Source organism: Cavia porcellus, unplaced genomic scaffold (genome assembly GCF_034190915.1).
Source record: "Cavia porcellus strain 051 isolate PalLab524CR breed Dunkin Hartley unplaced genomic scaffold, mCavPor4.1 scaffold_18, whole genome shotgun sequence".
Lineage (NCBI taxonomy): Eukaryota > Metazoa > Chordata > Mammalia > Rodentia > Caviidae > Cavia > Cavia porcellus.
Genome location: NW_026947501.1, coordinates 54,489,098 through 54,633,276, shown reverse-complemented (window position 1 = coordinate 54,633,276; position 144,179 = coordinate 54,489,098). Strand labels below are relative to the sequence as shown.

Sequence of the window (144,179 nt, the reverse complement as noted above, 5' to 3'; positions counted from 1 at the left end):
GCAAGCCCTTCAGCTCTGTGGGAAGAAGACACCGTCCAGCACGCACATGGAAATGTGCTGTCTGTGGCCACGGCACCCAGGTGGCCTGCACCCACAGGTGTCGCGTCTCAAGCAGAATCGCTCCTGTCCCTCCTCAGCAGACAGTGCCTGACTTTCACTTGCTGTTGTGTTTCTCTCCAAAATATCATCGCCCTTCTTTTATTTATTTTGTGCGAAATTTTGGTTGGCACAGTTTCAGACTTTAGAACGGAAAGATCATAGTCAGCCCTCAAGAACAGTTTTGAGGTTTTACCCAAATCAAATCAATATATGCTACAAAGCATAAAGACTACTCAGGCTTTGTATAAGAAAAGAAAAAGGAAAATTTAAGAATGTAACACTTTTTTTTAGTATCAGGAATGAACTCAGGACTTTGTACTTGCCAAGTAAGCACTGAACCACTGAGCTGTATTCCCCAGCCCCAAGAATTCAGTATCTCTCTCTCCCTCTCTCTCTCCCACTCTGGCTCTCTCTCTCTCTCTCTCTCTCTCTCTCTCTCTCTCTCTCTCAACTTTGCGCTTGTAGACGGGTACTTGTACCACTGAGCTGTAGCTCTGGCCCCAAATTCAACATACTTGAAAGATGTTTTCCAACCCCTCAGTGGGTGAAGACATTTACAAATTTTATTAAAGACCAGATTTCCTAAAAACAAACACCTCTAGTATATAAGCTTTCTCTCTTTCTGTCCATGCTGACAATGTTATGAGTAAATCACTCCCCCAAGAGTCCTGCTCAGGAAGTTTATTGTTTTCATTTATCTTTCTCCAGCCTCTACCAGCTGCCATCCATGGTGGTGGTGTGCATTGCTGGGGTCACCAGTTCCCCTCGCTGGGCTCTGTGGACTGGGCCCCAATAAATAAGCTCAGCTTCCAGTCACAGTGACACCACCTGGTTGTCTCTTCAAGGGATAAGGACCCAAACAAGGAAGTTCTGGGAGGCTCCCTGGCCCTGGCCTCCCTCCTCTGTGCATAGCAAAAGACAACACCCGGGGGACCCACCCCATCTCCCCGGCAAGGATTAATCAAAGCAATGACTGAGAAAGTCTTTGCCAAAGCCTCAAACACAATCTCAGCCCCAGGACCAAATGGTTTCAATTCCCTGCTGCCTCTCCTCCCTCCTGCCTTGGAGATAGCTTGGCAGCCTGAGTCCCAGCAGGTCCACAATCTCCAGTACTGGCCCTCCCACAGGCCAGCCTGCAAACCTGTTCTGTCTTCCTGAGAATAACCTTGCCATCAGTCTTACTTCTGTTCTGTGTCACCTTATTTGAAGGCTTCTTTTCTATGACCAACCACTGGGCAAAGACCTAAATGGTTTCTTCCCAGAGCGCCTCTACCCACCTCAGGTGCCAAGGGTCACTCTTTACTCCTGGGTGGATTAGTGCCAAAGATACCAGAGGCCAACTCCAAGCCTGGGCTGAGGGAGATTGGGGGCGCCCTCCCCCACACTCTGATAGTTCCACAGGAGCTTTTTCTGCACCATCTTCAGCTGTTAATAAAACCAGTTCCCTGTAACCCTTTCTTAGCTCTTTCTCTGATTCAGTTGCCTTGGACACAGCTGAGCTTCTACCCAGCTCCTACGTCCCTAGCTGAGACCTCCTTTCAACTTTGAAGCTTCAATTTTTTTTAAACTGGAAAATATGAGTCACAATGGCCCAGCTTCCCAGAAGGATGAAATGAGGTAGGATATGGAAAGTGTTAGGCACATAGTAAATGCTCAAGCAACAGTACCACTGGTGGTAGAGGAAGGAGCACCCATTTTTTGGACAGTGAGAGCTAGGGAAAAAGAAAAATGCCACCTGGATGAATGCAGTCATTTTACTGTGAGAACACCAACCAAAAGTTAGAAATGAGTTTTCCATGGGTTGGACCGGAGGTTGGAAGTGGTGACTCTCACATCCAGTGTTGTCTCTGGGGACCCAAGCTGCACCCCGCCTGCGGCTCAGCTCTACACCTAGCTGCCTCACATGTCCCAGGCCAACGGCTCAGAGGGAGCTTTCCCAGAAGAGGATGAAGTAGAAGACCTGGGCAGCTTGACATCTATTTTATATCCCAAGGTCCCATCTGTCACAAACACAAACTCAATCCCTAACGCTGAAATATGGGGAGATATTCTCAGACCTCATTCTTCCTAAGAAACCATCAGCATCGAGCCTGTGAGCCACTCAGTCCGGGGTGTGTCACTCACCACCCTTTCATCTCAGAACCCAAAGCTTAAGGAAGTGGCCTGTAAGACACCCTTGCTTTCCCTATAGTTGGCCAACTAGGGCTCTATCTAAGATCAAGCCACCATCATCCCCATCAGCTTTCGAACTACCTGGGTTTTCCATCGAGGCCTTCCTCTAAGACAATGTGCTCCAAGTGCTGGCCAAGATATCCATTCTTTTTGAGGGCCTGAGGAACAGTTTTGGCAACGTGCCTTCAGTGTGGTGATCATGGTGTCTGTACCTTCTCCAACAGCATCACCACCATCCTGGATTCTGCCATTTCTCCATCGCTGGCAGTGCCAGAGTCTTCATCAAGCCTCTACCAGACCTAACCATGGGCTTTCGACAAAGTCATCTTCAAAGGGGGTCCTGTCACTACCCTCCTCTTATGGAAAATGACACCGGGTTCTCTGAGGGGGCGGGAGCCAGGACTCTGAGATGTGCATAATAAAAATACTCACCCAGTTTCTGGCACAGAGTTCCAAACACCAAGAAACTTCCCAAGAGGCAGGGGTGCCTCTTGTTATTCACAAGGAGCCCCTTATATGACTCATATCTGGGTTTCCGCCAAGGTGATCCTTGGGCAGTTTCAAGACAGAGGCAAGGCCAAGCCAGAAATAGCAAGTGCACAATTAGAGCTGGGAGTGGGAGGCTGCCTCCAGACCTCCAGGAAGCAGAGGGTGCTAAGGAGTAAGTTTGCTGCCTTGGCCAGCGATTTCATGCAGCATGCTATGTGATGGAGCCTCAGACAAACCTGCAATGTGAGGCCTGCAGAGCTTCATAGCTGATGCTTACGCATCTAGGACCCACCGCCTCCATCAAAACTCAGAGGGGAACCCATGAGAATCCCCATTCGGCAGCGCCAGGATAATCGCTCCGTGAATGTTGATGGGTTACAGGACCCCGGGACTAGTACCCTCTGGCAGCTGGTTATGGATATGGGGAACGTGCTCTGCATTTAAAAGGGTGGTTCCCCCAGGATGACTCCATCCTGTGCTCGCTGATGCTACCCACACGTTTCTGATACAGTCGGCAGGCCCTTTAAATCAACTCTCCTGTCTTTCATTAAAGTAGAGGCCAATAATGGGGGATTTTATGTTCTTTCCACAAATCTGTTGGGAAAACACACAGTTTTATTTAAGACCATTTATTCCTTTTGAAACCCAGCATGTGATTCTCCATCTTGTTCTCCTAACTCGACACATAAAATTCCCCCTGTCCTTAATGTTCCCTCTACCTCCCGGACAAAAGTGAATCAAAGCCCCTGCCAACAATAATACTACATTGCACATTTACATTTCCAAATTACTTTCGCACACATTGTCCTGTTTCATTTTCCTTCCAGAGCACAGGTTTTTACCATCTTCCTTTTAAAATAAGAGAAACCTGAAGCCTCAAAAATAACTGCCAGCACGTAGGAAACATTCATTCGGCAGGATCTGAATCATTCCCGGGTGCTCTTTCAGTAGGGCCTTTTGACACCCCATGAGCCCGTTGCTATTAGGGAGCTGCTTTTCAGGTGAGGAAATGGGGCTCAAAGGAGCCACGGGGGCCACATAGTGAGTGAAGGGTGAGGTCAGGATCCACATCCCTGAGTATGCAAGGCTGCCTCCCAGCCCTGTGATGCCATCTGACAAATGAGAACAGTGAAGGCCTACTGCTTCTGAGGAGGAGGACATGAAACAGAGTGCGGAACTGCTAGTGCAGAGCCTGGCACATAGTAAATGCTCAATTAAACAGTACCCTTCAGGGTAGGGGGAGGATCATCCACTTTATGGACAGTGAAATGGGGAGGGAGGCATGCCATAACGCCCTCTGGTTGAATTCACTCAGTTTATGATGAGAACACCGAGGCCCAAGAACTGGAGATGAGTTTTCTGTGAGTACTCGGACGTGGAGAGACAGGGCTGGGGTTGAAGCAATGATTGCTTATGCACTGCCCATTGTGGTCCCCTGTTGGCAGGGCTGCTTCAGGCCTGTGGCTCTGCTCCTTGGCCAGCAGCCTTTGTGTCCAGAGCAGAGAGAGGGACTCAAAAGTTCCTTCTGCTTCCCTGCCTGTCTCCCTGTCCCTGGCTCTCTCGCTCCAAGGATCCCTCTTCCCAGACTCCTTCCCTGGCGTCCTCCACTTCCTAAAGCCCGGTCCATTCCAGTCTCTGACCTTGCATGCAAAGCCACACCTCTGCCATCTCTTGATCTGCTGTGCATGTTTGAGTTTTCATCGATGCACTGAAACTGGTCATTTCTAAACTAAAATGGGGGCCAGTGCCTCTGGTGCCGAGTTTGGCTGTCTCTGGGCACTGAAGTGCTAGCAGGTGCTCCTCAGACAGGGCACACAGGCGCAGGGTGGACTCTGCGTGTTGAAGACAAAAAGAGTGGGGCCACCTCCAGCTGCTTCCTGCAAGACGAGCCTCTGCCTGTCGGGAGGGAGCCTTCTTTGCCCCTGGCCCTCACGGTTTCTGTGGTATCCCTGGGCTCCACCTCCAGGGTGGTGGTCTCACCATCTAGGGTCTCCTCCAAGCTTTGCATCTTGTCCTGCTATCAAACACAAAGATGTCACAAATTGCCATCCATGAAGAACTGCGGGGAAACCAAAGCTGCTCCACTCCACAAAGCTGCTGGTCACTGCATCTCCTGATCTGTTGCGAACTTGACCTGCATTTATTCATTGAATCCTCACCCAAATGCTACAGTCGACGACATTATAATTCCCGCTTTGCCCCTGAGAGAGCCAAGTGGCAGGGTGCTCAGGTGGCTTCCCAAGGTTAGTCATTAGCACAACCAGACTTCAGCAGGGGCTCACTCTGCCTGCCTCCCCAGGCTGCTCTGCACCAGGACCCAGCTGTGTGGCCTCAGTCATTGCCCCTGCTCTGCCAGACCCGGGGGTCTCCTCGGTGAAATAAGGCACTCGAAGGAGGTGATCTCCAGTGCCCACCTTCATCCACTTCTGACAGGCAATCTGCAAAGCAGAAAAATAAAAGCAGAGGGCCACAGACTTGGATTTTGTCTGTAGATGTGCTTCATCTATACTCATGGCCGATGCATGTGAAGTCCGGATTTCACCGTAATTCAGACAGGGTGATTAAAGAAGGGATAAAAGAGGGAAAGACAACAGTATTTCTCCAGGACAGTAATTTCAAAGCCTTCTTTATTTCATTGTATATTTTGGCCCAAGAGCAGCATCTGCTGTTCACAATGGAGCCAGCTTGGAATCACAGATGCAAGCTGGCAGAGGGAATGTGAATGCCCACTGGGTCCACTCAGGTCAGCTGAGGCCTCAAACCACCAGTCTTGTTGCCCTTAGCTTCCCTTTCCCAGGCCCCTCCTGCCCCAGGCCCCTTCCTTCCCTCGTATCCCAGGCAGCCCATAGGTTCTGGGAGCCCCAGCAGGACTCAGCCCTGTCACCACTAGCACCTGGTTCTTTCTCCAAATTTAGATGCCTAAAGGATTCAAGAAGACACATATCCATGCCAGGAGGCCAGAGAAAAGCAAAGGATCTCCTGTGGCTTGCATTTCTCTCCAGCAGCACAGAGTCCCAGAGCAAACAGGCTAGAGTTAGAGCTCACAACCCTTTCATCTAGGATCAAGATAAATTGCGAATCTTCTTGGAATAGGGGGACCTGGGACAAAGCATCTTAGTGCCCTGCGGGCTAGCCAGTTCTGTCTTTGTGTTCCAGGAAGTAAGGATTCACAGCTCCAAGGATAAGGACACTTAGCTCTCCACCAATACTGCACATCAGTGGCATAAGCAAGAAATGACTGTATTGCGTGCTTGTGTATATTGGTGTGTGTGTTTGTGTGTATGCATGTGTGCATGCTGGGTGTGTGTGTGTGCGCACGCCCGCATGTGTGTGTGTGTCTGTGTGTGTGTGTGTGTGTGTGTGTGTGTGTGTGTGTGTGTGCTGGGAATCAAAGCCAGGACCTCAGGCATCTTAGCAAATGCTGTACCACTGAGCTGCACCCTCATCCCCAGCTCCCAACTCCTAAAGAGTATCAACAGATTTGGGTACAACATGGAAACAGGTGAGGACAGGGCCCTCTGTTATCTCACCTCTGCTGCTCTGGTATGCTGGTATCTTCACCTGTGACAATCATCAAATTATTTGTTGAAAGAGTCACTAGAAGAACTTTTATGATAGAATTCCTTTACACCTGACAAGAGCTGTGATCATCACTATTACCCCTGCCCAGAATCTCTCTGTTTCTATATTATTTTCGCAAATATGTGATCAAATATATGTATTCCTAGGAAACAAACAGCACATCTGGGAGAACGCTGTCTAAGGACACAGAACAAAGTCACTCCCACCGCTGTCTCCCTCTGCCCAAGTCTTCCTGGCCTTCCAAGCTCAGTCTCCACGCTGCACACCATAATGGTACTGCTTCAGCAAAGGCTAAGCAGCCAGCCGGCCTTGCTGGAACACAGCCACTGCTCTCCAGCCGGTGCGCCCAGTGGGACGTAATCCAGCTCCCTTTTTCCATCAACATCCTAGGGGTTGAGCTTGGGATCTCTCCCTAACAAACGACAGCCAAGCAGCACCTGGACTCGTGCCTCCTTTGAAACAAGATCTCCTACTTCGATTCCTCCAGACTGTATTTCTTTCCTGGTAGAAGCGAGAGTTCTAACTCACCAGAAGAATATGCTTTTCCTCTTGGAGCGTGATTTGCCTTGAGGGCTGGATTTTCCACTGTGCTTTTTAAGGGAGAATCTGCTCTGGCCAAATCCTCCTCTTTAAAAGCATTTGACCAAAATTGTGTCCCCGCAAGCCTGGCTCTTAAGAGAAGCAGGAAGAAAAGTAGATTCAGTGAAGGATCTGGAAAAGCTTGGTCAAGCCTGCCGCCAAGCCTGGAGGAGCAGGAACTAGGGGCTACAGGAACCCACACACCCCACTGCAGAAGTCTACATTTATCTGCTTCATTCCTTTATGTAAAGGTATAAGGGATGATAAAAAACTATAGTGTGTACTTAAAATTTTTCCTTGGGAATTATTACAATAAAAGATACATTGTCATTAATTTCCCTCAAATTTCCCTTGTTTTAAACATACTCATCTCATCATTCCTGCCACTTTCTCCTTCTGCTCCTGAAAGCCTAATAAATCCCTTGTGTAATAGACATACGTTTTATGTTGATTCTGCCTACCTGACGCAGGTGCACACAGGCTAATCACAGTATAATGATGACCCAAACATTGTGTACTAAACTGACACTGCCGACCAGATACCATGCTGGGAACCTTACATTTTTCAAAGGGATCTAATTTAAGATGAGTATCGTATGCTCTACAGAACAGCTCCTCTAACACGTTTTCACATCCTGAGAGGCAAACACCTACATTTTAGTACAGCTTGGTCCAAAGGCTAATGCCCAGAGTCCCGCTATTAAAAATTGTATCTGTTGATAATTTAAGTAAAGCTAGGACTTTTTAAAATTACTGTTTGATTTAGCTTTTTTATTTTAGTTGCATAAGAAAAATCACGGGCCTGGTGTGGAAACAGTGCTTCACATTTGGGGGTGAGTCTGAACTAATACAACGATCTATAAACCAAGCACTCTTCAAGCTACAGGTTCCCAGTCATGTGTACCATGGAACATGGGCTTATGTTTAGAAACTAGTCCAGCCTCTCTGGCTTTACTACCCTCCTCCCTTGGCAAGGCCTCCATTGCCCACCGCTTGGCACCTGATGACCAGCAAACTCCTCAGAGAAGCGTTGGAAGGTCTCAGCAGAACAGGGCATGGGGAGAAACCTAGCTGAAGGGAGGAGATGATGATGCTGGTGGTGAAGAAGGTGACCAGGTCCCCCTCTCCTCTCTGCCTTGTGGTCCTCAGGATGCCCATAAACAAGGAAGGGACCACCTGGACTGATGTATCTAATATTTATTGAGCCAGTGTCTTGTCCCAGGAACTGTTAGTTACTGTATAAATCCATTAATGAAATTGCCAAAATAATTGATGCCTTACAAAACACATGAAAACATTATTGCATCAAAAAGAAATGTGTCCAAAGTTAAGAGAATGGTAAGTTTAAAGGACGCTACAATCAAAAGCATAGGCTTACATCATCTTGTTACCTGGTACTGGGAATTGAACACAGGGGCCTTACACTGAGCTGCAGCCCCAGTCAAAAATTATATTTTTTCATTTTATTTTTATTTTGAGATGATATCTTTCTAAGCCACTAAATGGCCAAGTCTGAGGTCCAATGCAATCTCCTGAAATCTGCACAGTACCAGAGATTGAACTCATGACCTCAGGCTTGCCAGGAAGGTACTTAGGTCACTGAGCTAAATTCCCGGCCCCTGATATATGAAATATATATTATACTAGTACTGTACTGAGTTGAAAAACATCTCTCAAAAAATCCATGTCCATCACTATGAGTTTGAGGCCAGCCTGAGCTACAAAGTGAGTTCAAAGCCAGTATAAACTACATAGTAAAATTCTGTCTCAATAATATAAAAATAAAATAAGATGCATGTCCACCTGGAATCTTAGAGTGTGTCATTATTTGGCAATAGAGTCTTTATGGATATACTTAGTTAAGTGAGGCCACATTAGATTTGGGTGAATCTTAAAGCCAGTAGGAACAATTTTCCACACAAGAAATGGAGAGGAGATGGAAAAAGACACACAGATACCAAGAGAGTAAGAATATATAAAGGTAAAAACAGAGTTTGGACTCAAACCTAGGGGCAATGAAGTGGAACAGTCAAAAGCCACTCACTGGACTCCCTGAGTGGGAATAGTAGAAGTAACTAAGCAAATGAACAAGGTTATAGAAAAAGATCAAGTCAGAAATAATTTATCGGATAACTACAGAGACAGTCACCATAATGAAAGATCTGCTTACTGATTCTAGAAGAGATACAAAAAGAAAGATTAGAGAAGCTTAGGACAATACAGAGATCATGCATGTCAAACATAGGAAAAAAATAGAATCCATGAAACATTCAAACAGATATCCAGGAGGCTAAAAATTCCATTGAAAATGTGCACAACGGAAGGAGGCAATGTGAGAACAGAATCTCAGATATAAAAGACAAGAGTGTGGTTAGTGATCAGTAAAAGAAAGATTTCTCTAAAATAGCAAGGGAACATGAGAAATCAATCCAGAAGCTGCTAGCTGATGCAAAGAAGAATAACATAACCTTGCTCAGAGTCAATGAAAAAGCCCAAGATAGCACAAGTGACATAAAAAACCTGTTCACAGACGGCATCTCAGAAAACTTCCCTGGCGAGCAAAAACAAGTTGACATGCAGATAACTAAGACACATAGAACTCCAATTAGTCATGATTGAAAAGAAGGAAAAAGAAAAAAGAAAAGAAATTCCACTAAAAAAATCTCCACCAATAGTAAAGATTCCAGAAATTCAACACAAGAACAGACTATTAAAAGGTGTTAAAGAAGAAAAACCAAATTGCCTGTAAAGGAAGCCCATCAGAATCAAAGCAGATTTCTCAGCACAAACCCTCAAGGAGAGATTGATACATTTCAGAACCTAAAAGAAAATAATCTTCAACCCAGATTGATATATCCCACAAAGCTATCTTTTAAACTGATGGAAAGGACACCTGAGGAAGTTCATGAATACCAAATCAGCCAATGATAATCAGCCATGATATCCTGGATAATCAGCCATGAATACCAAATGCCAGAAAAAAGCAGGAGTAGCTATTCTAATTGCTGACAAAGCAGATTTCAAGCCTAGACTGATTAAGAGAGATAAAGTCAAGCTTACATCTTTGTAAGGGAACAATTCAAGAAAGAAGAGATAACAATCATAGTCATATATGCATCTAATACCAGTGCACCCATCTACATAAAACAAATACTTCTGGGCATGAAAAATTAGACGAGCAGTAATACATAATGTAACCTCAATAACCCACTGTCACAAGTAAACATATAACTGAATAAAAATCAAAAATGAAACATTAGAATTAAACCAAACTTTTGAACAAATGGACTTTGTGGATGTCTACAAAATGTTCCACCCCGCAACATCAGGATATACATTCTACTGAGCTGTACACAAGAGGTTCTCCAAAATAGACCACATACTACTCAAAGAGCATGCTTTAATAAATGCAAAGGAATTGAAATTATCCTGTGCATGTTATCAAACCATAACATAATGAAATTGGAACTCAGTGGCAAAAGAAACTATAAGAACTATAAGAAATGAAAATTAATTAATTAATTAATCTCCTGGACAGGTGAAATTAAAGAAGAAATTAGACAGTTTCTACAATTAAATGATAATTCCAAAACAACATAGCAGAACATATGGGACACAATGAAAACAGTCTTATAGAAGGAAAGTTTATAGTGGTAAGTATCCATATTAGGAAAACATTAGAGTGAACTCAAACAAACAATTTAATGTTGAACTTCAAGCTTCTAGAAAAAAAGAGCAAGTCAAGCCCAAAGCTTGTACAGTGAGGGAATTATAAAAATCAGAGTATAAATGCAATGGAGACTAAGAAGACAATACAAAGAATCAATGAATTGAAGAGTTGGTTCTCTGAAAGATTAAATAAAATTGACAAGCCCCTTGGTCATGCTTATCCAAAAAGGAGAGAAAAGACTCAAATCCATGTAACTAGGAAGGAAAGGGGTGAAATCACAACAGATTCCACAGAAATCCAGAAGATCATCTATACCTATTTTGAGAATCTTTATTCTAATAAGATGAAAAATGTAGAGGAAATGAACAGATTCCTAGATACGTATGAATCATTTCTAGTTACTCTTTGAATATCTAGACTATCTAAAGAACTTGAAAAATTAATCCCAATAAAATAAGAAACCTGATTTTAAAAATAGGCAAATGAACTGAATAAATACTTTTCAAAAGAAAATCTCAAATGGCCAAATACAAAAACAACGACTTTAGCTCTCGAGAAACTCAAACTAACACTACAATGAGTTCTATCTCACCCTGGTCAGAATACTTAGCATGAAGAATACAAAGAGAGATCAATGCTGGTGAGAATGTGGGGAGCTGGGGGGAGGAAACCTCCTAACGTTGTTGGTGGCCACACAAATGAGTACAACCACTCTGGAAATCAGTATGGAGCACCCTCAAAGGGCTGAGCATAGAAATGTCATTTGACCCAGCTATACCACTCCCGGGCACATTCCCAGCAGAATTAAGGACCTCATATTGCCATGACACATGTTTATAGCAGCACAATTCACAATGGCTATGTTGTGGAAACAGCCTAGGTGCCCACCTACAGATGACCGATGACCGGGTAAGGAAAATGTGGTATAGACATATAAAATTAATGAAATCAGCCATATGAAAAATGAAATGTCATTTGCAAGAAAATGGTTGGAACTAGACCATCATATTAAATTAAATTAGACTCAGAAAGTTAAACAGTGCATGTGTTCTCTTATATGAGAGACCTTTAAAAATACATAAATTAATAAATAAAGGATTAAATTAAGGAGGGAGGACAGGAAACCAGGTATCTAGAGACTGCATAACAGTAAGGGGTAGGAAAGGAAGTCAGAGAAAATGCAATTGAAATTGATTAAGATACCTGGGCATGGTGGCGCATGCCTGTAATCCCAACAACAGTCAGGAGGCTGAGGCAGGAGGATCATTGTGAGTTCAAGATCAGCCTGGGCTATAAAGTGAGCTCAAGGCCAGCCTGAACTGCATAGCGAGACTCTATCTTAAAAACACACACAAAAAAAGAAAGAAAGAAAGAAAAATTAAGATACGTTTAAGGTGTATGCCAACTTCCCAAAATAAACCCTATCATTGTGTGATACTAATTTGCACTAATTTACAAAATTAACAATAATAAATTATGTTGGGAGATTTGAAAATGACATTGAGCCTAGGGGATTTGTAAGGCCACCCATGGAAAGTCCCATCATTAGGCATCTTCCGGGGCATTAAAGGTCAATCTGCGGAGCACAGAGGAATGGGCTATTTTGTAAAATGCTACCCTCAGCATGTCTGGGTGATAAAACCAAATATTTCATATCCCATATCTCTTAGCCAAGCCAGTGATGTCTCCCTGAGAGCCCTGGGTAACATTTTAGAGGAAGGAGGATCAACATACTTCCTGTAACAGCACCCTGCCCGTCTCCAGGAGCCCAGCCCACTCCAGCTCCAACTCCCTGCGTGAGCATTAGTGGCTAAACAAATGTTTTCAAGCCATGCTTCTCCTACTGGAAAACAGACTTCGTACTTAAAACTACTGCTGTCTACTGGGCACAGCTACTTTAAGGAAAAAGTAGATTTCCCCTTAACACATGATCTTAAGCATTTTTCCTTTTATTTTTCTTATTATTTTTCTTGCAAGAAAAAGAGAATGATCAAATTTTACATTTAAAAAATAGAGCTTTACAATGAAAACACTATGTCTTTTAGATTTCAGGTCCTTGCTTTGTGATAATTCTGACCCTAAGGTTGATATAAAAGATGAATTCCCCCATCTGTTTGCACGATGCTGTGCTCCGCATGAGTTCCTGAGGTTGTAAAGTTCTCCTTTTGTGACTATTAACAAGAGATGGCTGCAGATCAAACTGTCACACATTTAATAGCTTTAAGCCACACCCCTGTGACATTAACAGTTCATTCGGCCAGAAGCTGGATCTGCCCGAGCTAGTCTCTGCTCAGATCTCACAAGACTGAAATTTAAAGTATAGATGGGCATGATTTCTTTCTAGAATCTCAAGGGGAGATTCTGCCAACCTCAGTCAGATTGTGGGATGAGTTAGAGGATTGAAGTCCTCGCAGACACTACAAGGTAATGTGGGTGGCCCACCCCGCCCTCCATACTGCCCGCTCCATCTTCCAGAACAACAGAAAAACCCTCCTCACATCGAGCCGCTCTCACACTTGGAGTAGGACACAACCTGATTAGGCCAGGGTCTCTCCAGCTGATGTCTTCCTGGAAGGCAATGTATTTGGAACCTCACTGATGCCAGCAGAATCCCTTCCCAGCAGCAATGAACTTCCTACTTGATTGCTCCCCAGGGAGGAAGTGTGTGCACTCTGGGGAGGGCGAGGACCCTGGGTGATTTCACGTTGCTTTCCAAGTTCATTGTCTTCTCTTTTCAAAAAGAGCAGGGAGAGGTCTTTCTAATGATTTCAACATGATAGAAAACAAGACTTATTCTGGAGCTGACAATCCATTCTATGGCCAAACTGGCAAAATTTCAGACACCAAATAGAATCCAGCCTTCTCTGAAACCTGTGTGTGCAGGGCCTGGTGTGAAGTCTCTTGCCCATTGTTATTGTCATGTGCGGCCACTGTGGTCAGCAAGTGGTGCTCCAGGGACAATTGGGAGCCTGCATAGATGGGCCTGCTGCTCACTGCTCTTAGAAGGAGCTCAGGGTCATCAAAACACTGGCTACTCAAATGGAGTCCTGAGCCAGCCCAAGAGCTTGGGAGAACCGCAGAACCCCAGGCCCCACCCCATACCTGCCGAACGAGCATCCACCTTCCCCGCAAATTCCGGATCATGCAAGTAAGCCTCAGGGTTGAGGAGGACAGGTGTAAAGTACATACCCAAAGATCAGAAGTAAATTGTCCTCTAGAAAATGTACTGAAGGCACAGTTAAGATGCGTCCCACCTCTTCTCACAGCTCCACCCTCGCCTCACCCAGGTCAAACCTTGACAATGTAGATCTACGCTACCCCTGGCATTATGGCCTGAATGTCTCCTTCCAAAATTCTGTGTAGGAACTTAACCACAGGGTGATGCTCCTGAGCCCGGAAGCCCTTGGTAGGCCATGAGGGCCCCACCCGCACATTTGGAATTAATCTTGTTATAAAACAGACTTCAAAGAACCACGCCTGCCACCCACACCTCTTCCATGTGGACACAGAGGCAGCATCGTCATGAGAAATAGGCTCACACCGAACACCGAACCTGCCAGTCCCCTGTAGTGGACTTTCCAGCCACCAGAAGAGTGAGAAGCAAAATATATTATTTGTAATTCCCCACTTATAATATTTTTGGTACAGTAGACCAACTGACTAAGATGTGTAGCCAAGCTACAGAATTCAAGCAGTGGTCCCTAAAATAATTCCCATTTCCTACTGGCCCCAAAGCTAGAGGGAACTGAGCTGATACAGGCCTCCTCTGACCCCAAAGATAAAGGGCAGCCTCCAGGCTCATCGGCAAATTACCTGGCCTGGAATCAGAGCCCAGTAAAGGACCAATAGACCAACATAAGACAGATTGTGGGGTCATCTGAGGTTTAACATTTACTGTGTATCTGGCACATCTGCCCCCAATTAACTGCAGAACCACCATGTGTGCAGAGAGCTGGCATTGTGGGAGGCAGCCTCTGTCCCTGAGCTCCAGTCCTCTCTTAATCATGACTTCACAGCTATCTGCATCTGGGACCACAAATCAGTTACTAGGAAGAGGACACCTGCACTCCAGAAACAGACATGGGTTTGAAGCCTGCTCTCCTGGCATGGTGCTTAATCTCTGACAGTATTTTCCTTGGACACCCATTTCTCCTGTGTTGCTTTCCCTGTCAGGTACTCTCCACTGTTGCCCAAGGCTGGGAAGGCTTTGATTTTCACCTACGTCCCCAATATCTGGTGTTCTCTGAGAGACCTCAACTGATAAAGGAATTCTCACCTTGGAGGCTCCCTGGCCTGCATCAGAGGAAAGAAAGCCCCAGAGGACCCTCACCCAGGAATGAAGTTAATCTTCAGCTCACAGCTCATTGGCCAGAACTGGTCACATGTCTCCCAAGCCCAAGAGGCAGGAAGTGGAGCCAACCCAGGGAGCACTCCCACAACCTTCCAGCCCACTTTGGAGATGACTGAAGAGGGGTGAGTTGTCTATGGGTCCTCTTTGACCTTCCCTGTTCTCAAAGTATTCCACAGGACAAGACATCAGTTGAGAAGCCTAGAGCCCCTTCTCCAGTGGTGAATTTCTTGACAGACACTGAGCTGCAGGAGGACTGTGTGGCCTCAGCTGTGTCAGCCCCACTCACCCCACTCACCAGTCCCAATGTCCCCCCAGCCACTTGGCAAGTCTCAGGTCTGTGTGCAGGAGAAGGCCTGGGGCTGGGTAAGGGGTTTTCCCTGGCCAGGGTGTCCCAGAATCTACAGGTTTGTCGACTGTCACTGCTACAGAATTTGAAGCCGGAGGGACTGGCAGAGCTTTTACTTTCCTCCGGGGCAGCTGTGAGCAAGTCACCCCACCCACCCAGCCAGTTTCTCCTGTGTACTGAGAGCCGCAGGAGCAGCCCTGTTACAAGGCTGAGGTAAGAGATAAAATCACTGAAGGATGAAAAGAGTCAGAAGACTAAGAGCTGCAGGCAAGGAGTGGGACCTTCACCCCCCAGACTACTCTCCTCACCTGGACACTCGCCATCACACGTCAGAGAGCCAACAGATTGGGACAGGGTCCAGACCTGGCTTCTTCCCCACACTCTCCCTCCCTGCCCTCGATCAGAAATGGAGTGAGCTTCCATCATGGCTGCCTGTGTCTGTGAAGCACCTTTTAGCTGCCTGACTGGGACTCTTTTCGATTTTTTTCACTATTTATTTTTTTTCCAGATCCATTTTATTTCAAAGATAAAAAGAAAAAAGAAGAAGAAAGAAAAACTACCACAAAATTTCAAAACACATCAATCAGGAGGCAACAGTGGTGCATATATTGCACACTATCATGGGACTCCTTTCATGATGGAACCGAGTTTGCAGGGTGAGTGCTGAGGACCACCTGGCTTTGCTTCATTCCCTTCTGGGGACACCAGTGACTGTAGTAACCTGGATATGCCAGCCTGGGTGGGAACGGGGTCCTCTGAGGCCGCCACACTCAGGTTGCACCTACAAATCCGAGTGCCTCAGAATCCTCAGAAAGGCCTAAGCTCTCCCTCATCCTGCAGCACAAACTACAACAACCCAGTGTGACAACCCAGGGTGGCCTCTTAGGCCAGCAGTGCCCAGAGAGTTTGTGTGGACACAGAGGGTGTCCCAACAGTGCTAAAGGCAGAGCCAGGCCTTTTTCCACATGATGAGTGGGGTAGCACGATCTAGGAAATCTTCACGGTGGGTCTGCACATGGCAGTCATGTGTCTGTATGTTCACCCCTGCATTTGTTTTTTCTTTTAATTTGATTTAAAGAAAGACTAAACAAAACAGAAAATAGGTAGAAATAATACATACATTCAGAGAAAAAAATAAACAGTAAGAAATCACTAGTTGATGTTTACATATTGTTATTTTACAAATGGTTGTTCAAGATATAAAAATGGAACATGTAAAGTGGGAATTCAAACAGTGAGAATGCAAACAGTTCTGTTCAACTGTCCAACAAAAATTTAGTAATATGGTTGTCAATCTATACACTTAAACATACATGCAGTTATCTATATCTTCATTTATGTTTAGATTAAACAAACTAAAGCAAGTTAAAATCACTCTGAACAAAGAATAATAGTATTGCTGGATTTCACATCCTGACACTCCATGATCAGCACTGGGAACTGTACTGTCTTTTTTTAAAAATTTAATTTAAAGAAAGACTAAACAAAACAGAAAATGGGTAGAAATAATACATAATTTCAGAGAAAAAAATGAATAGTAAGAAATCACTAGTCGATGATTACAGCTTGTCTTCTTACAGTTATTCAAAATACTAAAGTGGACCATATAAAGTGGGGATTCAAACAGTGAGATTGCAACCAGGTCTGTTCAACTATCTAACAAAACTTAGAAATATGGTTACCAATCCTATACACTTAAACATACATGCAGTTATCTATATCTTCAATTATGTTGAAACTGAACAAACCCAAGCAGGCTAATATCACTCTGTACAAAGAATAATACTATTGCTGTCACCCCTGTATTTGGAAATGGCTACATTTATACATACAATGAGTGCTACTGCTACCCCTGCTTGGGTTAAAAGCAGCTGACCTGAACACCAAGTTGTTTTACTTGTTTTTTGAAAGTTATTTTTAATGGTTGCTGTTTTGGAAGAAGTCATTTTATCTTCTCAAGCACTACGAAAACATCACCTGTCCAGGAAAACCATTGTAACAGGTTGTTACTTTTCAAAGGGCTAATTTTGGATGCACCTCAGAAGTTTCTAGGTTTCTAGGAGGGCCACATGTTCTCAGCAGGAAGGAGAGTAACAAACAGAGCCCATGATGCTGGCTTCTTATGCTTTCCAGAATGTTCCCCTCGTGCAAGTGTTGCTAGGGCAGGAAGTAGGGAGACAAGGCCCCCTAGGGGATAGTTAGGAAACCAGTAGGGCCTTTTCATAATTCCCTTGGCCTGGCTCCCAAGCCCATTTCACCTGTAAACCCCGTGGATGTTTTAGCATGCCTGAAAACACACTGAATTTCCCATGGATTCAGTCTCTACACACTTCAAGAGCAGCCTGCAGGCCAATCTACCTGGAATTTTTCTGAGAACCGCTCCCCACTTTGGACAATTAGGGAACAAGCAGCAAAGCCTCCCAGGTTGCTCAACGGCCAGCGTCATGCCTGCTCTGTCTGCAGCGTGGCTGTTGCACTGGCAGTGATTCTAAGTTTAGGAGCAAGCCAGGGCATAAAGTCACTCAAGGGATCCCCTCACCAGCAAAGTGCATTGGTGAGGGGTTGCTTGGAGTAACAAATTAGAAGGAAAAGAAGGCTGAAATACCTACCTGAGAGTCCCCAGCATTGAAATGTGTACTGCCAACCCCAAGTGTAGCTGCATGTGAGACAAAAAAGGTCCATGGGATAAGTTTTTGAAAGCCCTTTTGAGAAAAGATGGTATCAATGTCATCAGAAATCAAAAGTCAAGACATAACTCCCCCACGTCCTTTCAAAGGGGTCTTCTTCAAGAAGGGCCTGGGCTTGCAGAGGGAGCTCTATGGCCTCATTATTCTCCACAGTTTCTTTACAGTTCGAGTCAAGCATTACCCTAGAAGCCCAGTGACAGACTGGATTTTGCATTAGTAGGTGGGTCCCCAGCTGCGCTCTTAATCTGCCCAATCACCTAGTCCAGGAAACAATGGCCCCAAATTCAGGTCTCAATTCTCCCTTTCTAACCAAGTTTGCTCTCAGCCTCCATTTCCTAAAGGAGATTAAGAGTATTTACCTTAGCCGGGTGTGGTGGCTCATGCCTGTACTAGGGAGGCTGAGACAGGAAGATTGTTGCGAGTTCCAGACCAGCCTAGGCTACAAAGTGAGTTCAAGGCCAGCCTGAACTGCATAAAGAGACCCTGTCTCAAAAAGGCAAAAAATAAAAGAGTGTTTGCTTTTATCTCATACGGTGGTGGTGGGGTGTGTGGGGGAGCAAGCAGTGGGCCCAGGGCAGGGTTTAAAGGAAGGCACTCTTCCTTAACAAGTACGATCATTCCACTGAAGTGACACCTGAATTCCACTGTCCTGGAGCAGCTGGGGGTCCCTTTGGGATAAGAGGAAGAATGAACCTCTTCATTTACCTGGAAGCCCAAGGAACATCTCAACTTGGGGGGTCCACAGTCCCATGAGGAAGCCTCCTGACATTCCTTTGGGGTGACATTGTAAGGTTTTGAAATCCCATTGCCTTTATAGTCTTGCAAGGATGCTATTCTTCCTGCTGGCCCATCCTCAAGGCTTTGTCTACAAGGTTCTCTCACAGTGAGGCTGAGCTCAGAAAGGCCAAGCCTGACCCTTGTTACCTTCTGTCCACCCAGAGCCACACACACACACAGTGAGTGCTGGCTGACTGGCTGGCTGACTGGAAGGAGGGATGGATGGATGGATGGATGGATGGATGGATGGATGGATGGATAGGTGGCTGAATGGACAAGTGACTGAGTAGGTGGGTGAATACTTAATCGGATGAGTAGACAGTGAACAAAGGAATGAATGGATAGAGGACAGATGGATGGATGGACAGAGGGATAGATGCTGGCAGCAAACTCAGCCCAGGTGGGAAGCCCTATGCAGGTGACCACAGTTTCAAAATGACCTGGCCACTCCCTGGGAGAAGAAGTAGCTCTCCCCTCTCTCCCAAGGCCCCCTGGCTGGGCTTTCTGAGGCAGCTGCAGTGGGAGAAGCTGGTGGTATTTTGGGCTCAGCACAACATCTCAAATCATTTTTCAAACTCTTGGCCCAACCCTTCAGACTTTTTGCCAAGCACTTTTTCCTCAGTATTTAAACCCTGGGGAAATGTTATCTATATGTTTCCAATTCATTTATGCTCAGCTCATCAGAATGCTATTTTATAAGAACTGTTTAAACTCCAAAAGATCTGGGCAACTTTCCCCTCGCATATTTACATGTGGCAAGTGACCTGGGTTCTCTCATTAAATGAGGGGCCTTGCTGTGCTCTCAGGCCCCATGCTCCCCAGCCTGGGCAGGCTTGGAGTGGACACATCCCAAGTCTCATCAGGACAAGAGAGCAGACTGGACACCATCCAAGCCACATTATTTCCACAACCAGGAGAGAATTCTTGGATCCAAGTAAGAGATCTGAGTGCCCAATGCAAACATTACCAGAAAGACTGCTCTGGAGATAGCAGTCTTAAATGCAACTAGGAAAGGGTCTCCAGAGTTCCACATGTCAGTGATGGGGAGAGGGAGAGACACAGACCCCACCCCAGAGACTGATGGGGCCTCAGCTTTCTTGTCCACTTCTTCCTGGCAGGGTTCATGAGGTCGAAACTGGATAAGTACCCACTCCCAGGCACCCAAAGCCATGAGAAGACACAACTCAGTGAAATGCCTGGTGGGAGATGCCATCAGAAGACAGCAAATCCACAACATCTGCTCCAACACTGCTGTCCACTGTCCACCCCTTGGACTGCTCTCTGCACCTCCATTCACTCCTGTCACCAGTGAGAAGAGCCCACTCCTTACACACCTTCCCTTTCATGATCTGGTTCCAGCATCTCTTGCTAGAGGGGAGAGAGAGTACACCAGGACTCAAGAGGCAAAATCAATAATATGCAAAACAGAAAACCAATACAGAAGCTCAACGGAGCAAAAAGCTGGTTATTTGAAAAGATGGATAAAATTAATGACAGTCTAATAAGACTGTCAAAGAAAAAAAAGAAAACACAAATTACCAATACCACAGTTAAAACAGGTGATAAAACCATAGCTACATTAGGCATTGCATGGATGACAAGGACAAGCAATATTATATCCATAAATTTGTTTTTTGCAATACTGGGAAGAAACTCAGAGTTTCGTGCACACTAGCCAAGCACTGTACCACTGAGTGACATCTTTATCTCCAGCTTTTTTTGGTTATTTACTTATTTATATATTTTGGTTTGGATTTTTGCTCTGTTTCATTGTTGTTGTTTTGGGGGTGTTTTGGGCGGCAAGTAGGATCTTACTAAATTGTCCAGGTTGGCCTGTACTTTATATTCTTGCTTCAGTCTCTCAAGTAGCTAGGGTTATAGGTGTTCACCACCACACCCTGTTACATGCATAAATCTGACAATTCAGATGAGATGAGAAATTCCAAGAAATAACAACTGCCATGAAGTATCCGAGATGAATACTGTGTACCAGTACTATGAATAACTCTACAGCTCATAAATAAATTTAACTCATAATTTCTAAACTGTCAAGGAAGAGATTGCCAAACCCAGACAGTTTCAGTGAAGAGAATGCCAACAAATGTTTAAGGAATGTTTAATACCAATTTTACACAATTTCTTCCATAAAAACAGAGAAGAAAATGTCTCACCATTTATTTTACGAGGCTAGTATTACCTGAAACAAAACCTAAGGTAGTACCTGTACAAAGTCTGCTTCATGAATATAGATACTAAAATCCTTAGTGAAACATTAGTAAATAAAAATTTTAAACATATAAAAGAGGAATGCCACAGGACAAAGTGGAGATTATTTCAGGCATGAAAATCAGTCGGTGTAGTCGATCATTAACAGGCCAAAGAACACAAACCACATGATGATATCAACTGATAGACAAAAATTTTTGGACCAAATTTGACACCCATTCTTGGCAAAAACTCCCAGAAAATTAGGAGATTTTCACTTTGAATCAAGAACAAGGTAAGAAAGTCTGCTCTCCCCACAGGTATCCATTTAGCACTGAATCTTCAAGTGGTACTGTAAGGCCTAAAAGTACGTAACAGACCAATAGATCAAAAAGAAAGAAAGTGGAATGTTGGTTTTTTGCAGATGACTTGATGGCCATCATGGAACGAAATCTGTGAAATATATAAGAGAAATAAAGAAGAAGGAGAATGGGGGGTGGGAAGGAGAAGAAAAGAAAAGAGAGACACACAGAATGAGAATCTAGAAGTAATTAGCAAGTTCCACAAAGCCACAAGGTAAATAAATAGAAATAACACATACAAGATTTGTATGCTGAGACTAAAATGTTAATGTAAGAAACCAAAGATCAAAACTAACAGCCATCTCATGTTCATAGACTGAAATATACAGCCAAGTAAAGATGTCGATTCTCCCCAAACATAATTCTTCCTGAAAGCCCAGCAAGGTATTTTTAAATACAAACATGATCGTTCCAGAGTTAATTTGGGAAAATAAAGTAACTAGAATAACTAAGATAATTTTGAAAGCGGAAACTGTAGTCAACCTATCCAATTTTAAGACTTGTTTTACAACTGCAATAATCAAGACTGTGGTGTTGGCAGAGAGACTGATTCTCAGAACAATGGCCCGGGGAAAGAACTAAGAACTGGCCATGTGTGAGGGCGGCCAACTGGTTTCTAACCAAGGAACAGGGCCAGGGCCACGCAGAAAGGACAAGCCGTGCTGAAGTAAACCGATATGAAGTAAATGGATAGCCCAGCTACGGGGTGAGTAGGAGGGATGATGGGAGGAATCGGACAAGGAGGGGGAAGAGGAAGAGAAGGGGAAGCAATCTGACCTGCGTCTTACACCTTGTTCAAAATGAATTCAAAAAGAGATCATATATTTAAACTTAAAATGTAAGCTATGAAACATTTAGAAGAATGCCTAGGGGCACATGGTCAACACCTAGGGCTTGGTAACACACTTCATAGAAGAAAAATCTTCATACAGTGGACTTCATTAAAATTCCAGCTGTTGCTCTGGGAAAGAGCTTGTTCAGAAGATGCAAAGCTAACCCACAGACTGTGTGATGCCTCTTCATTGTTTCTGCAACATATTACAGTTTTGACCAAATTATCTCATGGTTCTGTAGGTCAGAAATCTGAAGGACTCCCTGGACTTCTCTGCTCCTGACCCCCATGGCAGGAAGGCTGTGTTCCCGTCCAGAAGTGCAGGTGATTAATCTGCTTCCAGGTTCACTCTGGTTATTGGCAGAGTCCAGTTCTGTGCGGTTGTAGGACTGTCGGGTCCATTTCCTACTGGCTGTCAGCCGAGGGTCATACTAGCTTCTAGGCCCCTTCTGCATTCCTTGGCTCCTGGCCTCCTCTTCCATTTTGAACCTAATAAGGGTGACTTGGGGCCTTCTGGCATGTAGAAGCACTCTGACCTCCTTTTCTGCTCCATACTTTCCTCTCTCTGTCTCTCTGTCCCTCTGTCTCTCTGTGTGTCTCTCTCTTCCCCCACTCTTTCCCTCCCTTCCTCTCTCCTGTTTCCTTTTCTACTTTTAAGGGCTCAAGTAATTATACTAAGCCCATCCAGACATTTCACAGTAATGTCTCTACTTGAAACTCAACTGTTTAGTAACTTTAATTGCATGTGAAAATCCCTTCAGTACTTAGATTTATATTTAACTAGATAACAAGGGAGCAGGTAACTTGGAGGACGTCTTACAATTCTTTCTATCACAGACTTGGAGAAATTATTATAAGCCACATATGGCAAAGGACTCACAGTTGGACTATACATAGAAAGTAGGCAAAAAGAAACGAACAGATACTTCGCTGAGAAAGATGTACAAATGCCAAATAAGCACATGAAAACATCATCACAAACCACAGGAAAATGCAAATGAAGACCGCAGTGAAGTGTCACTGCCCACCTATCAAAACTTCAGAAATAAAGATAACAACACCACCAAGTGCTGGTGAGAAGGTAGAGGAAGTGGATTTCTCACATATCACTTTTGGGAGCACAAAAAGGTCCAGCCATTTTGGAGAAGAGTTTGGCAGTTTCTTGAAAAAAGAAAACTTATACTTACCCTACAACCCAGCAAATACAATACCGGATATTCATCCTTAGAAATAAAAACTGATACATACACAAAAACTTACCTATATGTATTGTTGCAGTATTTGTAAAAGTCAAAAGCTGGAAACAACTAAATGTCCTTCAGTGGATGACTGAAGACAATTCTATGGATGCTTTAGGGTTCTCCGGAGAAACAGAACCAGTCAGAACTGATAGCATTGTTTTGTTGTGGTTTTTGAAATAGGATTTTGCTATGTAATTAGGCTGGCCTTGAACTCATGGTGAGTTTCCTGTCTCAGCCTTCTGATGATGGGAATATAGGCACGAGCCACCACGTAGTTTACTGTAAATTTAGTGTTTGTGTGAAGGCATGAGAAAGTGGTTGAGATTTCAAGGAACTGGCTCAAAGCTCTGGGCTCTGATGCCACCAGTCAGTCTCAGACACCATCAGGGGACATTGTCCGTTACCAGCTCTGCCATGTCAGCCACCACCCCTTGCCACCTGGTAATGCTGGACGCTATCAGTAGACTCTGCCAGTTGTTGGTGTCTGTTGCTGCCACTGGTGGATGCCAGCTGTCCCTCCCTGGTTACTAGGCTCTGTCCTTGGCTTTCACTGGCTGCCAGACTCCTGAGCTCTTCAAGAATAACGGCCCTGAGTGTTTATAGCTGTTTTTAAAGAGACTGCTTTGTCCACACCAATAAATCCTGAGGTTTATGGGACCTTTCAAGCCTGTGCTACCTGAGAAATAAATCACAAGTGGATTTACAGGACCGATAAACCAAGGCTTTCTTAGAATGGGCCCACACTGCAGTGCAGGAGGGCGGTACACCAGAGGGTCTTCCGGACCAACTGAGAAGGGCGAGGAGGGTGCTGCGCAGACAGCAGCTGCAGGCCTAGGAATGGTCCAGAGTCTGCCCCGCCCATTCGGCTAAGTTTGCCTAGGCTCCGGGGTTCTGATGCGGTCCTGCTGGAGTGGGGTGGGGTGTCCAGGACAGCTGCAGTTGCCAGGTGCCATTTCAGGGAAACCCGGGGAGACACCCGTCAGTCTCCACAAAAACTAGTGGCACCAAACCTCGGTGGGCGGTGTTGATCACAGCTCCCTGAGATCTGAGGACGTTGGGGACCCAGATCACTCCCTGGTCTGTGTTACATGAGGGTGCCGAGAGGAGACTGAGGCAGGCGACCTTCCGGTGCGTCCTCAGAGGACCAAAGGAAGCACAGGGAAGCAGAGAAAAGGGCGGAAAACAGCTGACAGCCAAACTACGCCCCCTCTGGCCATCGCAGGGAAAAGGAGAGAGGCAGGATCTTCACATCTGTCTCCTTAATCTCTAGTGAAGCATCTAGACTGTTTAAAGCTGTCGGGGTACTCTAACCTCAGCAAGCTGGCAGAGAGTCAGCCATCAATCAATCCTGCTGTCACTGGGTAATAAGAAGGAACAGGCAGCTGCTGCACCCAGAATCTTGGGCGGGTCTCAAGGGGGTTCTGCTGTGTGAAAAGCACCCAGTCTCAGCCGGGCGTGGTGGCTCACGCCAGCACTCGGGAGGCTGAGGTGGGAGGATCGTTGAGAGTTCGAGACCAGCCTGGGCTAAGAAGTGAGCTTTGGAGGCCAGCCTGAACTGCATAGCGAGACCCTGTCTCAAAAAAAAAAAAAAAAAAAAAAAAAAGAAGAAAAGAAAAGCACCCAGTCTCACAAGATCCCATACTGTGTGATAGCATGGATACAACGTTTTCAAAAGAGCAAAAATGCAGACGTGGAAAAGGCTGGCAGTTTTCAGGGGCTGGAGGTGCTGGGAAGGGGAAGGGTGTGTCTGCAAAGGGACTGAGAGAGAGGCTGGGGCAGGGGCAGTGGTCAGCGTCTTGACTGCTGTGCGGTGGAAGTTTCAATATTCCAAGTGCGTGCGTGCTACAGGGTTGCAAAGCTGCGCATGCGCACACGGGCACACAAAAGAGGTACCTGAGGCGCATGTCTGATTTGGGCATGGTACTGTCATTATGTAACCGAGAGGGTAAACTGAGCAGGAAGGACCTGGGACCTCCCTGTACTATGTTTGCAACTTCATGTGAAACTGTGATTATGTGAAAATAAGTTATATTTTTAAAGAACCAGGAGGTTTCATAGTAAAGTGCCCATATACAGATATATATAGATATATAGATATACATATATAATTTGAAAATCTGTATATATATACAGATGTATGTATGTGTGTGTGTATATATATATACATATATATATATATGTATATATATATTCCTCCTGAAATAATAGTACAAGCGCTTTCTCCTTTATTTTCCGCCTATTTTTTAACAGGAAAAATAATGGGCAAAACTTTCCAAAGGAGTTTAGACATGAACCTGCCTATTAAAATCCACTGGAGGAAGTGGGGAAAGGTCCCTGAGATGTGAGAACTGCTCCCCTCTGGCTGTGTACCAGCAGCCACTGAAGTGACCTAACCCCCAGGATGACAAGTCCCTGGAGCACATTCTGTGGCCCTCACTCTCCTCCTGGTACCTTCTTCAGCAATCCTGATATGGGGGTTCAGGATGCCAAGCAAATGATAGATGGAAAGCCAGCCTTCAAAACCAGAATCTGTGTCTTACTTTTCTCTCATTGCTAAAACGAAATACCCAGTGTCCAAAGTCAAAAGGAGGAAAGGTTTATTCAGCTCACAGTTTGTAGAGGTTTCAGTCCATAATCGGCTGGTTCTAAGGCAGGCTGGCACGCGGCAGAGGGACAGTTCATGGCGGCAGAAGACAGCAAAAGCAACAACAGCAGGAGGGACAAACCTCTTTCTGTCCCTTATACTGTATGCAGGGTATGAACCCTAACATGTGTGTAGTGTCACACCTTTAATCCCAGCATTGGGCCATAAATCCTTCACAAGCTCTAGATTTAGCCCCCTCTGAAAAGCCTGCCCACCACACCCCAACCATCCTCTGTGACCTTACACAGCTTTAGGAGGACATCAAGACACAAACCATAACAATCTGGGTTTTTTTCCATTTCCTTACATTTTTTTGTACTATTATTAAATTTATTGGTACAATTTAGATATACCTCCTTGCTTTCTTAAGGCAAACCAATTTCCTCTCCATTCCTTTCTGTCTAAAATAACAGCTGTAATAAGTAAACACCACTGAGTGCAATGGTCATACAAATATTTCCTCATAGATTTCACTCACAGGAAAGTATACACCCATGGAGATGGACGAGCCTTCCCAAAGTTATTTATAGCCATCGTAGCCCTTTTTCTGATGCTACTGCAGAATACTACAGACTGGGTAATTCACAAGCAGTGCACAGTTATTCATCTGGTCATAAACAAAGATGCCATTTCTACGTTGAGCTCCCTCACTTTGTGGTTTGGAGCCCCAAGGAGGAAATCTCAGTACGTCCTACCACCAGCCTGAGGCCACCGTGCAGAGAGAAAGCCCAGCCCACGCCACAGGTGTTCCAGCCAACAGTTGCCACAGAAGTCCCACTGACAGCCGCCATGGACCACAAACAGGGGCAAGACTTTGAAAGGTGTCAGACATCTGCCACTGCATGTCACCTGCTGACTCTTCCAGCCCCAGAGCAAAGTTCAAGAGCCTAGAATCATAGACTTTAGCCCTGAGGTAAAGGCTAAAAAGGACCTGGATGCAACTAATGAAATGTCACTAAAACAATGATGTCAATAATAAGCTTGTTAACACTTACCACAGCACTGTTATTCCCTCTTCCCCAACCGCCACTCCATAGTGAGGATCCAACTCAGAGGTTCTGCACTGAGCTACATTCCCGGCTCTTTCTGTAATTTTTGATTTTGAAGCAGGATCTGGATAAATCTCCAAGCTGTCGGGCTCACTCTTGCCATCTTCCAACTTCAGCCTCCTGGGATGTGGAATTACAGCAAATATCCCTGCATCTGGCATGAACACTCTCCTTTCTAAGAGGATTTGTGATTTGTCTGTGCTCAAAACTTATAGTTCACACCTGAAGGCCCTTGATGACAATAGGGACTTCATAGCTCCAAATTCACAAAGTTCCAGGTGCAAGCAAAAGCTGGGTTACAGAATTCGATTGGTCCCAAAGGCCAAACAGGAGGCTGCCGCCATTACCATCTATGCTGGGTTTTGGAACTGCCAGAGGAGAGATTAGGGCTTGCTAAATCCTGTCTGGGACATTATGCCTGAGCCATGGGGCCCTGAGGCTGGGAAAGGGGAGCGGGTGAGGAAAGGATGGGTAGACAGTGTAGAGGTGCAGCCGGATGGGAAGAATAACTTCCAACATTCTGCAGCACAGTGGGGCAGATACGGTTGATGACAATTGTGTATTTCAAAATAGCTGAAGGATTAGGAATGTTTTCCAACATGAACAGATGATAAAAGTGGGAGGTGATAGACACCAATTACCCTGATCATTCCACATTAGTGCTGTTGAAATGCCACATGGTCTTCCATAAGGATGTGTAATTATTAGGTGTCAATTCAGAGCCATATTTATGTGGCCACTGTTCCCATCGGTGTGACCCATTTGTGTCTGGCTCTCATAGCCTTCCTAAGACAAGACAGGACTCCTCCTGAGGGCAGGACAATCAATCAGATGGGGCAAAACAAAGCACTCCCACAGAACACCTCTCCACAGAAGGGCGAGCACATCTCCTCCCACCATGTGAACCTGAGGACAGGTGAGCCAGGAGCAGATGCAGCTCCTGCCCACCTCTCCCAGGCACTGATGACAAAAGGAGTTGACAGCTCGCTATCTGGCCCTGTGTACCCAACTTGCAGGTGGAGACCTCAGAGGCCCAGCCCACTGGCTCAGTTCTCTCCTGGTACAGGCTGCTGCTTTGCATGAAGGGAGATCTCACTGTGGCCCATAGCTGTCCATGGAGGAAGGAAAGGGCATGGTCATTTAATGTATCAGAAGAGAAAGGGGACACATCCTCCACCACCAGGAGAAGGGACAAGGGAGCATGCAGCAAAGCTCCTTCCAGAGGCACCTCAGCTCCCATGGTGTGGAGGAGGAGAGGACACCAGGCCTCTCCAGGTCCCTCTTCTGCAACCCAATGCCTGTGTATCTGTGCCCAGCCTCACAGGCAAGAGACTGAGCTGTGCAGAGAAGTGGTGCCTGCTGGGTTATTAGATTCCTGGGGCTGCTGCTAGATGGCAAAGCAACCCCCAGAGACAGGGTTTTTAAATGGAAGAACTTCAGCTCCATACTTTCAAGCCTGGCATAGTTACTCATATACAGCAGGCATTTAAAGCTGCTCCTATCAAAGGACACACTAGGAATGGCGATGACATACGTAACATTCAAGAGGATGGAGAAACCAGCAGAGACCAGCAGGCTGTGTAAGGCAGCATGGCGTGGGTGCAGGCGGACAGTGCGGTAAGACCGTCTGCCCTGAGCAAAGAGAAGTGTGTTCCAGCTGGAAAGAAGTCAGGAAACGCTAGGCAGCAGAATTCCAATCAACATCTGTGGTCAGAGTTCAGCAGTCCTGCACCTCAGTGGATGAGTCCTTGAAGTGTCTGGTGTAAGCTCTCAGGTGCCTCCAGCTGTCCCCGAATGTCCCAGAACCTGCAAACTTCCTTGACCTGTCTTACCTCCTTTCCTGGGCTTGCCGATGACAACTTCGGTAAAGAGCTGAGGTCCTCGCAGAGACACTGCTCTGTGCAGTCCCCATTAGAACCTTACAGGACTGGGTGGCAGGGGACAGGGAAGGACGAGTACCAAGCAGTCCCCAGCTGGCACTGCACCCACCTCTATTCAGAGCTGCAGACTGAAGGCCTGGTCCTGGAGGCCAGGTCTACAGGCCCAGACACAAGCTGTGATGCTGGTGCGGTGAGGGTGGGGTAAAAGGGCCCTGTAACTCTCGTTTCACACGAAAGCCCCAGGCCGATGTTCTTCTGGCAGATCCAGCCACTTGCAGGCCCAAGGCCCTGGATGGAGCTGGCACCCCCATTCCCTTTGGCTCTGTGAAGAACTGAGCAGATATCTTCCGAGCCAGAGATTCTCATACCTAGAGGTTCACACAGGAAAGCCCAAAACTCCTCCTGGCAGACCTGAAGACCGAGGGAAGCAGCTTCCCTGGAAGCGGAAGGCCAAGGTCCTGGTCCCTTGGTGCAGTGAGTGTATCTGTGTACGAACAGAAAAGCCACCATGTCTGGCTGCCTGGCCAGGAGAAAAAACTCAAAGCAGCGTTTGGACCAAGGCACTGTTTTTATTTCCATCCAGAAAACACCAGAACTCAAGGCGAGAGCTGTCAGCTCATCTGGGCCCCAGGTACCCAGGGACCTAGCAAAGCCAGGGTCTGCAATCACGCATGCTCATTCCAAAGTGAGGGGTCACTGCCAGCCAGGTCTGTGGAGAAACTAGGAACCGGCCCCCAACAGGAACAATTTGAACTCATGAGCTGGTTGTTGGACTCCCAGCTCAGTCGAAAGCCACCAAGGACAGGCTCAGTATCTGTGCCCAGGGATGCCCGGGCTCTCATGAAGACTCATTTCCGGCTTCCTGAAGTCTCTCCTGGCTGCTGCTTATTTCCAGTTTATACATTCACCGTCTGCCAAAGTGGGGCCACCTCGTGACTCCAGTAAGCTGCTGGGAGCGGGGCACACGGCTCAAACAGACACCCAAACACCTGTTGTTCTTGTTAAGCAAAAACAAGTTAATAGTCACAGCAAAACCATGAAAGAAAACCACAAGTGACCTAAGGATTTCTGACTCACGCCCACGGCCTGGGTACTTTGTGACATTCCACCAAAAGCCATCAGCCACCTGCGAGGCCCTGAAAACTGCTAATCAGCAGTCCTTTTGTCCCTCTCTCAGGGTAATTACCCATGTGTGCTGTGCCCCCAGATGGCTCTTGCCTTCAGAAAGAGAAAAAAAAAAGAACAAAAAAACCACCTTCCCTCTAAGCCCAAGTGACTAAGTCAAACTGGCAGGGACCCTCCCTCCTGCTGTAATTGTGGGAAACCTCTTGCAAAACAGTTTTCTCTGCCAGATAAACTCTGTCTGTTCCCAGCAGCCAAGTGCCACACCCCAGAGAGCGGGTGAGAGATTTCCTTTGAGAAACCTCAGCAAACACCAAGCAGGGTCCCTGCTCAGTGCCCTGGAGGAGCTGTGAGGAGTGACACCCTGACAAGGACTGTTCTCACAGAAATCTGGCACTAGAGAAACCAATAGGTGTCCTGCAGCTCAAACCCTCACACGACAGCCTCCTGTCGGCAGAGGGTGAGCCACACGCCAGGCACCGGCAAGGCCCGTTCCCTGCATGAGAAGGAAAGGGTGGCCAGCTCCGGTGACACAACTCTGTCCCTGGGTCACACTGGCACACCAGGGACTGGGCCACAAGCCGAAGGCTACTGGACATTCTGAGCTACGCCTGGTGGTAGTGCTGGGCAAGCTGTGGGCTCTCTCCCAAGTCCTGAATCCCCTGGTGCTGCCAGAGTCTCCCTTACCTCAGAGGCAGAGTGGACACAGCTCCATCTCTACTGCCCACGACAACCTGAGGCTTCTAGAGCTTTCCTCTGCCTGCCCAGCTTGCGCTTTACCTGGCTTGGTGTCCTGATCAGTCCCCAATATTCCTAGGGAGCTCCTCTGCTCCCCAAGCACTGGACACATGGGCAGAGTACTGGGCATCTCTGTGCCAAGGAGCAGCTAGGAGTGCAGATGGGGTAGGAGTAAGGGCCCCAGGATGAGGAGGGGCAGGGGCGTCCATGGGGAAGAGCTGCCCGACTTCATGCTCACGGCGTGAGCACCACATCCGGAGCATCAGGGGTCTCCTCCACCTACTGAATCTCCTCCACGGAACCTCATGTGCCTCCATCAATCATTCTGCAAGATGAGTCACAAGGAAACTAACTTGCATCCAGCACCTTCCAAGCTTTTCACTACCACTGCAGTATATGGTTTTTCAATAAACGATCACAGTCCCTATTCGTACGTATAGATGAAGAAACAGGTATCGCTGACCACATGGAGCCCAGACCCAGTGCCTGGACCGGGCCCTGCAGCCTGTTGCTCTATGGCGCCACCTGCTGGCTACAGAACACAAGTCTCCCTTTCCTGTTGGCGCCGCCGTAGCGCAGGGTCTCCGCCCTCCGCGGTGGTGGGGGAATCCCGAGGGTCTGATGTTTGACCCTGCGATAGATAGTCCAGGAGAAGGTGGTGCTGGGCAGTCCAGAGGGGTTGGCCCTGGAGGGTGTTCGGGCAGCCTCCCCGATGGGTTCATTAGACATCACCAACCCTGCCTGGGCCTGAGCTGGCTGCAAGCATCGTGCTCTCAGCTAAAACATTTCTATGAATCTTTTTTATGACCTTTTTTTAAAGAAATAAACCTAAGCTGGAGAATCATAACGTTCAGCTTCCCTGACACTCAGAATCACCCAGGAGGCTCTGAACTTGGCAGTTAGGGGGGGGGGGGGCTCTGAAACTGAAGAAAAATAAAATCACCTCAGAAGCCCCGACGCTCCTTGTCTAGACACCCTGAGGACTGTCTTCCTTGGACTCTGCGTACTTAGAATTATTTGTAAAGTGACAATTTTGACGTCCCTTGGAGGTAGCATCCTGCCCGCTGGTTGAGGGTGGAGTACAGAGAAAAGCCAGGAGTAACAGGAGCTGGTGGCCCAGGGTGTGCTGCACACCTGGGTGATTGATACGACTTTTATCTAAAACACAGACTCCTTAGACACGGGCTATGCTAAAGGTGAAAATAATAAAGACTTGAGTAAAACCATTAAGAAGCCAAGACAGTGTGTGGGACGCTCCAGAAAGAGCTTCTCCCAGGCATGACCGTTTCTGTTCTTCCCCTGAGGCTCACACAAGGGCAATCCCCATACTCATTCATTTTCTTCTTCCTTTCTGGCCTAAGTAGCAGGTCTCTCCTTGAAGAATCACAGAAGAATGGGAAAGACACACCTGGGCCTTCTCACCCCCAGAGGCCCCAGCTGAGGCTGCTAGCTGTCCTTGGCAGAATCATTCTGCAAAGCAATTTGGCAAAGTGAGTTAAGGACCTTTAAAAAAAAAAAAAGGAATTTACATCCTTCCACCTGGCAAGGACTCTCCTGGCAAACCCCAGGGAAGCGTAAGAAATTTTGCAAAGATGTTCACTGAAGCTTTACATGTAGTTGCAAAGATCTGGCCACAGAGCCTGTGCTCCACAGTATGGGAATGGTTAATTATGGAACGTCCCTAAGATGGGATACACAGTTCCCAATTATGGCATTTTGAGACTGTTTGATGATTAGCAACTATCATTATGATATGATGTTACGTGGAAAGATGTAGGACAAAAGCATATGCATGCCTGATGCATTCCACAATGATACAGCTTCACATACATGTATAACTACTGAGAACTGGGAAGAGAAACTAACAAAATGTCCAAAGTGAGTTATATGTCTGTGGGTGATAAGATTATGGTTCATTTTCATTTTCTCCTTTGCTCTGTGTTATTTTCATACATTGCCTTTTTAATTGTAAAAAGTGACAAAAGAAATTTCCACCAAAAAGGATGAGGAAAAAGAAAAGCCAGTTTCCTAGTTAATGGTGTGGGTTTGAATTAATGGGAAGCTTTTCTGTGTGGTCTTTCAGTAAAATTCCTGCTGCAAGAACCAAACATTCCTGCCCCAGGGTGGCTGATTGGTGCAAAGTACCAGTCTCTTATCTCTGCCTCCCAGGACTGGAGAAGGACTAAGGGTGGACAGCCACAGATTGCAACAGTGCTGGAAACTGAAATCAGAATGTCTCAGCACACCTGACTTAGAACGTCCACTGGTTTTTTACTGTTTTTTGTTTTTCAAACCCTTTAAGAGTTGCAGGAGGAGGTTATGTAATCTTTCTGTTGACCCTGAAAGATGTGCAGTAAACAAACTAAAAGGTGCCTTATATGAGTCTTAGGGGACACAGAGGTGCTGAAGAAGAGCGTCCACCCTGTGCTGAGTGTGAGGACGGCCACAAATTCCACCTCCCATGATAGCGCTGGTCACCGACGGGCTGGCTGCAGATACTTGGACTCCCACCGCAGAAAGGAGACCCAGGCATGGCCAGCTGTCCCTGCTGGAGGAGCGAGGTGGGCAGGTTGGTGTCCCTGTGTCCTGTGAACCTGGAGCTCTCTGGCCTGGCCTCCACCGTGCCCTTTCTATAACACTTGGCTTCTTTGATGCAGGTCACAGAATTTGACTTCAACCAATGGGCACCTCAAGAATCCTGCCATGTAGTGCAAAGAAACCCCTGCTTCTGACACAAAGGTCCCCAGAAAGCATATTCTGTACCTCCTACTTCCAAAACCTCCGGAAGCAAGGGACACAGCTCTGTGTGGCCAACCTCTGAGTTTGCCCATGTCCCCATCCAAACGCAGAGGGGCGGCATTCCAGCCACCCTGGAGCCTTCCATCTCTGGGGTCCACCAGGCCACTGTGGCACGGGGAGTGTCCGCGGATGGTCAGCAGACCTCTCAATGCTGCCTCTTCTGTTATGCAGGCTGCAGGGTCTACACAACACATCTGTGATCACTGCCTGTCCAGACTCAGGACTTCAAGGCAATTAAGATCATGAGCAAAGACTTCGAAGCCTGAAAAAGTTATGTGCGTGCAAGTTATTTTGATTTTTTTTTTTTAAGGAAAACTTCTTTCAAACCACAGAAAGTAATAAGCCTCAGGATGTAGTCATGGGTGACTTCAGGTCAGAGTGGGATGGCAGGGAAGGCGCCGCTGCCCCTCCCCCTGCTGGCCTTTGGCTCAGCTACCTCTTGCTCCCTAAGGGACAAACTGAGGGTGCGAGCACAGGAAGGGAAGAAGCTGGGGTTGCTTGCTTGGAGGGAGGGCAGGGAGAGCTGGGCCTGGGGGATTTGGAGCAGCATTTCCTGGAGGCCCTGCCTTGGGATTTGGGGATAGGGCTGAGCTCTGTGATGTTGCCGGAGGCAGCACTGAGCAGAGTTCTACTCAGACCAGGATCACCAATGTGCATCTCACTGGCAAACGTTTTCACACCACAGGGTTCCAGAGCTTGATGGATCCCTGGGCCAGTATTTCCCAAAATGTTCTGGTCCATCATCACCACCATCGCCACATAAAAGGAGTTCTGTGCTCCAGCAGCAAGAGAAATGCTTGCAGAACACAGGGCTGTTTTCTCCTGCAGGTATCGGTGGAACCTTTATATGTTAATACATAGGTGTCACCCAGAGGACTCAGAGGCAGCAATTTCCAGACAGACTGGGCCATAGAAAATTTCCAGCATCTGCAGTACAGTTTACCAATCCTGGTTTTAAAGAAAGAGCAAAGCTAAGAGGCTCAGGGACTTGCCCAAGGTCACATAGCCTGTTTGCTCAAAGTCAGAAGCAGCTGAGAGCTCTGTGGACCTGCCTGACTCACCGGCCCAGGCGACCTCTCAGCCCCCTAACCCGGCTCTCACTCAGTGAGACCTCCCAACTGAGCACTGGGAGGACGTGTGTCCTGGTGCTAAACACTGTTGTCTGGAACCACTCACGCCATGGTTACCAGGGATGGTAATGGTCCTTTCTAGGCTCTTACTGCCCTGTTCAAAGAATTAGATAGAACAAATGAAGGATGGAAAAGTTGAACATTTATTGAAGGTACTGAAGGAGCACCAAATGTAGGGAAAAAAAGAAAAACTGTCTTCTGTTGAGCAAGCATGGGCCAGTTAAAGTAGGAAAAGACGTCCGCCCTGCAGAGTGCACCCACTGGGTGAATGGTGGCCGCCTTCCACACCCTCTCCTGACATCACATTTGGGAAGGCTGGCTAGGTCTCAGTGACTGATAGGTCATGCCTAACTGTCCAGCCACCTTGCCTTCCCCTAGGCTCCTCCCTCACTGTGGCTGTCTTTAGCTGGCTGATGTGATGGTTCCATCTGTCCAGAGCCTGGCTGAATGAGAGAATCTAACTCAAGGAGTGGCCTTGGAAACTCACTATAGTATCACCCCCCTGGGATGTGAATGAAAGCCCTCCTGCTATGGCCTCAGATGGGGAGAGACTGGCTTTGTTTAGCCCCTTTGCAAGCCAACTTACAAATGTGAACACTACTTAGAAACCTGTCTAGGTACAATTAAAGTATTATATGACCTCTTTTTTCCTCCATGTCTCCTCTGTCTTCTTTAGTGCAAAAAACATAGCAAGCGATGATCCCTCCTTGTTGGACAGTAGTAAATTTTGAGCGCCTGCTTGCATCGGTGATAGTCCTCAGACCCAGGATGGCAGGCCACGAAGGTGAAGAGCACAAATAGGTGGGGCCAAAGGGCCAGGTGGTTGCTGGCTGGATGCAGCAGGAAGAGGAGAGGCAGAGTCAGGAAGCGAGCTCCCCACCCCTGGGGAGCCTGTGCCAAGTGAGACAAGGTGGCCCCAGAAAACAGCCCGGGGTGAGGATGCTCCCAGGCAGGGACCAAGCGTTGTTGGCTGAGTGAGCTGGGAGGAGGGAAGTTGGTGCCCATGCAAGAGGATGCTGTCCTGCCCCGAGCCCCAGAGCACTGAAGTGCCCTTCTCAGTCCAACCACCACTATGCATAGATGTGCTGACATCTGAGGTGCCTTCGATGCGCTGTGACCTGTGCTCCCAGACTCCCAGGATTTGCACATTAATAAGGAGCTGATGCAACCACCACAGGCCAAGCGCTGCAGAATGACACCTGATTTTGTGCAATGCAGTGACTGCAGTGATTGACAATGTCCTGTTTCTGACAGTTGCTAAGCAAGTCAACTTTAAGTCTGCACCACCAAAAAAATTATATGCGAAGTCAAGCACATGTTAATGTGCTAAACCGAGCCACACCATAAGGTATGCATATTTCAGATCCTTGTGCCATGTGTGAAAAATATACATAATTTTCATTTATCTATTTTTAGAAATTAAATTTCCAAAACCTGATCAAGTACAATCATGCATTACTTACCATGAGACGTGCCCTGCGGAGGGCACCACTAGTGGATTTCCTCATCATGAGAACGGCACAGAGGCACTTGCACAGCCCTCAATGGCACTGTAGCTATGCACCGAGGCCATCCAGATGTAAACCATGCTCCGCTCAGTCCGTCAGTGACTGAAACATCATTAGGCAGCAAGTGAGGGACCTAGTGCAAATATATGAGGTAGGCACTGTGATGATCCTCATTGCAGAGATAAGGAAACTGAGGCAGAGGGTTTATGGTACTCGCCCAGGTCCAGCTGGACACGTCAGGCTTACCTACTGACCCTAACAGTTGGCTACTGAGTCTGTGTCCAAATATAGCTGTCAGCCTATCTCCCTAGAAATGTGTCCTGCTTTTGCAAGGAAGACCATCAACCAAAGGTTATTAGGGTACTATCTTATAATATGCTAGCAACTTGGCCCCAAAGGCTAGGGGTGCAGCTCAGTGATAGAGCACTTGCCTGCCAAGGCTACATGAGCCCTTGGGTTCCATTTTCACCTCTGCAAAAGAAAAAAAGAAGAAAGAAATAATGTTGTCCCCAAGGTTGGGAAGAGAAAGAAGCAGGAGAGAAATGACAAGGCACTGCCACAGGGTTGCTCAGTTCCCATTATGGTGATGACCACTTCGGTGATGCTCTCTGTGTACCCATCCATGTGACCATCACCAAGTACAGGATGTCACAGCAACCTGGGCGGCTGCTGTCTCAAGAGGACTGAATTTCAGCTGATGCTTTCCTCCTTGTGCGTTGCTTATGTGCACTTTTGCATATGTTAGTTTTGCAGAGAGCATGACTTGCTTTTATAAAAATCTTTAGAAGGTCAAAGTTGAATCCCTCTCTGCAGAGGTTCACTGTCAAGGTGGGTGGTGTGCCAAAAGCGAAGGGAAAGAGCAAGGTAAAAGTCCGCCTGGCACAGTGCCTAGCAGGAGGCAAGTGAGGGCCAGGAAGTCACGTGTGGGCAGATGGGATGACAGGGAACAGATGCGAGTGAACAGGTTTGCAGGGAAAGGGACCAGAGGTGCAGAGGTGCAGGCCCAACTCAAGGTTTCACATAGCGTTTCTAAATGGTAGGCTAAGTGGAAAGTTGGTTTGCTGTGTCATTGTTTTTATTCAACTAAAAATGTACAGAATGATGCAAAGTGGTACATCACTGTCCACTTCTTTTCTCAGGAGGTAGAAAATTGCATATTTTGAACCCAGAAGGTTTCCTGGGGAGGTCTGGGTGTGCTCAGAGGGGTGAGGTCAGGTTCGGCACAGTGGTGGAAGAAACAAGGAGTGCACGTGATTCCCCCAAAACCAAAACAAGGCAGAAGAGGTTCTGGGAATGGAAACCACAGGTGAGTCAGCGGGGGAGCAGGCTGCCGAGGTCTGTGTCCTCTGCCCAGTGCTGCAGAGAGCGCCCCAGGGAAGGGAAACTCCCCAGCCCTGGGTGCATGGCCAGGGGTCATAGTCACAGCAGCCGAACACAGCCCTGTAACCACCACTGCCCAGCCACACCCCAGGCTGCAAGGGCCCAGCCAGGCTCACCCCACAAGGAGCACAAGCCCGTCCCCGAGTGCAGAATAAAGACACAGTCAGCCATATGCCGACCCCCTGAGCAGCACGTGCGAAATGACAAAAGCCCTGGGGCATCTGTCATCATCACATTTAATGAAGTATTTCAATGATTGATCAAATTTGATTCATTAATCATATACAACAGACTTCAGAGTTTTAAAGGAAAGCTCCGCCCACAGCAGCCAGGGGAAGGGAGGTCACTAAAGGACTCCTTTGCTCAGGGATTTGGGTCAGAAACGCCTCCTTTCCAGCCCTCAGCAATAATCAAATCTGTGCAAGTGACTCTTGCACACATCTGTGCTGGCGCAGGCCAGTGCTATAAGAACAATCTCACTCCCTGCTCGGCGACCTCCTCACATGGTGGTTTCTATTCTCATCCCGCTGATGAGGACCCTGAGTGCAAAGCGGAAACGCGCTCACCTTGACCGGATGGTTCAATGGCAGAGCTCGAATCTGAGCTTAGTGGGACAGCTCAGAGTTTGTCACCACCCTCTTGTCCTGAGGTGTCTGGGCAGACTGCCACACCCTAACATTCAGGGAACGCGGAAAGAGATAGACTCCAGGCTGAACCCAAGTTAACTGTCATTTTAGTAGGGCCATCTGCACCCTGAGGTGTCAGGGGTCAGCGGGGATGGAAGTGGACCGTGAAGATACATTCCTGGTCTTTCTTGCCAAAATGCCAACAGAGTCCCTCTTAGACCTTGATAAGTGCAAAGCCAACAGTATGCACAACTCCTACCCTGCAAGAGCCTCACGGCAGGAGAGACAGCAAACAGAGCAGGAGAGCAGGGTGAGGAAGGCACTGTCACCTTCCGCTGCCCAGCCCCAGCCCTGACTCGCGTGGTACAGGCTGACAGCTGGCTTCTGTGGGTTTAAGAAGGTTCCATAGAAGCGCATGGTGTAGGCTAGGAAAGGCCTGATGTGCAGGTGTCCCTAGTGTGCTGTCAGCTCCCCACAACCAGGCAGTATGCTGGAGACCTCCCAGCAGCAGCAGCCACCTGCGCCCCGAGGGCTACTCAGAGGGCCCCAACAGTCCTTGTCTTCACCCTGTGCATGACCAGTCCTGATCTCTCCTGTTGAGGGGTTTGCAGAGTCCGGGGTAAGGAGGGGAGAGGGAGCATCTCCATGAGTAAGGCACAAGTGTTTAACACGGGGCCATCTTCCAAAGCAGTCTTGCAAGCGTGCCGTGTCCACGCGCTCCCGCTGGCCACAGAGCTTTGCTTTTGTTGGTGCCCTGAGTGGCCACTGCTGGTTTGGGGGCGCCTGTGAGAGAAGCAGGAGAGAGGCGTAAGGAGCACCCCTCCTCTGTCTCCTCAACAGGGTCCAGCACAGCTGCTACAACCACAGGAGAGGAGAGCCAGGGGCAGGCCTTCCAGGGGGCCAGTCCAGGCAACCACCATCCCTGGTCTGCTCCGGACTCTCCCTTTATTCTTGTGCTCTTGTTGTCTATTCAGAGGTCTTTTGTTTTTAAGTGTTCAAATAATAGGTAAGTTTTTATTCATGCAAGGCACACAGAGGTCTTCAGAGATGCACTGGGGCCTCCAAACCCCACAGTGGCACTGTCCTGCTCTGCAGCTCACTCTGCAGGGACATCGGGTAGGTGGTGAGAAGCCAGCAGAGGCAGCGTGGAATCCGGAGTGGCACAGCCACAGGAGCTCAGTGAAGGTTCAGTGAAGAAGCTGACAGAAAGACCCCCGGCCCCAGGCTCCTGATCAGCCCAGGGCTGGCTGCATGGCCGAACTTCTGCCTCCATCTCCCACTCAACAGTATCATCTTAGGAATTAATTACTCCATTGCTTCAGGCCGAATACAGGAGCTAGAAGAAAGCCGCAGGCAATTCTTAGAAGCCTGCTGAGCAAGGGAAGCGGCGTTTGATGTGGAATAACAGAGGAACCCTCGGAGGATGGACTCTGATATCTCCACAATTATCACGGCTCCAACTACATCTGAAGCGAGCGATCCTCTGACAGAACTTGGTTGTGATGAGTTCATCATCAACACAGAAGCGGGAAGCGGTGAAGCTACTTCAAGAGCCCCGCTGCATGCAGGACCATCCTGTGCCAATCTGGTGACCTGATTCTTTTTAAATCAAAGTATAGGAGAATAAGTCAGTGCATGGTTGAGAACAAAGGAGGAAAACTTAGCATGAAAAAGAATCAGACGCGAAATAGGAAAACATGGACAGTATCCCACGATGCCTCTAATGTTCTTTGAGGGTGTTTTGTTCCAGACATTGCTTTTCCCTGAATGGTGGAAACAGCTTTCCTCTAAGGCAAAGGAGAGTTTTGTAAAATTGAAGCCTGATTAGGAGTGGGCAGTAATGTGGTCTCATAGAAAGAGAAAAGAACAGTGCTTACCAGAGCCTGGAGAGGAGGACAGAGAGAGGAGGAGGGGGAGGTAGGGAGGAGCTGGAAGGGGAATGACTTCTAATATCCCGTACTATGGTTGGCAATAATTACTTACTGTGTATTCCAAACCAGCCACTGGAGAAGGTTTTGCATATTCCTAACACAAAAATATCAGGAGTGCCTTATTGTGTGTGTCTCAAATGAACACCAAAAGAGTTTGAAAGATGATTCGATCACAGAGGCCTATATTCATTAGTGGATTAATCCTGAATGTGCCATTGAGAGGGAGGCCTGGTGTAAATAGGTGGGCCACCAGGGACCTGACCCTGGAGGATGTATTCCCCTCTCACTCGCTGCCTCCTGGCTGCCCTGGGGTGATCAGCTGTCCTCTGCCAAGCCCTTCCACCATGTATTTCTGCCTTGGAGCCAGCCATGGACTGAACCCGCTGGAAACCATAAGCCCCAAACACCTCTCTTCCTTTAAATTGACGGTGTCGAATATTTTCCCCATTGATAGGAAAGTGACTGATAACGAGGTAATGAATGAGTCACTTACTCTGATCTGACCATGTCACATTATATGTACAGGAATATCACACTGTACCACATCGATGTGTATAATTAATAAGTGTCAATTTAACAATTTACAAATATTTAATTTATAATAAAAAAGAATTGGTGATAATAAAGCCCATGGTGACAAAAAATTTAGCAAAGGTAGAAAAAAAGAGTCAAAGCTGATTTACTCAGACCAGAAGGCTGCAGAACGAACTTGAAATTTTGAAGATGTCTGCTTTCTTCATATCAGAGACAAAAGAAGGTTTTATTTATTTATTTATTTATTTATTTTGGTACCAATGAACAAACTCATGACCTCATGTTTGCCAAGCAGGGACTTACACCACTGAGCTAAGCCCCCTGCCCTGCGAAAGAAGGTTTTAGAGTAGGATTGAGCTTTTGCTTCCTGCGGCATTTCGAAGGTAAGGAAAGAACATATTATATGTATAAGATGGGATCAAAATATATGGTGCATATCTTAGCTTTTTAAAAATTCATTAAAATAAGACACATTGCTATTAATTCTCTCAAAATATATCCCTCAGTTTGAATACACTAACCCTCCCAACACGCTTGCCTCTTTCTGAAGTAGTTCTGGAAGGCCTCTTTACAGAGTATCTTTGTTATTGTTGTTGTTGTTCTGGTCTTTTTGAGACAGAGTCTCAACATGCAGCTCAGGCTGGCCTTGAGCTCACTCTGTAGCCCAGGCTGCTATCAAACTTGCAATGATCCTCCTGCTTCAGTCTCTTGAGTGCTGGGATTACAGGTGGCACCACCATGCCTGGTTCCTGAGTGTCTTTGGAAGGTGTGTCTGAAAAATGCGGTGCATGGTGCTGCTGAGTGCCATTCAACAAAGAAGCAGGCCAGAAAAAGCACACAGTGTGTCTTTGTCTACCTTATTCACTGGATCCAGCCCTGTGTGACTTCTGGCTCTTCCCCAAAATCAAAATGACCATGAAAGGCAGATGCTTGAAATCAATTCAAGCATCAAGATAGCTTGAATCAATCAATACAAGATAGCAAGGCAGCCATTCCAGTGCAACCCAAGGCACTAGTCCCAGGGAAGAATCACAATTTGCAGGTGACCGGGGCCTGGGGACGCACCAGAAATCAGGAGTCAAGTTTTACTTCACAGATAATCCCCACAGAATGAGGGGCTTCAGGTCACCCTGGGTCCCCTTTCCAGCCAGTTTGCCTAGGGCTCCCTTCAGGACTGAGCTAAAAATAGGTGTCCCCTGCAATTCCGTGTCTAGTTCTGCTCCTGGGTTGAAATCCCATCTCCATCCCTGGAGACCTCAGCTGTAACCTGGGGTGACAAGAGGTGGACAAAGATGAGCAAAAAGGCTGTGGGGGAACAGAGCCCTCCCCGCCCCACCCCTAGAGCCCTCCCTACTGCCCCCCCCCCAGCTTTTAGCTCTTTCCAAATGGAAAACCCTGGCCTTAAACCTCACCCTGCTCTGAGCTCTGTCCCAGGCTCCCGATGCTCAGAGAACACAGAATCCATTGAGGCAGGAAAGCAGGACTGGCCCTGGCCTTCTAAGGAGTCATGCCTCCTCCCACATACAGAACAGCTCATCCACTGATTTCAAACACCCACTTCTCTCCACAAGTGTCTGTACTTCCCATTAAGCCCTCCTGTGTATTTCTGGTTTTCTGACAGGCTCTCGCTATGTGGGCTAAGTGACCTTTAACTTGCCATCCTCCTGCCTCTGCCTGCTGAACTCTAGAGACCCAGGCACAAGGCACCAGGCCCAGCTTCACCCTCCTCTTTCATCCCTGCAGTCATTCCCCTGCACAGTCCTGCAGGGACTCATCTGCCACAAGGCACCTGCTCAGCCTGGGGTCCCTCACCAGCTCACCAACATGGAGGCCGAGAGCCATAGAGCCCTGAGCAACTGGGGTCCCCAAGCCCCACAACCTTCCTGATCAGCCAGCAGGGGCTCCCTGCTCCCACTGAGACCTGGAACCTGCATTTTCTCCAATAAGGTCCTCCTCTAAGGGCCTCTGCGCCATCCCAGCCCACCAACAACTTAACAATGGCCACCATTACTAGGAGCCCTCCCCATGAGCTAGACCAGGACACCTCACAATAACCCTGGGGACACCATCATTCCCATTTCTCAGACGGAGAAACTGGAATGCATGGGCATTGCTACAGGGCAGCCCAAGCCCGGCTGATGTCCAAGTCCAGCCCTCAACCCTATACTAGACCACCTCTCTAAAAAACTGCCCTCCGACCACAGAACTGACAAGTCCCATCAGCCTGAAATGTATTGCTAATTACTTTATTCCTTCTGGATATCAAGAGAGAGAAGTGATCAAAACATAGGCATGTGCCTTACTCACTAAATCCAGTTTCCAAAACAAGGCCTCATGGGACTCATTTATAAAATACTGAACTTAATGGATTGCTAGATAGAGGATAGGAAGCCAGGGAGGGGAGAAGGACTGGCCAGAGTGAGGTCAAAGGAGCACTCCCTGAGCACAGCGCCGTTTGGGCTTAATGATCTGGCCAGCTGGTCGTGCCACCAAGCCTCTGCCCTCTGTAGTGACCAAGTATACTAGTCAAGGAAGAAGCCCAGGGCGAGTGTCTCCCTGTGGCCTCTGTACTCAGCTGTAACCCAAACTTCCCAGAGACAAAGTTCAGAACCAGCCACGGCCCCCACCCCAGAACCTTCCAGGCAGGCTGCTGCGGTCACCTTCTCACGGGGATGGGAAAAGCTCTTCCTTTGTTGCCCCAGGTCCCTTCCCCCACTTTGGTGTGGTTGCGGAGGGAGGGGGCCCCTCGCTGTGGTCTGGCCTTGGGGCAGAGTAACCACAAGACAATCACACAGCCCAAATTAAGCTCACCAGAGCAGAGTTCCTGTGTGCTCTCACGCTCAGAGCCTGCTTTGTGGCACAGAGTGGGATGTCCTCACGTGTGTGTGTGTGTGCGTGTGTGTGTGTGTGTGTGTGTGTGTGTGTGTTATGCACACGTGGCCCTAGGAAAGAGTGAGCAAGAGGAGAGAAGCTGGTCCACTGTGTACATTTTCAAACTTCATTTGTGGTTCACAGAAGCTTATAAGGTGATCACAAAATAGGGCCAGATTTACATTGTTACAAATCATTACAGTGAAAGACACTTGACTACTAATCCCTCTCTCAAGAGACTCCTACTCACTGTCCTTGCCACCTCTGGGACAGTTCTGGAGGTCCAATTTGTGTGTCTACTTGCACACTCATGGCTGCCTGGATGTCCTGGGTAAATTCCAAACGATGACCTCTCATGGTCATTTTAAGGAGGAGTCACATGGTCCCAGATCTGGTGAACATGGTGGATGAAGACAGTTTCTTTCTTTCTGTCTTTACAAACCTGCCTTTCTGTTGAATGGCGCTTGATAGCAGCATTCCCCTCATTTTTGATCACCCCGTGTAAAGACCCTCATGAAAGAAGACTTTCAGACCTGCTGCAGGACGAGGCAAGAATGATGGAATAAGTGTGGTAGAAGCAAGGGAAGGACATTTGGGGGATAACAACAATGTATCGTTTACTGTAATAAAATGTTTTTATTGTAACACACATGCATGTGCATGCACACACACACATGCCATTTTTTTTTAAATTTTGTCTTTTTGAGACAGGCTCTCACTATGCAGTTCAGGCTGGCCTTGAGCTCACTTTGTAGCCCAGGCTGGTCTTGAACTCGCAAGGATCCTCCTACCTCAGCCTTCCAAGGGCTGGGATTACTGGCGTGCACCACCACACCCAAGTGACACCATAATGTGTAATCAGCCCTTCCAACGATGTTCTGTTACAACGGCAGCCCTATGTCCGCGCCACCCAGGCAGGGTTTTCCAAGGAGCCGAATTGGTGAGTTGTAAGATAAACAAGCCTGAGGTGGCTGGACACACATCTATGAATGTGGTGCAGCGCAGGCACCTGGGAAATGGGGCGTTTTAAAAGAGACCGGGGATGCAAATAAATAGCTTTACAAGTTGCGATGCTGAGAGAGAAAGGTGCATCCAAGCAGCAGCAGGTCCCGAGAGTCCCCATTAGTTGAGGACAGGCCAGGACAGCTCCACTGTAGGCTCAGGAACCACCATGATCTCAGAGACCTCCCACCGGACCCAACCACGGACTGGGGCTACTCTCAGAGCTCAGCCCCACCCTCAGCCCCAGAAAAGCCAGCTGCACTCACCATAGAAACCGGAAGCTCACAGCCCAACACCATGATCCAAACTCTCTCCTCCAGCTGATTGGGTTTGGTTGGTTAATGGTTCCAGAAAAACAAGAACCTGAGAACAGAAAGCCCCGAGAAAATGCAAAATGCAGCAAAGTCTGAAATGCTGCTTCCCCTGCCCCTTCCACACACGTCAAAAATAAAAGCCTGATCCCGAAGATGGGGGCCCATGGTTACCATGGCCTGTGGATCCTGTGGTTTCTTCCGGCCAGGAACACAACCTGCCCAAAGGTGACGTCTTTCTGGGATGGCGCTGAAGGGACACAGCTGCTCGTAAGCTTTCCTTCCGACTACTGGATAAATTTTTCATGTTTTCTGTCTCCTATTTGTCTCCCTTAGGTCGCTAAGGGAGGCAAGTTTTTCATACTGTTATCAAGGGAAAAATTAAGCCCCACAAAGACGTGTAGTTTTTACACTGCAAATTACATACAGTAGCTGCCTCTTATTCTTGGGGAAACACTTACCTCAAAACTCTCCATTCACTAGGGTTTTTCCTATACACACATGCCATTGATAAAGCTGAATTTACAAATAAGGCACAGTAAGAAATCAGCAATAATTAATAATAAAATATAGTAATTACAATGTGCTATGCAAAGAGGTAAGACTTAAGAAGTATGTGTTTCTGAGATTTTTCATTTACTATTTTCAGACTGCCGTTGACTGCAGGTAACTAAAACCACAGAAAGCAAACCTGTGGATGAGGGTGGAAAACCGTGCAACGCTCAGGCTGGGGCAGAGCCCGGTGACTCCTGAGGGACTTGGTACAGGGAAGAAGGGCGCGTGGGCACCTGGTAACCCAGGCCTCTGCCGACACCCCACAGCAGTCATCTCTGTCAACCGCCCGCCAGCGCCCTTGTTCCGTTAACAACACAGATCTGGCTGAGAAGCCCACAGACCGGGGAGTGTGTCCTTACCCCCCCGGCAAACCCCCAGCCTTAATTACAGACCTGCAGGGCACAGGCCATGACTTGTTTCTGGATCACATTTGTAAGATTGCAAAAAACAATTTGGGAAGAGAAAACAGGAAGTGGATAAGTGTCAGTCCAGCATGGGTTGACGGAGTAATATTCTCCCCCACCCCCAGACCCTTTTGAATAGTTCTCCATGAGAAATGCATGCTGGAAAGTAGAAATGAAAGAAAGTAGTGTGGAGGAGAAATGGATTATGCCATTTGTATATATTCTATGCTATCTGACATCACTCTAGATTTGGGGGACCTTTTAATCTTCTTTGCAAAAGTACCATTTTCAAAATATTAGAAATCTGTTTCTCACCCTCCCTGATGCGTGACAAGCTGGGCACACTTGGTTAATTCATTATCAAGAGCACCCACAGGAGAGAATCGCTGAGTTCCAAGGTGTCTGAGGAGTCACTTGGGGGGAGGAGGCTGGCAGGAGTTGGCTAGGTCACACACCAAACAGTTCAGTGTTTTATGACACAGTAAAACTGTAATCTTCACTAATCATTTCAACCAGACACCCAACCATCATTTGCTCTTTACTGGACAAAAGTTGTATATGACTTACCTTCTACCAGGAACTTGCAGCCTCTGGCGGGTCTGGGTCCTAATTACTAGTTAGTCCCACGTGACACAAAGGTACATTCCCCGGAGATTTAAACAACAGTTGGGCAGGGCTCCAGTACATATGGCAGTAAAACAACATAGATTTCTACTCTGTGCTTATTTCCAAGGCTTGCGTAATTTTCTAGGCAGACAACTCCATAACTCTACAAAAGTGCATTACCTGTTAAAAGCGAAGTATAATACCATATCACTAAGCTGAAACGGCCTTGCACAAGTAACAGCAAAATTATAAAACTTCAAACAGTAGACACAACCTGATCCCTTTCTCATTCTCTACATTTTACCCATCACAGTGAGTTTAACTTCATTTACCTCATCTTGCCACTTAGCTGTAAAGAGCAAGTTTCAGTTTTTCTCTGAGGTTGGTTTGTAGCCTCAGCCTCAGCCACTTGGGTTAACATTTCCCAAGGAGAAGGCAGGGCCTCCGATCCAGCGACAAAGGACAAGAAGAGTGGAACAGAGGCCAAAAGGCACTGAAAACTGAACGGGTAAATCAGATCTTGAGTCTAGAACACAACTTCATACAGAGGCCCCCCAAAGCATGGCTAAGTGAGCACCCGTCTCTGGCCATATCTGCGCCCTGGGGCTTCCCTCCATTCACCCCACCAATATATTCCTGAAATCGCCCCTCTGGGCTGTGCCTTTGTCCTGCCACACCTCGATGACACACCAGGACCCAATGTCATCTCATGCTTGGCCCTCCAACCACCATTCCAATGCAATCAGGTGATGTTTTCGACTGAACACCCACAGAACAGCTTCCAAACGCCAGCACTGTTCTAGATCCCGGGGATAATGAGAAAATAAGATGAATTTCTTTGCTTGAACAGATTTTCAATTGAGTTTAAACTTTGTACTCAATCTAGAACAGCACAGAGTATTAAAAGAGAGGCGGCAACTACATAAGAAAGAGCTTGATGTGGGCACGGAGGGAGTCACCACAAAGAAGACCGTGGCAGCTCTGCAGACAAAGGACAGATTCTACATGATACAGTTTTTGATGGGGGAAGGGTTTTGGGGACTGATATGAGCTGATTTATTTTGTGAGAATGCAGGGGATCAGATCGGGTAAATCTTTGCACACACTGGACTTTGGCAAAGACTTCTGGGAGGAAGAAGCCGCCGGGCTTCTGGGAAGGAGCTAAGCACCATGATGATTCAGCACTGACTGCCACCACGATAACTGGGCAAATCCCAGGCAGGGCCCTTATCAATTCCCAGGGGCAGGGAGACAGGAAGCAACCGATGCCAAACAGTGACAAGTAAAAAGAAATAAGCAGGGATGGCCTCTTTCATGCAAGCCCCCTAGGCCAGCCCTAATCTCCTGCCTTCCATATATGCGGGTGTCACTGCCTACCTCAGGAGGGCCTTCCCTGCCCCTGCACTCTGCTGCATGCCACGGTGCTACTACAATGACCCCTGTCAACCCAGCCCCGCCCACCATGAGAATACTGTGACCCCGGCCCACGGAGCCCACCATGACAGCACCTTGGCCGGGCCATGGGGCAGGGGGGTCCTGTCACGTGGTGTCCTGTCACAGGGGAGGGGACCAAACTGAGTGGGCACTGAGTAGACACGTGTTGATGGTGCCAAGGAGAGTTGTGTGGCATGTAGAAGGCCCACCCATCCTGGTGGCCTGGGTGGCCCTTTGTTGTGATGACCTGTGCTTGACCGGGACGTCCTGTTGTTTCCCATGAGAGAAGGAACACAGGCTATGCGCTCCACCGGGGTCTCTCCGCTCACATGGCCATGGCGATGTGGAGGAGGAAAACACGGGGCTCCCCGAGGGCCCCATCTCCCAGCCCCCACTCTAGCCCCTTCCCCATGAGAGACGTGCCCTTCTGAGGAGGGGGCCTTCCCCTAACTGTAAATCATTTCTAAATGGCATATCCTGCCCGGCGTATTTCAAAATGGAAAGAAAACGCTTCTCCCACAATTATAGTCATTTTGTAACTTAAACCCCGCAGTTTCCCAGCTCCTTCCAAACCTACTTATTTTAAAACAGAATACTGCAGTTTCCCAACGCGCGCAGGATTGAGCAACCCGCGCGTACGCAGCGCTCGGTGCGCGCTCGGCGATTATCCCAGGGCCGCTGGATTAAGGATGGGTTGGGTCAGATCGCACTGCTGTCATTTAGACAGACTGCAAAAGCTGGATTTTAAGAGAGACTAAGGAGGTCGGCAGGGACCATATCACGGAGGCCAGCAGAGGAGGTGGCATGTGAAGCTGAGCCCCTGGGAGACTTGGCACCTGCCCTGTGGGGTGCTGAATGTAGTGGCTTCCAGCTGCCCACTGGACAGGTGACTCATGGCCTAGCAGAGCTCCCAGCATGGGAACAGGATGCTGGGACCTTCCCAGAGGATGAGCCTTGGTGCACAAGCTTATGATGTGGTATGTTCTCATGTTCACTCATTTCTTTGAATTAAAAAAAAAAAAAAAAAAACAGAAATATTCCCTGACTGGGTTACATTTGTCTTGTTGCTGGGACAAAATACCTGACACCCAAAATGAAGGAAGGAAAGGTTTATTTAGCTCACTGTCTGTGGAGGTTTCAGTCCATGATCAGCTGGTTCCAAGACAGGTGTCAGGGCACAGGAGTGGCAGCCAGCAAAAGCAGCCAGAGCCAAAGAGGGGCAGAACAATCTTCTTTTCCTCCCTTACATTGTACATAGGCCACCACCACCCCTCCAGGGCCGGTGTATCACTCACAAAGTCTCTGTACCCTCCTCTTGCATAGGCTGAGTAAGATCCCTGGTTCCCAGCTGAGTCTCTTTAAACTTCTAAACTGCTCAAGTTGACACAAGGAAACATTTCTTTGAATTAAAAAAAAAAAAAAATAGAAACATTCCCCCTCCCCCAACAAGGCTTCGATGAAATAAACCTCACCCAGATCTGACCTTGAGCTAAGCAATAAATGAGCAAGTGACCCTGTATAATCCCACAGATCACATGATCTGGGGTACAGTGGGGTGCACAGTCATGAACACATGCCTGTCATGAAATACACATGCTCAACGAGAGGAGCCACCATTTTGCCCCAGGAAGGCACAGAGATGACGCGGGGAACAACAGACTTCCAAGACAAGGCTGCGGACCCTGAGGGTGTCCCTGGTGCATCCCCAGGGTCCTCAAGCCTACAAACCTTGCAGGAAGTTTCGGCCCAAGGCCAAGTCAACAGGTGTTTGCCCCCATAACTTTTTTTTTTTTAATTTGGGAGTCAGCTTTCACCAGGTGTGAGACACAGATCCGTTGACTCGGAGCCAAGCATTCAGCAGAAACCTCCCTCAGTCCCAGACACTTGTCATCTTGGATTTAAACTTGACCCTGTCTGCCCCTGCACACAGGGAAAAAGGTCAGGAAATGTGGCAGTCAGCGTGCCCCAAATGTCTGGCTGATGAATCGCTTCCCACCCAATCTGACAGCCGCAGAAGGTTTCCCCTCTCGCCTCCAGGCATTATCTCGACATGGGATGAACTCGAAGCTGTCAGCAGAGTCACACACGCAAAACTGACGCGTAAGGACCTGGAGGACACTCAGGAGGCCTGGCTCAAGCGTGCACTGGGGCAGATGGATGTGTTTTTCTCGAGAGAAAAACAATGTAAACCTTTGTACCCAGCCCCAGAGTTCAAACCGAGAGTCATCGCATCCGTAGACATGTTATCAGATTCTGCCCTAAAGCCCAGTAATTTAATGACACACAGGAGCCACTGAAAATCTGTCTCAACTATTGCACAGAGAGACAGCCATGGATTTCAGGAAGGATACTTATGCATCTGGGACTAAAAATATCCATTTTGGATACAAAACAGTACAGCCAGCTAGGAAGACAGTTTGCCAGTAGCCGAGGAAGAGTAAACATGTATCTCTCCTGTGGCCGGGCAAGCCACTCCTGGGTATCTCACCCAAAAGAAGTGAAAACAGAAGCCCACAGAGAGACCCCATACAGAGATGTTATAGTAGCTTAATTCATAATTACTCAAACCCGGAAAAAAGTTCAAATATCTATCAACTGGTAAATGAAAACCCAAATTATGGTGCATCTCTAGAGGGGGTACAAACCTACTCTCCAGTTAGAATTCACATTCAGTACCCAAGGGTATGGTAAGTCTCAGAAATACCTCTGATAAGTAAGAGACCTGCCACACACAAAAGCATATCTGTGGTTTGATTTTATTTACAATCAATTTTTTTTTTTGAGACAAGTTCTCATTATGTAGTCCAGGCTGGCCTTGAGCTCACTAGGTAGCCCAGGCTAGCCTCAAACCCACAGTGATCCTCCAGTCTTCGCCTCCCATATGTTAGGATTACAGGCGTGAGCTAGCACTCTCAGATTCAATCAATTTTACAAAAGGCAAAACTCTAGTGACAGAAAACAGTCCTGCTGATTGTTGGGACCCAGGGGAGGGGCGTGACTACAAAGAAGTTCAAGAGAACTTTTAGGGTGACAAAAGGTTCTTTTCAGTTGTCATGGTGGTTACCTGACCACATACAATTACCTAAATTTATTGTGTGTACTTCGAGTGATCTTCGGAAACTCACCAGAAATATCAGGAACTGCACCGAGAGGCACGCTGTGAGCACCTGCTCGGGAAGAATTCAAAGCTGCAACCCAGGCAACCCTCTCTCCCTGTGCATTCCAGAGCCTCATCTGCAGGAAGCCTCGGATAGGAAATATTAAAATAGAAAAACAATTAAAACTCTTATTACGATAATGCAAATAAAAACTACAGCCTAAGAACTCTTTTACCTCACACTTTACATTGCACTAGTTATTATAAGTGGTCCAGAGATGGCTTAAGTGTATGGGAGGGTATGTACCAGATGCATGTAAATATTGTGCCTTTGCATACAACGGTCCTGGAATTCATCTGCCCAACTCCTACTCCAGGCCGACTATGTAGCAAGCGGGGACCGAGCATCCCTCCAAGGCCTGGTCATCTTCTAGGAACCAAACCTCATTCTGTTCCTCACTAGAAAACACATCATACTTCTCCTTACTTAAGAGACAAACAGTGAAGGTCCATTTGTTATTTTTGCAACTCTGACACACGCCCAGAGCCTGGGAAAGTTCTTGAGCAAGAGTTCGAGGCAGCTGCAGGCGGGCGAGCGGGCGGTAGGGTCCCCGGGTCAGCTCACCCACCGCACTTTTCCCTCTGGGCTCGCTGGCCTGTGAAGGTGTCGGGGCACTGCCACATGACTTGCCGACCGTCAGTCTTGGTTACTGTACAATAACAAAGAAATCATCAAGATTCTCTGTAAGCCAAAACCCTGAATAAAACCAACAACACCACAGGGCCTCCCATCCCCCCCAAAAATTAAAGGTTGTGACTGCCAGGCATGAAAGGGCTGCAGGGCGCCCCAGCTGTGGCTGTGGGTCCCTGTGGAAAACGCTGTCCACACGCCCAATCTTGAAAACCACAAGAAGGTACCGCGCATTTGCAACCAAACTGCATCAAATTTACAAGAAAGTAGAAGAGGGGAGTTAATGGCCTGACTCAGCAAAGAGGACACAACCTTTGCATCTTTCAGGGCTGCTGGGCACGAGACCTGCCCTGGCTTTCTGTTCCCCCTGCTCTGGAGAGCAGCACCCCTCAACCTTCTTGTTCTCCATGTGCTGCTCTTGATGAATTAACAGACTAATTAATTAACCTGAGCACATCATGCACAAGAGGACAGGACGGAAGCTGAGGAGCAGAGCCTGAGGGCTATGATGCTCCGCCTGTGTGACAGGAACTGACCTGCACTTAGCCTGTGCTCCGAGTTTGTGGTGCTGGCAGGGACCTCACGTCTCTGAACCCTTCTGACCTTCCGCATCTACAGATGTAATTAGGTTGGGTTTGAAATCACCTGCCCTCAAGCCTCAGCACCCAGCAGACTAGGAGTAGGGAAGCCATGGTTTAAAAGATACCATATGGCCAAGTGTGATGCTGCACGCCTATAATACTGGCTACTCCAGAGGCTGAGGCAGGAGGATTTCCCATTCAAATCCAGCCTTGGGTCCTGTCACAAAATAATAAAATACAAATGGCCAGGGAGGTAGTTCAGCACTTCCCGGGTTCAATCTGCAGTACCAGAAGAAGACAGAGAGAAAAATCATGTACTCTTCAAAGCAGGGATATGGAGACACCCCAGGAAGCTCCAATGAGTCTGTGAGTGCCCCCCCCAATTAAGTCAGTGGGCAATAGAAGTCTTAGAGCTGGGTGTCAAGTCCAAGGTCAGGAAAAAACAAGGGCCCCAGCTCAAGAAGGGAGAGGAAGGATTTGTTTTATTCAGGTCAAACAGATTGGACGGCATTGGCAAAGGCAGACCTTCCTTCCGTGACCTAGGCTGAGCTCGTTCAGAATCGCCGTCACAGACCCTCAAGCAGTCAAGCTGACGTATAAAAGCAGCCATCACACAGGCGACAGAATATACTCTCAGCTGAACAAAAGGAACCCTGACGCCTGCCACAGCAGGAATCAACCTTGAGAATATTCTGCTAAGCCACAATAAGTGTGGCAGTGCTCAAACTCACAAGGACAGAAAGTAGAAGGGTGTTTGGCAAGGGCTGCTGGGAGAGAAAACAGAGTCGCTTAAAGTTTCAGTACTGAGAGCCAAAAGGAATTCTGGGGCTGGGCTACACAGCTATGTGAATATCTTAACAAACTTGGTTAAGAGGGAAAATTTTGCCAGGCATGGTGGCCCACGCCTGTAATCCCAGCACTCTGGGAGGCTGAGGCAGGGACACCCCAAGTTTGATCCCAGCCTGGACAACTTAGCAACTTACTTAGAGCCTGTCTCAAAATTAAAAAATAAAAGAAGTGCTGTACCTCAGTGCAAAGACCCTGGGTTCCATCCTCAACACAGAGAGATGGGGGAAGAGGGTAAATTTTATGTCATGCGTATTTTGCCACAATTAAAATTTCCATTCAAGAGCTTCCCTATGCACCAAGCTCCCCACCGCTGAGCGGTCACCCCTCTTCATTTTGCTGCGCTGTCTCTTCCTTCAGCGTCGCAGCCATCTGGTGCCAATTTTACTAATGGTAGAATGAAATTCAAACAAACTTTCCTCCAGAGAAAGGACAAACTCGGGCAACTCGCCAGGGCAAAAACAAAAAAAAGCAGGAAAATAAGCAACCGTCCTGGTCCAGAAGGCGCCCCTGGGGGCCACCGGCTGATTCCGCAGGGCCGTGGCCCACATGCTGGCCCCCGGAAGGTGACCTGGTCTCCTTGGGACAGTTGACATTAGGGGCAAGAGGAGGAAGAGCCAGGGTGAGTCTCTGAACCGGGTTCCAGTCCGCCAACTGCATTATCGTTGTCCTTCCGGGTTCTGAAAGTCTCTTTCCGTGAGTCACAAAGGTTAGCTGGCGCTGGAGATGCGGAACCAACCGCAGGGCTTTCCGGATATAGGTTGTCCTCAGGAGACCCCTTCCTGAGCGCTGCCTCGGTACTGCTCAGCAACTGGCAGCTGCGGCTCAGCGTGCGTGTTTACAGACACACCAGTAGTTACTGCGTGCGCCTGGCCATGTGATTATACACTGCCATGAAGCCCGGCGGCGTTAGCAATAGATCTTTTTCCCTTTGCAGCAGCCTGACCTGCAGCCGGGCTGGGGGCTGTGGTGTGCGACTTGCGCCACCTACTGGCAGACAGTGGTATCGTGCACCCCTGCCCGCCGTGCACAGCAGGAGGGTCCTGGAAATAGGACCCAAAACTTGACACCTTCACTGGACGGACCTCAGGCTTGGGCTCCCGACCCCAGGGCTCCAATCCGCCTGAGCAAGCCGCCTCTTGAGTCTCCGGTTGCCTAAAGAAGGGATCTTAGACTGTGGCATAACCTCACGCACAGTGTGCCCAGACTTGGGGAGGAGCAGAGTGTGCCCCACGATTGATTGCTTGTAAGTTTTATTTCCAGAACTTGACAACCATTGAAACCTTTGACCGTTGGTAACAGCCACTACGAAGTGAGCTCTATTAGACGTGGGGAAACTGAGTCAGAGAACGCTTCTGTCATTGGCTTTCTGTATGCAGGGGGAAAGGAATTATTGGAGGGGGGCACCAGTTGGGAAGTAAACTAGAGCACTTAGAGTCTCTTTTTTCGGGTTGTTTTTCAAAGCGAACACCGTAGTAAACATCCCGAGTGTTAGACATCCTGCCAGCAGCCTAGCCGGCCTGACTTCGTGGTCGAGGCTGGGTTTCCTGGTCCATTTCCAAGACTACAACTGCTCACCTCCCAGAGTCTGCGCGAGGCGACAGGTGGGCTTGTCATCCACAAACACTAGCGTGAAAATCTCACATGGTGACTGTCAGCCACCGCTATGTGTATCTGAAGCCCTGTGGCAGACGTTTGAACAATAATGGAAATCAGGGGATGGAGTCTCTAAGTGGGATCCCCCCCAACAGGATTATACCTAGGAACATGTGTTCACTGTAAGGCACAGGTTTAAACATTTGATTACTAGACATTTGCAATACATGTTAAATACATTCATCATGAGGAACTGGAACAGCAGATTCGTCATCTGGGTCTTTTTACTTCCTCTTCCCCTTGCTCCTCTCTCCCATTCCCAGATCACCCCATCTTCCAAAGTCTACTTCTCTGTTTCCTACTCTTACAGGAAACTGAGTTAGATAGAAATATTATAGGCAGTCAGGCAGGGCTGGGCCTGGAAGGAGCCAGTGCAGAAGATGATATTCCTTGCAACTGTCGGGGAGACAGACACCTCCCCTGTGGGCCAGGCCTCAAGACAAAAGTTCAAACAAATACACCCACATACTTCCTAAGGATAAACACAGGCACTGATAGTCTAAATAGGTCTCTATCACACTGAGAAAGCCAAGAATTACTATCCCAACTCCCTACAGCCAAAGGCCCTGTTCTGTATTCAGGCCCAGTTGCTTCCCTATTTGTCCCCAGTTTAATCAATTTTATCTCAGCAATTATATTCGTAATTTTATTGGTTGGTCGTGGTTCTGTCCCACCTCATCCCTACCTTGGGAGTTCACATTTTTTCCCATCTTGGACCCGCCTTACCATGTGGTTTTGCTCTATAAAATTCCCTACAAAAGGCAGGGTCCTCAGCAGCCCACTCAGGACCCCTTCTGTCTCTCTCTCAGACAGAAGCTTCCTTTCTCTTAATAAATTATATTCTGCTCTTAACCTCTGTTGTTCGTGAAATTCATTCTTCGATTGTTAGAGAACCCGAACTCATACCTGACATCTAAGAGGCTGGGAGTTTCTTTCTCCTATATCACTCTCATCTTTCCTTTACTTTGCTCTGCAAATTATGTATAATTTGGGTTTCTCATATAACAGAAGCCATGTGATATTTAACCTTCTGTGTCTGGTTTATTTCACTAGCATTATGGACCCAAGGTGCATTGATTTTTCTACAAATGACTCAGATGTATCCTTTATGGCACAGCAGTGCTCCCTGGAGTGTAGAGAGCATATCTTCTTTATCCATTGATCTGTCGATGGACGTACAGGCCACTTCCCAGATTTAGTTGTGATGAGCTGTGCTGCTGTAAACATGGGTGTGCATGGATCCCTGTAACATGATGTCTGTAACTCTTCCAAGTAGATACCCAGAAAAGGCACAGCCAGAGCAAATGGCATTGCTGTTTTTACTTTTCTGAGAACTCTCCACACTGATTCCCATGCTGGTTGTACTAGTTTACATCCCCATAAGCAAAACAGAAGGGTTCTTTTTTCCCACAACCTCACCAGCATGTTTGGTTTTTTGAATTCTTGATGATGGCCATTCTTCTGGAATAAGACAATCTCAGTGTTTTTTAAAATCTGCATGTCCCTGGTGATGATCTTTTTTAAAGCCACAGCTGACACACAGAAGAACCCTTCACAAGGCAACCTCCCTCATTAAGCCAACCTTCCTTTGGGAAGAAGAGTCAAGAAATGGTGTCTCAGGACCAGGGATTTAGCTCAGCAGCAAGAGTGCCTGCCTGCCCGGCAAGTGCAAGTGCAAGGTCCTGAGTTCAATTCCTGGTACCAAAAAAAAAAGGCAATGATGCCTTTTTCCTGACTCCAAACCCCACTCTCTTGTCTCTCTCTAGTAAGTCCTCAAGGGCAAGGGACAAAACTTCAGTCTGCTGCTGCTGCCACCTCCTGGCACTTTTAAAAGCCTGCCTCACCCGGAAGAAGAACTGAGGCAGGTTGCTCTGTGCGCGGTGACCTAGCAGACACCGCAGGGATGAGATAGAGCACATGTCAGCTTTCTATGCTCTCTAGACTCAGATTTTGCCCGGAGCCACAGCCTGCTTGCAGCAGAGATCTGACTATGACACCCCATAGGTTTATGTAGCACTTCCTGCCCATCGCAGCCCTGGGGGGGCGTTTGCACAGGAGATGTCTGTAGCCAAGCCCCGAGATCTGAGGTCGAGGCGGGTGTTGTGCTCCCAGGAGGAGACAAAGGCAGGGAATGTGGGCAGTATGCCCGGGGTGGGGGCACCGGCAGCGTGGAAATTTCACTTTCTGGCACCTTTCTCATACATGCCACACGGTACTAAGCCCCACATGAAAGAGACCAGGGGAAGCTCGAGTCCACAGGAAATTGGAAGATAGGTCTAATAAAAAGGTCTTACACATAATCTCCCTCCTGACAGTTTCTTTTCTTCTTTGACTTTTAAAGAAGTCTGGAGCTGGGTGTGGGGCAGGGGGTGGGGGGCTCTGTGGGCAGGAGTTGGGGAAGCACAGTTGTGCAGCCAAACACTGTGCAGCAGGATGAAGGGAGCTGACCCGGGTCCGCTGTCCACGATGGAGGCTGGAGATGTGAGAGTTGGCAATGGCTGCTGATTGGATCTAATCCAGCCCCTCCTGTTTCACTCGTGATCCCAGTCACCCTAACACTGTGCATCATATTAAAGTCCTCAGTCTCAAAGGGAAACCCCAAAGGCTCTCACGGCAGAGACCAAAGGCAGTGCTCTGTCTCCACACGCTTCTGCTGGCACATACTGGAGGGCCCTCTCTGAGGCCAGGTGGGACCCGCAGCATGTGAGGGCTGCAGAGGGGAGGAGGGAAGGAAATAAGCACAGGTGACAAGCTCCTAGGAGGGAAGAGGAGCAACAGGCGGGTGAGGACAGAGCCGAGGGCAGAGGTTCCCATCAGGACAGCTCAGCTGCCTGGAGAGGGGCAGTGAGGCCTACAGAGGTGGCCTCCACGGAGCTGAGCACGCCAGCCGAAGGCAGCTTAGAGCCTCAGCCCCCTGCCTTCCTGGGGGACACCAGAGACCTGAGAGGAAGCAAAAGCAGCAGCACAGGCCTTTGGAGCCTACACCAAGAACTAATAAAAGTCCAGTGGTACTTGTGCAAAACATCTATTTGTTTACTATTTCCCATGTGCCATTCTTGTGGATTGAGCACCATAATGTTCAAGTCAGCCCCTTCATTATTGAGACCCAATACCTGACCCCCACAAGGGGAGAAGAAAAGGTCTAATTTAATTCACGGTTTCTGGGGATTCAGTGCATGGTCGCCTGGGGCTCCGAGGCAGAAACGTCATGGTGGAAGGGCACAACAGCAATGCTGCTTAGTTCACGGTGCCCAGGAGACAGAGCAGGGGGCAGTGCCGGATGGGAAGCAGTGAGGGACCATACATCCACAGGCCACCCAGATACACCGCTTTGTGTTGCTTACTGCAATCAAGCTGACACATTAGGTTAGCAGCTACAGTGCTGTGGAGCTCACAGTGAACCGACAGCTATTTACTGGCACACGTGGAATGTATCCTAAAAGAAGCAGGACATAAAGGAAGCAATGAGCCGAGGAACACAAATACCAGAGCTAGGAAGTCTTCCCTGGGAGGTGACATTAAAAAGGAACTTTATGCAGAGGTGGACATCAGCCAGGTGACACAAGGCAAGAAGTATTCCAGGCAAAGGAAAAACTCCAGAAAAAGGTCTATGTGCAGGGGACTCAGTTCGTCTCCACTGAAGATGTCACACTTACTTCTAGCAAAGGGACCCCACTAAGACACCATCAGCTCTGAGCTTTCAAAAGCATTCCAGCTTTGAGGTAGAGAACAGTTCAGAGCATCCACAAGAAAATAAGGAACACCAGTGCAAATTTTAGTTTGGTCGCCCCAGAGAAAGGGAGCAAGGCTTGGCAGGGGCAAGGGAAGCTACTGCAGCTGAGGGGACAGGGTGGGACGGTGTCAGGATGATCCCCAGGAAGGTAATCACTGAGCAGAAAACACCTGAAAAGGGCGGGGTCTGGCTAACAGATAAGAGCACAGTCCAGTGTACGAGGTGTGGGGCCACCGAGAGCAATCAGGAATTGGAAATCAGGTGTCCTCCACAAGTGGGTGGTGCACGGTAAGCGGAGACATGGGGAAGGACGAGATGAAACAGAGAATACAGCAAGAAAATAAAGTTGACTGTCCCAAGCACATTCCATGTCTAGGTCAGGAGGTGGAGAGAGACTCAAAAGAGGTGATATCTTGGCTCATTTTCTGTAGCTATAGTGAAATACCTGAGGCTGAGTATCTTATGAAGAAAACTTTTTATAGTTTACAGCTTTGGAGGCTAAAAGTCCAAGATTTCCCTTCGACGTTGATCAGGCCTCTGGTGAGGACCCACAGCAGATGGGAGTATGTTCAGAGGAGACCATAGGAAGCAGAGAGCACCTGGCCTGCCCTGTTACACCAACCAGATCTTGGGGTTATGAACCAGAGTTCCAAGAGAATGATATTCGTCTCCTCCAGAGACACCATCTCAATGACCTAACACCATCTACTAGGTGTCACCGTCTCCCACCAGCCCCGTACTGGGGACATCAAGCTCTGGACACATGAAACTTTGGGGGACACACTCAAACCATATGCAATCCATAATAGACAGCCAGGGAGGAGGGAAGCCAGCAGAGCCTGCAGTCACCACGGCCAGGGCAGATGGAAGCTAAGAAGAATCCAGAGGACTCACAGAATGGCTTCAGGAATCTCTGCTCTGACCACGCCAGCCCTGGCGACAATGGCTAAACACATCTGAAAACACCACGTCTAGGTGAACAGAGCTTTTAGGGTTTGTGCAATTCCTGAATGACATTTCATGATATAAGGAAACTCCCAACCTCCCAGATGTCTGGTATGAGTTTGTGTTCTCTCTAATCGAAGTATGAATTTTTGGAATATCAGAGGTTACGAGCAGAATGTATTTATTGACATGAATAAAGAAAGTTTCTGTCTCAGAGAGAGACAGAAGGGGTCCTGATTGGGTGGCCAAAGACTGTCTTTTCTAGGGACTTTTATGAAACAAAACCACAAAATGAGGCAGGTCTAAGGTGGGGAAAACACGGGAGCTCACAAGGCAGGCATGAGGTGGGACAGATCTATGGTCAACCAGTAAGATTAATAGGTAAAATTGACTAAATTGGAGACAAATAGGGAAGTGTCAGGTAGCAAGTGACATGCTTAAAGAGCAGACTCTTCCTGTAGGGATGGTGACTCCTGGCTTCGGCAGGGTGATAGAGACCTATTTAGAAGATCAGTCCTTAGGATGTGGGAGCATTTGCTTGATCTTTTGTCTGGAGGCCTAGCGCACAGCAGGAGGTGTCTGTCTCCCCCACAGTTGCAAGGTCTGGGCTTCTGCTCTGGCTCCTTCGAGGACCTAGCCCTGTCTGATTGTCTGTAATATTTCTAACTCAGGCAGCTGTAACAATATCAATAAAAAGATAAAAACAAACACACACACCAAAAAAACTCACCTGTGCTACTCTCAGGTTTATGAGAAATTCTGCCCAAGTTTTCCACTTTCCGAATAAACTGAGTTTTGTTTTTGATGGCTTTATCCTGTTACACTGAGAATTCATTCACAAGCTGTTTAGTGGGCACCTACTATGCTGCAGGTCCTCTGCTATGCAGCTAGGGGCATAACTGAGTGAACAAAAGACAAAGATGCCCACCTGAGGACTGCATGTTGCAGAATCGGTCCCAGCATGCCCTCCCTCAGGGAATTGCATGCCGACCCCTCAGGCACTGTGACGGAGCGGGACCCAGAGCCCCAGACCCAGTAAAGTATTCAGGACCGAGAGCCACCTGGACACAGCCCTTCCCACCCAACCGCCACGTAGCCCATGAGCCTGCAAACCTAATCCACTGTCTGCAGTTGAAAATGCTTGCAGCGCCCCTGAAAGTGAATCCACATCATAGATTAGCACCTACCCTACCTATGTTTAACACCTGCAAATACCGCAGTCCTTTCCCAGCAATACCTGCCTACATTCTGGAGATGGTCCCTCAAAGCCTCGTGAAAAAGCTAAGCAGCTGGCGTGTCTTTACAATAGACATAAGTAAAATGTCCATACACTAACTGTTTGACAGGGTGACATTTTCATGATTTTTAGGTACAAACATCTAAGTCCTGAGACTTGATGGACATTGTCCCTGACCGTTTTTTTGGCAGTAAGGATCAGCTGTGCAGATCTATGGCCACTAGGGGTCACTCTGGGCCAGCCTAAACCTAGGGGCACGGACGCGCCATCAGGATAGCACAGCCTGCATCGACCGGCGGGTGACGCACCACTCAAGCATCTGCCAGTCCTCGCCGGACAGTGCCAGGGGGACAACTGCCACTCCCACTCTGGGGAAAGGAAATGGGGTTCGGTTATGTTGACACAAGAGCCCAGAATTCGAGAATTTGTACCCAGTACCAAAGTATCCTTATAATTACAAAGGATGATCAAAATATACAGGGAATAAATTGTTAAGCAATTTTATTACAATAAAATACGCATTGCTATTCCTCTCCCTGAAAATCCGCCCCGCTCTCTGAACACCTCTCCCAGCATTCTTGTTACTTTCTGAAGAATTCTAAGTTCTCTTGCATGAATGTCTTCATCACCAGATGTGATCAAACATACAGTGACTGCTGCCGAACACCATCCAACAGGAAGGCGGCCGGTGAAAACGTTACAGTGCGGCCTCCTCTACTGTATTCCACACACGGCGCCATGCGACTCTCGTCTCTCCCCTAAGTCAAAACGGCCATGGAAGTTGTGTTTTGAATCAGTTCGGTACCACGAGGCAGCTACAGCTGTACAAAAGAGGACTCCAGAGCTGCTTAAGGAAGTAGCAAGAAGGACGATGTTGTAGTCAGGGGCTGTGCAGAGAACAATCAGAATCAGGACATGGAGTTTATAATATTGTTTTACGGTGATCACCCAGAGTTAACAAAAGAAAATGCAGGAAATCGGTCCACAACACTAACGCCAAGGAACTGAATCCTACAGCAATGTCCCACATGAGTCCAGATGAAGACCCAGAGCTCATGACAATGCCTCTCACAAGTCCAGCTGGAGCTCTAGAGCCCATGAGAAGGACTTATGCCAGTCTCTTTTACAGATCCATGTTGGGAAGGCCCAAAGGTCAACGGTGGAAGCTTGGAAGTCCATGCCAGCAGGGTAAAGGAGCTGTGCTGGTAGGTTGAGGGTTCTACACTGGAGCTGAAAAGTCACGCTCAAAACAAAGACCAGGGCTGTCCTGAAAAGCACCACAGCCATCCTTAGCAACATGGAGGCCCCGAGCTCCTCAGACAACAAGCACATTGAGAACGTGCCAGGAAGCCAAGGGTAACGAGTTCGCTCTGGAGACCAAGCAGCACACATCTTTCCCTCCGGAGCCAGGAATCGATGCTTGATGTGAGGACCAGAGCTCCTCCAGGAGAACCAACAGCTCAAACAGCAACTCACAGGAGAGCCCAAAATGCCTCAACGCCTCAATGCAACAATGCATTAACGCCTTCCTTCTCCTCTGCGTCTCCATTTATGCTGACAACTTTCCTCAAGTGGGACATCTGCGCTCAGCAGCATGTGATTCAATTCTGCTGGCGCTAAGTTGACCACCAGTTTTTAGTCCAGAACAGATGACTAAATACATTCAAAGCAAGGGATGGTATTCTGCAGGAGATTGATGGCACTGTATCTGTTACTGTGGTAAATTTTGCCGTATTTGTCCATCACACTGCCTACATCCAGGAACAAGGGTGCATGCTGAGCGGCATTCTCTCTAGCACTGTCTACTACTCAAAGCCCTCCTTCCAAAACTAGGAACACACTGGTTACCTGTCCCTCTCATAGATCTCTGTGGGGACAAGAACAGTCAGGATATTCCCACGGTTACAGAAAAAGACTGGGTGCTCCAGGTTCTTGGGCAGCCTGCCTGAGGTGTTTCCCAACCTCCTCTAGGAAAGAGCAAGTCACCATTTCCAGAAGGTTCCAGAAGACTTCAAGCCCAGCCCACTCTTGCCTACAAGGATACCTCAAATGCTGCCAGCCCCAATGAGCCCCACTCCCCAGTGCCAGACAGGCCTGTCTCCGTGGCACCTCCCAAGGCCAACGGTTTACCTCTCCCGAGTCTCCTGTGTTTTTATAAATAACTTACGGTTGTGCCGTGCTTCTTTATCCAGGAAATCTGTCCACAACACTAATGCCAAGGAACTGAATCCTACAGCAATGTCCCACATGAGTCCAGATGAAGACCCAGAGCTCATGACAATGCCTCTCACAAGTCCAGCTGGAGCTCTAGAGCCCAGCAATCTCTACCTCGAATTCATATCGTGCCACTTGGTACGTGAGAAACTCAGTAGCCCATCCAGCCTCTTGCACCACTGTCATTAAACAACTCAGGTCTGTGCTGGGGGCAGGGAGGGCATGGTCTCAGACAGTTTAGGGTCGCCTTGGGTCCACCTCCTGCAGGGCTCTGCCACCCCAGCACCTCAGGGATGTGCACGGCTCCTGCGTCCTTGCTGCTTAGCAGCCCTCTCCTTGCCCACTTTCCCAGCAATTGGGAAAGGAGGGAGAGCTGACGGAGGTTTGCCTTTGGAACTTCTAGACCCTAATCTCTCACCTCCCAGCCCAGGGTGCTCCTTCACCTGCATGGTCTCCAGTCTGGGCCGCCTCTGCTCTGCCTACTGTGCCAATTTAGACTTGTAGCCCAGAGAACTCCAGGCTCTCTGCTCACCCTGACACCCGCAACTTCAAAGCAGAGAGATTCATTTGGGCTCACGGTTTTTAGGGTTCCATGCATCGGTGGCTGACTCCAGGTGGAAACAGCATGGTGGAAGGACCCGGGAAAGGATAGTGGCCCACTCCATGGCAGCCCAGAAGCAGAGAGAGGGGAGGAGCTGAGCACAAGACACACCCTTTACAGGCATGCACTCAGCCCCTGACCAGGCCCGCTTCCCACCACACGAGACTTCTGGGGGACAGTTTAGATCGAAACCACCACTTCCAAACAAAATGGAAAACTTGGGTAAAATCAAAATCTGTACAGGACTTTCATGTTGAAAACTACAGAAAGCTGATGGAAAAAAAAAAAAAAAAACAAAGGTCTAAGCAGAGACATAGCATCTTCACGGATTCACAGGAAAGATGGCAATTCTCCCCAAACTGATCTAAACATAGTGCGATATCTGTCAAAATCCAAGCAAAGGTTTTCATAAATAAGTTTATTTTTACAAGTGTACAGAAAGGCACAGGACCTAGATTTAAATAAGTCTAAAAAACAAGAAGGTAAGAGGAACAGCTGTCCCCAGTGCTCCACTTACTTATTACAACGTGACACTGTGACGCTATTACACTGTGACGCTGGAGAGGGACAGACACACACATCAGTGGATATAAAACATAGCCAAGAAACAGAAACATGACATTGGACAAACTTGAGAAAGCAAGTCAATCAAGAAACAGTGACATTTTCAACAAGTTCTGCTGGAGCAAAGGTCACATCCACAGCCAGAAAAATGAAATTTGACCGAATTCACACCCCGCGTCTCACACTAACCTCACGAAATGAACATGGGCTGGGTAAATGTAAATGGAAAACTATAAAACTTTTAGAAAATAGACATAAGATAAATGTTTGGAACCTAGAGCTAAGAGTTCTTAGACTTGATACCAAAAATGTGCTCAAGAAAAGCCGGGGAAGTGACACACTGTACCTCATGCAAAATTTAAAACTCTAGTGAGAGACCTTCTTAGGGAGATGAAAAGACAAACCACAGGTGAAAAACATCTGCACGCCACATGTCTGACAAAGGACTTATATCCAGAATATACATGAAAAATTATTAAAACTCGGACTAAAGGAACGATTCTAATAGGACATTTAACCCCCAACACATAAAAAGATATTCAATAGTGTTAACTATTAGAAAAATGCTGTGCCAGTTAAAACCACAATGAGATGTGGTTAAAGCAGAAAGCAGTGATAATGCCAACACTGGCAAGGCAGAGGAACGGGGGACCCACATACTACCAGTAGGAATGTAAAATGCCAGGCCACCGCTCCAGAGTATGACAGGTTCTTACGAACTGTCCTTCGGTCCCTGTGTTACACTATCAGGAGGTGGAAACCTTTGAAAGCTGGGCCCTGTGGGCGGTCTCAGATTCCTGGGAACACGGCCTTGAAGAAGACTGTGGTCTTGTCCCCTATTTCTGTTACTTCCTGGCCTCCGTTAGGCAAACTGTTCGTTCTACCACTGCTCCTTGCCATGATGCAAGGCCTTAACCATGGACTGAAACCTCCAAGACTGTGAGCTAAAAATAAAACTTTCCTCTCTTTTGTGGTCCTGGGATCTGCACAATGTGGTAGACAAGAGGTCTGCCACTGAGCTGTACCCTCAGCCTCCTTTCTTGGCTGTTAAATGGATTACCTCAGATATTTTGTTACAGTAATGGAAAGCTGACTAATGCATGCAATTACCATCCAACCTCAGAGTGCTACTAACAGTAAAAAGGAATTAACTTGATTCACAAAACAACATGGACAGATCTCACAATTACGCTGAGTGGAAAATACTGGTCTCAGATATACACTGTCTGGTTCTAATTATATACTATTCTTGAAATAATGAAATTAGAGGTTTAGAATAGATAAATGGTTGCTAAGGATTAGGAAAGAGGAAATACGATAAAAGGGAAGCATGAGGGATCCTTGCAATGAAACCATGTATATCTTGGCAGTGATCAAACTGCATACATATATTTAATAAACATATAAATCTGGTGATACCAAATAAGGTCAGCAGATTGCACTCACCTCAGTTTCTTCAATTTCCTGTGGTGATCCTGCACCACAGTTATGCACATTATTACCTCAGGGAAATTTTGGTGAGGGGGATATCAAAGTTCTCTGCATCCCTTCTTACAGTGACAGATGACTATCTCAAATATAAGCATTTACAATTTTAATGGTAATAGCTGGCACAAGAAGACAGTAAAAATAAGCCACCTTATTGTAATTTTCATTACAAATAAAGAATGGAGCAACTCTTAATTTTGTATTTTCTCCATTTTTTGGTATGGAATCATTTGGTATCACTGATGGATTGGACTAAACACAAAATCAGGTTGAGGGTGGAAATACCAGGTAAGAGAAAATGACTCTCCTGGGTGCAGTGCCTGATCCCTACAATCTCAGCTGTCTGGGAGCCTGAGGACTGCAAATTCAAAATCAGCCTCAGCAACTTAGGAGACTCCGCCTCAAGCTAGAATAACAAGTGCTGAAGGTATGGCTCAGTGAGAGGGTGCTTGCCTAGCATACCTGGGTCCAATAGTCAGTGCTGCAAAAAAATATATTAAAAAAAATAAAAGAGTGGGTGACTCTAGCATTCAGACCAGGACCAACTCCCTTCCTATGAGACCCATAGCCTTTTCCTGGGGTGCCTCTGGTAAACCAGAGGTCCTAATAGAACGTGGTCATGTCACCACGGCAAGGGCCCCGTGACCTCAGAAACCATTTGAGCCTTCACACTTGGCCTCAGCCAGTGCCCTTTGCACACGACCAGCAGGTAAGAGTGGGTCAGCTTCAGGGTGCAGTTCCCCAGGGGGCCGTGAAAGCACCACACAGGGCTCATCGGTGTTGTCTCAGGTGCCGAATGTGTTTCCCGACGAACGCCAGGGAGTGGGAGGGAGGTCCGTGGATCTCCAGATGAAGGGGGCCGCGCAGAGGGGACTAAGAACAGGTCTTGAGTTTATGGGAAGAGGGAAAGGGAGGGAGTGTGGGCGAGGAGGAGTCTGAAGTGAATTCGCGGGAGGAGACCCGGGGACAGTGGCATGCACACTCCCGTTGTATTTCTACATCAAGCCTCGAGTGCCATGAACTCACAGTGGTTCCTAGGGCTACGGAGGTTGAGTTAGGTCAGGTCACCCAGCCGATCCTATGCAATATGTGATGGAATCTCGGTGATAGCCACTCTTCCTTTGAGCACTTGTCAGGCACACATTCTGATGCCAAATCCTAAGTGCTGTAGCTACTATCAAGGAACAAATCCTGGAGAAGTCACTGCGACCCAGGCTGAGACCCTCCTGCCAGCTCATCACCAGCTCCAAGACGCTATGTGCAGACAGCACTGTCTTTTATTCTGCTCCCTCTTTTAAAGTTTTTGTCAGTTTGGTTGGTTTGGGTTTCTGAGACAGGATCTTGCTATGCAGCACAGAACAACCTTGAGCTTGTGATCCTCCTGCCTCAGCCTCTTCAGTGCTAGGACTACAAGCATGCACCACTAAGCCCATCTTAACATTTGCTTTGCTGGTCACATTCTACCTCTAGAAGTCAACCTGTGTCCAAAACCTGTGTCTGAAATCATCCTTTATTCAGAGAAAAGCATTCAGTCAAAGATGAGTGAAGAGATGCCTGCATTCAAAAAGAATTTTCATAATCATCTAAAATTTTATCTTTAATTAGCATTATTCTAAACATAGAAGGAAGCACGTGTCTCAGATTCAATTCTTTCCTGTGCTTCCCCTCCGGGAACAAATCCATAGGGCAGGCAGGGGACGCTGGCCTCTCGGAGTCGGCCTGCAGGCAAAGTCCGCTCCACAGAGGCCTCTGCTGAAACCTTGATGCAGGCATAGCTCTTTGCACTCATTTTTATTTTCTGACTTATGCAAGTCAGGATGTGGAAGATCCGTAAAACCACCTCATCAGCGGTGAAGATCTCGTAAGGTCCCGACAGCTCTTCTGGAAGCCTGGGGCACATGGCAGCTTCCCCCTTCTGACCCGGAGCTTGAAGCTGGAGCCGGTCCTTCTTACAGAGCAGCTTTCCTATCATCCAACCCAGAAGCCATGGGGACAGACAGACAGTCTCAGGTCATGGGCAGAAACAGATTATTTTAAAGTGTGGCTCTGAAGACTCCTCTGCAGCAGACATTCGTACTTTAGTTATTGAGAGCAAGCCTCATTTTGGTCAGCCCAGGCTGCCAGGACAAAATACCACAGCTCAGCTTTCAGATTTGCTTTGTACAGTTCTGGAGGCTGAGGTCCAAGATCATGGTGCCAGAGTCTTCCTGGCTGGGGACAGCACAAGGACACGTGCAGTCCACAGCACTTCCTGCTTCCTGCTGAGCAACTCTGCACTCGGGTGTAAGCTTTCGCTGGGGGTGATCGCTGTCTGGCTTTGTTTTGAGACAGGATCCCACTCTGTAGTACAGTCTAGCTTTGAACTCTCACTTGTACCAGGCTGGCCTCAAACTCACAGCGATCCTCCTGCCAAAGCCTCCAGAGTGCTGGGACTAGAGGTGTGTGCCACCACACCTGACATATCTGGCAATTTTAGAACAATTGTGACATCTTAGTCACAGGTGCTGAAAGACATTTCATGGCGGTAGAAACTCGGCTTTGTGGCTTGGACACTTCGCCTGAATGCCACAGTACAAAGACTCCGTCAGTCTCTGCCACTCTACTTTCTAAAGTTCGAAACTAAGCAATCGAGAATTGTGAAAACAAACCAAAAAAACTTTATTTACAAAGCAAATTCTAACTTACTTTTATGTATCACAGAACGTGAACATTGACACCAACAGATGCGCTGGAATATTTAAAACACAGTGAGGTGTGTACAGCTCACTCCCCCCGTCTGTGAGGACAGAGCCAGGGCACTCCTGCAGCTCTGACATTTGGTCACGGTTTGGTGGTCGAGTTTCAGGGAGGGTCGGGCCCCAGATGTCATCACATAACCATGGGCTGTGGATTTCCCAGGAGCAAAGGCGCCAATCTCAGCAGAGCTCGCACCGGCATCTTCAGCTGCTTAAATTTGAAGAGGAGTTCAGCAAAGCTTGTGCTCCCTAAAAAAACAGAAATGGGGGGAAAAGGCCACATCTCTAAACAAGGCCAGCAGTACAGCCCTTTCTGAGACCTCCCGGGAGGAGAGCGTGTTTGAAGCAGGCATCCTTCCCCTGGCTTTGTGACGGTACCTAATTATGAACTCCCCACTCCAATACAGAACCTAATGTAAAAATTCAGATTTACCCATTCTGTACTTTGGAAAGTAACCTCTGTGAAAACTCAGAATACTCAAAACCTCTGGTTTTGTTTAGTTATACACATTATTTAAATTGAGTGTTTAGGAAATGCACCCAGCCACCTTCAATTATGTTTTTTTCTATCAATTACTTTTTAAGTGATTTTTGAAACTGCTTCCTTTCTACTCCATGGGTTCAGTCCTAAGAACACAGGCTGAAGGTGGGTAACAGAAGTTAATCCACTGCCTCATCCTCTAAGAAGGTCCCCAGAGACCACAGGTCACCTGTCTGGGTTTTGCCCGGGCATCGAAGGTTTTGAAAGCTACTCTAATTTTTGTAACTCTCACAGTGGTTATCGCAGGGCAGACAGTTCAATATAAGCAATTCCATCATGGCCACAGCTACAAGGCTATATATAAAATAGTAATAGCAGTAATAATAAAATGGATTTTTATCTGAGGTTTTCAAACCAATAATGTCACTAAACTGTAACTGATTAAATCTTTATCCTTCTCAAAACTATTTTTTCACCTGCAATTAATGGAGAGCAATAAAGGGTGTTTGGGATTCATTGTACTTTATATGTTTCCATATGCTAAACAATAGACGCTAAAGTTAATTTTTTATGCTCTACCATAAAAAAATTTAAACACGAAGTTAGGAAGTTGTTAATTTGAAAGTTTTATAAAAGTTAAGGGGCTGGGGATTTAGCTCAGTGGCATAAGCACCTGCCTTGCAAGCAGGCAGTCAGTCGTGAGTTCGATCCCCAGTACCGATAAAAATGAAAAAGACAAAAAAAAAAAAAAAAAAGTTAAGATTATATGTAATTTTAAAAAACTGGAAAAAAGGTAATAAAAGTCATTTAATACAGAAGAATAATATGAACATGTAGTTTGCAAATATAGACTGGGCTTTGCAGCTCGGTGAAGAATTCATTCTTTTCTGGACATAGACAAAAACTTATGTACATATAGAATTGAGTTTTTTCAGAACAATTTCTCAACAGTGACACAGAAACCAGAGAAGATAACTCTCTAGAAATTCTTCCTGCATGAAAATGGATCACAGCGAGCAGGCGGGCAAGAGGGGCACTGAGAGGAGGACCCGGGCAGCCTTACCTTCCAGTCCGAGAGGCGGCAGGTGCCGGGGTGCGGGCACTGCGTGGTAGACCAGGAAGCAGGCCAGCATGCTCAGCTGTGGCTCCTCGCAGGGCTGCCCGCTGAGGTAGGCTTGCACACACGTGTCACCCCCCGCTGTGGAGGACAGAGACGGCAGGCACTGAACCAAGGGAGGACAGCACCGGACTGAGAGGCACTGGGACGCCTCCTTTCTGCACTCTGTCTTCAAGGACCTACTGAGCACTCAGTCCACACCAGGCAGGCGCTGAGTTGGCACAGGGGTGACCAACTGTCACTGCAGTCTGGAGCACTTGGGAGAAAGATCTTAGCCAAAGCACCACACAAATGCATACTGACAGACAAGCATGAGTGTTACAAAGGAGGCTAGGTCCCGGGGCAGTCTTCTCAGATGCCCATGGAACCACCCTTCCCTCCACAGGTGACACCTGCAGGGACAGCCTTCAGTCCCAGCTCTGGATCCAGCTTAGGCTTTGCCAGAAGCTGTCACTCAGGCTTCAGTGTGAATCCCAATCCCTGCAGTGCCGGGGAGCACACGATTGGGTGACTCCAGGTCAGAATTTCCCATCAGGTGGATCTTGGGAAGGCCAGAAAAGCCACATTTCTAACAGTTCTCCAGTGCCATGCTGATGTCTGGGAACCACACCTGGAGAAGCACCAGTGCTGGGCAGTCAAAGCGATCCTGCTATCGTGATGCCAGGATTAGCCAACAGGCCAGGCCAACACAGGACAGGACAGGACAGGGCAGGGCAGGGCAGGGCAGGGCAGGGCAGGGCAGAGCAGGACAACACAGGACAGGACAGGTCATGTCAGGCCAGACCTAAACCTCCAGTGCAAGACCCTGTTACTGGGATGGACCGAGGACACAACCCAGGCCAGAGCCTGAGGAGAAGCTCAATGCCCCGTTTGCTTCTAGGAAGGCAATGTCTTCATTCTGTGTCAAAGAACTCCATTCCTCCTCTGAGCATCAGACCGAGCTCAGGGTGAGGTTCCGTCCATCACAGCCATTTTGTCATCACCAGGAGAAGGGCACAGAGGACAAAGCCATGGCAGAGGGCATCTGAGGCACCTCACAGAAGTGGAGTGGGAGCCACTGGAGTCCTTTGGCCTGCCTCCCCGTTACAGAAGCTCGTCTGGTTAGACCTCTATCACTTCCAGACAGAGGCATTTGAAACAGAAAACAAATCTGAGACAAAGGTGCCAAGAAAGCTGCCGACAGCTGAAAGCCTTGGAATCCTGTGAGGAAGGGGCATGCAATCCAAGGCTGTGAGGGTGAGCCTGAGCTCGGAAGGCGCCACTGCAAACAGGAGCTCAGGGCTTGGGGAGGCGCAAGGGGCCAGGCGGCTACGGGGAGATGAACAGCAGGAGTGGCCTGAGGCGGGGGACACTGTGTACCCCGCAGCCATTCTGGTGACCACACAGAATCTGGTGAATCTGAAGCTTTTGAAAGGTTTAAGCAGGGATGCTGGATCAATTTAGTCTTTTAAAAGCTATTCTATTGCTTGACCAGGAGAGAGGGGCTAAGAATAAAAAGCAAAGAGGAACAAAACAGTAACTTTTGTTCCACACGGAAGTCATAAAATGTGAACAGGTTTAAGAACTGTTCCAGAGTCAGACTGAAAGACTTCAGGATGGACTGGCTATTGCACGACGGGAAAGGTAAAAAAAGGAGGATGAATTCCAGGAGGGTCAAGGAAAAAACTAACAGTGACACAGTGACACTGACTGAGAAAGAGCGGTCAAAAGGCTTTAATAAGTATCAGGAAGCATGAGTCACAAGGATCCAAGGAGGTCCACAACAGGAAGTTGTTAAAAGCCTCAGTGTCACAGAGACGGAGCGAGATAAACACTGGGGAGACTCCCCTGGACACTAGTCTGCCAGAGGAGGAGAGCGCTGGGGTGTGGGAACGCAGCAGAGGAGAGAGTGCAGGAGGCAGGAAGAGATTCTTCTTCCAGGAGCTGATGATGAAGGACAGCACAGCGGTTCCTGCATGGCTCTGATGACTTTTCCCGCCCCCTAGTTTACCCCTTCCCCCAGTGTGAGGGAACCAACTCAGGGGTGCTCTTCCACTGAGCTGCATCCTCACCCCTTCTTACTTTGTATTTTGAGATGGAGTCTGAATTACACAGGCTGGGCTCAAACTTGCAGTTCTCCTGCCTCAGCCTCCTACAGGGCTGGGATTACAGATATGTGCCACCACCCCTGCCAGCATCAAACACTGCACATGGTAAAATTTGGAAAATAATAGCTGCAGTGGGTTAGGGTTCAGATGAAATGACATGGCAGAACGCTGGTAACTACTGAAGCCCAGAGATGACACTTGTTATACCACTTCCTCTATCTTGTACCTGTTCCATATTTTACATAATAAAATATGAAACAGACATCTTAAGAGTTCTGAACTTAAAACCTACTTTCTATGCCCAAAATTACTAAGGAGATAGATGCATAAAACATATACACAGTGCGATAAACCCGCTGCACTGTCACATTTTGGGAGTGGGGTGTAGGTCACGAGTGACCCTAAAGGTTCACCAGGGCATTTGTGATTTTCACCGAAATAAAATACAGCCAGCATTTTCTGATGGAGTGAGCAGGCTCTCCACCCAGCAGGCCAGAGCCAATCACCAGTGCTTGTGAGAGCAGTGACCACTTAACAGTTTTTTCAAAAACTGCAGGTTTTTCACTAAAATGCAACATACTTCTGGTACTTAGGAGGGCAGGTCAAGTTTGGCAGAGGCTCGTGGCGCTGCTGGAATCCATGAAGGCCCTAACACCAGGTGACAGGCAGGGAAACCCCTCTGTAACATCTCCAACCAAAGGATCTGCCAAGATTCTCATCAACAGCAGAGGTTCGCCACAGGTGACCAATGCAAAATCAAATAAAAAGAACCAAAACCAACTATTTTTTTTTTCTAAAAAGGAGAATAAAAGTGACTAGCGAAAAAAGTTATAAAAACATGATCTTTTCAAATGCCAAAACTAAGGGACAGATTGGACCCAGCTGTTAGGCTGGAATTGCTGCTCTCCACATACAATTTCTCACAATCTGGTTCGCAATTAAGTTTTTCCCAGAAATTCATTTCCTAGTATTATAAAGAGGTCACTTCTAGTTGAATTACATTCAAATGTTGAAGTTGATTTAGTAATCAACCTAATAGCTTAACAAATCAATCGAGGATTCTTACTAATAATACTACTAAGATTTTTTTTTTTTTTTTTGGTCTTTTCGAGATAGGGTCTTGCTGGCCTTGAGCTTGCTTCGTAGCCTAGGCTGGTCTTAAACTTGCAACAATCCTCCCACCTCAGCCTCCTGAGTGCTGGGATTACAGGCGTGAGCCATCACGCCTGGCTTGTGATACTAAGATTTGTATCTACCTAAAGCAGTTTGCTTTGAATGAACTGAGAAGAATGAAAAACCAAGAGTCCACTACAGAAATCAACTCCAGACACAATAACATATACAAAGCATCCCCAACAATAAAAGGCCCCTCGTCTGCCTCATTGAGTAAACTACTTCAGTGAGTTCTGAGTGAATGTACGCTGTCCTTGAGATTACAAGGCAACAACACCGCCAGTAGAAAACCAGTGGTGCACCACATCTCAGTGTCTCAAGGACTAGCCTGGGGTGCTGGGGAAGGCGGCACCCACTCGGTAAGTGCTAAGGGTAAGGCGAAGTCGGAACGAGGAGAGACAGCGTGAGGAGAAGAGAGCAGCTGCCAGCCTCTGGCGGGAACAGGCCACACCCAGGAGACAGAGGCAGGGGAAAGGAAACAGGAGCTGATGGGAGAGAGGATAAAACAAGGTCCTTAAAGAAGGTGCTGTCTACATTCTCTGTGAAGCTGAAAAGGCAAAGTTGCATGCCTTTTTTATTAAAGCACCTGAAGTAGGTCATCAGAGTCTAATGCATCAGACTGGAAATAGTCAATCTATAGTCCTTCTGGTGCTAACACTTGATTCCTCTTGCTTAGCAGTTAAATCTGAAAACAGAGCCTCCTGATCCCGGGCACGCTGGGAGCCAGGGCCACAGTGCCGTGCTTACCTTGCAGCCACTGGTCCAGGGTATTATCGATGGTGCACTTCACCACAGGGAGGAACTCGGAGTTCATGAAGAGCCCTCGCTTCGGGTGGTTCTGCAGCCGCTCCTGATGGCTTCGGGAGCTGAAAAACTCCAGCACCAACTTGATCTGCCACAGTTCAGAGGTCTCCGACATCTCCCTTCTTCCAAGTCTTCTTATAGCCTGGAGGAAGGGGCAGGGACAGCAGTCTGCTGAGTGATGGCTGCACAGGGAAGGCCAACCCAGCGCAGTGGGGGATCCGCCCTGTGTGGGGAGCCATCGCCTCATAGAGCAGCCCTTCCCTACCGCAAGGCACAGCTCACTGCCTTCTATTCAGCCCCACCTGACAAGCTTTCAGGTAAATGAGCTCATTCTCAAGATGGGCAACAGATCCAAATGAGAAAGCAACACCACATAGGCGGACAGCCAGCCGCCTCTGGGAAACTCAGGTAGGGTACAATGACGAGCGAAGGATGAGGACAGGTACGGTGGGCAGAAGGCAAACGCACTGGCACTACCCACGAAGTGACCATGGCTGCACCTCGTGGTGTGTTGGCCCAGGACCCTGCCCATGACTGCAGAGGGTGAAGGTGCCAGGGTAAAAGGAGGGGAGTTCTCCCAGAACCTGAAAAGCCAGTACTCAGCCGCTGTCAAGACAGAGTCACAGCTTCCACTGAGAAAGGGTGGACTCCAGTAAGTAACAGCATGGACCTGCTTGCTCATACTGGAAAATTCTTAATTCTCTTCATTAAGAGTACACATTAACACCATGTGATTTTAGGTTTGGGGGAGCTACTCCCTGCTTAAATATATTTTACCATTCCTGATTATTTCTTTGGCTTTAAGTGCTGAGTTCCAATTGCTGATCTTACACTCCTCATATCACATTCACTTGATGAACCATTTTAAAATTATGGATTCTGGATCTTGCCTCAGAAATTCTGATTGATTAGCTGTGGAACAGGATCTGAGGATCTGTATTTTAAGATTCCCCAGACGAGGGCTAGGGATTTAGCTCTGTGGCGTAAGCATTTGCCTGGCAAGGGCAAGGTTGTGAGTTTGATCTCCAGTACTGGGAAAAACAAACAAATGATGATTCAATATGTCAAAGTGTCCAAAATAATTAATTGGGCCAGAGATTTAGCTCAGTGCCTCAAGTACTTGCCTGGTAAGCACAAGGTCATAAGTTAGATTCCTGATACCAAAAAAAAAAAAAAAAAGATTTGCCAGACGAATTTTAGCCAGGTTAGAAAACTACCTTTGCTTAACTAAAACCTTGGGTTGCAAAGATACAATTCTATTAAACAGCTGTATGTATTACTACCAATCCAAAGCAAATAAACTGGTCCAATCCTTCAGGAAAGCCAGTTAGCATTATTTTTTGAAGTACCCATGTTAGGCTCTTTGCAAGCTACTCTCTAAATCACTATGCACTGCTTCTGCAACTTCTTGAGTCTCCCAGGTGCAATGCCACATCCCTGCCATGCCCAGGGACTATTTGCTCACAAGCTGCTCATCTGTGATCTTTTCCCAGAAGGGGCTTTGCCCGGAGAGGGGCAAGGGACTGCTCTGGGATGGGGTGGGGGCTGTGCTGCTCCTCTCCAGAAAAGGGAGGTGAAGAGGTTGGTGTGGAGACATCTAGAGCTTCCAACCAGGACAGAGGGTCCTTTTAAAGATTTCTAAAAGCAAAGGAGGAACTAAAAGGAAGGATATGTAGGGAATTTTACCATGCTAGTTCGTGTCACTTGAAACTCAGGATAAATCTTACTGGAATTGGAACAGGGTTTTGCAACCATACCTGATCCATTGCTATGTAGGCAGGCAACATCTCTGGGGTCTCCTGAGTGACACATTCATAGAGCACTGAAGAAAAGAGGTCCAGAATTTCCTGTTTCTGTGGAAAATTGGAAGCATTTTGTAGCATATCAAAGCAGATTTCAAAATCAATTTGAGACATTAGGGTATAACAAATTCTCCAGTCAGTGCTGTTAAATAGTAATCTCTTGTTTGTTTGCTTTGCTTTTGAGACAGGGTCTTCCTGTATGATTCAGGCTGTCCTCAAACTCACAGCCATCCTGTGTCAGCCTCCCTAGTGCTGGGATTACAGGCATATGCCACCATGCCTGCCGGTTATCTCATTTAAAAAAAAAAAACAATACACAACATTAAACATCAGTTAGAAACAATAAAACTTTAGTCCCGAGGGACAGTTAAGGATCCTATGTGCTGTGACAATAATAATGGGTCAAATCAGGGTAAAATGAGCCAACAGGACACCCCAGAGTTGTCTTAAGTCAGGCTGGGAAAAGTAGGGTCCACACAGGCAGTGCAGTATCCGTGAAGACACAGGAACAAACAGCCCAAAACAAGTCTGGGTTTGCTGGCAAAAGATCCAAGTTCAGCTGGGAGATAAGGCCAGGCACAGGCTTTATCGGAGACGCGTGGCCTTAGTGCACATCAGCCCTTACTGCCGGGGCCTGGGCATGTGACATCTCTGAGTGGCAGCTTCCCCATTTGTAAATCTGGAATAGGAAGGCACCTTATCACAGTATCAGAATTAAACAAGAGAATGACAGAGTACCGAGCAGAGGACACACACAGTGAGGAGTCAACAGCAGAAGGGAAGCTTATTTCACTCAGAACAACACTGTCAAGAAGATTCTACTAAAATCTCACTTTCAGAAATGAGGAAACTGCAACTTGAAGAAGTTAAGAATTTCTCTTAAGGCTGCACACAAAGGTTTTTATCCTTGATTATCTGACTCCATATCTCCTCTTTCCCTGTGTGCATTGTGGATTGAACCCCAGTGAGAACAGATGTATGAGCAACAGAAAGGGTTATAACACACTGAGAAAACAAAGCTGATGAAACTGTGCAAAACAGTAAAGGCAGTTAACACTAACAGCATACATCACTATAAGAACAAGAAGCTCTCACCCATCAAAACTAATGTCCTTGAAATTTTAAGTTGTTTTACCTGTTAAGGTAGGAATAACTGAATTTAAGTTTTAAACTATGGAAATACACACTTGTCCACCAAATATCTCAGGCATGCCATTAATTTCAAAGAAAGTTGCAGATATTACAGATATATTTTTGTAATCCAGCAACAGAAATAATAACAAACTCTTGGAGTTCTTCATTCAACAACCAAGTTCTGTCTCTACAACTCAGTACTTAAGTGAATTGGTCGATAAATGAGGAATTGAATATAATATGTACACTATAACATTTACATGGTCAAAGGACACTCCAGCTGGATGATTTTGCTTTTATTTGCTTAACTCTTATATGCGGTACTATAATGTATAACAGAACATAAAACTATGGTACTATACAACATAATCAACAAAAATTACAGTACTGTATAAATAAGGTGTACAGTATAAAAAGAAAGAGGCTCTACAAACAAGATGCATAGAACTGTATAGAAATGCGACCAGTGGTTAACTAGGAAGGTCACTAAATGAGGAACTCTGGTCATACTTACCTGGCCCATGTTCACGGTTGGTTTGCAGAAATACTCAGCAAACGACAAAAGTGCTGGATCGGAAGTGAATGCTGAAATTGTTTCAGGCTAAAAAGAAAAACCCACAACAATGTGAGATAGTAAAAGACCATTTACTGATCTACTCAAACCATGTTAGCGCCCCTTTCACACAATGCTCTCCTAAATCATCAAATGTATAAACTTGCTAGAGCTTCACCACCCAGTTCGGCTAAGAAGTTACACAAACCTTTTATCATAAAGGCGATAAAAAACAGGTCTTACACAACTTACCCAAAAAAGACTTTCTCCTTCCCTGAACTTCTAACTAAAAGGCCTGCTAGGAAACACAGCTGTTAACTAAGGACGATGGAACATCCCTCAACAAGCCCACCGCGGAAGGACGAGCACCATACAATGCCCCATACGTGAGGTCTTGGGGTAATCAAAATCATCAAGGAAGAGAGCAGAACAGCAGGGGCCAGGGGCCAGGAAACCAAAAATGCAAGTTAGCATTTTTTTTTTTTTTTGCAAGTTAGCATTTAATGAGCATAGAATTTGAGATCTGTAACATGACATAGCTCTAGCAACGAAGGTAGTGATGGCTGCACAACAGTATCAATGTACTATCACTAGAAATAGTAAACTTTATATTACGTGTATTTTACTACAATGAAGAAATTGGACAAAAACTCCAGAATATCTCTCAAGGTTCAATTCTGAAAGTGGAATATAAAGGTATTACTATTCTCTACTGAGGTTTATATTGTATTTCTGAATTCCCCTCAGGCAGGAAATCAGTATTTTTATTTTTATTTTTTGGTGCTGGGGGTGGAACCAAGGCCTTGTGTGCACCAGCTAGGCAAGGGCTCCCCACTGAGTATAGCCCTGACCCCGCTGCTAATTTTCCCTGAACTACTCTCCCCACTCAAACCCATGTCTAAACTCATCTATCTCCTTTACAATTGGATCAGTCTTTGAGATGGGATCTAACCTTTAGAAGCAATAGTGCTAACGTGAGTTAAACTTTGTTGAAAAATGCTTCAAAAGTATTTCACAGAGAAGCCACTAAATACTGCCAAACAAAATACACAGAAGCCAACCCTGAGAACTATTTACAGGTTAAATTCTGGTAACTATTACAAAGGTGTGACCCTCAGTAACTGAGCCAAACAGCTGTCTCCTACTTAGAAGAAAGAAGCTCCATTAGTCCTCTAGCTGCCCCAAAGCTGGTCCATCTGCCACTCCTCTGCTGTATGTGACTAGGCCCCTGTCTGCTTTAAAGAGACTACCTTTAGCAAAAACATATTTGCTTCTGGAATTCCTAAAATTGGAGGTTAAATTCAGAATTTTAATGCTAGATCATGGAACAGTTTTCAGTGTGGGAAACTTCTCTTCCACAGGAATGAAGAGTCATACATTCTTTTAACTACTTCTTCAATTCAAACACCATCATGTTGACAATCAAACACTGTAAATAATAAAAGAATGAATCTATCATTTCATCCTCACCAAGCTCAAGAAAAAAATGACGGTTTAAAAATGGAAATTATGAAGTGCTAGGTGACAAAACCTTTTTCTGTTCTTGCCATGAAGGAGCATATTTTCACTCATTTGAGAGGAATAAGTAGATATTCTGATTGTGCACAGACACTGTGAGTGCTCCTGCCACTCCCTGTCGGTCTTACTTGAGAGTACCGACCAACCCTCCCTAGTTTATTATGCTGCTACATAAAACAGCAAAGGAAGCCACAGCCACTAAAGCTTTAAAACATGCAACAGTAAGGAAAGAAGCGATGAGATCTGAAATCACTTCCTCTCATCTTGGAGTTTTCTACCAGTCAACACTACCTTGAAAGCCCGGGCTTCAGAGTTCCTGTTGGCAACAGTCTGGGCCAACAAACTCTGCCACCCCATTGGATCTTCTTTGTAGGAGAGCTGGCCAGCCCTGAGCTTCACATATAAAACCCCATCCTTAGAAAGAATGGATCTGAAAGAGAAAAATACAAACTTCATATGAGACACACAATGCCATGTTTACAGGAGATAAAGTCTTGACTATTCTGTACTAAAGCATGGGATTTTGTCCTATGTCTAAAATTAAGCCAGATCCTTCAGGAAAGCCTCCAATAACGTTCCACCTTCCACTCCGATCTAGAAGGCATTCTGACTGTCCGCTCAAACATGAGCTTCAAAGGGAGCATTGCGACAAACACTGCTTGGTTTTCCCTATAGCCTAGCATGATGCATAGGACACAGACATAAATGTACATCAACTGGTCTGCAGCAGGAATGAAAAAATGTTGCAAAGCTAAAGATAGAATCACACAGAAATCAGCTATTATAATAGTGTGGGAAACTATAAATTGGAACCACATTATAGAAACTTTTACATGCTCATTAAACTTTCTAGAAATGTAAAGATATAATTTACATACTAAAGTAACACACTACATACAAAGTTAACACACTAATTATTTGCATACGACTATTTGAATACAAAAGCAATCTATTAAAATATGAGAACACTCTTTAACAAAAGAGTAGTGTACCAAAGGTGTGGTTTGAAAAACATCAATTGTTACAACAAAGCTCCCTCATGGACAGACACATAAGCCCTACTTTCTTAAACCAGATCTTGTATTATTGTACCAAGAGTATTTTTATTTCTGTCTCAAGCTAAGTCTATTCAAATTCTTAAATGAATGCATGTGAATAGGATTTAATTTCCAAATTAAAACTTCTACTTTCTAATATAAACTCTGGTCCAAGGACACAGAGCACTTCATTTGATGCACATTCTAATCACTGTTTTAAATGAGACCAAGGAGTGCTGAGCAGCGCTCTAGACAGTAATCTGCAATTCCTTCCTCCTGGATATACTTCCATGAACTTCCTGGAAGGCCCATTTGAGAAACTCAGTATACTTACTTCAAGTGTTGGGTTCCCTTGCTTAAATCTATCAGCAGTTCCCAGTACCGTGGGCCTTTAACTTTGATCTGCCAAGATAAATGTGAAGAGAGTCAACCCTAAGCTGAAACACGCTAGTCTGATAAAGTGAAGCCTGGGCCTCCCACAGGAAATAACAGCTGGAGAGAGATGCAGAGAGGTGAACAAGATCCATGTCTTACAAAAAGGCGCGTAAATCCTGCGCTGAGCACACCTAACCCATCGGAGCACACCTAACCTAACCCTAACCCTCGAGACAAGAACTCCATCCCTCTTGCTGACCTTCGTCCTGCTGCTGCTTTCCCGTTTTCTATGCAGCTACCTTTAATGTCATGCTACTGCTATTTCAATTTCTAACTTGGACAGACTCCTGAAGTCACTCCCAACTTACCTGCTTTAGAAGGTGGAGTTCTGGAAGAAGGGTAGGAGCCATCAGTTCTTCTTTGGTTTGTTCATACCACTGAGTGCCCTTTACACAGGGAAAAGGACAGCCACGGTTTGGAAGGCGCTCAGTGAAAGCCACAGGGAAGCAGCACTGGTCTACACCTCCCCACCCCCACAGCTGGTACAGATGTATTCAGTGAAGGCACCTGTGTAAGTTTCTTCCAGGGCATCCACCCCACCCTTCACGGCCTGCCCTTCATAGGCCAGCAGCGAGCTGTGCCAGCACAGCTGCCGGACTATACCCATTCGCCTTTTCAACTGAGAACGAGCCCAGTCTACAAAGTCTCAGTCCCCACAGACTCCACCGTGACAGCCGCCTGGCCCAGAGCTGGACACCGGCTCGTCTCTGCTCTTCTACTAGTTTGCCACTCGATGGCTTCAGCTGTCACACTCTATTCTCTCTGCAGCTCCCAGCAGACAGAAGGTCTTTAAGGAATGACCCTGTCACCTCTTTTTTGTACCTGAGGCTGGTAGAGTTTTGATACACAAAGGGTACTTTACAATTTGGAGGATGGATACATGACTTATGATCTACTTGTATTAACTAAATAAAAGATCTCTCCTCCAATACAAACCTAAGAAGAGTCTCAACTTTTACAATACTACCATCAGTCAAGTAAAATTACCAGGAGCATTTCCAAATTATAAGCTTTTGGAACAAGAGCATAAAAACAGCAGGTGATGCCTTAAAAATTACAGTCCAGACTATAAATGAGTTTGAATGACTGAGCAGAACATGTAAGAACTCATCTGTCCACGACTCAGTTCACCAGACAGCACTACTGAGATACTCTGACCCGCAAAGCTGAGTAACAATAAAATTACAATGACTGGCAGGAGGAGTCACCTTGTAGGTCACTTCTAAGAGGGCATAGCACGGCGTGTTCGTATCCACATCCACAGGCACCAGGAGCCTCGGCTCTGCAGCCAGAACATAGAGGTGCCGGAGCGCCTGGAGATGATACCTGGACACAAAATACAGCAAGGCGGTGACAACAGAACACAAGAGCACGAGTTTTACAAGTGGGTATTTCCTACAGGACTCAAGAGGACAGAAGCCAAGCCCCAAGGGAGAAGCAATCTTAAAGACAGATGACAAGTTCAACAAAAAAGTAGCACAGAGATTCCTTTAAAAAGTGTAATTTTAATCTTTGACCTAAGAGTTACCTTAGTTTTCTTAAGTTTTACAGGAAAGTGAAAAGCATCTTACCACGAAAAAGTTTACTAATGAGCTGAGCCCTGATGAAATCAGACCCTCTGGAATCAGACCCCTTTCTGCTCAGCACAGGTATCCCTGCTCACTCCGGCTGCCCTGTCCCTGCGGAACCTGAGCCCCACCCTGCGCGGCCTGCTTCTCACTTCCCAGCAGAGCTAGGATTTCTGCATGGTGCACACCGGGCAGGCACCAAAGTACGAAGTTCTCCTCCAGTCTAAAACTTGGTAAGAGAAACTAAAAGATCTGCCAGGAAGGTAACCAAGTTCAAGAACAGGAAAACGCTAACTTAGAAATTGGATCCTGAAACCAAACCACTACCCAGTTACCCCTCAGAGAACTTCAGAGACCACACTGGACTCACCGGTTGTCAGTACTGTGAGCCGGGAAGTGTGGGTAGAGGGCACAGAGGAGCGCAGCAATGGAGGAGTTCGAGGTGCTCAGGGAGTACCTGCAGGGCGAGGGGCGGGGTGGGTGTCACAGTTCCTGTGCTCGCCTTGGCGGCTTTAGCATCGGAAATGGGGACTGGTAAAACACCTTGATAAATACAAATGGTCAGTGGTGTGAGCATTTCAGTTTCGTCCTCAGGTCATTCAAGATCATCTACTATCCAGGCAGAAAGAACATCTCAGAAATGTTCAAGTTTAATCCCTGAGCTAAAATTAGCAAGGCTTTAACCTAAAACTGTGAGGACCATGAAGCAACCGAGAAATTATCTACACTGAAAGTCACGCATGAAGTATGTCACCTTCTTTTTCCAATTCCAGACTTAAAAATACAAGGTCTTTTACTAGATAGCCTAAGTATTTTTTTCTGTTTCTGCAAAGCATGATTATTCCTTTAGAATGATGGACTAAATGGAAAAAGGCAAAAGTTACCATTAAAAAGTTATAATAATGTACCACAATTAATCTTCTAAACATAAATTATCTTTTCTTGTCAACAGGATACTTTTAGATTGAGCATGGTAGCACACACCTGTAACCCCAGCACTCGGAAGAGGCTGAGGCAGGAGGCTCATTGCAAATTCAAGGCAAGCCTAGGCTACATAGTGAGTTCAAAACCAGTCTGAACTCTGCCGCAACACCTTGCCTCAAAAAAACCAAAAAGCTGCCTGGCAAACACGAGGTCATGAGTTCAATCTCCTATACCAAAAAGAAAAAAAAAACCTAAGAAGAAAAAAAAAAGAAACATACATTTTTCTTATAAAGGGCATATTTATTTAGTAAGAGATCTTTTGAAGTTTTCTTTAGTTTATTTCCTCAGTAAATTTAGTAAACAGGTAATTTAGTCTAAAGGTCTACAGTTTTTCTATAAATGTTATTTTTAAATTAAGATGGCACAGAACATTGCATAAAACTACTTTGTAGCTATTCAATACAAACATACATACTTTTTACTATATATATATATTTTACCACATATATAATAAACAAACCCAAATCTCCACCCCTACCTTTTAAAATAAGAATATAAATAAGAACTTAGCACTCAGCATACCCACTCATATAGTTAATGAATTGAGAAGAAATTTCAAGATCTAATCAAAGAAATGCATCTATTTTGCCTTGTATATAGGACATAACTTATGGACATAACTGATTCTCCCTCTTTACCACTTTGATATACCAAAGTCAAAAATAAATGTTAAGGCATCAATACCAGCAACTTGGGGATTAAACATAATACATAGTATAAGAAGCACTGTAACTTTAACTGTTGTCAGACAGGACACATCACCATTTAAAACCTGATAATCACAGAAAAAGGCAGAACAGGGCGGGAGAAAGTCTACTCAACGTGAAAGAAGAGGGAGCAGACTCACACCCAGGGGAGGATGAAAGAAGCAATTAAGAGTATTAGTAACTACAGGTGTTTTACTGAAAAGGAAAAAATTTTTCAAAAACACAAACAGAATTTTTATAGTAATATTTCTTTCGCTGTTCTTAATTCTACATAATTTAAAAAAGATAATCCCACAAAACATGTTTAAAAAGGCACACCTTCCTGAGAATCTTTGTGCTTTGTATTTCTAGAAATGCTAATCCAATGATTAGCGGGGGAGCACCAGAGCTAAGTTAGTAAGGAGACACCTCACACTCACAGGGGGAAGACACGGCTCAATGCCCCGACCTGAGGGACAGAGCCAGTGCAAATCCAATCAGTGTTCGGTCAGGTTACTTAGTACAGAAAAAGACAAATTCCAGTATTTATATGCAAATGCAAAGAACTGAACAGAAAAGCATGCTTTTGAAGAAAACTTGGGCTACTTTTATACTCAAAAGAACTTTCTTGGGGGGAAAAGAAACACACATCCATTTACCTTCCTCCTCCCAAAAACAGAAGTCCCAGGGCCATATGGTGAGCTAAGTGGAAGCCATAGTTCATCTCGCCACCCGTCTTCATGTGCAGGAAGCGACAAAGCTGCAAAACCTTCAAGTTCCCCGAGCCGGCCATCACCATGGCAAGTGACAGCAGCACCACACTCAGGCAGGTTTCCAGGTTGTAAGGACCCGTCTGGCAACAGAAAGGATGGCGTCACTGTAAGGGCTGCTAATTAGTCAGCCTTCCAAGACTAGCATTGTTGGTGAGGTTAAAAAGAAAAAAAATCTGTTAAACCAATCATTTTCCTGGTGTGTACCACACTCACCGATTTTTCTGCTATAATACACAAAGTCAAAACAGAAAATTTTAAATATTAAGTATCTAGAAGGAAATTACAACCATTTGGCATCCCACTACCCAATGAGAACTGGCATTAACATTTTAGATTTCTTATATCTCTGAATCTTTTCCTCCACATCTCTTTTCAAATGACATTAAGGTAATACTGTGCATGGTATTTTTAGTCCTTTTAGTAACTATTGTAATCTTTTTTTTTTTTGTCTTTTTCCTTTTTATCGGTACCGGGGATCGAACTCACGACTGCCTGCTTGCAAGGCAGGCGCTTATGCCACTGAGCTAAATCTCCAGCCCCAACTATTATAATCTTCATGGATAAAAAATTTTGAAAGATCCAAACGTGTATGAATGCATGAATATGCCATAATCAAACCTCACTGAGAATTTTCACTGTTTCTAATTTCCCGTATTATAAACAATATCACATCATCTGTGTGGTTTTTACCAGGAAGTAAACTCCGCAGCCTTCCTGTCATAAGAGCCACAATGGTTTGAGAGCAGCTGAATCTTTCTAAGCATTAATTGTCCTTTTCTTTGACAAGAAACTCCCACCATTCAGTGCTGAGACAGAACAACATGAAGTGTGATAATTCCCAAGTGTCACGGTCTCCCTTGCTCATTCTCTTGTCCTAAGAGTCAGATGCCTGTGTGCCCTTCAAGAGTCATCATGCTCTCATGTAACCAATATCCCAGGACAAAAGCAGAACTGAGCTAATGCTTCAAATCTCCCATTTTACCGTCAAACAGCAGAGGTGTCTGGCAACACACAAGTAACTGAATTATCAGTGAATTTGCAAGTTTTATTCTCAGTGAGAATTACAAAAAGACTTACTATGGAAGCGTTAGGTGCAGACAAGTATGTCATAAAATCTTTTGCAAATTTATGCTGGAAAAACAAAAGAAAACAAAGTTAAAATAAGCATCTTAAGGCTCTGGTAAAACAAAGCAGAGTAAACCAAGAGACTTCTCACCAAACAGTTAAACGCTGATAAGTTTTCTGAGCCAGCAAATCGAAAACCCAGAGACAAACAGGCTCCTGCAATTATGTAGACATGCGCTTGCCTACAAACAGAAAAGAAATTTAACACAATTATTATTTTCCCTGAAAATTCATTATGACCTAATATATTAGGGTGAACATAATAAATATTCCTATTCTCTAAACTTGTTTATGTTCTTCCGGTAAAGTTCCAGTGTGACCTGAACCAATCAGCAGATTTCTGTACATTTTTATTTTTAACAAAAGCACCATGTGACCCTTACTGATAAAGTCTTGACTACATTGTTTCATATGCTACACAAAGATAATTTTTTAAGTTGCTGTTAATTTTTTTTACTAGGAAACATAAAATTCCTATTTTATGTATATGTATATACATAGTATATGCGTATATACATATGCAAGTATATGCCCAATCTGCAATATTATTTTCAGAGAGCAATACTAATTCACTTAGATAAACAGATATGCCTTAAGACCATACTTTTAAATGAAATAAACTGGACATGCATATTTAAATATTGCACTTTCTCTTTCAGTTCTTGAGAAACTGAAAATGTAAATAAGGACCAAATAGGATGACAGGTATTGGGAAGCAGGAAGAAAATATTCGAGTGGGAAGGGGAACAAGAGAAGTGGGAGGGGGAAAGGAAGGAAGGGAAAAGGAAAAAAAAAGAACAGAAGGGAAAAATGGAAACAGAGTTTTTGTAAGTAAAGAGGAGAAGGAAGGTTGAAAGGGAGGGGAGGAGAATGGGGGGAAAAAAGAACTAAGATATATTACATAGTTACAAACTCCCTATGATGAATGTGATCATTACATACATCAAAAGGATACCAATAAAAATAATTTTTTAAAATTTAGGAAAAAAACAGCTCTACATTCATACAGCTTTAAAAAAAATAATAAAAAGAGATATAGGTGTAATTTAGTGGGAAAGCAGTGTAGCTACAAGGCTCTGGGTTCAGCACTATAACAACTATGATAATAAACCAATCTTGTGAATAATCTGATAACCAGTGGTTAGAAATGTGGGGGATTCAGAATGACTCAAATCAAGAATAACAGTGCTCCTGTAACAAACACTTTTTTTAATCGGTACTGGGGATCAAACTCACGACCACGCGCTTGCAAGGTAGGCGCTTATGCTGCTGAGCTAAATCCCCAGCCCCTATAACAGTTCATTTGTATTATATTATGATGCAACTTACGACAAAGTTTCCAAATTCAGGTCTTCTGAGCAAGGCAATTCAATTTCACTCAGAGAGATGCTATTTTCTCTTATAATCTGTCAAAACAGAAAGCAAGAATACTTGAACATCACTATTTTAGTTACAAACATATAATACTTTGAAGAATAGTTCATTGCTTGTCACAGATATATACATATATATACATAAGCTTTATTAAATCATTTCATTGGAAGACCTACATTTCAATCAGAATGATCAAATTTCAAATCTAAAATGAGGCAAATAACTAAGTAAGACTGAACATATTATTATTTTGGTGGGGTGTAGCAGGGATCGAAGTCATGACTGCGCACTTGCAAAGGCAGGCACCATGCCTCTAAACTAAATCCCCCCCACACACACACGTAGTAACATTTCACACTGGCCAACTGAAACACAAGATGAATTCAGTATTCTAAATTCTGTAGAAATAAGGAAGGACAGTGAGGAAAGGAAAGAGAAGAGGAAAAAAGGCACCAGGGAAAGGGGGAAAAAAACAGTTGGAGAGAACTCTCCTCAGAGACTCAAGTTTCTCCATTTGATGTTTGCAGCATTAAATGTCCCCCATCCACAGAGGGGAAGTGTGGCCCTCAGCTAATTACGTGACAAGCTAAGCTGTCAATACATTAATAAGTAATGTTTAGAAAGACAGCCCTTTTAGCACAAGTAGTGAACAACCATGAGAAATTACCCAGAATACCTAGCTTCAATAACCGAAAGCAGATTTGATCCTTTTAAAACATACAAACGTAAATGAAGACAAAAAGGCAATGTACTTTCTAAACACATAAAACACAAGTACTTGAGAGAAACACAGCAGACTCATTTTCAGGAGACTGCTCAGGAGAGGGAGCAGAAAATATCCACGAGTCTCTAGTGACAGTCTTTATGTATTGAAAGTTATCAAATGGAAAATTTCAAACAGTTTTGTTTGAAAAATTAGACAAGTAATTATGCTGGCTTTGTAATGGAAAGCCAGCTGATCGCTTCTTCCATCTTCCCCTTAATTCTGACTGTTACTTACAGAGGAAGTGAGTGGCACTCTAAAGAACTGACACCACTCCAAAGCAAATGACTGACATACATACGGATAACCCATTGTTAACATTCATGTATACCAAAGTGTTTGCCTGTGACATCACGTGGATGTGAAACATTTCTATTTTGACAGCAGGCTTTTCTATGCTTTGAATCTTCAAAAGAGGGTGTAACCTGGAGCCTGAAATCCCAGCAGTCACCTATGAGCTCTGGGGCTGCCCTGTCCTTCACCTATGAGTAAGCATAATAAAAGGTCCTGCCTTCTAGGTTTCTGTAAGAGTTAGGTAACTTAACCCACTGAAATCTCTTCAAATCAACATCTGGTATATAGTAAATTCTTTGTATCACTATAAGTATTATTACCCTGTACTTCCCTTGGTCATGACACTATACTTGATCATAAAGTAAGAAAAACATCATGATAAATAAATTTAAGTTGTAAATAACTGGAGGGGGCCTTCTTCAATCTGGTCCTTTGTCATCTGGTCCTTTGTCATTTCTTTAAAAAAAAAAATTAAAAGAAAATTAAAGAGAATTTAAAAATTAAATCAAAGAGAGATACAATCACTTAAGAGCAGGTTGAAGAGCACCAGAAATAAGCAGGCAAAGATCACGCAGCTCCTGTCTTGCCCAGGACCCAGAGCTCAATCCCAGGTTCTGAAGACCTGACTGCTAGCTTTCAGCTGGACGTCGCCTTCAGAGTGGGTGATTTTGGACAGGTCTATCCTCTTCCCATGTAAAGATGATGCACTAAGCTCTAGCTACTATGTAGTAGTTGCATAGAATTTTCACTGAAGCCTGATTGATAACAGTCCAAATCTGGAACCTGTCCAGAAAAAGAAACTGTGGTATATTCATAAAATAAGCATTATCTAATAATTAAAAGGATGAGTAACACACTCAATAATATCTCAAAATCATGTTAGAAAAGTTACACAAAATGATATATATTGGATGTGATTCCATTCATATAAACTTCTACATCAGTAAAATTAATTCATTTTGGAGGAGGAAAAAAAAAAATGCTGGTTGCCTTATGGGGAGGGTATGTGCAGAGACTAAGGGGCAGGGCACAAAGAACAAAGATTACACTGGGCATATGCACTAGTCAAACCTTACCAAACAGTACACTTAGGATCTGTGCATTCTATGGTATAAAAATTGTATCTTAAAAGGAAAAATGTAAATGTAAATATAAATAATGATACACCAAAATATTAGGAACAAGTACATTGTTGCCTGCAAATTTGAAACCCATTCAAAAGTGATGAAACAGATAAATAAGTAGACAGATAAGCTTTTAAATAAATTTATATAGTAAAACACAATATAGTAAAATACTGTAGAATTTACTGATAATATGAGTTACATACAAACATAAAGTTCTTTGAGAATTTTCCTTATAAAAAACGAAGGAAACAACCTACTATTCTTAAGGATTAGATTTTCAAATACAAAAGGGCTGAGAAACTGTCCCTATAAAGGGTCAGTTGATTAAAGCCAATAGTCAATTAAAATACATGATTCTGAATTTTTACAAAGCAGTCTCATTTTTAATTAAGATATTTGACTTATATAATATGTATGCTATAAAGAAATTAAAACCAGTTACCATATAGAATATTAATAACAGTCACAAATAGTATCTTACATAAATGTGTACTTATATAGAATGAAAATATTGAAAACAGGGGCTGGGGATTTAGCTCAGCAGCATAAGCACCTGTCTGGCAAGTGCACGGTCATTTAAAAAAAAAAAAATCAAAAATATCTTTCTGCTCTTTAAGACATGGTCTCACTGTGGATTCCAGGCTATGTGAACTCACTGTGTAGCCAGGGTGGGCTCAAACCCATGGCGATCTTCCTGCCTCAGTTTGTGGAGTGCTGGGATTATAGGTGTGTGCCATCATTTTTTAAGTAATTTAAGTGCCACCATTTTTGGTATATTTAATTTTAAAAAGTTACAATTTCTATAGACTAAGGGCCAAAGGAAGTCTGTTGTTACTACAAAACTTTAAGTAAAAGTTGCTTTCTTCAAGAGATTCTATAATGGTCAATTCTGCCTTCACAAAAAAAAAAAAAAAGAAAGAAAGAAAAGAAAAAAAATTCTATAGGATTTTGGAAAATCCCACAAGAAAACATGATTTTATACTATGAAAAATATTTACTGTTGTACTTACTTGAGGAACATTGCTGTCAACCCACTTGGAATTTGGTAGAATATCATCCCACAAAATCAGGCATCTAGCAAGTGTCTTGAAAACAGCATTGCAGATAAAATTAATTAGAACAGCCAAAGTTCACAGATTTTTTTTAAACAACAATCTTAAATAGAGCTATGAATAGAATCAGTTTCTAATTGATGACAATTTTGAAAAATAAACATAATATCTAAGCTACTCATTAAAATAAGGATTTTGATCTTAAGAAAAACTAAAATTGAGCTGATAATCCTCACAGTTTAGAGGACTGGCGGGGACTTCTAAACTACTCTATAGAAAATGTCACAAAAGAGAGAACCATAGGTCTATCTACACATTATAGTTTAAAGGCTTTCATGCTTTAAGTTGAAACATTAAAAAAAGGGCAGAAGGAAAATTTTAGGGACTTGTCAAATTGTTATTGTCATGATAACCTTAACTGCATTATTACACCCTTAATACTAATACAAAAATATAAGCCAGATCATTTAATAAAACCCTAGTTGCTTGCTGCTGTTTAGGAAGTTCTGAATAATGTGAAAAGCTGAAATGTCATTTAGTATTATATATCAATGTGGTTATCTTTCTCAGAACACCTATCATATTCAGGAAATTTCAAAAGAACATCGCTAACTAGATATGCATGAGCACTGAAAGTGAAAGGCTCTCATACAGGCATTTGTAAAGCAAGCTGACTTGGAAAGCACCAAGAGCGCCCTCTCATGCTAACAGAAATAAAAACTGACAACATGACGTACCCTAAGCAAGAGAAACTCTGGTTTCACGAAGTCCAGCAAATACATGGTGTCCGGAGCTCGGAGCCAGTCTGCGATGGACCTGTTGGTGGAGGACACCAGTGAGGGCTGCTTCTCAGGCAGAGGTCAAGATATAAAGAACTGGACCTTGTTCAAAACATTTCTCCACCCATCACGTCCATCCCGCTCTACACTAACTCGGCAGTGTTGCACCTGTGCTGCATCTTGGTAGAGTGCATGTTCCACAGGACAGATATTCTTAGTTTTCTTTTGTTCACTGAAATACCCCCAGCACCAAAAGGGCTCCGACATACACATTCATCTAAACAGCAGATGAATAAATGTATTTTACCACTTTGTAATTTGGTACAAATGCACTTTTTCTAAAGGCAAAAATTTACAGCACTAACAAATTTCATGAATCTTTTAGCTGAAAAGACTTACATACTATACTGGCTGCTACCCAACTTACTTATCTTTTGTTTTGTTTTGTCTTTTTCGTTTTTATCGGTATCAGGGATCGAACTCACGACTGCCTGCTTGCAAGGCAGGCACTTATGCCACTGAGCTAAATCCCCAGCCCCCCAACTTACTTATCTGTGCAAAGTGTAAGATAGGTGCCAGAGTTTTCAAGTTTTAGCAATTAGGACTGAGAAGTGAAAGGCTGGTCATTAGAAAAGCTTTTGTCGTTTTTTTTTTTTTTTCTTTTGGCTTTTTGAGACAGGGTCTCACTATGCAGTTCGGGCTGGCCTTGAGTTCATTTTGTAGCCCAGGCTGGCCTTGAACTCACACGATCCTCCTGCCTCAGCCTCCCAAGTGCTAGAATTACAAGCACATGCCACCACACCAGGTCAGAAAAACTTTTGAACTAAGCAGAAACCATTGTTACACATGCCAGGCCAGAAAAGAGTAATATTAAGTATTAACCATTCCTCAGCACAATATGCAAACATATGAAAAGCAATTTGGGCACTGTTTGGGTGTCAGTGACATCAGCCACAACACAGAAATAAATAGAAACTGGCAACTACAGTTGGGCCTCCACAGCTGTGGGCTTCACATCCAATTAAAAATATTTGAGGTGGGGCCAAGGATTTAGCTCAGAGGCTCAAGCACTTGCCTGGTAAGCGCAAAGTCATACATTGATCCCTGATACAAAACAAAAAAAATTTGGGGGGAAAAAAATCTGTACTGAATACACACAGTCTCTTTTTGTCATTATTCACTAAATAAATACAACCACCACTTATTTAGCATTTTTATAGCACATATAATGAAACACTATTAGTAACCTAGAGATGATTTAAATGCACACAAGAGGGCTGAGCACGGTGGCACATCTCTGTAATCCCGGCCTCTGGGTGGCTGAGGCAGGAGAATCCCAAATTCAAGTCTAACCTGGGCAACAGTGATCTAGTAAGATCAAGATCCTGTTTCAAAATGAAAAGTCAAAAAAACACCTGGGGATGTAATTGAGGGTCAAACCCCAGAGTTCAATCTCCAGAACCAAAAAAAAAGGTACACAAGATGTGCACAGTGTGCACACCACTTTCTACACGGGATCTGAGCAGCCACGGGCTTTGCTGTCTGTGGGCCTCAGGAAGTAACACCTTGCAGACACCGAGGGACGACTGCATACTATCAAACAGGGTAAGACTGCAAAATGCACTCTTCCTCAGTGAAATCTGTGTAACTCGCAGTAGCTGAGACTGAAAATCAGACTGCTCCTCACAGGGGAAATGAGCAGATGAGAAAGGATGTCACAGTCACAGGGAGGCAGGTGAGGGTACAAATACCTGTTATTGGTTTTTAAGTAGATCATAGCCAAAGCCAGAGTAGCTCCTGGACAAGTCACATCCACATTTATGGTATCACCTTCCTAACAAAAGAAAAGTGATGCAGAGGTCTGTATTATTTATAATTGTGTTGGTAGGGAAAACACAATTTTCAAATGAATCTCCTTCTTCTGGCACCCTGACCTGCTGCTGTGATGTGCACTTACTTTGATTTGGTAACTCGGAGACTTATGCCTCTCCCTGTGTGTTCCTGCTTGGAAACGTCTGTGACCGCCCACCATGTACTGATACAACTGCTCGGGCACATTGAGGTCGGACATACCTATCAAGTTACTGCCGTGCTGGAAAATAAAATAACAGGCAGGAAAAGAAACCTTATAGAAGACAATCCATAACACACACTCAGGACAAATATGGGAATAACTTAACTTTAAAGTAGGGTATTTTTATTTTCTACTTATTTCCAATTAACATTACTCATGAGATACTGTTCAAACTATTTGTGCGTTCAAGTAATTTCATAAAATATACAGACGGTTCAAAATACTTACAGTAAAGGAAAAGATTTGTTATATAACTGAAATATTAAATGCGAAGGCCTTGAATATTTTCATCACTGTGCTTGTGAACTTTTCCAGCAACAATAACTATAATAATAATAACAACATCTTACTTGCTTTAACTCAACAACCCTACTGAAGAGCTACACAAAACTCCTTTGTAGATGAGGACAGTGAGGTACAGAGCAACCTAGCCAGGGTAACTTAGCTACCGAACAGCAGGGTTAGATGAGAAACAAGGCAGCTCTGTGCAACAGTCCAGGGGCTGCTTATGCAACAGACAAAGGCAATTAAACGATTTGACTCACGACTCAGGACCAGAACTCAGGTCCCAATCCCAGTATGTTTTCCACGGCACCACGGCCTCTTCAGGTTATACGCCAAAGGTAAAGTCAAATCCCCCAACAGACACTCACACACAGGGTACAAACTCCACTTACCCCCAAGCAAACCATCCCCAGGGCCAGGCCAGCAGCTAAAGAGTACGACTCTCTGTCAGTGCAGTATTCCATTTCAGGACCCGGGGGCCGCCCTGCAAAGACAGCATCATGGTTCAGGCTGGCCTCTTACTGTTACAGAATTAACCTTCTAGTTCCATAATACACATGGATTCACTATGACTACACTCAGAAAGTTATGACACTACCACAAATACTGTCGAACTGCCAGTTTACCGAAAGAAAAGCCCAAAATGTAGAATTACCATGGCAACAGCTCACTGATATAATCATACTACAGAACATTGAATCTTCAACAGTGTATCATGAAACAATCATTTCCTCTTAAAGTTTTGCTCTCCACAGCTCTACTTATATGGTCAACCGTTGTCCAAAAAAAAAAAAAAAAAAATTAACAGCAAAATCATAAAAATAATTCAAAAATAAACAATTCATAACTTAAATAACTGTGATTGTTCTATTTCAGTACTACTGTTAATCTGTTATTATATTTAACTTATAAATTTAATTTTATCACTAATATGTATGTATAGGTAGTCAGTCCTTCATGTCTGCAGGTTCTGTATCCACAGACTCAACCAACTATGAATGAAAATATTTTTTCAAAAATTGCATCTGGATGTTCTCACCTGTTTAACCTTGATATGCACTGGCCAATGAGCAAAAATCATTCTGGTAATTATCAAAGCACTTGAGTCAAGGCCAGCATCTTACCTTCTTGTTTAAAAAATTGAAAAAGCTGCATTTTCAGTACACACATTTTCCTTCTCATAGTCCCTGAACAATACAGTGTGACAATTATGTGCACATCATTTACACTGTATTAAATTTCATCAGTAATTCAGAGATGATTTAAAATGCACAGGAAGACACAATGCACAGGTTACAGAAGTTGGTCATTTCCACTCTGTTTCAAGTGCCTTGTCCGTCAGAATAAACTCTGAGATGCTAAAGACCAAATGAGTGGCTCTAAGTGTAGGCCACTGCTAGGCAATGCTTGGTAAAGGGACAGTGGAATAAAAGCCATGCTCATAGGTGATTAAGAGCATGGGCATCTCATTCAACGTAATCGCTGGAGCTCACGAAGGGCTGGTTCAACAAATACGCAGGCTAACAGCCTAAATAAGAAGTGAACATTAGCCTTCAGAGACAGGACTCGTAGTGTTTTACAGTTACCGGATCATTCTGGGCTCATAAAAACTACTGCTTTTCTGTCATTTTGCAGTGTTACCACTGTTTCACTTTTCATGTGGAATGAGGTACGCCTTGGAGAACATCGCTATCACTCATACCGATTTCAGCCAGCAGGACTTCGGCAGTGTGCCTGTGGGCGGTCCCCTGATACACAAGGCCAATGCCAACCACCGCAGCCACCTGCACATTGTGAGGAACATCTAGCTCTGTGGATGTGGGGGGCAGGAGAGCAGGGATGTGGATGCTGAGCAGCCGAGTGATTGACATATCCATGGTGCCTAGTTTTGCAGCTGAGACGCCAAGTAGCAGTCCAATGCTTGTCATTTCATGGCCCTGAGATGGAAAAGAAAATGAAACCGAAGAGTTACTATCAAAACAAATCTGCAGTTTTAAGTAAAATACTGCCATGTTCAGTAAGTACTCTTAGGTCATAAGCACAGTGACAGACATGAGAACACAGTGGCAAAGGAAACAGACACTGTCCTTGCTCTCACAGAGTTAGTGCTCCAATAGGAAAAAAAAAAGGACTAAACTGAAGACACACAAATGGGTCCATTATTTAAAAAATAGTCTAACAAAAATTACACAGTATTAGGAAAGAGCATTTTAAGCGGCTTCATTTAGGTTAGCAGGGGGTACAGAATTATTAAGAAAAGATCCTTAAGAGATAGAGCCAGGCATGGTGGTACACACCTGTAATCCCAGCTCTCAGGAGGCTGAGGCAGGAGGCTCACTGCAAATTCAAGCCTGAGATACAAAGGGAGCTCAAGGCCAGCCTGAACTGCAGAGCGAGACCCTGTCTCAAAAAGAGCACCCACACACACACCGAAAAAAGATCACAAACGGAAACTTATAGTAGGACCCAAGGACTGGGAAAGTGGCACAGAGCTGAACAGGATCACACAGGCTCCCAGAAGTACAGGAAGAGAGCAACGGCGGTTCTAACCCAGGGAGTGACCGTGTTGACTTACACTTCAGGAAGATTACCTGGCCTGCAGTGAGGGGAGTGGATTTAGAGGTGCAAGAATGAATGAGGAAGGGCAACTGGGAAGGGGCGCTCACCTTGGTCAAGTAGTCATGGATATTGAGCGTAGCCAGCTTGGTCAGGTGCCCATTCAGACCCAGCGCCATGAGGAAGCCAGCATACTCGTTGGCTAGCTCGGCGTGTTTGGGCTTATTGTAAACTATCCACGCCGAGTCAATCTGGGAGGCAGGGGCGATCTTCAGCCCAGCAGCCACCCCATTGTGGAAGCTGGCCCAGCTTGTCATGTTGGGGGGCACATCGATGTTCCCGCTGTTTAGGTCTACCGTTGTGTTCCGGGGAGGGGCACGTCCTATCCAGTCAGAGTGAAGTCGACACAGAGGGAATAAAAATCCACAAAACAAAAACAACAACTGAGGTCTCTGAGAATTAAAGTTACTACACTGAAAACCCCTAACACTGGGGTGCCAAAAAGCCTCTGCAGGCACTTAAGACTTTACACATGCTATCGAATTCAAGGCAAGCTGAGTAAACCCTTATTCAGTAATCAAATCTCAATAATCTTAGCATTATCAATATTCTTTCTGAACTTTCCAAATGACCTTTTATATCAGAAGACAATCTCATTAAAAAGTAGAATTAGTGATTGACTACATTCTACTTCATGCTTAGTTTGATTTGCTATTTGCACTTGGACAACCATTCCATTAACAACAGGTAGAAAGAAAACTTTATTAGTTTTAACTAAAATAGCTCAAAAGAACACTGTGTTTACATTTTGCTTTCTCAGTAGCCAGAGCACACGCACCAGTCAGGTTCAGCTTGGGAATCGGCAGGGGTTCCGTGGGCACGGGGTGGTAGGAGAACAAGGTGAACATGCCTCGCCCAACCGGAAGGGCCATGGTGCGCTGACACAGCTGCAGCAGTCTGTATTTAAGACAAGAACCAACACTCAGACAATGGCATGTAATCAGCAGGTCAGGGTCTCCAAGAACGCCTAGCTAAGATGAAGCCACCTCGGCGCAGACCCACAGAGACGCAGGAAACCCCCAAGTCGGTTATTGTCATTCATTACTCCCGGCCCGCCCATCGGGCACTCGGAGGGAGGACACACTTCGAGTGGCTTCACAGCTGCTGTGACTAAAACCCACCTGGCCTAGAAGCCAAGGCAACTCAGCAGGCGCTATAAAGAGAGACCTAAAATTGTACTGGTGTGATGCTGACTTTCCCAAGGGAAAATGCAGTACTCTGGAGGTCCCTCCATGTGTGACTTGCAGGCCAGCCATGTATGACTAGGAGCCTTTGCCAACTCTCCCTTGGAACTGCCATCACCTCTGTGGTTTTACACTGAGAAAGGAAGGAAATGAGTGGATTTCATGGAGTCTCCGGGAAAGAAGACTGAGTTTCATTTGCATTATGACTAGGATTTAAGGACTAATACACTGCATGTCAGGGAGGCTCCAAGGTTCAAATGGCTTCTGTAGGCCACACGGTAAAAGTAACACGTCCGCATTAACACCTTTGGATGCTGAATTACCCCTGCCTTAAAACAAGACAAAACTGAACAAAACTTGTAAAGCAGGCATTGGTAATTAAGAGACACTTTTAAAAGCTGTACATCAAGCTAGGTGTAGTGGTGCACACATGTAATCCCAGTACTTTGGGGGTCTAGGACAGGAGGACTACAAATTCGAGTCCAGCCTGGGCAACTCAGTAAGTCTCTGTCTCAAAATTTAAAATACTAAAAAGGGCTGGAGCCTGAACTGCATAATGAGACCTTGTCTCAAAAAGATGAAAACAATCAATAAAAATGTGGGTTTAAGTTTATATTATACTAAAAAAAAAACCTCAAAATCTATTCCTGAATAAGACAGAGGGACAAGTCTGTTTCACTTGGTTTGTAAATTATATTTCTAATCAGATGATAATCATTTTATTTTTAAATTTGTTTTATTTGTCTTTTGAAACAGGGTCTATGTGGTTCAGGCCAGCCTTGAACTCATTATGTAATCCAGGCTGGCCTGGAACTCACAGAGATACTCCTGCCTCAGCCTCCCAAGTGCTGGGACTATAGGTGTGCACCACCACACCTGGCTGTAAATTCTTAAGGTAACTACTATCAAAATCATTTTGATTAACCTTTTCTAAATAGTACACTGCTATTTTTCAAGAGGAAGAGAGCATAATTCTGTCCTCAAAATCCAAAGATATTTTGAAAACATGTACGTTCACTGAGGATAAATGAAAACTCAAAATATATTGTAGACTTTAAAGTAACTTTTAAAAAGCTTTGATACTATTCCTTTAAAAATTTAGGGATTTAAAAGGTAAAAATTTGAAGGGAAAACAAATACAAGCCTCAAATTTACATAACACTTTAACATTATGTTGTCTCACTAGTGTGAGAAGCTGAAAGAAACAACATACATATATGGATATGGATATGTTCAGGTGTATGCATGTATTTAAAAAGTTAAGATAGTCATACTACTGATTTCTCTGAGTTCTCCAAAGAGGAGGTCTTGTGCCAGTATTGTTCAGACAATTGAGTGTAGATGTCCTGTGCTCCAGGTAAATGATCTGGGGGTGACAATGTACAATGTATGTACCGTTGTTGTCCCCTGATTGATGTGTTTTGAAATCTTATTCTTTTTTCTCTTTGAAATAAATTGGGTTTGAAAAACAAGGCTGCTGTGACACTTGGCAGAGTGGTGGCATCGCTACCTGTTCTCCTTCTCCTCGATGAACTCGTGGTCGCTGAGCTCCGGGTACTGCACCACATTGACGCGCACAGGGTGCGCGCTCTGCAGCAGCCGCCGCACGTCCTGCACACGCAGGTCCTCGCTCCATATTAAGGACATAACCTCGTGGTTCATGTCGTTCATGCCGTCGTCTTCCTCCTCAGTTTCTGTTCCTGAAGGAACATCTGATGAAAGCACCTGAGTAACAGACTTGATTATAAGAATTTCAAAAGCAGCCAGTGTGCAACTGCTGAACACAAGGACACACAGGTTGATGGATGGGACCCAGCAGCATAGGGCACAGGAATGCTGGGCCTACACAACACACATGGGCACCCAACCCACCAGCCTTTAATGCGCTATGTCTCCAGGATCAAGTGACCTTCCTGCCTCAGCTTCAGACATGTTATATATGTGCTTATATATGAATATATAGTCTTGTGTTTTATTCTTTTTGAACCGACAGCCATCCACAGACACTTCAAAATTTTTATTTTAAGACAAAGTCCAAAGAGACAGAGAAAGAGAGAGAAATGGGGTCTTGCTAAATTGTCCAACTGGCCTCAAACTGGCCATCCTCCTGCTTCAGCCTCCCAGAATGTGCACACCACCACACCTAAATACTTGTCACAAGTATTGTACTGCCTACTTGGAAACATTCTTTAATGAACTGAGAGGAAAAAGCTTAACGTTATGACAAAATCAGAGACTGAACTCACTGAAACATCACAAGGATATACACGACGGATTGTGGAAGTTAAATAACAGTGTCTTATTTTAAGATAATGGATTGTGGCTGGTTTTACTTTTCTGGCATCCTGCCCTCATAATTTTAACATGTGGCTTAATAATTCAGCCTGAACAATTCAGACTGTAACTCAGATGTACAGCAGATGGAATCTCTTCATTTTCTTCCAGCGATTTTTTTTTTTCTGTTTTTTGATTTTGTTTTTTGAGAGGGGGATTTTGCTATGTAGCCCAGGCTGGCCTCGAACTCAGAGATTCTCCTGTCTCAGCCTTCTGAGTGCTAGGATTATAGGCATGTGCTACCACACCTGACTTGAAAAATTTTATACTCTCTTGACAAAATATTAAATTCAAATTGAAATATTAAAGTATTGCAACATTTACTGTGGAAGCAACAATGCTAGCCTGAAAAAACAAATAGCAGGTATGACCAATTAGTCATTCTGAGTTCACAAAAATTCACTTTGGTTCCTATGAAATATCTGATTTGAAAAGACACTGCAGTCATGCACTGCGTAACAGTGTTTCTGCCGATGACAATGGTCCCATAAAATAGTATCAACCAGGGATACTGTCATTGTAAGTACTATGATGTGGCACAACACCAAAACTGCACAATAGGGCCAGGGGTTTAGCTCAGCAGCACAAGCACCTGCTTGGCAAGCAAGAGGTCATGCATTCGATCCCCAGTACCAAAAAAAAAGTACAAAAAACCCCTGCATGATACTTCTCAGAAGCTGCCCCATCATTAGGTGATACATGACTATATATACTAATCGTTGAAATACCCAGAATATATAAATCCAAATGTCTACACTGAATTTGCATGGGCTTAGTTATAAAATACAGCATCAAATACATGAAAAAACTGAATTTAGATGGAACTACTTAAAATGACATTTAAATACAAATTAATGGACTAATGCTAACATTGTTAAACTGCTGTCATAATTACAAAAAAATCTAAATGCTACAGGCTTTTCTTAGTTTAGGAAAGATATTATTAGCAAAAAGATTGTTTGTTTGTTTTTTAATTTAAAACACAAAAAACAGTAGTTCAACTAAGAGTTGTCATGACGATGCAGATTCAACAGATGTACTGGGCCCCTGCTGGACAGTGGGTCCCTGTGGAACCCTGTGGCCCACATCCTGTTAGCAACTATAAAGCCAGATGAAGCTTTGCTATGGGCCCTGAAGATACATTAACAGCCCAAGGCCTAATGGGATTTATTAAAAGCTATAATCTGATTACTCTGTGACAGCCCAAGGAAAAGAAAGAAATGAGCCAAACTGCTATTATTTTCTCAGAGACACGAACAAAGTACAAGAATCACCAGGGAAAGAAGCATCACTCCCAAATCGTCCTCAATGAACTTTCAGAACGTTTATAAAAACGTTCTAAAAGTTTTAAAAATTTGTATTTATTATTTAGCAATGCTGGGAATTAAATCCAGAGTTGTGTGCATGTTAAGCAAATGCTCTACCACTGAGCTACACTTCCAACACAATTTTTAAATTTTTTTTTTTTTTTTTGGTACAGGGGATCGAACTCACAACCTCCTGCTTGCCAGGTAGGCGCTTATGCTGCTAAGCTAAATCCCCAGCGCAAATTTTTAATTGATGTATAATTATGTATGTTTTGAGGGTACAGTAGGATGGAGATTTGTGTAATGATCTGATCAGGGTAATTAGCATATATTTGACCCCATGTATCTATCATTTCATTGTGTTGTGAATATTCAGTATCCTGTCTGCTAGCTATCTTGATGTAGTCAATCACTTATGTTCAACCACAGCTACCCACAAATTTCAGTTGTAAGTTTTCAGAAATACTGATTATATAAAAGAAATAAATGAAAAGTAATGAAACGTCACCCTATTTCGAGGCTTCTTAAAAACCATTCTGTCTTTCTGGCTTTTTCTGTTGTTGTTGTTTTCTTTTTTGGAGTACAGGGGATTGAACTCACGACCTTGCACTTGCCAGGCAGGCACTTATGCCACTGAGCTAAATCCCCAGCTTAAAAACCATTTTTAAACAGATTTAAAGATGTTTCATGAGAGACAATCTAAAACAGCTTTTACACAACTCTAATGAAAAAATTATTTTGTGGGGCAGCTCGGTTTCATGTGATTAAACAAATATTTAAACCCATTGAAAAAGCTAAATTCAAGAAATTTAACACATCGAAAAAGATGACAGAAAAGTTATATATTAACTGTCTAAATTCAGGGTCCAGTGTTATTCTCCTATGTAATAATCATAAAGTTGCTAATTACTACCGTGGGAACAAACAGGACAACAGTCACAGCTGTCACCCACCTGACCCAGCACCTGCACTGATTCAAGGCAAAGAAAAGTCCATACAGGACAGAGCAGTCACAAGCATGCTCCAATGTTCAATTTATAATTAATAAGATACATTCACTTATAAACCCCATCTATCACATGAGATAAAAGACAAACTGGTGTGCATAGTGGCAAAAAATTGTAAAGGAAAATGAAGAACCACTTTGATTTTTTTTTAGGTTGACAACTCCAAGTTTCTCTGCTGATACTCACAGATTTCCCTCTGGGTAAATTCCCTTCGCAGGCCTGCTTAGAAAGATCCTGCCGTCCAATCAAGAGGCAGACAGCTTCCGGCCAGTCTGAGGCAGGCTGCTCTCGGCAATGATAAATGGCATCTCTGATGGGAAGAGCAATTCCAAACGGAAGAGTTTCCAAATCTCTTAAAGTGAATCCTTGAGGTGAAAGGAGTGAAGAATAATTTTCACTTAGACTTGTTACTTCCCCAACTACCCTCCGACTGATTAGTGAATCAGTAAGATGCATTTTATTCATCTTACTACACTAACGGTTGACAGCAGGGATTCATATATAAGATCTCTAAAAACTACACAATCTGAAAGGACAATCCAATAGGCAAACACAAAGGACCAAAGGTATTTCCCAGGAAAGGAAATATAAGTGTCAATATTCATATGAAAAGATTCTCTGCCTAATGCATCATCAGAGAAATGTGAAATAAAAACACTGGCAAATCTAATTTCATATTGGCTTGACAATTACTAAAGCCAGTCATATAGCAAAGGAGAGAGAGTAAAGGGGACGAGTCTCGTGGTCTGTTTTCAGTAGAATGACCTATTGCTACTGTTATATGAGTCCACATGGGTCTTTAAAAATGACACTGACTGAAGGTAAGAAGAATACATGTTTATAGTTACATATTTACATGGAATTCAAAAATATGCACTACTAAGCAACATGCAGAGAGCATGCAGACCGGTGAGGAAAAAACAAGACGAAGGTAACACAGTGGAGGTGGAGCTGCGGCGAGCAGGAGGCACCGTCCTCGACAGACACCCGGGCCTTCGGCCTCGCTGCTAAGTGCTGTTCCTGAAGGTGGGAGGCCAGCGCGGCGACATTCACTTTTGCCTCTGCTCCATATACTGAATAAATGTATTCTATACATTCTTTTATATGAACAACATTTCATTTGACTAACTCAGACTAACTCAAATGTATTTTTCTTGTAACAATCTTTAAAATTTTACAAAATTATGCATTATCTGTACTATACAAAAATGACTGAGGCAAAAAAAAGGTTCCTTATATGAGAAAAACACTTTTAGTAAATATTAAATTATACATAGGTGGACTGAACTCATCCAACATTTTCGTTTTTGTTTTCTTATTTTTGTAAGGCAGGGTCTCACTACGTAGCCCGATGGCCTTACTCTCATGACATCTTCCTATCTCAGTCTCTGAGTGCAGGGATTACAGCTGTGACACCTGGTCACTCAGCCAATGTTTTTTGGCATAAGTGTCCTGTAGGTACCACCATGTAATTACTGTTACTTTAAAGTGACATACAAAAAAGAACTATAAAGAATGTCATTTAAAAACCAAGCATGATGGCGCACTCCTGTAATCCCAACACTCGGGAGGCTGAGGCAGGAGGATCCTTGTGAGTTTGAGACCAGCCTGGGCTACAAAGTGAGCTCAGGGCCAGCCTGAACTGCACAGCAAGACCCTGTCTCACAAAAAGAAAAAAAACAAAAAAAAACTTCATTTAAAACATTGTTTAGGTAAAAATTCAGAAACATAAAATATTCATTAAAAATCCTCATTACTTTCACATGCACATGTGTATAAATGCAAATCAAAATAACACTGAGACTTCATCTTACTCCAGAAAGAAGGGCTATCATCAAGAACTCAAAAAGTAACAGATTCTGGCAAGTCCTCAAAGGGGGAAAAAATTCTTCCGTATTATTCAACATTATTGGTAGAAGTGTAAATTAGTACAGCTTCTATACATAAATCAATACACAGAGTCCTTAAAAACTAAAAATAGAAATTCCATTTGACTCAGTTATTCCTCCTCTAGAGATCTTCCCAAAGAAGTAAAGACATTGAACCACAGTGACACAGGCACAGTCATGTTTACAGAGCGGCACAACTCACCACAGGCAAAGCCTGGAAGAGGCCTGTGGGCCCATTAACAAAGAATGGATAAAGAAAATGTATATACACACAGTGGAGACTACTGGGACGTAAAACAGGACACACCTGAGTCACCAGTAGGAAAACGATGCATGCCGAGACCATAAAGTTTAGTGAAACAAACCAGCCACAAAAATGTAAATGTCACATGCTTTCACTTATTTGAGAAACCCACAGTATAAATAATTTAAAGAGCTAAATAAAAGGCAGAAAACAGAGACAGACCTTTTGCAAATGAACAGGAAGGGCCTCTGGAGAGGAGGGAGCGGCTGAGAGTGGAGGGAAAGCGCAAGTACAAAGCAAAGGATTGAGAGGCAGCAAGCCTCGAGCTGACCCTGAGGCTGCAGGCACACAGTCAGTATGTGCTGCAACCCGAGCTAGTGAGAGGAGACACGGAAAAACCCCAAACAAACACAGCGCAAAGAAGATCTTACCTACACTGGTCATCCAGACAACTAATCTTTCAGCGAGGCTAGAAACTGAGGTAGAATGTCGCAAGCTAAGCCTGTAAGAGAATGGGACACGGAGGTATTAACAAAACAGTAACACAATGAATATACAGTCAAACAATAAATACAATCAATACTCAGTAAAACAAATATTATTTTAAATTTTAGGTATAAAAGCATAATCTAAATGAAGTCACCTGTTTTCTTCTTGTTCTGCTTGTGCCTTTTGTGGGACTAAAAGGCAAGAAAATGAAACTGTAACAGACATCCTGGCAAAGAAAACATGCATCACATAGAGGACATTTGGAAACAAGAATTCATTAATCAACAATTCCTAAAAAATAATAAAATAAGCATCAAAGCCACAATCTGGATAGTACAATAATTTCCTTGAAGCTAACACAGTTCTTTGTAGCTACAAGGAAAATACAAGATTTGTTTTATTTCATATAATACTTTTATCTGAAAACTAGTTCTACTAGACTGTAGATTATAACAGCCCTAAATTACAAGGTAAGACATGACTCTAACACAAAGAACTGTGACTGTTTTAATTTTCTTATTTCAGTTCTGATACTGACAAGTATAAAATTTTGTTTGGGGAGGCCTAACATACCAACATACCTATAGTTATTTTAGATAAATATTTTGAGGAATCATCAGAAATGGAGCTCTCGTCACCAAGGATGTAGAGGGCAATACTCTGTATAAAGAGAAAGTGAGTATTATTTTTTTTAAATCAAGATATAAATTTTTTTAAAAATCACAACATAGAAATACTCAGCTCTAGGAACTTGGACAAACAGCATCCAATGAGGGAACCATGATCACACTGGCAATAGATACATGTACTACTCCGGAGGTTCCCTCGTGCCCTCTGTTATCCATGCCCTCCTCCCACACTCACCACTGGAAACAGTTCATGCTTTCCTGCTCCCGAGCTGTTCTGTCCCACAGTGTTATAAACATGGGGTCAAATGACCTGCTTCTGTAAGGTGGCATGACGCCCTGAGGCTCAGCTCTGTTACTGCATTTATCAGTGTGGTCTGTTCCTATTAGCGCTGAGTAGTATTCCATTACACAGATGTGCCAAAGGCTATCTTTTCAAAAAGCAATGCGCATTTGGACTATTTCCACTTTACAGAAAACTTGTGTATTGCACCCAAAGCTTTGTGTAGACATATGTTTTAATTTCTCACAGGTAAATATCCAAAAGTAGACTCTCCTTTGTTTCATAGTAACTGTATGTTAAACTTTACACGAAGCTGTCAAACAGCTTCCCAAGGTGTTGAACTGTTTATGCAGCCCGACTAGCAATGTATGAGAGCTTCCAGTGCTCTACATCCTCACCCAAACTTGTTCTTAGTTATCCTAGCAGGTATCTAATACTCCAACAGGTATCCAGATGTGTCTCATTCAGGACCTGTTTACTTACAAACAGGAATAAGAAATGCCAACAACAGTCATCCACTAGAGGAAGATAATTCTTGGAAACAGAGTCTTCTGCTCACCAAAAAAAAAAAAAGGTTTTCACTGTACTGCCCAGTTGCCACATTACTACATACATATCTGCAAAGTGTTAATAACTTCAAATCCACTTAGGAAATGGGAGGCATTAAAATATTTTTATCAAAAAATCTCTTAGTCAGCAAGTATTTCCATGCCTTCACTGTAAACCCCAAAGAGCTACAGGAGTATCTATTTTGAGGAGAAAAAAAAAAAAAGAAAACAACAAAGATAAGGCAAAGAAAAAGTCTCTAAAAGTTTAAAATTCTAAGCATACAACAAAAATAAAAGCATACTTCTTATCTTGATTTTTTTTTAATCTGAAAATCACTTTACTCAAAAGTTTCACAGCAATAAGACATAAATCAGGTCTTTTTAATACTTGGGAAAACATTAAGTTCCTTGAAGACAACAGTCCCTAATAAAAGATCACTTTCTTCCTTTGCCCTCTGCATTTTAACAGATGGTAAACAGGCAACGCCACCTCCACTGAGGCAAACACAGACTCATTAGTGAGGATCCATTAGAGCTAGAAAGGTCTGGGTCAGATTGCTGCAAATATCTCAACAGCCAAACATCAAACAACAAACAAATTAAACCCAATAAAATCCACGGCCAGGGCTGGTATAGCTCAGGGGCGGAGCACTTGCTTAGCATGCCTGAGGCACTGGGGATTGTCTCTAGCACTGCAAATTAAGAAATAAATAAAAGACCATGACAAAATCAAAAGGACCTCTGCGGATATATTTTATTATTTTTGTAAATACGTCTGTGAGCCAGCAGGTTATGGAGGAATATTGAGAGTATTAAAAACTAAAAGAAGAGAGCTCAGGCAGGTAGGCTGGGCACTGAAGCCAATTCAGAGAAACATTTATAAAAGGACAACGTATAGAATGGGAGGAAACATTTGCAAACCATGTGTCTGATAAGTCTTAATATATAGAATACATAACCTCCTAAACAAATAAATAACCACAATTCAAAAATAGTCAAAAGACGTGAGTAGACAAATACAAAAATTCAAAGAAACACTCTCTTCAATATGCTAGTGAAAATGTGTAATAAAGAGACATTCTGGAAAACAATTGACAGTTTCGGAACACTAAGTATACACTTACAATATGCCTACCGATTCTAATCCTAGCTATCTACCCTACAGAAATGAAAAACTTCTGCTCACACAGCACCACGGAGATGAATGTCTACAGCAACTGCTGAAATTGGTAACAGCTGTAACCAACCTCAGCATCCTGAATGGATAAACCAACTGTGGCACATCCTGCACGATGGACAGCAAATCAGCAACAGAATGCAATGAACTGTTAGTGACAACATCAGCCCATCTCAGAATCATACACCCTAACTATGACGGTGGCCAGGGGAATCTGTGTATCTGGTGAAAGTCACAGAACCATACACAGGAAGAAAAACTTTAAAAGAACTTTAAAAGAAAAAGGAAACCAGACAGGAACACCCCTCACACATACCAGGACTACGAGTCTGCTTCGCTCACAGATGCCAGGCAGATAAGGGTAGGGCGGCATTGCTTCCCCCTTCAGACAGGCACTCACCCACTGGGCGACACTCGGCGGCTCAGAAGTGAAGAAGGACGGGTGATGCATAAATCCTGTTTGACCTTCAAAATTAGACCAATGTTTAAGAAGTTCCCGGAATCCATCAAAACAATACTGTTCTAAAGAGAAGATGACCAATAGTGCCTGTCATTTTAAAACAGAGTAACACTCCTCTGTTATCCTATATTCCCTCTCCAAAATGCTTTGTACTCCGCCACAGCAAATAACTGACTATATCATTATATATAAAGTTAAATAACTTCTACTTTATCCTACTCTGGATGGAAATTTAGCAAATTCTTATGCCCAAAATATATAAAGAATCTGAAAAAAAAAAAATCCCCTAATTCCACAGGTAAGAAAACAGAAGATTCAGTGCTGAACTATGCCCCAGCTGAGTCCCTTTAGAGCACGCTGGTTAGTTGAGACTGAGGAGCTGAATTCTTTTTTCTATACACATTTCCATGTTACTACGGGAAACATGAAAATACCACTTTTTCCACAACAGCAACCATTAAAATTTATTCTAAAAATAACCTGATACAAAATAGATCTGTTTCAGAACTCAAAAAAGAAAGAATGAATGAAAGAAAATAAAAGAATAAAAACCTTTTCCTGAGTTTTTAAATCCTATTTTAAAACCCAGAAGAAATGAAGCCATCCCCAGTCACACAGCCCAGTCCCTGCCCCTCCTCACAGAGAACAGCATAAACCCCAGGTCCTCGCTACACAGATCGGCCGCTAAGCGAGGGTCGGTCCTTGTACAACAGGCATCCAGCTGTGTGTCCAGCTCCTCCGCAGGAACTGCTGCTCTGCCTTCCTGCCAGTGTCTCTGCCTCTTCCCCATGTGCCTCTGCAGGTCCCTCTCTGGGTGCGACCACCATGGCGGAAACCTCCAGAAGCCACCTCTGTCTACGCGGTGTAGGTCTTCATCGTGTTTCAGTCTGGGACATCAAAAGCTCATGTTCGTGGGACTCCGTGTTTCACAGCCTTCAGGATCTGCCTCCTGTTCAAAGTGCACATCTGCTGCTCCCAAACTCCGGCCAGAGCAGTCCCAGTGCAGTCGCCTTCCTCAAGGTTCCAAATTCAGCAGAGCTCCTGAATACCTGTGCCTGCTGCTCCAAGCCCAGGTCTGACACCCATCACCGCGCTGGCTGCCGATGAGGTCATGCTGCCACTTTAGGGAGGTTGCTCTGGCTGCTGCAGGATGCCTGCTAGCTGCCTCCCACTGGGCAACACCTGCCAGGGTGCTCCTGCCGCCCTCTGGCCGCTGTCTCCACTGTGGGTGGCCGGTCAATTCCACATAGGCCTGCAGCCCCCACCCACCAACACAGCCACCCTGGGAGCCAGTCCCACCGACTCACGCTCCCACCTATGGCCACCCTGCCGGCTCCAATTCAGCTTAATGATATTGTCCAGAGACATCCATTTGTCGGCCATGGCAGGTGATGAGGAATTGGGCTTTAGATCCTGAATATTTTACTTTCAAGAACAATGGCTAAGGCTCCTACCTGGACAGCACAGGTCTAGGTTAAAGTATCCCTTGCCCCTGGAAGCTCTCGTTGAGTTTTCCAAGCCAGAACCTTAGGGATGGTAAAGCTTTCCCTGCATGCTGAGGAAGTTATAGCTGATTACAAGCCAAGGAAAAACCACTATTAACCAAAATCTAACTGGTGAAAAGACACTGCCCCTGAACAATGGTAGGAAACACATCTGCTATTCACTGAGAGAGACACAAGCAAATACAACATCACTACACTATTCAGAAAATCTTCAATGGCACACTTACCTTGATCAATTGTGCACACTTGGCCAGTAGTTCTGACAAGTGTTGGATAGTCTCTGTAGTAATGGTCTACGTAAGGCCCCAAGTGTAAGTCCCTAAAGAATTGAGAACAAATTTAATAAAAGGTATTATGCATTCCCCACATCACAGTTAGGATTCAGCAGTTAAACTAATTCAGAAAATATGGTAAGGAGGTAGAAGATAATCAAATCTAGAATCTCTTCACTGTATTTCTTGCCTTTATAGTGGGCCGGGTATAACAAAGGCCACCCAGATTCCTTTTACTAGATAAATTTCATTGAGGTAAATCTACAGAAAGGGCACTGTGTTCCAGCTCCTCCTCTATTATTCATGATCTTCACAGTCATTTCTATAAACCTCTGTATAAAGTTTTGAAGATAAATTAGCATCTGGATAAGACCCCAGAAAATGAACAGCATTATACAAATGCTACTTATTGCAGAAAGCCATAAAATAGTTTGGAAATTAGTTACAAAGTAATTTTTGTGAGAGTACCGATTTGTCATTAAGTAGAACGGACCACCAGTTACAATTGCCTTGTCCATCTAGGCTAGCCTGGGCTACACAGTGAGACCCTGCTCCCCCCAACTCCCCCCAAAAATTAAGCTAGGTGTGGTAATGGATGCCCGTTACTCCAGCATTTGGGAGGCTGAGGCAGGCAAGTCACTGAGTTGGAAGCCAGCCTGGACTACATAAGCAAGTATACTACACTACATCAAATACTACTACAAGTACTACTACATCAGCCTATACTACACAGCAAGACCCTGTCTCAAAAAAAAACCTGCTATGTCTCAAAAAGAAATTTCAAATTTCAGGATTTCAAGAAACAGCGCGGAAATCAGAAAATGTGCTATAATTTTTAACTCAGAAGTTAAAATATCAAATTTCACTTCATTATCACCAAGAGTCACAAAGGCTCTGACAACACTTACTATGACCTTTTGGAACTAACAGCCAAAGACAAGGAGCTCAGCACCTTGCAAACAGCTAAAGACAACTGTGAGGCCAGCTCTCATGCTGTGCATCACTCTGAGCACCTGAAAAGACAGGGGCAACTACAGACTACAGCAGACAAAGCATAGCAAAAGAGCCGCCATTGACAGACACCACTCCTGTTCTCAGAAACAACTCAGACCAGGCGCCTCCGCAGACATGTGATAAGACTGTGGTAACAGTAAAGCACTACATGAACGCGAGTTTTGTGAAACAGCAGACGTTATTATAAAACATCTCCTACAGGGTAGCCAATCTCTTTATTAAAACAGTGCTGAGCAGGTCAGCCTCATTTTTTTCACTTTCCACTCATCTTAAGACTAAAACCTCAACATATTGGGGTAGGGGGGTCCTCTGGTATCTTCAAGTTAGTTCTGAGACTTCTAGAAAATGCTCTGCTTACCTGAGAAGGCAGATTTCAGAATCTTATGGTAACATGGAAAACAAGCCACAGAGGAGCCACGCAGCAGGTGCTGGCACACAGACAGTATTTACCTTGCCAACTGAACAAGAAGGTCAACAAGTGAACGGATTCCTTCTCCCATTAGAGTATTCAACTTCAGCTCCTCGTAGACAAGGTGAAGAACAAAAAATATTGCGGGTATATGAGTAAAGAGAAGAGTAGAAGAATCCAGACTGAGATTCTGTGAGAAGTCTTCATCCTTCACCCTTGAAACTTCCAAAGAACTCAAACATAAAGATCTATTCAAAAGATGAGATTCAACATTCTGGTGGTAGTCTGAATTTAGTAAATATTCCCAGTCCTGAGAAGAATAAAAAGGATGTTAATTGTCTATATAACCCTATCTTATGATGCATCCTTAACAAAGAAAACCAAATTCCCTTAAAACTCCAGTCCCATTTTAACACAAAGCCAATCTGTGAATATGGGAAAAAAAAATTTAAAGAATAAACAATTACAAAATAGCTTAGCAGTTTCCAGATGCCAGTCATGAGGCTTAAGATATGCCACATTCAAAAACCCTTTGAAAAAACCTAGTCATGCTCTTTCAGACAGAGGACTTATAGAAGAACCCAAGTACTGTATTAGGAATGAATTGAGAGAGAAAAGTTAAGATTCTCTGGTGCCTTTCTTATGAAGCCAAAAGTCAACAGTGGGGAAGGCGGGAAGTGTAGCTGGGCAGGCTTAGTGACCAGCACTGAAGTGTGTTTTGGTAAGAGGGAAGGTCTATCCTTCTGTGACTGGTATTCCACTCATCTTTCCATATTCCAAGATGTTGGGGCTAGTCCTATAACCTAATAGTCAACTTAAAAATTTCATATTCAGACTGATCTGCACTACATTTCCAACTGCTACTTTTTGATTATTCATTGTTCAAAGGATGTGATGATGGTCTATTGATTTCCACTTGTGATTCATTATATTATGTTCACAGAATACGGTTTGTGCTATTTCTAGACTTTCAAATTTACTAGTGTTCTTGTAAAACTTAATACAATGTGCTATTGTAACTAACTCTTGGATCAGATAAAGAAAGAAGCTGGGTGTGGTGGGGCTCGCCTCAGATCCTAGCACTTGGGAGGCTGAGGCAGAGGACTGTTGCAAGTTTGAGGCCAGTTTGGTTTCATAAGAGAGTTCACAGTCAGCCTGAACTATAAACCCTGTGTCAAAAAAAAAAAAAACTACAGAAAGAATGAACCATAAAAAACAACCTGATAGGGCCAGGGATTTAGCTCAGCGGCATAAGCGCCTGCCTGGCAAGTGTGAGGTCGTGAGTTCAATCCTTGGTACCACAAAAAAAAAAAAAAAAAAAAAAAAAAAAAATATATATATATATATATATATAATAAACAAAATAAAAATGTCTGCTCATCAAAAGGCACTGTTAAGCCACATGTTAAAACACTAATCAGTTTATATTTTTCTTTCCTCTCTCTCTGTTGCTTTCTCTCTCTCTCTCTCTCTCTCTCTCTATATATATATATATATATATATACACATATATACACACACACAAATGTATATATGTATACACATATATACATCACACACTCTTAAATATGTATAATTATTACACATTAATTTAAAAAAAACTTTTTTAAGTTTAAATAGATGAACATGTTACTCACTACATAATATATACACACATGGAATTATAACACTGAATTCCATAAATATGTGCAACTAAATTAACGGTACGTATGTATGGATCAGTGGTCGAGCACTTGTCTACCATGTATGAAGTCCTGGGATTGCCCCCAGCATCACAATAAAATACTAACAACAATAATACATAAAAATGAATGTTCCATGGGCATTTCAAAAGAGAAACTATTCTCAATACATGTATACAACAAAAAATTCATGTCTAGAATATATATGGAGCTCCTATACCTCAATAAATATTTTTAAAATCCGTCTAAAAATTAGATGAAGTTACAGAAATAGCTAAAAGCACAAGAAAAAGTGCTTAACAGCATTGGGCATCAAGGAAAGGTAAATGAAAACCACTAAGAAAAACTATTTCACACATTCAAATGGTCAAAATGAAAAAGACAGACATCAGCAAGCCTTGGGAAAGCTGTAGAATGAGAGGAGCTCCCAAACATTACTGCTCAGAGGGTGATACAATACAGCTCGTCTGCAAACCAGCAGCAGCCCAACTTCACTGGTAAATATTTAACCAACAGAAATAAAACAGTTACGGCCACAATGACTTGTTACCAAATGTCAGGAGCACTGCCATAGTGCAGAGTCAGAAATGGAAACAGCTGAGACAGCCGCCAGCAACAGAATGGATAAATAAACAATGGGGCACTCACACACAGCAACGCAAAGGAAGAGCTGCACCTAAGGACAGGGATGAGTCTCTACAACACTGTGCTGAATGAAGCTGACGGTCATTTTAGATGACGATTACAACATAAGTGAACTGATGGCCTTACAAAGCATAACAGCTTCTACCATTCAAAATAACTGTTGCTCAATATTAAAATAAATTTTAAAAAAAGCAAAAGGTGTTGGCAAGAGACAAACTGATAGCAAACCACAGATGTGGGAGACCAGTACAAGTATCCATAAATTAATTTCTATTGGCAAGAAATAACAATGCTTACATCATCAGATCCAGTCTCAGAAGGCCTTGCTTTTTTGGGAGCAATGACAGGAGAAAGTGATCCTTCAAAGTCAAACTGGAAAATAACCCCAAAAGAAAAGGCAAAATCATACATTTATTACTCTCATTTAATCAAATTAAAAGGATCCAGAAATCAGTTCTGCTAATTATAGAAACTGAAGAAAGCCATCAAAACTTATTTTTTCCAACCAAAAATTCACGGTATAAATCTTTCTTCTAGGTCATCATGAAGATGAAATTCGACCATAAAGGTGAAGCACCCCTTACGGCGCCTGTGCTCACAGGCACTGCAATGGTCATTCTCTTTGCGCTCCAGCTTGCATGACAGACCGGATCGCATCTTCTCAGGACAAGAACCTTCAGGCACATCCAGAACAAAGAAATACTGAAATTATCACAGCTCACTGGCAGAAATGTCGCACTCTGTACACTACGTAAATGAAAACAGAAAGGGGGTAAATGTGGACCCAGCAAAATGAAAACTATTTGAAATGAGGTCCATTTCCGCCACACCCTTGACGGTAACAGAAGATAGACAGCAAGGGTTTAACTATACGATCCTGCAAATAAATGCAAACAGACCTCGGCCTTAGGAACTCAATTTTGGGCAGGCACAGTGGCAGCGGCCCTGGCCCTCGCTACTCAGGAGGCCGAGGGGAGGGCTGCTTGAGCCCAAGAGACAGAGACTAGCTCAGGAAATACAGTGAGGCCCTGGTTCTCTTAAATAAGTCAGGTTTCTTCCTCCTTCCTTCAGACAAGTGATGGCCAGTCCTAGAGAGCTCTCAGTGATAGAGAAAAGCCTGTTGCAGCACCTGTGCCACAGGTCCAGCACTGCCATTTTCGACTGTCATACAATCAGTACTCCTGGGGCAGCGTGCCATGCATGTCCTTCTCTACAGAAGTAGCAGCGGTGGGTGCTGAGTGCTCCCCACAGCACAGAAACATAAGAGGGAATCACTCTCTGCCATACAGTGGGCACACTGATCTGCCTCCAGTGGCAAAAGCTACATAAAAACAACAAAAAGCTGAAGTGTTCTTCTTTGCCATCTAGAAATCCTCCTTCTATATATAAGGTTTAATGTTTTCCTATGTAATAAAGTATGAAAATACCGGGGATGTGGCAGGCCACTTTACTGCAACTGTTTAAGAAAAAACTGTCCCTGTTCCCCGAGTTAAGACTTCTGCCATGTGAACTGCGGAGGGCAAGTCTTTCGCATGCCAAGACAGGCACGGACTCTCCAACACAGTGTCCAGGGTGTCACTCCTCAGAGGTCACTGAGCAGACCCCATGCCCAGCCTGTCCATAGGTCCTGGGAGACAATGGTGAATGAGGCCAAACAAAACTCCTTGCCTTGCTAAGATATCATCCAGTAGGGAGGAAGACGGATACGCAAACAAAATAATTAAGTAAAGTATACTAACAGCAAATAAGAGGCTGTACAATTCTGCGTGGATATGGAGGGAGTTAAAGGTTTATTTGAAAAAGGATGTTCAAAAATCATTCATAAGAAAAACTTGACAATGTGCAGTTACTGTTGGTTAGTGTACCGATGAAAAGGAAAAAGACAAAAAAAACTAAATTCTAACAAAGTAAAGTTTTCTTTAAACAAATTTTACTGACACGGGAACTTTCCATTGATATTTTTATTTAAAAGGCAACATCAAAAATGTTTAGGGTAGTTACTTCTAAGTACAATAGTATAATTATTTTCTCCTTAATTACTCAATTGTATAAATCTTCCTCAGTAAGCACATACACCTTCATAAAGAAGACTGACTCTCAAAGACGGCTTTGCTAGCACGAGACTAAAATGCACCAGCAGGTACAGGACAGCTGAGCTGCCTGGACAAAGAATAAGAGTGTTCTTAGAATGACTTGTTCAGAGTGACCCAGCAAGGCTGCCCTGGAGGTAATCTCCAGAGCCAGAGGAACTCATAAGACTGAAGACCTCACACTGCCTACTTCGTAAATACTCTGTGAAGGCTCTGCAAGAACTGTTCTGGGGGCAGACGGTGAAGGATACGGTTTTACACCACTGGCAGGACAGGTAACTTGGGCTGCCTCTTTAAATTCCCCTAGAATCAAGCCTGCCTCCTCACCTACCAAGCAAAATGTATACAAAGAGATGGGCCTTGTCTGCAGAAAAGAACGTTAAGTCCTGAGTCAGAAGACAGAATCCAGTCTCAGTTTGGACCAAATCGCAATTCTATGATCAGTGACTCAGTTTCTTTCTCAACAAAACCACAACTACCATTAATCCCAGCATAACTTTAGGTCATTTTACAAAGATAAAATGAGAAATAGTCAAATGTGCTGTAGAAGATTCAAAAATATAATTACTAGTAAAATGTTGTATGAAATGACATACAAATACCATAAACTCTGGTATTACTTTAATATTTTGAATAAAATATACCTATTATTAAATTTCTTTTTTACATACTCAAGAGCTGTATTATCAACAGAACAAACATTACATTGATAAAAAGATAATTCATGATGAAAACAACTATTTACTTACGTTTCGGGTCCATGCTAAGCGGTCTGTGTTATAACCCATCATATTCATGAGGCAAATCACAAACAAACTCCACTCTGAGTGGTAACCGGGTCCTCCTGGAGCACTGTGGACATTGTACCACTTCACAAGCATCTGAACTGCTATTTCCTTTGGCAGGATAAACTTAATTGCTTGTAAACATGTTTGTACTAGCAAAAGCAAAGATTAATTTTAATATGCTTCATATGCATTCATTTCTTTTCCCCTTTTAATAATAAAGTTTTTGTATTATTACTGCACAAAAAAATTACTACTATGCACAAGACAATTACTATGAAAAGAGAATTTTCATTAAAGAACCAGTGAACCAATGCAGAGATCACCCAATCAAGCACTGGACGTGTGAACTAGATATTGAATTAAACAGAGCTTGCAAGAACGCTGAGGGCAGCTGGCTTTTGAATCAGAAATAAGTACGCAAATAGTGCAGTTCACCTGAGATAATTCTGATTCACATCAACTGCCCCAACAATTAGTAACTGCTTGCCCTTTGGCGCAAAAATGTCCTGGTTTGGATAATAAAGGTCACTCTGAAAAACATCCATCTGAACTTTTACTTAGAAGCATTCTTATATTTGTTGACAAGTTCAACTCTTTTTCGTTTGCCTTTCTACAACCAGAAACACTCTCTGCTACCTTCTAAAACACACTTCAGTTATAATGCAAGCAGACACTAGTTATTTCTAAAAATATCTGTGGTTGCATTTTGACTACAATAACTGGTATTCAATCAATATAATTATATTAATTTTTCAATTTACCTAAAAATTCAGAAATTTCTTTTAGGATGAAAAACATCATTAAATATGCTAAGACATATTTTAGTTGCTTAGGCTTCCTATTCCACAGGTTTTCTTGGGAGAGGCATGCCCCTATATGTAATCTCACTGTATGGTACTATATGTCTCATCCTAAGAAGCCCAAAGGAGCAGGGTGCAGTGGCCCACACCTATAGCCTCCCTACTTAGGATGAGACAGAGGGTCACTGGATCACAGAAGCTCAAAGACAGACAAGGCAAAAAAATAAGACCTTGTCTCAAAACAAGCGCCTCAGAGAAACAGAATAAGCATCCCCTTCCCACTGTGCTTCAGCCTCTGGGCACATGCAGCACAGGGCCAAGCATGCCCCAGCTACTTACAGCTTCTCCACAAAATGAAAACCTGATCCACTGGCTTCGACAAAAGCAAAATAACCTTTAGAATCCCAACTATTCATACAAATCAGCAATGACTCCTAACCTCATAACTCAAACTGAGAACACAAAGTCGAAGCTCACTCTCAGCCATACCTAATTCAGAAGTGGCAATTTCAGGAATAGTGATCCTAACCATGGTGCCATTACTCAGTTCCTAGAGAAAAAAATGGAACAAGAAATGGTAAAAAAAAACTTGAGAATTCTAAGCCTTGGAATGTCTTAAAAACAGATGGTGCTTTACAACACTGTCAATGCAAAATTCAGTAAAATAAGTCAAAATTATTTTTTCAAACAGAAATGTACTCTTAAAAAGGTGCTTACTTGTAATAGATTTCTAAAAATTCCAGTATGGTAATAATAAAAACCTTTTTTTTTTTTTTTTGGTACTTAGGATCAAATTCACAACCTCACACTTGCCAGGCAGGCACTTATGCTGCTGAGCTATTTCCTCAGCCCATAAAAACTAATTTTTATGCAAACAGTAAAAGTTACTATCATCAAAAGTGACCTAGTTTCAATGAAAGGACAAAAATCATAGCAATATGCAATTCAACTGCTAGAATATACTTGTTTTCAATAAATTTTTAACAAGAAACTTCAGCAAACTTAAGCAGAATTACTTAATAGTAAGTACGAAAAATAACATAATACATTTTAAAATCATGAGAATTTCTTTCATTTTTCAGACAGAATTCTACATCATGACAAATTTGAAATGTCACTCATATTTCTTAGAAAACTACCTAGTCTTTTAAGAGAGATACTTACTAGAGTTACCCTGTTATGAACGGGGTCTCTGATAGAATGAATGTAAGTTCCAAACTGTTGGAAAGTGCAATCTTCATTATAGAGAGACTCATGAAGTTTTGAAGAATCCCTCAGTTCTGGAACTGGGGACAACAGTACCACCTGCAAAGTTATAAATATAACACAAGTGAAGTCCTTTTGAAGAAATTAGAATAAAAAGCTTAACTTTCCTTTTTCTGTATATGGTCTATACAAATGACTGCACCTAACAATTTAGAGTCATTTTGCTCTATTATCAACTACCCTGCAGCAGACCAAGGTGTTCATAGAAAACAACTACGAAAGTCTGTTAAATAGTAAAGTATCTACCAGGGCTATATGTCAGTGGCACTGTGCCTGCCAGGTAAGCATGAGGTCCTGAGTTTGATTCCCAGCACAAAAAAAAAAAAAAAGAAAGAAAGAAAAAAAAAAAATAGGAAAGCATCTGACTGACAGCTACAGAGGCAATCCAGACCCCAAGGACCAAGATCTAACTGCAAGACAGGGGAGATGACATTCTGACCTGCTCTCCCTGCTCTGGGATTTGCGTTTGAGTGGGGGAGGGAGAGCTGGACAGGCTGATGATGCAGAGAAGCTGAGGCTAACAGGAAGGCGAGCAGCAGCAGCTCTGGCAATCCTACAGGGCTATAGACATGAACTATAATGGAGGCAGACATGACTCAAGGAGCTTAGAATCCATCCAAAAAGGGTTGAAAAGCAGAGAAATGAGACCACCACTTACAGGCATTTCATCTATAAGCAAATCATTTAAAATTATAAGAACAAGAATTATGTTCCTAACTCAGACATGAAACCAAAAAAGGCAAACAGCCTCTGTTATTAACTACAGAAGCACCTAATCTTAAATCTCTGGTCATGACCATGGATCCTTTTTCTACTCCTGTAATTTAATCTGCAATACATCTCTAAGTGAATCTTAACACTGACAGCCAATCAAGCCTACGATCTATTTATTACAGTCTAGCTTGTACTCCAACAGTTAACCAGAAAAATTCAGCTCCACATCTAGCAGCACAACCTGCCAGAGAAATGGGAAAGCCACTGGCCAGCATCCTAGACTTGTGTCTTCTGTGACTTCACAGCTAAAAATAGACAGTAGGCATTGTTAGGTTTATAGAAATCTAAAAAAGTAAAAAAAAAACATTTTTTCTCTTTTGTGCCATGCTGACATGGAACCCAGGACTCTCACACTGAGTTACAGCTCACACCATTATTTTATTATTTTGAAATAGGGTCTCAGGGGCTGGGGATTTAGCTCAGCGGCATAAGCACCTGTCTTGCAAGCGTGTGGTTGTAAGTTCAATCCCTGGTATCGGTAAAAATACGAAAAAAAAAAAAAAAACAGGGTCTCGCTAAGTCACCGAGTTGCCACTCCTTGTTCCTTCTGCCTCAGCTTCCCACAATGCTAGGATTGGAGGCATGAACCACCATATCTATATAGAAACCAGTCTTATTATGAAAGAAATTCTTCCATATCACATAAGAACCTCTGACACTTCTCCAGCTTCTCTTCTGAAAGTTCTGCACATGCACTGACTTGCAGAACAGCTCGCTGCTGCATCAACCTCTCTGACCTACCCCTGAATGTCTGCACCCTGATGTCCCTCAAATAGTCTGCTCTCCCTAGGCTCCCTAACTCAGAAAGCAAAGGCGCCCACCCAGAGTGCTCACAGAATCCCAAGCCCCGAGCTCACGGCACCTATTCCAGCCTCGCACACAACTAGTCAGCTGTCATCTGCACTCTCTAGCCTCACACACTACTTCCCTCATTTCTACACATCCGGACTTAGCTCAGACCCTCCCCACCTTCACAGTTCTCCCTGGGAGCCTAACCAATCTCCCAATCTTCAGCCTCCAGACAAACTTACCTAGACCATGAGACATCCGAAAATGCAGTCCTCAAAAAGCCTCTAGTGCCCTGGCAACTGCATTCAGAATAAATCACCTTTCTCATCCTTTCTATCGTTAAGAATATATCGGGAGTTTTACCACTTACTAGTGGTATGTCTTTATGACTCTGGATGAGTACCTTCTATGTACTTCAGTGTATCCTCTTGTAAAACAGGATCACATTAGTACCTTCTCAGAAAAATTAGCTCGGGCTGGGGATTTAGCTCAGTGGCTCAAGTGCTTGCCTGGCAAGCGCGAGGTCGTGAGTTCGATTGCCGGTCCCAAAAAAAAGAAAGAAATTAGTTCTTCAGGCATTTAAAGGTAATATTGATAAAGCACTTAGATTAATGCTTTGCATATAGAAAATGCCTGAAATATATTATTAACATCCCACTTCCTGTCCTGCTGCGCCCAACTACTTAAATGATGTACTTTTTAAGTCTTCAGTCCACAGATGTGTTGAGACTTTAATGTATGTGTTAGTTAGCAAATGGTCATGCAGACACGCAAATAAAAATGGTCTACATTGTCCTGCCTTCACGCATTGCCTTGTGATTCCTCCTTGCTTTTTGTTTGTTTGTTTTGTTTTTCAGTACCGGGGATGGAATCACAACCTTGCGCTTACTAAGCAAGCACTTGAGCCACTGAGCTAAATCCCAGGCCCCCAAATGGCCTTTTCATTAAAAAAAACGTACCCAACTTATCCTCTAGGACCAAGCCAAGTCCAATGTGTCACTCAGAGACGAGGCTTTGGTTCTGTCTCACCTTCCCAGCAGGGAACCTACTGGGTATTTCTGGTTCTTCATTCGTAAGTCTTAATAGCATACCTTAAGTTATAATTTCTTACACAGACAGAATCCACCCAAGTAAACTGTGAAATTTCCAGATGGAAAAGAATGTAACATTTTCATGTCTCTACCACCTTCAAAGAGTACCACACACATCAAAAGGAACGGGAACATACGGAAACCATCATTTGTGTCTGAAACCACTTATTCTACAAGCATTATATAACATTAAGTTGACCATGGAAAGAACGTTTAATAAAATTTCCTTAAGATAATACTAATTTTTGACAACATCTAATTCATCTCTTACCTCATCCAATGATCCCAGACTATGAGGCTTGGGAGTGCTAACACCGTCCAGCGGCGTGCTGGGCCGAGGCATTGTGTTGGACATGGTCAGCGAAGGAGCTGGCAGGCCAGGAATAAAGACCTTTCCCACCTGTGAACAACAGAGAGACGTTGGCAAAAAATATGCATTAGCTTTACTGAATGCACCATATTCTTAGCTAAAGTGTTAGGGCACATACAAGGCATGATCAAAAAATACAATGAATACCACAAAGAATTTTTAAAAACATTTACTGCAGTAAAAGCACATTGCCACGAACATCCCTCACTTCAAACACACTTATCCCACTGTTCGTGTCATCTTCTGAAGTAGTTCTGCTCCTCTTTATGAGCACCTTTACTTGCACTCTCACGGCTGCCTTCATGTCCTGAATTGATTCCAAATGTTTACTTTGCAGGCTGTTTTGCTTTTTTTTTTTTTTGCTTGCTTACAAATCTACCTTGTTGGGGGTTGGGGATTTAATTTAGTGGCGCAGCGTCCTCCTGGCCAGCATGAGGTCCTAAGTAAGTTCAATTCTCAGTACTTACACAACCACAATACATCGATATTTATTAAAGGCTTCCCATCTGTGCCAGGTTCACATTGCCAATGCAAATTAGAACCAGTCCACATCATCTGTGGGTTTTTTTTTTTTCCTGACAGGGTCTTTCTACATAGTCCAGGCTGGCCTTAAACTCCCTATGGAGCACAGCAAAGCCCTGAGTTCGTGGCAATTTTGCTGGAATTTTGCTGGCAAAGTGCTGGGATTACAGGTGTCTGCTACGACACTTGGCTCAGTACCAGTCAACATGAGAAACTTCATTTTCAACTTAATCTATAAAAGAAGTAGTCCTACTACATAAAGCACAAAGTGTCACTTGGCACTTACCCGAACCACGCCTGTGTACAACACCAGGTTTCCACTGCCTTCCAGGACCAGCATGGTATCTATTTTCTTTAAAAAGGACAAAAATTCTTGTTCTGATCTGAGAATATTAATAATTGTGAAATAATTTTCAACTTCTCAAGAAATATGCGTGCATTTACCTCCACTGGTGCTGCGTCCTTTGCATGTATGTTGGTGACAGAGCCAAAGATGAGCTGGGTTTTATCATTACTCTCTTGAAACTTGATACAGCTAAACAGTAAAATGAAAAAAGAAATTAACTATTAACACATGCAACAATGAGTCAGTCTTAAAGAGTATTATGCAACCACAGCAACAGAAGTGCACCCATGGCTATAGAGCACAGTTTGTAACAGCCAGAGCCTGGAAACAGCCCTAACGCCCATCCACTGAGGAATGGATAAAAAAGATGTGGGATTTTTCTACAATGGAGTAGTACTCAGTCATAAAGAAGGATAAACTGGAGACTTCTATAGGTAAATGGATACAACTTGAGACCATACTCATTAGTGAAACAAATAACACACACATGGAAACATCATACTGTCTCATTAGTGTGAGAAGCTGAAACAATCTATGTATATGTGTGTTTGTATTTGTATATGTATATAAAAAATTAATATAGTTATACTTCTGAATTCTTTTATAAAAAGAGTATTAAGCAGAGTGGAAAAAGGACAGCCTTGAAAGGTTAAACATTGAATGATTGTGTTTATGTAACATTCGCAGATGACAAAATTACAGTGATAGAGAACAAATTATCAAGGTTTGAGGGCTACAGGGGCCATGGAAAGGGCACCCTGGGATGACTACCCGAGGGTGGCACTGAGGAAATCTTTGAAGTTGATAAAGGTATTTTGCATCCTGATTGAAGGAGCATTTACACAAATGTACACATGTGAGAAGACTGCATGGAATTCTTAACATACACACATAGGCGAGTGGACATAAACTGATGAAATCTGAAGGCAGGTGTGAGAGTCATACTGGTATTCATTCCTGGCTGATAATGCACTGCAGCTGTGTAAACTGTTACCCTGGCGCAGGCCACAAAGAACCCTGTCACCACCTGAAACCTTCTGTGATCTCTAATGATTTCAAAGTGAGAAAATAAATCAATAAGCTTTGGACCTGAATAGATATTTCATGTAAGAAAGTAAGTGAATGTCTAACAACACATGAGAAGATGACCAACATCAGAAGGTATTAGAAAAATGGAAATTTAAAGCACTTCAAACCCACAAAGATGGCTACATTTAAAGATAGGATAATATCCAAAGTTATCCAGGATAAAGAGAAATGAACCCTCATACATCGGTGGCAGTAATGTAGAATGCTACAGCCTACAGGGAAATCAAATACTTACAAAGTTAAATATAAATACCATTCAATCCAACAATTATACTCCTATCTACTCACAAAAGTGAAATAATGTACATTTACACAAAGGTTCTGCTCCGAGGTTCATAGTGGCATAATCCACAACTGTCAAAAAATGAAAAACATGGCACATGCCTGTAATCCCATCACTTAGGAGGCTGAGGCATAAAGATCGTTGTAAGTTTGAGACCAGCCTGGGCTGCAAAGTGAGCTCAAGGCCAGCTTGAACTGCACAGTGAGAGCCTGTCTCAAAAAAAAGAAAAAAAGAAACAACCAAAACCATTAACTGATGAACAGATGAACGAAATGTGGTATATCTATACAGCAGACAATTATATGGAAATAGGAATGAATTATTCACACATGTTACAACATAGTGAGTCATAAAAAGTGAAAAAGCTTAGTGAAAAGTGAAAAAGCTTAAGCCAAAAAAATACAAGTCTGATTGTATGACTGTATAGTTGTCTTTATGCAGTGAAATCCAGAACAGGCTTCTTTAGAGAGGCAGAACATCTACAAGGTGGCCTGCTGGAAATCAGCAGTGAAAATGAGACTGACTCCAAACGGGTACAAAGAAATCTTTGTATAGTGATAAGAATATTTAAAACTGGACTGTAGTACCCGGGTATGGCGGCACTGACCTGTAATCCCAGCACTGTGGGAGGCTGAGGCCAAAGTCTGAGGCAGCCTGGGCAATGTGGTAAAGCCATTTCTCAAAAGAAAATTTAAAAAGGTCCGGGATTGTGACATACTATGAAGGTTCTGGGTTCAATTCAGTACCAAAAAACAGTAACAAAAAACCTGGATTGTTGTGATGGTTGCATAACTGTAAATTTACTAAAAATTATTATACACTCAAGATATATCAAGTTTATGGCATACAAACTGTTTCCTTAAAAAGTCAGTCAAGAAAAAAAAAAGTGAAAGAAAGAAGGGAGGAAGGATCCCTAAATTATTTTCATAAAATTGAGGAGAAACAGACATACCGTAACTGGAGCTGTGACTCCACTAAAAAGCACAAGAACTTCTGTCCACACAGGTCAGAAGTAATGAATACCTTGGAGGCCTGTGAATTTTTCTCTCTGCAACAGATATGTTAATAAAGAAACCATCAGCACGGACCCCAAAAAAACCTACCTTCTATTTACTGCAAAATTCTTTGAAGACACTCTTCAAGAAACTTAAAAGACTACTTGATCATGAAAAACCCTCAAGACAAAGCACACCTGTGTGAACTCCACAGCACCCCGTATGTGTAACGTGAGCCATCACTTCCTCCTCCTCACGGCTAACCTTTCCACTCTGTTCCTTTCTGGCTCCTTGTCCAGCAGTCATTTCCTCCCACTGTACTTTCAGCTTTTCCTGCTTTTAGTCCTAGCAGCCTTCTCTCTCAAATTTAAGTCCTTTTTTTTTGGTCTTTTTTCCTTTTTATCAGTACCGGGGATCAAACTCAGGACCGCCTGCTTGCAAGGCTGGTGCTTATGCCGCTGAGCTAAATCCCTAGCCCCTCAAATTTAAGTCTTGAAATGAGGTGAGTGAATTGTTAGGTGACATAATTTGGTGGAAGTAAAAATGGTATTATGGTTATATCAGAAAAACGTCCTTTTTAGATATACACCAAGGCATTTCGGGGTAAAATTTCATAAAGACTAACTTTCTCTAGTACAGTTCAGCAATACCAAAACTCTTCCTGACCCTTAAGACTTCTGCTAGCTAGTTCTATAGCTTCATTCTCAAAGGCAAACTCTTTAAACAGTCCAGATGCTTATATTCACTTCCCTGGCCCTCATTTACTTTTTCTAACCTGCTCCCCCTACCACTCCCCAAGCCTTAAACACTCTGGCCAAGGTCACGAGCAAACCCACTGCCCTCCAGGGACTCCTCCCTCACAGAGCCACACTGCATAAACACCTGGCAATGCCAGCACCTCTTTCTTCTAGAACTGCGTTCTGTGATGCTACCTGCTCCACCCCCATCTGACTTGCATTAGCTTTGCCTCTTCGCAACCCCTGCCCCTGAATTCTAAACATTCAGGACTTCAGTCCCTGTCCCTCTTGTGTCTCTACACCATTAGATTTTACTTGCTTGCAGGTCAGAGACCCAGTCCAGAACCTAATGATTATTAAAGCCCTCTGTTTAGGAAAAGGCCTACACGCTCCTCACCGCTCACACACAAGACGACTGCACACAATTCCAGACAGTTAACAGAACCCCTGGAACTGCACACCCCTGGAACGCACGCTACACATTACTGAAACTGGATCCACCATCTGTCCCTTACAAGCCTACAACTCTCCTCATCAAAGAGAAATGACATAGTAGACTGTCATCTCAGTAAAAGCACAACTGAGATTACAGCTACTTCCCCCAAAACAAACACCCAAAATTTATCAACAAAAATTCTAAACCCTTCAAAACATAAGAGAAAGCTAGAAAGTGGAGCAATAAACAGGAAAGTTGTAGGCTTTAACAATCATTAGGTTCTCAAACAGCAATGTTTTTCGTTAAATACAAAATTATAGACTCCAAACCTTAAGTTAGTGATTGTTTCTGTCCACAAATGATCAATGCACAACTCAGGAACAATTGGCTCTGTCTCTGGGGCAAGAAAGGAGCCACTGCAATTACTATTCGGAGAATGAGAAATGCTGTGTCTCTTTGGAGATTGGTTATGGCCCGAAAGGCTGAACCTCTGCACCCCTGAAAAGGAGTGCACCCCCAAGGCAGGAGAGTGAGCACGGCTGCAAAACAGACAGACAGGGAGGGCAGCACGGTTAAGCAAGGCAGGCTCATAGGACACAGGTTCCAGTAACACTTCCTAAAGCTCTACAGAGAAAAGCATCCCTGGCACAATTCCAATCAGAAATTAAAATTTTTAAAAAGGAATCGCTAGTTCAGTGGTTTATGGCAATGTGCTTTACTAACTTCTAAAGAATTAGAATTGCAAAAAAAAAAAAAAAAAAAGTTAGAATTGCTAGTAAAATAATACATCTTTTCCAAACTGAAGACTCATTTTCTTCCTCCTGAAATGAATTATTTATAGTCTAAAAAAGTCTACTCTAAAGCATTTTCCTGTAGTCAGATACATACAAATCAACAAAATTCTGTCCCTGTAGCATCATGTGTGTGTGTGTGTGTGTGTATATCAATCACAGAAAGATTCAGACGTATCAGAAGATATACAGGTGTCAATAATCAAAATAAAACTAACAAACCAAAGAAAACCACCACATATTTTTGGACCTGATACCCGTCCAACTGCTGCCACACACCGGTGGACTCTGGCAATCCTATGACAGCGTAAGCAGCTTCTCGGTCTGCCTCATCAGAGAGCAGGAGTGACACAGCAAACCACAATCTTAGTAAAAGAAGCACAAGTGGGACAACAGGAACTTCCCTAAAAATACCCAGGCTTCTCAACCAACATTTTAAATCCCTCCAGACATAAAGCAAGCTAGAAAAGAAGCTCCGTTGCTGGCGCTCTGGTTGAAACAGGAGCCGCTTCCACCTGAGGGCTGCCATGTTGGAGATGGACGGCGAGCGCGAGTGCAGGCCGGGCGAGGAGGCCGAGCGGCTCTGGCTGTGAATGGAGGAGTAGTTCTGGAAGGGCGATGCCACGGGCGAGTCGCCCTTGGACAGGCTTCTCAGGTGTGCTGTGAGGGAGCTGCTGGTGGCTGCGTGCTGTGGGGTCCCGCCCTGTTCGGAGAACTTCAGGACGGCATTCTCTTCCTTAAGCAAAAATGGAGAGAGAAAAAAATAATAAAGAAGCGACTTCCCTGTGAGAACGCAGGCAGACGTCAGGCAGTAGGGACACAGGATTCCTCCTCTCCTAACGAAGTGCGGGCCATCGCACAGATGGCTTGTCCACACACTCAGGGGGACTCAGCGCTGACCACGCTTCCCAGCAAGGAAAAGGACTCCTGTTCACCTCTGGCCGGACCCTCCGCAGAGCCCACACCGAGTGCACGTTTTGGACAGCATCATAGGTCATGACGATGGAAGGGTCAGTGTTGAGGAACACAATTTTCATTGCTTGATCTACAACGTACTGTACCCGTGATGAACCAAAAAGACCTTAAAAACAAAGCAGAAACAATCAGGCAGAGAACTTGCGTAAGCTTAAGCTTTATGAATCAAGTTCTTAAATTCCTAAAGATTCAGAGAAAACAAATCAATTAAAGTACAGGCCGCTAAGTAGTATGTAATTAACCCTGGATTTACTATGGGCATCAATTGCACTCAAAATACATTAAAAACAAAAGCATTAAAGTTTCAACTTTATATGCATGCAATTGAATGTTGAATATCTGTGTTGACTCAAACTCATCAGTTAAAAGTAAACGGTCTAAGACTTCACCAATCAACTTACTTATAAATTGTAATCAGCTATTTGTAAAGATTGACTTCTGGTTTATTTCTGCTGTATAAATCTGCCCTCCATAATAACTAATCAAGCAGCACTACTATTCCTACTTCATAGTTATACATGTGCAAAATAAGTTTTTTCCTACTGAGACCACCTTTTACTTCTAAAATACCACAGATTGGTTTTCATCTTTTACTTCTAAAATATCATAGATTGGTTTATTTGACACTTCCTAAAACGCCTCCTTTTCAGGTAAAATATTGAACCACATAAAAAAAGACTATAAAAATACTAATTATTTTTAAAAGAAATAATAACCATCAACCATAATGCCACCTTCCTATTAATATAGGGCTAAATAAAGCTTTACAGAGTTTTTCTTCCTGATTTGGTTTTTGTTTTTCAGAGACAGGTCTCATGTTTCCCCAGCTAGCCTGACCTCCTGGGTTTTCACTATGCTGCTGCCTCAACCTCCTGAGTAGTTGGGACTACAGGTGTGCACCTTTGCACCCAGCCTCCTTCACACGCTTTTACAAAATTAGAATCATACCATACTTAACAGTATTATACCCTATTATTCCTAATGTCCAACATCATGAATAAGCAACTCCTGAGGTCATTAAGTATTATTCACAAACATGATCAAGAGTTGTATACTATTGAATCACAGGCTCTAACAAGTTTATTTAGGTCGCCTGTAGTTGTCACCAACACAATACAAAAGAGGTAATGAAATTTTGCTCTGAAAGGTCAAAGAGTAAGTACTTTGGGCTTTGTAGTCCACATACTGACCCAATTACACAATCTTTCTTTTCTTCAACCTTTCAGAAAAATAAAACCATTCTTAGGTCACAGACTTTACAAAAATAACCTAAGGCTAGATAAAACCTATAAAACAGAAGAATTTTAGTAGTATTTCAGAATATGTACCTGGGCTACAGTTCTAAAAATCAAAATGCCAAAGAACATATTTCTTATCTTCAAGTTCTCATTATTTGGAATTACCTGTCATGTTTGGTCAGACTTAAAATGTAAAGATGATCATCTAGAAATACTTGTGAGAAATCATGCAAATCATTCTGGGCTCCAGTAATTAATGTTATTATGAGTAGGGAAAGTCAAATCTAGAATTTACACAGTATAGGCATAAAGCCCTACATTTCTTCCTTCCAAAAGAAAATGTCTTTAGTTCATTCAAGAATTGTTAATTATTAAGGAACAAAGCCATGTACAGGTACAGGTATATCAGTATTCCTCATTGATTTATATGATTTTATTTATTTATTTATTTACCTACTTACTTATTTATCTATCAGTACCTGGGATCAAACTCACGACCGCCTGCTTGCAAGGCAGGCGCTTATGCCACTGAGCTAAATCCTCAGCCCCTTATATGATTTTATTTTTATTAAAACAATTAATTGCTGAACAATTACACTCAACTTCCTGCTTTAATATTTATTACTTTTACAATAAAATTATACTTGTAGCATGCTTAAATTATCTTATTTTTTCATAAAGAAGTCAGTTATCTAACAAGCCTTTAAGTTTCTCTCCCTCTTCCAAAGTAAAAAACAGAAATATAAAAAAATAGCTATGTAAAAGAATATAAAAATACTCACTTCCAGATTTACAAACAAGTGGGGTTATTTCATCTAATGGGTGCAGCATGCTGAACATAGTGGGTAAAGGTTCTCTAGCAATAAACAAACACATCATCAGTCAAACACTGACACAAGATGATTAGGTCTATACACACTTTTCCTTACAAAGCGTTCAGATTACAAAAGCTAAGAGTGTTCCATCTCAAAAAGCAACCATCTAGCGCCAGGCTAGCTCAGCGGCACGAGCGCCTGCCTTGCAAGCACATGGTTGTGAGTTTGATGCCCAGTACCAAAAGAAAAAAAAAAAGCAACCAGCTCAGCTTTTTACATACTGCCTTCCACAGTATCTTCTACCTGATTCCTAGAAGTAATTTTATACATACACAGAGTGAAACCAGGAAATATCTGCAACCAGCAGTCATCTCATTACAGAACCCCAAGTTTTGGGCATAAGGTCATCTCTTTTTGCCTCTCTCAGTGGCAGTGTATCTACTGCAGCTAAGAATGAAACAGTCCCTTATACTTGTTTATTACAAAGGATAGACTTATGAAAAAATACTTTTACAAAGTTTTTAAGCAGAGATTTTTTTAAAAAGAGGGGGGAAAGACTATCAAAGCAGATTAAATTAGTAAGCAATTTTCTCTACACTTAGTGTCTACCTCTTACAACACACTATGACAGGTGCTACATGTTCCTGCCCTTCAGTGAGCTCAAAATTTGGGGGGAGGGAGGTGGAGATACCAGGAATTAAACTCAGGACCTTGTGATTGCCAGGTAGGCATTATGTCGCTGAGCTATATGCCTGGCCCTAGTTCACAATTCAGAAGGAGACAAAGTAAAAACAGCACCAGTAAGCATCTACCATTTACTGTGCACCCAACACACGGTACTAGGCTCAGTGTCAAAGCTTCCATACATTTAGCATGTTTAACCTTTGCAAGTTAAGAGGTCAATGACAATATTGCTGTCACAGATAAGGAAACTAAAGGTAAGATGTTGGGGACCAGAAACTCACAATGGCTGATTCTGCATACTTTCCTAAGGGATAAAATGGAGGGTTGGCACTGTGGGTATCACTCATCTGAGATTTCCCATTGATCCTTCTTAGCATAAGACCATCTACCACCTCTTGAGTCAGCCCAGGATCATTCTCTAGACAAGATTCTTCTTAGCATAAAATCATCTCTGCCCTCTAGGGGCAACCCAAGATCTTAATGATTTACCCGAGGTAGCACCATGAAAATAAGCCAGTCTTACTAACATTAAACTACTTGTTTATTCAATTATATTATTGGGGAATGGGACCTATAGATAATTAATTACCAAGTGAATATAGCTGGTAAATGCATGATGCTTAGATCTAAAAGAACTTTTGGGTTAATAGAGTTACTTCAAAATCAACACTAAAAGCCCAGGTAACAATACCCTGAATGGAATAAAATGAGTACCGGGGTGGACCTGGAGGCACCTCGTGGGAAGTACTTCGCTCGAACAGCAGTCCATATTTAGTGGGCCAAACATTTGCAACCTACCAGGCAAAAGGGTGCAGACAGACAAAGGTAAGAAAACTGATCCTCTCTTTACAAAATATTTTTAGGAAACATGTCAGAGCATTAGATTTTCTTCCAATTTAAGAGTTTTACAAGGTAACATGATAATTATTTTGAAAAAATTTACTTTTAACAAAGCAACTCTAGGGTAAAATTTAGTAAGAGAAGTTCAGTGTGAAACTCCCACCAGTGATACTTACCAGCACCAAAACAACACATACAATGCTATTTACAACAGCACTAGACATTAAAAAGATGCTGGTAGCAACAGAAAGAGCAGGACTGCTCACAGGTCTGAGTTAATAGAACTGCAATATTTTTTATTTGAGCCATGGTCTTGGGAAGCTGTCTAGAATGAGTTCAAACTTGTGATCCACCTGCCTCAGCTTGCAGACTACAAAATTATTTCTTGTGTATCATTTAAACTGAAAACCCCCCACAGAAAAGACCTCATAATTTACTTTATTAAATAGTTTATGTAAAAGATAGAAAACAGTAAGTCATTTATGTTACGTCAATTTATTTGAACACTTTTCTTTTTTTTTTTTTTTTGGTACCAGGGATGGAACTCACAACTATGCATCTGCAAGGCAGGCGCTTATGCCACTGAGCTAAATCCCCAGCCACGTTAATTCATTTGAATAAAATAAAAACAATATTCTTGATTATAAGACATTAAGACATATCACTGAAACTAATTTAAGAATGCTCAATGAGCCACATGCAAAAGATTGTAAAGCATTCACATTTACCTGAAATGGTAAGGAAGCTATATAATCTTTTCCTTCTATGCTATGCATGTTTATACACGAACTTTGCAATATACATATGCATTTTTCTACTTCGTGGCTGCCTGAAAAGAAAGAGTACAAGGTTTATGGGTTCTTTCTCCCTAAGCAGTTCAGTCCTAACAATACGAATTCTTTAGTTCACAATGTGAAAGTTCCTAGATTAAAACATTATTCTTAGTAGCTATTTATTCTGAATGGAAAAAAATTAAGATAAACATTTAGAATTATCATAAAAGAAATAAGATTTCAAAAACTTACTGTAGGTCTTTTCAGACTTATCCTGTGATATAATGAAGTCACACCACAACGCCTAAAATCAAAACAAAACACTTACCTGAGAAAACTGCATCTAAATAACAACCTTAACTAACAGCCAAATGATGGCACCCACGTAACACCTTCCCACCCTCCTCAACATGTACATTATGGGAACAAACAAAAATAAGGAAAAATAAGATTAGACTAATTGACAATTCAAAAAAATAAAATAAAATAAAAAATTTTTAAAAAGAGATTTATAATTTGATTTTATTGAAAGAAGAGGGAAGATAAAAATCAAAAACCCTCCAGTAGGGGCTGGGGATTTAGCTCAGTGGCATACCTGTACAAAAATGAGGACCACCTGAAGAGTTTAAAATTGTTATATTATTCACAATCTCTCAACTTACCCAATCTTATTGTCAGATTCTCTGCAGACTCAATTAAGAAAAGAATACTTAAAACTACTAACATTTTCCTTCATTTTTTAACGGTACTTGAGACTGGACCCAAGGCCTTTACATTGAGCTACATCCCTGGCCCTTTCTTTCTAATTTATTTTTATTCTGATATAGTTTCTCTCTAAGTCACTAAGTTGCCCAGGCTGGGCTTAAACTTGTGATCCTTCTGCCTCTCCAAGTGCCAAAATCACTAACATTTACTTTTGTTAAAGGCCTTCTTTTTTTTCCCCCCTTTTGGTACCAGGGATCAAACTCACGTCACACTTGCCAGGTTGGCACTTACACCACTGAGCTCAATCCCCAGCCAGGGCCACCTTACAAAATATAAACTTAGAAAAATCAGCAAGCATTAACTGGCCTGCTTGACACTCACTTATTGAAATTACTGAATGAAATTTTTATGTTGTTTTAGTGTGACAAAACACACTCCACACAAAATTGATCTTAACCATTTTTAAGTGTACAATTCAGTGGCATTATTAAATACAGTCACAGTGTTATACACCCTCACAATATATTTCCATAACTCTACCTTATCCCAAACAGAAACTCTACCATTTACTGAACAGTAAGTCCCCACTTCACCCTGACCCCAGCCTTTCTGTTCCACCTGCTCTATAAACTGGCATCCGCTGGGTATCCTGTTTTATTTAGGGTCACATACCTGTCCTTCAGCGTCTGCTTTATTTCACTTAACATGACATTTCAAGGTGCACCCATGTGGTGCTGTGCATCAGTATTTTCTCCCTTTTTAAACTGGAATAATATTCCATTGTTTGCATATACAACATTTTTGTTCATCCATTTATCTGCTGGGCTACATGGATTAATTCTGTGGACACTGGCAGGAGTGACCTCTGCAGTCCCCACTTCTGGTTCTTTTGTTTATATACAGTAAGTCCCCACCTAAGAACATTTGAGCTGTGAATTTTCAGATACAAATGGATCTCACATTACGAACAAGTCACAGAAGTGGCTCACTTGTCTGCCAGACACTGGCCATCCTGTCACTGTGTGCTTCCTGCACAACGCTCGGTCAGAGCCCAGGAGGCCCAAAAGCAACAGGAGAAGCGTGCTGATGCAGGAGACTGCCAGGAAGCAGCGCACACTGCGCATCTGTGTCAAGGTGTGTGACTCACTCTGTGGGACCCACCAGTGAGTCTGACTTAGCAACATTCTCCTAGAACAGAACTCATTCCTAAATTGGGGATTCACTGTACCTAGAAGTAGAACTGCTGAGTCATACAGTGATCCTAAATAAAACTTTTTGAAAAAGTTCAAGGCTGTTTTCCACAGTAGCTTTCTTACATCCCAAACAGCTATGTGCTGGGCTCCGGTTTCTGGACAGTCTCACCAATACCTGTTACTTTTCTGCTTTTATTATCATGGTATCTCACTGTACTTGAAATCTGCACTTGCCTAGTACCGGGTATGGTGAGCATCTTTTGATGGACTAATTGTTTATTTGTACATCTTCTTTAGAATAATGTTTAAGTCTTTTAAATTGGATTTTTTTTTTTATTATTTGGTGGAGGAGTTTTTAATAGTATTCTAGCAAACAAGAATTCATGAAGAAAAACACGCAATGGAACTGTGCTCCAGTATCAAATTTCCAAGTTCTATGCTGCATGTGGTACAATCTCAAATTTTTTTTTTAATGCCAGGCCCCTCAGTTCCTAAGGCTAAATATTTTGGTATCTCTCATAATTCTGATATTTTAAGAGACCACCAGTGACAGATATGTGGCCCACACTTGTAATCACAGCACTCAGGAGGCTGAGGCAGGAGGACTGCTAGGAGTTTGAGGCCACCCTGGGATGCATAAGCAAGCTCAAGGCCAGCCTGCCCTACATAGGGGGATTCTGCCTCAAAAAAAATTGAAAAATAAAAAAAAAAAAATAGTCCCATTCACATCTTGTACAATTTTGTTTCTTACCTGTCTTCCCTTTCTTCTAAGCACCAATCTTTCAACAAAACTACCAGAAAATAATGTCCCTGACAATGTTTCACCTGACAATGCTGCCTACTACAAAACTGATCACATATTCCATTTTTAAATCCTTACTACAAACTGGGCACGGTGACACATACTGTAATCCCAGCACTTGGGAGGCTGAGGCAGGAGGATCGTTGCAAGTTTGAGACCAGCCTGAGCTACAAAGTGAGCCCAAGACAAGCTTGAACCACACAGTGAGACCCTATCTCAAAAAGACCAAAAACAGGGGCTGGGGATTTAGCTCAGCGGTGTAAGCGCCTGCCTTGCAAGCAAGCAGTCGTGAGGTACTGATAAAAACGAAAAAGACAAAAAAAAAAGACCAAAAACTAAACAAAAGAAAACAACAACAACAAAAAAAAACCCTTGCCACACTCCTTTCTGTATATAACATAAAACCCAAATTCCTTGATTTACATGCAAGGTCCTTCAGTTTAGATTCACTCAGTACCCACTTACATCTCTCCACACTCTCAACCTGTGTGCAGCCATTCTGAAGTAGGCAAGTATTTCAATTCAAAATAGCATCTTCACAGAAAACACTCCCCTTCAGAGCGCCATCCTTTGGACTCTCACAGTACTGCAGACACACTGTTGCTCAGTCCCTAGGAAGCAGTACTTTGGTTTCTCAACTTAAGGCTACAGAAGCCATTCAGTGGCAAAAGTGTGTTCATCTTTGAGCCCAGGATCTGGCACAATGCTGAAGAGTAACACTTAACACTAACAGGACAATTCAAAGAATAAATAATGAACTTTGAGTCACACATTCCTGATGCCACTATCCTTCTCCACATTACCAACAATACTCACAATGTATTTTCCAGACCAAAAGGACTGAAATTCCAAACCCTATGATTCCAAATCTTATGATTAGAAATAATGGTAATACAAAAGAGATTTAGAATAAAGGGGATAACTGAATATCCATGGAATTTAGTAAAAAGCTATTTCTTAGAAAAATGAAGATGGGAACACAAAGTAAAGAACTCTTTGGATGTCATCAAATTTACTTTTCCCTTCTATACTAACTTAACTACATGGGCAACATGGGGAAAATATTATCTTCAAGAAGACGACTGGCTTCAACATTCCTAGACAAAAGATACTTTCATATCTGTTTTCAAAATTTCAAAAATTCAGTTTTTCCTTTCCAATAAATACAGTACCATGCCTAACAGGAAATGTGTAAAGAAAGGGAGAGTACTGTCCAACTACAAGTTTCAGTATTTATAAGTGAGGAATGCAATATTAGAGCTCCCAAAAACCTCTTCTCAACAGCCAGTCCTCTAATTCACCTACTATAAAATGTATTTTTCCCCTAATTTTTCATCCAGAAACCTTTCAAGAAAAGGTAAAGACAGTGAATATCTATTTCACCTAAATTCAACAACCACTAACATTTTACTATGTTTATGTATGTGTGCACTTTAGCATTTGTGGGCTGAGAGACTCCTGACTACTTGTAAACAAATGTATTTGTTTAGCAGTACCAGAGATTGAATGAGGGGCTTTGCACTGACTAATATTCCTGGCCTTTTTATTTTTATTTGGAGAAAGGGTCTCACTGGGCTTGAATTTGTAGTCCTTCTTCCTCAGTCACCTCGTGCTGAGATCTTATAAGGGCATGTACCACCACAGCTGGCCTCCACTTGTAGGTAAATTGCACATAAATCATCACACTTTATCATCCATTTCCTAAAAACAAAGATGTTCTATAAAACCACAGAACTATCACATTAAGAAAAAAATAAGTCTAATATTACCTAATAGCTGGTCCTCTTTCAATTTTTCCAACTTCTCACCAAAAAATACCTTTTTGTAGCCAATTGTCTAGAACCAGGAGTCAACCAAAGTTCATTTTACAAGGTTCAAACATATTGAACTTGGAAATGTCAGTTTTGCTCTTCTTTCATCAGTTTTTTTTCTCCATGATTTTTTTTTTTTATACCAAGACTCAAACTCAGGACCTTGCAATTGCCAGGCAAGCGCTTCTGCCCCAGCCCTCCATGACTTTTTTAAAGAGATCAGAAAGAATAGAGACTCATACTCTGGATTTGTCTGATTATTAGTTTCCTTGTAGTTTTTTCTTTAAACTTTTTTATGATGGCAAATACATACTAAACACAAGAAGACAATGAGTTCTCATCAGTCCACTTCAGTCATTATAAACTTCTGCTGTCTTAACTCATCTCGACCTCCAACCCACTCCTCATCTCATGGTACTTTACAACATAATCTTCGAGTCCTCATATTTCCTACAGACAGGAAGCTAGGTCTACAAATTCAAGGTAAGTGTTCCTGGAAAGGAAATTCAGTGGATAACATCAGGCACCTGATTCTGCGTTATGTTTGAAGCCACACAGCAGTCTTGCATCCCGCTCGTCTACTGAGCTCAATCAGCTGAGGTGGAGACAAAAAGGTGACTCCAGAGCAGAGGTGCCCGTGCTCCTTCACACTTAGCAAGTAAACTACACAGTGCACCTCAGTGCCATGATGATATACTTTTTGTGCAAGTGTTAGTAATGCCAGGCATAGTAGCACACACCCGGAATCCCAGCATCGGGAGCTGAGAAAAGAGGATCATTGTTAGTTCAAGACCAGCCTTGGCTACAAACTGAGCTCAAGGCCAGCCTGAACTGCATAATAAGACCCTGTCTCAAAAAGACCAAAAAAAAAAAAACAAGTGTTAGTAATAATTTATAATCTTCCTGGGATCAATTATCACACCAGAGGTTACAGAATGGTGATTTCCTGACTACCATTCCTTCTACATTTACAAGTACTCACTGACATTCTTCTGTAAGTAAAGTTTTCATTCATCACATGGAGATGAGTTCCGAGTCTTCCTGAAGACACAGCAAGTATTTAACTCCTCCCCTCTAATTACCAATTTTGTGAAAAGAGGTATAATAGTCAACTGCAATGGCAGCAAGTTCATTGTTCCTTTCCTCCCTCTGATTATTGTTATGAGCCCAACAATTTTTATATTTAACATTAAAACAGTCACGTGTTGAAAAATATTTCTGCATCCCTAACCCTTTACCAATTTTTGTTGACAATAACAAATTAAAGTATCCAAGGGCAGTATCAGCAAAGGACAGGGTAAAGAATGTAAAATGAAATTCTTATTGTCCTGCTATTAACTTCACTGCATGTCAAAATGCATGCCTAGCTGCTGGCACTCTACACTATTTTTACTATTTCTGTTCAATTTTAAAACAAAAGCTTTATAAAAGAAACAAATGATGTGTTAAACAGGTGATCTACTGTTGAAATGCAGACCTACTCACCTGCTGAACAGGACTGTCAACTGTAAACGCTTTATAAACTGCCAGTGCCTGGCTTTTACTCCCTTTGCTCCAGATCACCATATTCCCAGCCACGTAGAGTTCCTCATCATAGTCCACTTCTTCTCCGATTTCACTTACGCCTTTCCTTAGCTGCCAGCTTTCCTGAAAAATCAACATATGAAAGGCATGTTCAAGTATTCTTTTTTTCCCCCAATAGTCTGAAGGCAAGATTCATTTGTCTGGGGCATTGATCAACAGAATAGACTATGTGGGTAAATTATGCCTTAGAAGATTTTCAGGAACAAGAGTTCTCTCTCTTTTTTTTTCAATCGGTACTGGGGATGGAACTCACAACGGCGTGCTTGCAAGGCAGGCGCTTATGCCACTGAGCTAAATCCCCAGGCCCTTGGAAAGAGTTCTCTATAGTAAGTGTTTTATATCTCTGTGTCACTCTGCCAAAAATACAAATTAAGCTTTTTTCTATAGATCAAAAATGAAATCACATGCTTGTGAGACTAAAAGTACAGACTAAGTCTGCAGAGGGCAGAGAGAGTGGTACACATGGGGACTGCTGGGAGAGTTCTGCACAACGCAGACTTTTCTGCTTCACAGCTGCATACACATGCATTCGCTTTCCTTCTCTTGTCCCCCAAGATACAGCTCATTGGCATGGTGCCTGCCTGGCAAGCACAAGGCACCCAAAAAAAAAAAAAGAAAAGAAAAGAAAGAAAGAAAAATCTCAATTTCTAACTAATGTATATACATTCTAACCATATCCCAGAGGGATTTTAAAAAATTTAATAATGCAGGAAGGAACTGAAGGAGTAATTCAGTGGTAGAGTTCTTGCTTAACATTGAGCAACAATCTGGGTTGGATCCCCAGCACTGGAGAAAAATGAAAAACACAGAAAGGACTGATTTTGCAGACACCTCATTTAAGAACCCCTTATTTAAGAAATATTATTCTATCTTCTTATATGACATTTCTTCCCTCCTCTAGAAACATGGTTCTTAGCAGGGACCATTTCTAATCTCTGCTATTTAACCAAGTTAACATAAAATCTGATCCCTATATATGAAACAATGAGAAAGACTTTTGAAGTGAACCATAATCATAGTATACAACTTGACTCTTCTTATAAAGGCACAAGCTATCAGTATGTCCAAACAGGCAGCTGCTAAGACACGAACACAATGAACTCGATCATTTTACACTCACTGAAATTACCAAACCTTAACCTTTATCCTAGAAGAGGTTATCATATTCGTTTCTGAGTTGCATTTGTTTAGTCTTAAAACTACAAGCAAGTCAGATCAGTCTACATTTCAAAAATAAAATGAAATTTTAATAGCACCTTCTGTTTCTCATGGATTGTAACCTCTTGAAGGGATCCCACCAGGCCAGCAGCACCATCAGAAGACCATAATTCAGAGGCTGGCTGCAGCTGGCGAAGCTGAAGATTCAAAGCATTAGGGTGGTGCTTGCAGTGGTCTCGACCAAAAGGAACAAATTCCTGCAAATCCCCGGCTGCAATCATTGTTGCCCTTTCTTCATAGAAGTTCGACATGGGTTCCAAATATCACCATTATTTCTGTATGAATTGAAACACATTCTGGTCAGCTTCTAAAGTCTAATCAAAACCAGTTTATTACTACAGAGATGTGAATGAGCTGCAGTGGAAACACACTACTATATTTTTCAAACATTTCCACACATATGAGGTGCCAGCTGGTAAAACTGACTTTGTATAATATAGTATATGAGGTGGGAGTGGGTTCTTTCTCTTGAGACATCTACAATTTTTAAAAAATGAATTTCATGACATCACATTGAAGCTGTAATCCTAAAACACAGAACTCGATAAACAACTGATGTCAGCACTGCAGACAACCTCTAGGGTTTAAACAGCATTCAAGACTAATAAGGTTTAACTAAATTTTACTTAGATTTCTCTTTTAAGGTCTTGTTTTCTTTGCTGCACAAACACCCCAGAGCTTCTGTAGTTCCTAAGCAGCTCCCCTAAGCCTCAAAGTTATTTCACTGTGAATTAAATGTTATGCCTATGTTAATTACAAAAGGCACAAGATATAAAACAGGTGTGTTTTATTCAAGTCCTAGAAATCAGTCAGCACTGAGACCATTTCTAGTTGAGATAACTAAAAAGGTACCTTACAACTTTTTTTAAAAGTTCAAAATTTAGTTGGACCTCCTATATTCTATTTAACAAGACTCAAATATTTAAAAACCTTGCGACTTCAACTTGTCATTAATCAAGTTTGTAACGTTATTCTCCTACCACCTACGAGAAAACTACAGAATTATTAGATACTATTTTCACAGTACGACATCTTTTATACTGATTAAGGCAACTCAATACAGCACCCCAAAATTTTAGAAATGTGTCATTATTATGGCACAAACAGCAACACACTAAGTTGACATGCTATAAATCAAAATGTCAATAATGATTACTAGGAACAAACACTACCCTGTCAAAAACAGGAAACCAAATGCATATAGAAAGAACCTTGAGTTCTCGCTTCAGCAGCGAATATACTAGAAGGAACTTTGAATGGAGTCCCCACAAAAAGGCAGAGCTTCCCCAGCTTCTTTACAGCTGAGCCTCTGCAAACCTGTTCCGAGGGGCTGCGGGAAGCTGGGGCCCTCCATGGGTCGCTGCGTTTGGCTCTGTGAGCTTGAAGTCGCACCCCAAAAAACCCAGCCTGCAGGCCGGGAGTCTGCTCAGACAGGCCGGCCCTGAGGCCCCGCCCTCGGGTCCCCGCCCCTCCAGGTCACTGGGCGCGAACTAGCCCCCGGGAGATACGAACGTCTAGGGAAAGGCGATGGAGCAGCCTGCGCTGCAGGCCCGGTCCGTACCTGTGTGACTCGGGACGCGTCCGGCGCGGCGAGCCCCGGCAACTCCCTGGAAGCGCGGGGGCCGAGCGGCAGATCGATCACGATGACTCCTCGGCCGGCAAAGCTTCTCATCCCCTCTTCCTCCTTTATTCTGGAGGAAGAATGGGTAGAAGCAGCAGAGTACTGCTAAAGACAGGCAGGCGTGCAAGACGTTCAAATGGACGCGTCCATGTTGCTTTTCCCTTGCTGCCTCGCGGCGGGGCGGGGCTTCGCAGACGCGCCCGGCGTCCCGCGGTCCTGGAGCCTGCGCAGTTGCTGGGATGCGGCTATGGCTGGAATTTGCCGCCAGGTTTTTTTCACTTTCTGGACACCAGGTGGATTCTCCAAACGCGAGAAGACTGTGCTACCGTCAATTCAATGACTGGTTTAATACCCTACGCATTCACGTTTTTGCAGATCATGACCTTAGGCCTTGAACTGCTTCCTAACTCTGAGTTAGGCAGCTTTGGCTGGTTTCGCCTCTGCCCCTTGACCTACAGATTGGGGATTGGTAGTCCGAGGGAAGATGCTTGGTTTTCTCTGTGCGGTGCATGCTGGGGTCCGGACTCTGAAAAGTTGACAGATGTGGACGTATGCAGTTTTCTGTGTTCGCAGACACTTCCCCAGGCCGTTCACTGACCCCGATTAAGACACCCCTCTTGCTTCCTTGCTTGTGGGGTTCACCTGTACAGCCCCACACTGTGAGACTGGGAGTACACATATTCCTCGTTTTAACGACCCACCTGCTTAACGACTGTGCAGACTTACAACGGGCTACTTGGACCTAGGACTTGTTTTTATTTTTCATACAGTTGTGTATATTTTGTTGACAGAGCCTCAGTTGGGGGGGGTAGAGTACACCTTGTTTATACAGTACTGTAAGTTTGGTGATTGTACAATCGTGTAGCTTTATGTTCTGTTACACATTACAGTATTGTGTGAAAGAGGTACTCAAATAGAAGCAAAGTCACAAGTAGGAGTTTCCTTTGACCATTTCTTTGTTCTGAATATTGTACTGTACATACTATAGGCAATTCCTCATTTAGCAACCAGTTCTTTTAAAGATCTAGGCTCAGTAACTTAACTCGGTTGTTAATTGAGGAATGTCTTGTGTTTTCTTCTGCTCCAATCTCATTGTCTGGTACCTTATCTCCAGACTAAAACTATTGACAGACTTCCTACTGCCTAGTGAATAAAGTTCCAGTTCTTTACCCAAAAATGTAATGTTGGCTGGAATTTTGCATCTTCACCAAAGTTGTCTACAGGGATTCACCACACCTGATCGTCCTTCAAGGCTTCCCTCAAATACGTTTTCTCAGGAGGCTGAACTCCAAGACCAAGAAGCCTCTTTTAGAACTTTTTTTTTTTTTTTTTTTGGTACCTGGAATTGTCTTAGATCTTTTTGAGTACATTGCCTTTTGTCATTTACCTAAAATCAAAATGTGTCCAGAAGTCCCTGCTCTCAAAGGAAATCAAATTAATGGTACCTTGTTTGCCGTCTTTCCCTGCTCTTTCCCCTTTCTTTCATTCTCTTTGTCGTAGGCTCAAACTTCAGCACTCACCCTTCTTTCCTCAGTTGTACTTTTTAGGGAGCACTGGTAGCACAGTCTGCAGAGTCTTACGCTGTTATAGGTCCAGTGTATGCAGGTCACTGAAAAGATTCCCTCCAGTTCCTCCCCAGAGAATTCCCTTCTCTGCTCAAATCCCTCAAGGAGCTTGTTTGTGGCTTCAGCCAATGTCCTCTAGGAAGACAGCACGATCTACACCGATAGTCCCCTCCAGTGCTCCCAAAAACTCATCCTCTGAGCTCTAAAGCTGTGCTGTGCTTCCTACAAAGTGGTGGCCAAGACTTTCTGTCCCACACAGCACTCCAGTGTCACAACAGCACTGCATAGATTCATGATGTAACAAACTCTTTTGAGAAAGTATTTCTGCATCTGCTGCCACCCATGGGGATTCAAACCACAAATCCAAGAATTTCAGAGGACAAACAATTCCTGTTATGTCCATTATCATTCCATTTCCTTCGTGCTGGCACTTGAGGTGCAAATGTCCTTGTGCAGACTCCTGCAGGCTGCATGTCTGCTGGGTCCTCCAAACCAGCATTATTAACTACACTGCTCGTGAAATTAGTTTTGGACACAGATAAAGATAGACTTATAAAATCTTTTTGGTAGTACTGGGGATTAAACCCAGGACCGTGGCCCTGAGCTACATTCCCACCATTTATCTTTTGAGACAAAGTCAAACTAAGTTGCCCAGGCTGGCCTCAAACTTGTGATCGTCCTGCCTCAGCCTCTCAAAAAGCTGGAACAATATGCAGCGCTGAACCTGGCTTAAAGTAGATGTTTTTTGAGGATATATCCTCTCCAATAGGTAGCAGAATTCCTAATCTGTAATTGGTATTGTAAAATAAAAATTGTATAAATAAAATCCCTATTTCTCACTTTTAATCTGTAACAAAATGTATGTCTTTGCATGTGTCACTACTGCTACATAACAATATTACTATAATCTTTGTGGCTTAAAATGACACATACATTATTATGTCACCATTTCTGTGGGTCAGGAGTCCACTCTTCGTATCTCACAAGGCTGCAAATCAGTGTGTTACTCAGAGCTGTGAGATCATCAAGGCTCACAAATCTGAGAAGGTTCTGATTCTGAGGATTTGATTTGCTATGATTTTAGGCCTCCGGCCTTCAGTATTTTGTGAACTGTCAGTCAGAGGCTGCCCCTCACTACGGGGAGCCTTCCACAGTTATTTGCGTGTTGAAGTTCCACTTTATATATAATCTAAGTAAACTCTTACCTCTTGGGATCTTGAGTATTGGGATGTGTGAAAAAAATGAACAGTCCAAGGCTAGGGATGTAGCTCAGCAATACAGCACCTGCCTGGCAGGCACAAGGTGATGAGTTTGATCTCCAGGACCAAAAAAAAAAAAAAAAAAACTGTCTATTTAAGAAAAAGCAGCTCAAAAAAGTAGTCAACAAAAGATTTCAAGAAGCCAGGCAGGTGGCTCATGCCTGTAATCCCAGTACTCTTGGAGGCTAACGCAGAATGATTACAAATGCAAACACAACATGGGCAATCTAGCAACTTCATGAGATCTTGAAAATTTATGAATAAACAAACAAACAAACAAATAAATGACTAGTGATATAGCTCAGTATGAAGGACATGTTCTTCAATCCCCAGTACTGAAGAAAAAAAAAATTCAGGGCTGGGGATTTAGCTCAGCGGCATAAGCGCCTGCCTTGCAAGCAGGCAGTCGTGAGTTCGATCCCTGGTACCGATAAAAACGAAAAAGACCAAAAAAAAAAAAAAAAAAGTGAAAAAAAATTTCAGGAATGACTTCTTCAAGGAAAGGGAAATTTCTGCAATGTTTGTCTTTGAGTGGAGATTTCACCTACTGAAGAGCTGAGGCCTGAATTAGAAGCCTGAGAAAGGGCTGGGGATTTAGCTCAGCGGCATAAGCGCCTGCCTTGCAAGCAGGCAGTCGTGAGTTTGATCCCTGGTACCGATAAAAACGAAAAAGACCAAAAAAAAAAAAAAAAAAAAAGTGAAAAAAAATTTCAGGAATGACTTCTTCAAGGAAAGGGAAATTTCTGCAATATTTGTCTTTGAGTGGAGATTTCACCTGCTGAAGAGCTAAGGCCTGAATTAGAAGCCTGAGGAAGGGCTGGGGATTTAGCTCAGCGGCATAAGCGCCTGCCTTGCAAGCAGGCAGTCGTGAGTTCGATCCCTGGTACCGATAAAAACGAAAATGACCAA

The 144,179-nt window shown here is 43.9% G+C and overlaps 1 protein-coding gene and 2 long non-coding RNA genes across 6 annotated transcripts; all 3 read right to left on the bottom strand.

Moving 5' to 3' along the window:
- Positions 1-34,881: 34,881 nt before the first annotated feature.
- Positions 34,882-40,773, bottom strand: LOC134471367 (uncharacterized). Its single transcript, XR_010040800.1, has 3 exons — positions 38,209-40,773; positions 36,218-36,395; positions 34,882-35,584 (listed from the first exon to the last, which is right to left on the bottom strand). It is a non-coding gene; the product is annotated as an uncharacterized LOC134471367 (long non-coding RNA).
- A 1,422-nt stretch (positions 40,774-42,195) lies between these two features.
- Positions 42,196-51,934, bottom strand: LOC134471520 (uncharacterized). Its single transcript, XR_010040971.1, has 4 exons — positions 51,042-51,934; positions 46,444-46,662; positions 45,092-45,257; positions 42,196-44,969 (listed from the first exon to the last, which is right to left on the bottom strand). It is a non-coding gene; the product is annotated as an uncharacterized LOC134471520 (long non-coding RNA).
- A 16,269-nt stretch (positions 51,935-68,203) lies between these two features.
- On the bottom strand, positions 68,204-140,628 carry Anapc1 (anaphase promoting complex subunit 1). Of its 4 annotated transcripts, none has more exons than XM_023563001.2 (48): positions 140,387-140,628; positions 138,864-139,100; positions 137,509-137,670; positions 131,765-131,816; positions 131,468-131,568; positions 130,614-130,693; positions 129,183-129,256; positions 127,123-127,268; positions 126,703-126,923; positions 125,726-125,935; positions 124,181-124,276; positions 121,955-122,045; positions 121,797-121,862; positions 120,890-121,018; positions 117,863-118,003; positions 117,188-117,248; positions 115,860-116,047; positions 113,318-113,392; positions 110,735-111,003; positions 109,226-109,317; positions 107,350-107,555; positions 104,981-105,059; positions 104,554-104,590; positions 104,342-104,412; positions 101,964-102,142; positions 98,640-98,854; positions 96,724-96,842; positions 95,996-96,267; positions 95,032-95,266; positions 93,722-93,813; positions 92,928-93,062; positions 92,722-92,804; positions 90,929-91,007; positions 90,150-90,224; positions 86,911-86,987; positions 85,673-85,763; positions 85,534-85,587; positions 84,343-84,536; positions 82,384-82,470; positions 81,654-81,771; positions 80,754-80,831; positions 80,345-80,412; positions 79,265-79,403; positions 77,417-77,503; positions 75,724-75,819; positions 73,910-74,108; positions 69,849-69,983; positions 68,204-68,553 (listed from the first exon to the last, which is right to left on the bottom strand). In XM_023563001.2, exons 2-48 carry the CDS (start codon positions 139,074-139,076, stop codon positions 68,438-68,440), a joined length of 5,883 nt encoding a protein of 1,960 aa, XP_023418769.2. In that variant the 5' UTR covers positions 139,077-139,100; positions 140,387-140,628; the 3' UTR covers positions 68,204-68,437. The 4 variants fall into 4 exon arrangements, with proteins under 4 accessions (XP_023418769.2, XP_003465116.2, XP_023418771.2 ...); XM_003465068.5 differs by having other exon boundaries at positions 107,350-107,498; XM_023563003.2 differs by lacking the exon at positions 140,387-140,628 and adding an exon at positions 140,143-140,269.
- Positions 140,629-144,179: the final 3,551 nt, after the last annotated feature.

What these genes read in the sequence shown, in the direction of transcription:
- Anapc1 (XM_023563001.2), bottom strand. Translation starts at nt 139,076, where the DNA reads ATGTCGAACTTCTATGAAGAAAGGGCAACAATGATTGCAGCCGGGGAT. An exon ending in AGTCCTGCTGGCTGAAATCG is followed by an intron (nt 93,814 to 95,031) that starts GTATGAGTGATA and finishes CTGTCTTTGCAG; the next exon opens with GGCGGCCCCCGGGTCCTGAA. An exon ending in CCTGGACCAGTGGCTGCAAG is followed by an intron (nt 69,984 to 73,909) that starts GTAAGCACGGCA and finishes TGTCCTCCACAG; the next exon opens with CGGGGGGTGACACGTGTGTG.